The sequence below is a fragment of the Cucurbita pepo genome, chromosome 5 (assembly GCF_057944985.1).
Source record: "Cucurbita pepo subsp. pepo isolate OVF chromosome 5, ASM5794498v1, whole genome shotgun sequence".
Taxonomy (NCBI): Eukaryota; Viridiplantae; Streptophyta; class Magnoliopsida; order Cucurbitales; family Cucurbitaceae; genus Cucurbita; species Cucurbita pepo.
In genome coordinates this window covers 16,447,150-16,590,552 of record NC_141802.1, presented here as the reverse complement: position 1 = coordinate 16,590,552, position 143,403 = coordinate 16,447,150, and the positions used below count along the sequence as shown (strand labels likewise).

Here is a 143,403-nt window from a genome sequence, read left to right as displayed (position 1 = left end):
TAGTTAAGTTTTTAATTAATTGATAATTTAGTGTGATTAGAGGAATGAACAAAGAATTGAATATTATTATCTTATATTAATAATGTGCATTTTGTTTTAGGTAGTTCAATCACAATAGCTTCATAATTAGGCGTGTTTTACTTAAAACAATTATATACTCGATGACTTAATATAAATTTTCATGATATACATGTGAGTAAATAAAGCTATAAAGTTAACTTAATCATTCAGGGTTAAATTTGTATTCAAAATTTTGTATATGAATTACAAAATTAATAATTAAACAAAAAAACTTATTTCTTAAAAAAAATGTATCACAAAAATAATAATTATTATGAATAATAATTTTTTATTATTCATGATAATTTAAGCAAAAATTAATAAAAATGGTAAGACAGATATTGGTCTTGCCCAGATTGGAAAGTTTGACCGGTCAGGGGTATTTTTGTACTTTTATCCTCTGATCTATCAAATTTTTAAAAAATATTTAGTAAATCGTTCTATTTATTTATCTCTAACTTAATTATTTGCCTTTTAAATATATGCTAAATTAAACTGTAATAATACCCTTCAATATTTTATAATTTTTCATCATTTTATTTATCTAACAATATTATTAATTAAACTTTGATGATATATTCTCAAACTATGTGACACTGAATTCATTGCAATTAATTTTTCAAATTCATCAAGATTTGCATTAAAATCTGATACTTTAATATATATATATATATATATATATTTATTTTTTTTTTTTTATTAAGGATGTTTAGAATTTATTTGTATTTTAATCAAGTATGTAGTGATATAATGAAGTGTTTGGTTGAGGTTGGTATGACTAGTGTATTTAGGTGAAGACTTGCAGTAGAATTATTTCAATAAAAATTAAAAATTAAAAATTAAAAATTAAAAATTAAACTATGTATTAATAATTGATTTACATATTTGGTAAAAAAAAAATTATTTAGACCAGTAAATTTCCACTTATTCATTTCTACTGATATATTTTAATAATTTTATTTTTTTTTCAAAAGAATAATATTTTTTTCTAATTGAATTCTTTAATAAATATAAAGGTAAAGGTTGGTAAGAAATAAATTGTGGATAGAAATTCATGACAGGTTAAAATGCTTTTTTCCCTTTTTTTTTTCAATATATATTATAAAAAAGTATTATTATCATTAGCTAAAATATTATTTTGTCTCACTTAATGTATTTTTAATCCATTTTTAAATTTAAATTTTTGTTAAAATAAAATGGAAAGAATATTTATAAGTTCATACTTTCCCTTACCAAATCCCATTTCCACCATTCCTTTCTTTCATCGCCAAAAGAATGGATTCCACCGCCGGAGAAGAAGTGGTTTTCCAATTCTTATCAGTCTTCCGCGTCTTCAAGAGCGGCCGCGTAGAGAGGCTCGTTCCCGCCGACACTGTTCCGCCGTCCACCGATTCACGAACTGGTGTCCAATCCAAAGACGTCCTCATCGATCCACACACCAAACTCTCCGTCCGGATCTACCTCCCCAAAGTTTCAACCTCTGCGAAGAAGCTTCCGCTCCTAATTTACATCCACGGCGGCGCTTTCTCCATCGGCTCCGTCGCGTCTTCGATCTACCACAGCCACTTGATCTCCCTCGCTGCCGAAGCCAACGCCGTCGCTGTCTCGGTCGAATACCGTCTTGCACCGGAGAATCCGCTTCCGGCGGCGTACGATGACGCCTGGAAGGCGGTGGAGTGGGTAGCGTCGCACTCCAATCGCGACGGCGCCGAGATGTGGCTGAACGAACACGCGGATTTCGACCGCGTTTTTATCGTCGGTGACAGCGCTGGGGCTAATATTTCGTACAACGTCGTGGGCCGGGCCAGCGAAAATGATAATGGGCCGGAAGGACTCAAGATAATTGGGCTGGGCTTGGTGCATCCATTTTTCATGATAGATAAGCCCGATAAGTTAATAGAGTACATCTTTCCGACGTCGACGGGTCTGGAGGATCCGAGAATGAACCCGTGGGCCAACCCGGGACTAGGGAGGTTTCGGTGCAACCGGGTCCTGATAATAGCGGCGGAACATGATTTCCTGAATGATAGGGCGCGTGGAATTCACGCGGCGCTGAGGGAGAGTGGATGGAAGGGGTCGGTGGAGATGGTGGAGAATGAAGGCGAGGACCACGTGTTTCATTTGTTTAATCCTGACTGTGAGAAGGCTGTTGCATTGGTTAAAAAAGTGGCTTCCTTTATCCAATCAGAGTAAGCCACGTGGAACTTTTATTTATAAGAAATTACGTTGAATAAATTTTTATTATATATATTTTTTTAATTTTTAAGACTTCGAAAAGGATTTAATTTGATTCATATCCTTAAAGTTCAAATTAAATTAGATTAAATTATAATTTTATTGTTGATGTTTATTTTATTATTGGTGTTTCTTATTTGGTACTATTTATTATTGACATTATTGTACCCTTTTTGTTTTCTTGTTTGTTTTAGTTCAAACAAGGCCGAGATGGGGACCCGACCCTCCAATCTCTAAAGAGGCCTTTAATCAAGGCATCGATTAAGGTTGAAGCAGGCTAGTTTTACTCGGATATTTATTTTCTTGTATTCTAAGATATTATCATATTATATATAATTGCCGTTTATAATTAATGTGAGAATTGACATTTTGGATGATAAAAGTTTCACATCTGCTAATTTAAGGAAGAATCGTGAGTTTATAATTAAAGAATATTCTCTCAATTGCTGCGAAGCATTTTGGGAAGCCCAAAGCAAACATGTATAGAGTCATGCCCTAAACTTAATCATGCCCTACTTTATTTAGTTCAATAATTCGAGAATAAATAATTCCAGAATTTGAGGATTTCCAACTTTATTTGGTAACAGCATTAAAAAAAAGTTAAATCTTTTGGGGGAATTTACGAATTCACCCCCTATTCTCAATTATTATTATTATTATTTATTTTTTTTTATTTTTTTATTTTTTTGTCTGAATGACATTTTATTGTATTTTTTAAAGATGCAAATCTTCTAATCACTAATTTGTTGATTCGTATCCCAACGGTAATAGTGGAGAAAATGATAAAAATAATTAAAAATAAAATAAATTAATTAATTAAGAATTTTAAAATAGTAAAAAAATTAAATACAATCAAATAAAAATGGCAGCAATATTTTATTTATAGGTTTAATGTGAATTTACGAATTCACCCCCTCTTCTCAATTATTTTATTTTATTTTTTAAATATGCAAATCTTATAATCAATAATTTGTTGATTCGTTTCCCCAACGGTAATAGTGGAGAAAATGATAAAATAAATAAATTAATTAAGATTTTTAAAATGGTAAAAAAATTAAATACAATCAAATAAAAATGGCAGCAATATTTTATTTATAGGTTTAATTGTAAATTAAAAAGGGTATTAGTGTAATTTTGAGACTGTACCTGGATTGTTTCTTTAAGCGTCTGTTGGCAGAAAGTGGAAGGGGTCGTCATTTTCGTTTGCCTGGTTTTTCTTCTTTTCTTTGCACCTTCTGCCATGGCTTCCGATGAAATTGCCTTGAACGCTGCACCCTGGTTCATCATTTACAAAGACCGTCGGATCGACAGGCTTATCGGCAACGACATCGATCCTCCCGGTCTTGATCCGAAAACCGGTGTGGAGTCCAAAGATGTCGTTATCTCGCAGGATGATTCCGTCGCTGTTCGGATTTACAGGCCTAAATCTGCTGCCGGCGCTGGAAAAGGAGATCAGAAGCTTCCTCTTCTTGTTTACTTCCATGGCGGTGGGTTCTGCATCGAAACGGCGTTTTCTCCTTTCTACCACCAGCACCTCAACCCTTGGGTGGCTCAAGCCAACATCGTCGCTGTCTCCGTCAACTATCGGCGCGCACCGGAGCACCAGCTACCGATTCCTTTTGAAGATTCATGGACTGCTCTGAAATGGATCGCGGCTCACTCGAATGGAACCGGGCCAGATGAGTGGTTGAATGAAATTGCAGATCTGAACCAGGTTTATCTGGCTGGAGATAGCGCTGGAGGGAACATCGCCCACCGGATGACGCTGCGGATGGCGACGGAGGGGCTGGCCGGAGTGAAGATCAAGGGATTGCAGTTGATTCACCCTCATTTTTGGGGGGGAAAATTGATCGGAGAAGAAAAGGAGTGGGATCCGAAGAGCATATATGTGGTGGAGAATCTGTGGTATTGGGTTTCGAAGGATATTAAGGATTTAGATGATCCGATTGTGAATCCGGAGCACGAACCGGATTTGGGGCGGCTTGCGGCGGAGAAAGTGGCGATTTATGTAGCGGAGAAGGATAATCTGAAGGAGAGGGGACGGCATTACGCAGAATGTTTGAGGAAATCAGGATGGGGCGGAACCGTGGATGTGGTGGAAACCGACGGCGAAGGGCACGTGTTCCATTTGTTCAATCCAACCTGCGACTCGGCGGCAGACCTCGTCGGACAGCTCGCGGCGTTCATCAGCGGCAAGTGCGGTTGTTGAATGAACAAAGAAATGTACTCTCCCCTTCCTTCTTCGTTCTTCATCGTCGTCGTCGATGGCCGGCGGGAGGAATCTTATGCCGTTTTTAATTTGGTTTTGAGTTTTCTGTGGTAATCTTCCAATGAATTGGGAAAGATTATAATAATAGTGATGTGATTGCTTGCTTGTTCATTGTTAGTTCTATTGCCTCTTTTAGATCCATTAACTCTGGGTTTTTTCAATAATTTAATTAATTCACTTACAAACCGTTTAATTAATTCACTTACAAACCGTTTGTGGTTATAATTTCGTGTGTACCATAGTCAGTAGGTAGCCATTTACTCTCAACTTCTATTACGAATGGTTTGTCAATCGAATCACAACCTTAACCTTAACACGCTGATGTGGTGACTTTGACTTCCTTTCTTCTGACCCTGAGGCTTGAATTAATCGCCATCTACCAAAACAACCGAAAATGTTTCAAAAAAGGTCGGTATACAGCGTACAAAAAGTTCGCGCCCTTCTTTAGTTCGCGCCCTTCTTTATCTCTAAAAACAGGGTGTCCTAACGACCCAACAGCTTGTCCATGGAACCCGCTCTGAATAATCCACCTTTTGCGGGATTATTCCCGATGTAATCATAAAAAGCTAATTTTTTAGGAATTTTAGACCAAGCTTTTGATAAACTCTTGATTTTTGGCTAGCCTGACACTAACCCTTCGATATATTTCTTGCTAGAAGTAAGTATCCTAATCCTATTTATTTATTGATGTAAGTATGATCCCATTGATAACGAGTGGGACCAAATAACTTCCTGCTTCTATCCTGATCCCATTCATAACGACCAAATAACTTCCATCCTGATTCCCAAATAACTTCCATCCTGATTCCCAAATAACTTCCATCCTAATTCCATTAATAACTAGTGGGACCAAATAAGGGGCCAAATAATTCAATCGTGCCACCAAATAATTTAATCCGTAGTTGCTGAACCATACCACATAGTTCCAACAACAACAAAAGCTATATATATTATTAGTGAAAGAAAAAAAAAAAAAAAGCTAAATTAATAAAAATAACTCTAAATTTTGTAATATCCGTTAATTTTTAAAATTTTTAATAATACTTTCCAAACTCTGAAATTAAAAAAAAAATAAAATAAAAAAGACACTCATATTTATTTAGTTAGTTTTTTTATTATTTATTTAAAAAATAATCTAAAATTTTTAAAATTATTTAAAAATGTTGGTAGGCTTTAAAAAAATTTAATCAATACTCTTAAATTTAACTTAAAAAATACATTATAATTAACTTAAAAAATACATTATAAAAATACGAATAATTTATAATTTTTTTTGAAAATTTTTAAAATAAGAGTTTTGTAATTTAACCAAAAAAAACTAAATTAATAAAAATAACTTTACATTTTATACTTTATCTAAAAATAGCTGTTAATTTTTATAACTTTTTAATAATACCTTCGAAAACTCTTAAATTAAAAAAAAAAAAAAAAACAAGTTTTTATTTTTATTTTTATTGAAATTATTATTACTTTATTTAAAAAGCAATCTCAAAATTTTAAAAGTATTTAAAAAAATGTCAGTAAGCAATAAAAAAAAATTTAATTAATACTCTTAAATTTAACTTTAAAAAATATTAAAAAATTTGGAGAGTGTTAATGCTCATATTAAAACTTCATAGGTATTTTTTAGGAATAGTATTAATGATTAAAGTAAAATAAAATATAAAAAAAGGTTAAAATATATGTTTAGGTTCAAAATTAATTTAAAGAATTTGTTGTAATTTTCTTTTTAAGTTAATATATTATTAAAACTTTTGTTGAGATATTTTTGAAAAAAACGGTTTAAAGATATTTTAATTAGTAAAGAAAATGAGGAAAAAGAACTATGATTTCGGTGGAAGCTTAAAATAGTTGAGACGAGTACGATGTTTGTTTAGATGAAGATGAAGCCACGGAGACGTGAAATCGACTACAGAACGAGAGAGACGAGGCAAATCGTGAAATCTCATTGTTGATTTGATGCTGTTTACAGGAACGATTAGAAAAAGTGAAGAGATCACGGCTTTAGATGTCGACGGAGGAGTGGTACTACCTGAGCGACGAAGCTATGGGGTGGGGATGGTCGATCTGCGAGGGAGTGGTGGCGGTGGGTTCGCTGTGCCTTCTTGGATGGGCGGGGTTATGGTTCCTGAATCAAAGACTCTACAAGGAGTACGAAGAAAAGCAAGTCCTCGTCCAAATCATATTCAGCGTTGTCTTCGCGCTCTCCTGCAATCTTCTTCAGCTCGTTCTGTTCGAGATCATTCCTCTTCTGTCTAAAGAGTGAGTTCTTTGTGTTCGATTTCTGCAGCTTTACTCACTAACGAACTCACTAGGCATTGTTGTGTGGGCTGTGTGTCTTAAATTATGGGCAATTTGGATCATTTTCTTGTTTTTGTTATTGCATTATGTACCTTGGTTTGGCGTGTTGTTTACTTGGAGAAGTGATTTTGAGGTCAGTTTTTAGTACTGGATAATTTGGGATTCAGAGAAAATGGTTATTACAAGCTTTAGATTGTACATGGATCAATCGGCTGCCCTGAAGATAAACCATGGAATCCATGGAGGAGTACCACAAGCCTTTGGATGAAATGACCCCAAAATTCAACCACTGCACACAATCCACAATCCCAAAATGGTTGTATTCTCCATCAATATCATGCACAAGCATCATCCAGCTCCAAATTTTGTTAGAGCACCAGTACAGATAAGGCGAGGGTCCATTTTGCTATCACAATGAAAAGGAAACACTACTGGTTGCAGACACCACATGTGACGGGTTGAAGCCCATCTAAAACAATGCCTTCCTTTTCTTATCAGATACTACGAGATGATAGTCTTGTTGGAAGACTCTGAACTCTTCTCTCCTTATCCTGAGCACAATGGAGTATCAACCATAGGAAGAAAAATGGGCCAGATTTTCTTAGAGTCAATTTGAACTCCACCGTGCAGTAGCCAAGGTTATACCATAGCCTATTTTTCTGATCAATAAGAAATCTGAAGGAAACGATTTTTTTTTTCTTCTCCATCTGACTTTCTTACTGAGTGAATCACTTGAATCAGTTGAAGGAGGTTTCTACAGGAAGAGTTACGACTCCACGTCGGGGCTGGTGGGGGTTCATTACGAGTGGACATGAACTGTAACCAAGCAAAGAAAAGTTATTCTCCAACCCAATTGAACCTACCTTTAATTCGCACTTTACCTAAAAACTAGCCTACAATTCTCACTGGTTGTAAGAATTTAGTAGCCACTTTCAGGAAACTGAAAAATGTTTCTTATGATGTTTTAAAAGATGGGATTGCTAAAATAGTGGGAGTAATACTTAAGAGATTCTTGTGGATTTCCTTGATATGATCACAATTAAAGCTACCAATTGAGCAAACAACTCTTGCCTCTATAATGGTAAAACTGCAAATTTTGGTTGATGTCTTGATTGGTATAATAGACATAGCTTTGAAGGTTTCATATTTTGAAGGACACGTTGACATGTAAATTGCTTGCAATTCTTTTTCTTTCTTGGATTATAATTTGATTGAGAATAGCTTCATGGTTGGAGTATTTCACTTCTCTTTTTGGGCTCTTGAAGATTCCTCCAAGCCTTGGTTCACTTGCTACAAGATGCTCATTCTTCTTGTTCTTCAATTTGAACTTAAGAGCGAGTTCATTTTTTCAGAGGGGTGAATAGAAGCGAAGTAGCCTGGAATTTAGTTAGGATGGCAGGTTGTTTTAGTATGCTTAATTTGGATAATTTAGAACTATAGTTCTTACATTCATTTTGCAAGGCTTAAAAAGTCTTAGAAGAAGTTACCTCATTATTAGTCATCTAAAAATAGGAAGAAGTAAGAGAGTAGCGAGATGCCACTTCTTTAAAACAAGATACATTCTAATTTCTGCATCTCCAAAGATGAGGAGACATGTTTCCTTGTTTAGGAAATTCCTTTCAAACGTAGTTTCTGAAGGCCATGAAGAGTTGACACCTCGTGTGTCTATGAGAAAATTTATTCATACTAATGGAATTATATAGACTCTTTTCGATGGGTAGCATTCTCCTAAACTGATTCTAATCACAAATATAAAAGCTTGATCGAAGAGATTGAAGGTTGATTACAATTAAGTGTCTACCTGTAAGATACTTTCAAGATGGTCCACATCCCAACAATCAAACTACAAATCTTCCATCTTTAAAAGCACCATAAAAAGACCTTTTGCTCCATGCGTGAGTAATGCTCTATTAAGAATTATGCAATATCCCAAACTTCCATCTATATGTCTTCACTTGACGGTTGATATTATGGACAACAAAAGTATGTTTACACTTGTTTTTCATGGTTGAATTGTTGCCGATTATCACAATTGAGTGTCATTAATCTTGGTTTATTTTAATTGCTGCAGGGCAAGATGGATAAACTGGAAGGTGGATTTGTTCTGTTTGATACTCTTACTGGTTTTCATGTTGCCTTACTATCATTGTTACTTGATGCTTTGCAATAGTGGTATGTTTCTTCCTTTCTAGTCTATCTAATAAACGAGTGTCACTACTTTTACTTTCTTTAAAGTTATTTTATCCTTTTATATTTTTTTTATATAATAAATTATTTGAATGTTCAATGAAATTGTCTCCTGTAATAAAAAAGTTGCACATATGAAGTAAAAGTTATCTTCTATTATTTAAAATTCGAACTCTACTTCATATTTCAACAGAATGAGAAATACCAATAAGCATGTTTGAAGGGATTAAAGGTTGAAGTTGAAGTTTCCATTAAAAAAAAACAATCACTAGTGAAATTACAATTTTCTTTAGAACACCACTCGCCAAAATTTTGAAGTTCAAATTCTACTCTTAATCCATTCAACCAAAAAATAACCGTTCGCTTAACCTTCCTCAAAATTAAAGAGACACATCCATCTCCGATTCGAAAGTTCTAAGACCACAACCATATTTAGAAGTTTAAAGACTGCTCCCCACAAATTTCAAGGGATAATCAACACACAGTCAAACACTAGACTAGGCCACAAATGGTTTTTTAGTTCATTTCAGATTGAGGTGGTAAAAATCTCACCAAGCATGAAAGAAATTCATCAACTAATTGGCCATTTCAGAAAGACTCCTTAAACGATATTTGACTGCTTTTATTGGACTGAAGTTCTCAAAATTGTTATAAATTTTATTTGAAGATGTCCTGCATCTGATTTCGAAGGGACAATCAATTAAATATGGATTTTTTGCACCATAGTCATTCCCTGTAAAAATAGTTTGGAGGATCATTGTAGGACTTTAACTGTGGTTGCCTTCGTACATACCGTGATGGGAATTTTCTTTCATAATAAACAGTTGATTTGTCTCAACAAGATCACTTTAGTCCTTGAGGGAAGATGTGACTCTATTAATATAGCAAATTTGTTGTTTCGTGAGGTAGTTAGACTGTATGGCGCCTTCAAGTTCATTTTTTTGTGCAGGCTAACACCAAATTAAGCTATCTTTTGAAAACTTTGAGGCAAAAATTTGACGTCCTTAAAACTTTTTATCCAACCATATATGCTGATTGCAGGCTCATGGACAAACTAAGATCACTGGTTTTGGGTGAGATTATCGTTGCATTGTGTATAGGCCTCGGTATATTACACAAAATTACTTCAAGCCGAAGTCACCTTTAATTTCAATAATATACATCAGTTGGCTTTGCTTAGATTGAGATTGTCTTAATGTATCTCGTATAACTAACCTTTTTTTCCTAAAAAAAAAAAAAAAAACAACTGTTTTCAACGTAGAAGAAGGATTTCAGGAATAGTGATAACTTTTATTGTTCTTGACCTTCTTTTGTGCTGCTAAAACATTTGTTCCAGGTGTAAGGAAAGAGCGGGCTGCTCTTGGAGCCATGTTATTCTTACTGGCGTTTCTTTATGTTTTTTGGCGAATGGGCATCCATTTTCCAATGCCTTCTCCTGATAAAGGTTACCAATTTGTTTTGAATTTATTGTTTCACTTTGCTGCCATTCCGGATATTTTCATTGTTTGCTGTATGCATTGTTAGTACCTGTTATTGAACACTCCTAGGGGCATTAAAACTTTTTTGGCTTTCGCTTGGACTTATTCTTTTGGATTGAAGCTTTTTTTTTGCGGCCTTTGTAGCTTCTCTTTTCGTGTTGCTTTTGTATCCCCAATTGTTTTCTTTCATATTTCTCAAAGAAAGAATAGTTTCTTTTTGGGCTGTCCAACTCCATTGCTTCCTCCGTTTCATCTATTGGGAAACTTTGTGCTTACTTATACTTTCTCTCCCGGGGTGAGTTTTTGTATTGCCCAGTTAAAGGTTTTTTGGTATAGTTTTTGTTTTACTTGATACTTTAACTCGTTGTTGACGTTTGTTTTTAACTTTTTCACATATCAACGTAAATCTTATTTCTGACTTGAACAGATAACATTTTCTCTTCAGGCTTTTTTACCATGCCTCAATTAGTCAGCAGAATAGGGGTGATTGGGGTCACTGTGATGGCTGTGCTATCTGGGTTTGGAGCTGTAAATTTACCTTACAGTTATTTGTCTCTCTTCATCAGGTACCTATTGTTTGTTCCTTCTGATATCACATTTGTGCTGAATTTTTACGTCAATTTTTTTTCTCTTCAGTAGTGTTTTGAATATTCTGATTCTCATATATCACTACTTTAAATATTTAAATATTGTAAGTTGAAACATGATCTCTATTCCACAAGTTTCAATTGGACGTATTACATGATCCAAGGCTAAAAAGATTCAATAAGTGTTCATTCTTCATCTACAACATTGGATAGACTCAGCTTAACTTCCATTTCATTTGTTACAAGCTGACTCGAGTGAGAAAGGACTATTTGGAATTTTGAAAATAAATATTTGCAAGGTTGAAGTAGAGCATGAGGTTATCGTAAATAATACTTGAGTTTGGAGAGGACGGTAAAAACTTCGTTTATTATTTTAGTTTCATGAACTCTTGAGTGTAATTTTCATGTGGGTTTTAAGTTTAGATAATTAAGTAGTAAGAGTTATCAAGCTTGTCAATCATTTCCACAACTTCTTGTAGTGGACATTTGAAGGGTAAGAGTTATCAATCATAACCATAATTTCTTGTAGTTAGGTGTTATCAATCATAACCATAAGGTTATAATTTCTTGTAGTTAGGAGTTATCAATCATAACCATAATTTCTTGTAGTGGACGTTTGAAGGGTAGTTGGAGTTATCAAACTTGTTAATCATGATCATTGTAGTGCATAGTTGAAGGGTTGGAGTTTCTGATAAGGCAATTGTAATCTCAGAGCAACAATGCTTGAATTAAAGAAATTAACACCTCATTGTACAAAATTTAGATCAACCAAGAGACAAGGCTAGAATTAGATTATTCTTAAGATCAAAGATCTAGAAGAAAGATTTAGAACGTTATTCTAAATTGAGACACTCTACAATCAAACTTGATCAATATTTGATTGAATGACAAGTTTGATTGACAAGTTATGACCGTGATTGACAAGTTTGATAACTCCAACTAATCTTCAATTGCCCACTACAAGAAGTTATGTCCATTATTGACAAGTTTGATAACTCAAACTACCCTTCAATTGCCCACTACAAGAAGTTATGACCAAGAAATTATGACCATGATTAGTAACTTGTACTACCCTTCAAATGTCCACTCCAAAAAGTAATGGCCATAATTGGCAAGTTTGGTAACTTCTACTCTTGGATTATCTTAGAAAGTTTGGTAACTTCTACTCTTGGATTATCTTAGATTGAAATCCACATTTAAATGTTGGAGGATTATCTTAGATTGAAATCCACATTTAAATGTTGGAGGATTATCTTAGATTGAAATCCACATTTAAAGGTTGGAATTTACACTCAAAGAGTTTATGACACTAAAATAATAAAGGAAGTCTTCATAGTATTCTTCAAACTCAAATGTAATTTATGGCAACTCCTTGCTCTACTTCAATCGGGTAAATATTGAATTTCAAAGCTCCAAAGGATCCTTTCTCACTTGAGTCAACATTTAACACCTGAAATGAAGGTTGAACTGAGCCTATTCAATTTTGTAGATGAAGGAGGGACGCTTGTTGAATCTTCTTGACTTTGGATTGTGTAATAGGTCTTCTTGAAACTTGTAGAACACCATGATCCTTATCATCTTTCTCTCTTCAAAAGGATTCATCCTCAAATTAGGAAAATCATCACGACTCAAGTCAGCACCATTGAAAGTACAGTGTACTGAAAGTTTTCCTGGAAGATCAATTTTAGAGGCAATATTATTAATTCTTTCAAGAACTTGGTAAGGACTATCCACTCTTGAATACAACTTTGTCTTCCTTTGAGATGAAAATCGCTTCTTTTGAAAATGTACCGAAACATTCAGTTGAAAAATGAATTCCTTTCGTCTTTTGTTGATTCTTGAAGCAATTTTGAAGTTTTGTTTCTAAATTCTCTGGTTGACTATCTTTTTCAAGGTCTTGATCAAATCTATCTTACTTGTGATTGCTTCACTCACAAAAATATTAGAAGGAATAGGAAGCAATCAAGAGGTGCAAGTGTATTAAATCCACAAACAACTTTAAAAGGGGAACAAAACAACTTTAAAAGGGGAACAAAACTTTAGAACAAGGAGTGGTACTATGAATTGCCCTATTATATGCAAACTCTATGAATTGCATACATGGTTCCCAAGATTTAATATTCTAAAAATAATAGCACTAAGTAAAGCTCCCAATGTTCTATTAACTATTCAGCCATGACAATTTTCAACTTCCTTTCTTCATTAAAATTGTTATAATTGAAAACATTCTCAATTATTCTCTCATATTGCAAATATTCCTCTGGATCGGATCTCCAATAAAAGGTAGGAAAAAGGTAGGAATTTTAAGCTTCACTCTTCTGACTCCTCTTTCTTCTCCTCAATCATATCGGTCCTCTCTCTCAACCCTTCTTGGTGTTATTCTTTTTTCTTCCTCTTCGTCTCCCTCCCTTGGATTTTGTTCGGTTAAGACAGTGGCATTGTCATATTTTTCTTCATTTTCAACTCTTTCATTCAAGATAACTTCCTTGAGGATTATCTAAATCTACTCCAATTCATTCCATCTTGCTTGTCAAAGTACAATGACTTGGTTCAAATGAGTAATGACCCAAACTTCTTTCCACCTAACTTCACTCATATCTCCTCAATTTCTCCCTTGGTTTATGATTGTACCACCTAGCTTTACACTCAACTCATTGATTTTACACTTGGGATACTCGTGCTTATCACACTCAATAGTAGGTTATTTGGGAAAGTGATTAAATTATGATCAAGGTAGACTAACATGTGTATAAAATAATTCTTTTAGTAATGAGTTATCCAAGGCAATCAAGATAAGATAATTATGAAATAATAACAAAATAATAATATAAAAAAAAAAGAATCAAACAAATAAGGGAAGTTAGAAAGATATTTTTATGGTAAAACTCCATACCCAAATGAATTCCAAAAAGAAAGGTCTTCCCTTATGATTTTGACTAAATGCTATTCTTAACTCTTAAAGATAAGAGATTGATACAATTTTTCTTTGTTAGGAACTCGAGCAAATTTATATATTATCATCGAGTTTGAATAGGAAAGAAAAACATTAAATACAACAGATACATATTTAGACAGTTTCAACAAAATGTGAATGGAAGCTGATTTAATCTTTAAATAAACGTGTAAAATGATATAATAAGTGATAAGAAAAATAATGATATATGTTGCAACATCACAATTATATTAGATTTAATCGGATTGCAAAGATTCAACACTAAAATTTAAGAACACAACATGAAAAAAAGAAGACTATTTCATGTGTTACAAGCTGACTCAAGGACCATTTGGAGTTGTCATAAATAACACTTGATTTTGAGAGTATTTTGAAGACTTTATTTATTGTTTGTCTCATAAGCTCGAATGTAACTTTTCAGCTTTTAAATGTGGGTTTGAGGGTTTCATTAAAGAATAAGAGTTTCAAACTTGTCTATCGTGGGTATAACTTCTTGTAGTAGACATTTGAAAGGTAGTAGTAGTTACCATTCATGGCTATATCTTCTTGTAGTTGGCATTTGAAAGGTGGTTGAAGGGTTGTTGGAGTTACCAAACTTGTAAATCATGACCATAATTTCTTGTGATGAGCACTTGAAGGGTCTGGGGTTTCCATACTGTGGAGGCTATAAATATCCATAAAGTTGTTAAGTAAAAGAAGAAACTTTATGTAAAAGAAGATTACGATGAATTGAGCTCTTAAGTTTGAGACTCCCTCTTAGGAATTCAACCATTATCTTTGTCATGTCAAAGATTTCATGCAATTTTTCTAGTCTTGTCTTTTGGCGGATCTAAATTTTGTATAAGGAGGTGTTAATTTCTTTAATGCTTGGAATGTTGGGTTGAGGATTATGATTACCTCACTGTAAGTAGTTACGATCATAATTGACAAGTTTAATAACTTAAACAATCCTTCAAATGCCAACTACAAGAAGTTATGGTCATGATTGATAATTTATTTTACCCTTCAAATGTCCACTACAAGAAGTTATGACCATAATTGACAAGGTTTTAACACTCTTTAATAATCGAAGCTTGAAACCCACGTTTAAAAGCCAAAATTACACTTGAGTGTTTATGAAACTAAAATAATAAATGAAGCCTTCAAAATACTATTTAAACTCAAATGTTATTTAGAGCAACCTCATGCTCCACTTCAAAGCTCTAAATGGTTATTATGTAGTCTGAATCAGCTTGTAAGACATGAAATGAAGTTTTTTTTTTTTTCTTTCTTCATGTTGTGTTCTTAAATTGTTCTTGTAAATGTAGTGTTTGAGCTTTGCAAATCGATCAAATATGATATAATAGTGATATTTTAACAATTATCACTAATTTTCTTATTATTTATTATATCAACTGTACGTTTATTTGAAGATCAAATCAGCTTTCATTCACATTTTGTAGAAACTGTCTAAATTTGTAATGGTTGTATTTACTGTTTTTATTTTCTATTCAAACTCAATAATAACATATGAATTTGCACGAGTTCTCAATAGGAAAAGATTAGATCAATATCTTATCTTTAAAAGTTATGAAGGACATTTAGTCAAAATCATAACGAAAGATCTTTCTTTTTTAAATTCATTTTCCTTATGCAATTTTACTTGAAAAATATCTTTCTAACTTCCCTTATTAGTTTGATTCTTTCTTTGTTTTATTTTCTTGTTATTTCATAATCATTTTATCTTGATTGTTTTGAATAGCTCACTGCTACAAGAATTGTTTTATCTACATATTAGCCCACATTGACCACAATTTAGTCTCTTTTTCAAATAGGCTACTTTTGTGTGTGATAAACATGACTATCTCGAGTGTAAAATCAGTGAATTGAGTGTGTGAGGCTTGAACATTTTTAACTACGATTGCTACAATCATAAACCAAGGTGAGGGAAATGGAGGGAGATTAGTGAAGCTAGGTGGAGAGAAACACAAGTCGAGACCATTACTCATTTGAACCAAGTCATTAGTACTTTGGCGGATTGGATGGAACGAATTGAACTAGCTTTAGACAATCCTCAAGGAAGGGAAGTTAACTTGTAATGAGGGAGTTGAAAATGAAAAGAACATGACAACGGCATCCTTTTAGTCGGACACAATGCATGGGGAGGGAGAGATTTCGGCCGAGAGAGGGAGATGAAAAGGACGAAGAGGAGTAGAGAAATTTTATCACCAATAAAGGTTGAGAGGGAATACCAATATGGGTGAAGAGAAAAAAGAGAAGAAAGAAGATTTGGGGGAGGAAAGCTTAAAATTCCAGGGAGGTTTGATTTAGAGGAGTATTTGTAATAAGAGAGCAAAATGAACATGTTTTCAATTACAACAAGTTTAGTAAAGAAAGGAAGTTGAAGTTTTTCGTGGCTGAATTTTATGATTATGCAAATATATGGTGGACATCTATGAAACCAGAGCGGAAAAGAAATTATAAAGAACCAACTGAAACGTGCGAGGAATTGAAGACATTAATGAGGATAAGTTACATCCCTGAGCATTATTCTCGAGTACTTAAGAAAAAGCTCTATACTTTGCAACATGGAACTAAAAGTGTAGAACATAAAGACGAGAAGGATGCAATGGAGGCCCTTATGAATAGCTAGATTCTATGGTGGGTTAAATCGGCAATTGGCCTATCAGGTGGTTAGGCAAACCTGCTTTTGCAGTTAGTATGGTAAGCCAATTCATGCATACTCTAGGGCCAACTCGCTTTAAAGCAGTTGATAGGATCCTAAAACATTTGAAAGGAACCCAGAAAAAAAACATACCTTTTAAGAAATATGACTTCTTACATGTTGAAATTGCTAGTAACACCGCAAAAGATATCTTCAATCTAACTTAAGAGGGAGTGTTAGTTCATGTCTGTGATATTTTCCTTAATTAGATTTACTAACTCTAATTATATTGTAATTATTTGTGTTAAGTTTTTTCCCTTTATGTATTAGACATTTTCTTCTGCGTATGAAATGTCCCTTGTAATTATGGTAAGTGAGGATAGACAATTTTTTTATCAAGTAGAAATTGATATTTCGTAGATAATATAAAATAAAATGTGGTAATCATTTTTAACTGGGGGTTGGAGGGTGTTAATACCTTTCTTACACTCAATCGACTCCCGAGCGTAATTTCTGGTTTTCATGGACTATTCTTTCTTTAAAATGAGTGACCAATCACACCTCTTGATGATTGGTAACAACTTCAAAGAGGATGCCAGCCTCTCTGCATTGTAATGATGTTGCAACATTGTTTAGAGACACCCTTTCTTTCTGTTGTTCCTACAATGTTGCATTTGTTTTTGGTAGGTTTCAAACAAAGGATCTACACCATTTGTTATGGATCTGTTTGTTTGTGGCGTCTCTCTAGTTTCGATGGAGGAACTTGTTGGTATGTGTTTAGTTTGGAATAGTGACTATTATACTACAATTGAGGAAGTTCTATGAGTTTATCTTTTTAGAGAAAGGGCACTGCATGTTTCTTTGCTATTGTGTGGAACATTTGGCTCGAGAGAAACAATAGGAGTTTTAGAGAGGTGGAGAGGTCGTGTGACAAGATAGTAAGGTCGAATGCCTCCTTGTTAGTGTTGGTTATTAGGCCTTTTTGTAATTCTGATCGTAGTTCGATTTTCTTGGACTCCTTGTTGAACTTGTTTATTTAATGATCGTAGTTCGATTTTCTTGGTTTCTTAAAAGAAACTTTTTTTTCTGGCTTGAAATTGTTATAGTTTTTGGTTTCAAATTATCAATATCTTCATAATCAAGGGCGGAGTTTCGCATTTCTCATTGTGCATGTGCTTATTTTATAATTTGTAGAGAGATTGAGGAAACTGATATTAAGGCCTTGGAAAGACAACTAATGCAATCCTTCGAGACTTGTATTGCAAAGAAAAAGAAAATTATTCTTTCACAGATGGAGATGGTGCGAGTTCTTGGCTCGGAAGAGGTATTTTACCTTTAGTTCTCTATTCGCTGGTTAAGTCTTTAATTTTATGATTTGAAGGTATTACTGACTATTTACCTTTTCATGCTGAATATATTTTTATCCCTAATGTAATGTCAATTTTCAATTTTCTCTGTCAGCATTATGTTTTCAGTTAGTTTTTCAACACAGTTCTTATTAATTTAAGAATTGATGATGTGAAAAATTATTGTTTTGGATTGGACTCCTGTTTTTAGTAGTTAGTTTGGGTTGGACCCTCTTGTTGCATTGCTTTTTTTTTTTTTCCAAGTATCTTGAGGAAAGTTCCCCTTCCCATTATTGTGACAGTAAGAACTTAAAGAACAAGAAAACTTGTCACATACAAGATCTTGATATTTAATAGCATCGCCAAGCCTTAACGGATGAATGTTACAGAATTCCAAGTCTGGATCTTTCTTTAAACGTCTGGTCGGTACTGTCGTTCGATCAGTACAAGAGGACCAAAAGGAGCAAGGTTGGTTGTTGTTTTTCATCCTTTTAAAATTACTTTTTTCCTTTTCTTTTTTGCTTTCTGTTCCCAAATTATTATTTATTTCCTCCAACTTTGGGCAGTACCTGACATTTTTTTTTTCACGTTCTTTCTCTTCTCCTTGATAAAATATGATTTCTGGCTATATTACTCATTCAAAAGGATGCGAACGAAGTGTCATGATTTTCAGAAATTTATTCATTTTCGGATGTTGTATGATTATACTTGTAGTTTTATTCTCATTTTCTTTGTTTTACCTTTGTTCTTTCTCTTATTTTTGCCCATTGTCTCCCGGATCTATGAAGATATTAAGAACTTGGAAGCAGAAGTACAAGCTTTGGAGGAGTTATCAAAGCAGCTATTCCTGGAAATCTATGAACTTCGTCAAGCTAAGGTTTGTGCTGTACTGTTGTACGAACGTAGAAATTTCAGGCATTATCGCTCCATTGCTTAATCCGTCATCGTTTATAAGGGCCTAAGTGTGCTTTTGAATTTCTATATGGGCTTATAGATTAGTAAGGGTTTTTCTTCTTCCTTCAAATTTTGCGAGTTTGGCTTTCAAGTTATGTTATGTTATACTTCATGATCGTAATTTATTATGTTTTTCTTTCGAGAGGAAGGAAAAATGTCAATATAGTTATGGTAGAAGTTAGTATGTTAGTTGAGCTATTGTAAACATTGCTGCAAATGCTGGGAGGATGGACACCTGTATGTGGATGTTCTAGGGACTTTGTTTAGATATTTGTAAATGTACAAAACATCCTAGGAAATTACAAAAGGTCATTCAATTTGGAAGATATCAATGGAGAATGAGTAGGAAATAAGAGTTTCGAAAGTGACTCCATCCTACTCGTTGGCCAGAGACACTTGAGCATTGTACAAGTGTTTAAGGATCCTTCGGGCTGTGACCACGACTATTTATTATAGTTGGCAAGGCTTGGAAGCAAGCTACTAGCGCCTCTCGGTGAGAACTAGGCTTGACTTGGTTAGTAATTCCCGCCTCCTTGTCCTGGAGGCTCGCTGGCCCATGAATTTTTCAGAGCGGGCCAACAGACCGGGCGGATGGGGACCAAGAAGTGCCTTGACACGCCCCACTACTTCTCCTCTTTTTATGCAATTATGAACTCCACTGAACTTTCTCAATTCCAACGCAACTTATCCTTTTGGAGCTAACATAACAAACTACGCGAGCCTCCTAAACCAACAGAAATCCTATCCGAATAAAAAAAAGAAAAGGTAGTTTCATTATGGTAGTATACCAGCCACCTGTTCTGAAACTTCCAGTTCCAATCAAAGCATATAGATCCGTAAATGGATTTGTATGTATAGCTACTTCAGTCATGTTCGTCCTTTCTCGAAATGATCTTTTTTCTGGGAACATGGTCAACCATAAATTATTATGTTCGTGATTCGTCATGGAAACTGAACTCCACGAAGAAGCATTAGTTGTGATGATTCCCAAATTTCTTTCAATAAAAAAAATTACTTTTCTTAGAAAAAAGTAAGAAGATACAGGTGCTTGAAAGCAGCCCAACAAAAGGAATCTCTAAATTTATAAGAAGAGACTCCAATCTAAAAGGATGAAGCCTTTTTATTTTTTTCAATGAGAAATCTTGTTTTTCTTACGAAAATGAAAGAATATACAAGGGCATAAACAAACAGCCCAACAAAAGGAATCTCTGAAGTTACAGCCTTACAATCATAGTTAAAAGTACAAAATCTAAGGAAAGTAGAGTCAACGGCGTGTCGATCTCTTGGTCCCTTGAAGATCCACGGATCCTGAGCTCTAAAGCTTCAATGATTGCTCCAAAAGTTTTTCCAAATCCCCAAATTTAGTATGAAATCGAATTAGAGTTGGAAACCCTCCCAGTTGGCTCTCCCAATATTGTAGGCAAAATGTTGCTTCTATAGAATTTAAAGTAGCTTCGCGATGCGATGAACGAAATACCCCAAGCATACGCTTGTTTTGACGGAGAGACTTGGGCACACAAAGTTTCATAGCATCTCGAGACATTTGCTGCACAGGTCATGTAGCTTAAAATTCTGCAATTTGAGCGTTTTGTCGGCAAAGGACGTTGGGATGTTCTCTTTTAAGTTTTATGTCTTGATTTTTTTCTTCTCTTGACTTGACTTAGCCAATTGAAGTCAAATAAGATCTTTTAAGTTATGTTTATGAACAACATTATGTATGCTGCTGAATGCTAAAGCACTCAATCAAGATTTGGATGGATGATCTGCAAATCTAGCAAAAAAAAAAAAAAAAATCTAATTATAAAAAATGATAATTACTAGTGCAATGTCGATCAGTCTGGTATGAAGCATTACCAATGTTTATCAAACCTTTTACTGATTCATGTATTTCTTAATACTGCATTTTCTACATTGCAAACTACTTCACAGTTCTTCTGACAGGAGGCTGCAGCTTATTCACGTACCTGGAGAGGTCACATGCAAAATCTACTCGGCTATGCATGTTCAGTCTACTGCGTGTATAAAATGATCAAGGTCTGTTAATCTGCTCTTTTCGTTAACCTTTTTTTACTTCTTTTTTCAGTCAAAACGATCGGTTCTCGTGTTCAAAATTTACGATGAACTTTGGCATGATAATGTTTGACAATAGATATTTAAAGCCAAAAAAGTAGGTTCTGTAAAATTGATGTGATGAAGAAGTCGATATGACAAATTTCTGATTCATTTGATTTTTTTTTTTTTTTTTTTTGCAGTCTTTACAAAGTGTTGTTTTCAAGGAGGTATTGTTATAATTCTCTATCATTGATTTTGTTATTTCAAATCATATAGTACATGTAGACGTCGTAAGGGGTTCTAACACTCTTGAAACCATGTTTTACAATGTTCAAATCATGTTCTACCTGCTTGATGCCTTACATTTTTTTTTTACCAATGTTCGAATATTTAGGCTGGTTCAGTTGATCCCGTGACAATGACGATCAGCATATTCTTTCAATTCTTTGACATCGGAATCAATTCCGCATTATTGTCTCAGGTACTTCACCACCGTGTATTAACTGTTAGCTCCACTCACCCAATTTAACGTATGGTTCTAACCATATTGGAAATAAATTAACTTTTTCATCGAGATGTCATCATTCGATCGGATCATAATGTTTGTTCAAAGTTTCAAATATTATCATTGGCACTTTTATTTGTTTGGATGAATTGAGGATATCTGACATTTGTTTCTACTTCTTCTGTAGTATATATCCCTACTGTTCATTGGCATGTTGGTCGTAATATCGGTACGAGGTTTCTTGACCAATCTAATGAAGGTAGAATCTTTTGGGATTCTCCTCTGAGCATAAAACAATTTCTTGTATTTTCTACTTGTCTTTTTATCTTATTGTCTGTGCTTTTTTTTTTTCTGTTTGTTGGCTTAGTTCTTTTTTGCAGTTTCTAGAGTCGGGAGTGGATCCTCAAGCAATGTTGTTCTTTTTCTTTCTGAAATAATGGGAATGTATTTTGTTTCCTCCATCCTTTTGATAAGAAAAAGCCTTGCAACAGAGTACAGGTATGAAATTATAGTTTACGTTCGAGTTCGTTTTAGCTTACCGTTTGGAGTGTTCATGTGTGTAAAGAACAACTTGAACTAAAAACAATTTTACAAAGAAAATGGGATATGGAATCCATTTCTGAGTCTGAATTACAGGGAAAAACATAGAAAATTGTTTGTCACTTCTGAAGTTGAGCTAGAAATATTTTATGATTCTTCTGGAGTTGGTAGGCTTCATAGCTATTCTTGATGATTTAATGAAAAAACTAAGAATGTAATGAATCACCTTTGAATACCCTCAGGTTGATCATAACAGATGTATTAGGGGGAGATATCCAGTTCGACTTTTATCACCGATGGTTCGATGCGATCTTCGTGGCCAGTGCATTTCTTTCTCTACTTTTGCTTTCTGCATATTATACATCACGGCAGGCTGACAAACACCCAATAGATTGACTCAAAAAAGGTATGTTTATGAATATTCCTTATCCAAATTTTATTATTTATTTGTTTGTTTTGGGGGCAAAAGGAGTGGAATAAAGGAAAGAACAAAATTGTAAAGGGAAAATGAAAGCATTCCAATTTAAACAATGAAAAAAGTTGGAAAGAGCACCAAGAAGAAACTTTGAGATAGGCTGACTCGAAACGATCTAACCAAGAGCAATATACTGTAATAGTTCAGCTCACTGCTAGCAAATATTGTCCTCTTTGAGCTTTCTCTTTCGAGTTTTCTTTCAAGGTTTTTAAAACGCCTCTATTAGGGAGAGGTTTCCACACCATTATAAAAAATGCTTCGTTTCCCTCTTCAACTGACGTGGGATCTCATAATCCACCCCACTTCGGGGCCCAGTGTCCTTGTTGGTATTCATTCCCCTTTCCAATCGATATGGATCTCACAATCCATCCTCTTCGATTGGAGAGGGGAATAAAGCATTCTTTATAAGGGTGTGGAGACCTCTTCCTAGCAGACGTGGTTTAAAAACCTTGAGAGGAAGCTCGAAAGGAAAGCTCAAAGAGGACAATATCTATTAGCGGTAGACTTGGGATACAAATACTTATCCTAAAAAATCTTTTCGTTTTTCCAACCATAATTCTAATGAAATTAAGGCTTGACCACATTGACCCAAAGGTAAAGGGAGGCCCAATAAAATCTGAAGAACTGTACTTTTGGCATCAGAAAAGAAAATCCAATGCAAATTGAAGATGCTGAATAATTTAAGCCAGCAAGAACGAGTACCCAAAATAGATGATTAAGAGATTCCCTTCCTTTCTGACAAAGACAGCAAATAGAAGGCATGAGATGTGAAGAAGGAAGCTTCCTTTGAAGCTATTTAGCAAAATCCAAGAAAGAATATCAAGTCCTTTTGGACTTTTTGACTTCCTAGGCAGAGAACAAATCTTTTGATAATGGTGAAAAAATATCCAGCAATCGGTTGAAATCAACAATTTCCTCATCTTTTAAAAGCCTTCTAAAAACAATACTCCAAGCAAGGCATTGAGAATCTCAAAAAAATGAAATAGAATCATTATGAAATGAAGAAATGCTGAGTAGTCGAGGAAACTAATCTTCAGAATTCTTGAACTATTTATTTTAATAAAGGGAGCATATGTGTAATGGTCCAAGTCCACTGCTAGCAGATATTGTCCTCTTTGGACTTTCCCTTTCGAACTTCCTCTCAAGGTTTTTAAAACGCGGTTTGCTAGGGAGAGGTTCTCATAACCTTATAAAATATGTTTCGTTCTCCTCCCTAACCGATGTGAGATCTCACAATCCACCCTCCTTCAGGCCCAGCATCCTCGCTGGCATTCGTTCCCTTCTCCAATCGATGTGGGACCCTCCAATTCACCTCCTTCAGAGTCCAGCGTCCTTGCTGGCATACCGCCTCGTGTCCACCCCCTTTGAGGTTCAGCCTCTTCGCTGGCACGTTGCTCGGTGTCTAGCTCTGGTATAATTTGTAGCGGCCCAAGCCCACCACTAGCAGATATTGTCCTATTTGGACTTTCCCTTTCGGGCTCAAGGTTTTTAAAACGGGTCTGCTTTGGAGATGTTTCCATATCCTTGAATGCTTCGTTCTCCTCCCCAAGTGATGTGATATCTCACAATAAGACTCCGCTGGCTTCCTCCTCTTCTATCTAGGATAAAGGTGATAGTAGAGTGGCCGGTTGGTTAAGAAGTTTGTGACTAACACTTGATACCTATCTAAACTGGCCTCTTAATTGATAATTTCAATGAATCGTATAGCATCTTTATGATACATTAAAGATTTTCATCCTCTTTTAAGTTCTATTTAAATCAAATCTTGTGAAAATGAGCAGTGCTTTGTGTATCCCATAGTTGATGTCAAAGTTCAAGTAACTTATTGTATCATTGCAACTGAACACAGATTGAGATACCATGTAGGCTGGATTCCGGCCTTGTCTGGATGCGTCGAGTGCAGTAATAACGAAGAACATTGGCATCGTAATTTGTCAAGCAGAGAAAAGATGAGTTTCTTGTATCTATGCTTTGTTTTTTTGAGGTGTGATGGTCTGTAATGGGATACCTGTTGTGATAGAAAGGCATAGGAAGTAGGAAGAATCATTGTTTGCATCTTTATTCCCTCTTTGATGCTCTGTGTTTACTTCATAACTCCTTTGAAATTCTGTTCTAAATATTCAGATGCTTACACTTTAAAGTTGATATCACTTTGTTGTAAAGAACTTGGAAGGAAGCTTAGGTTTGTAGGCCTTCTGGACTTTTGGACTAACTTTTGGAAGGAGTTGGCAACTTTATTAAAAGAGGATACCTTGGAGAGGATCTTTCATAAAAGGATTTGTATGCTTTATTTGGTGGTACTATTTTTCTGTGCGAATTATTCCATCGAGTCCTTTTTTCGGTATTCTTTACAGAAGTTTTAGACCATAACTATATTTACGTTTCATAAGAACGTAAGAACGTTGTACTTTCGTAAATAGTATTTCTTTTAAAAGGTAGATTTGTTGCATTTTTGTTTACTTACTGTATCGGCTCAAGCCCACCGCTAGCCGGTATTGTGCTTTTTAGATTTTCTCTTTTCAGGCTTCCCCTCAAAGTTTTTAAAACGCACCTGGAGAAAGATTTTCACACCTTGTAAGGAATGTTTCGTTCTCCTCCCCAGTTACTTTGCATGAACTTTAAATTTGTGATTTTATATCGTGTGTTAACTAATATGCTCAAACACTATCAACTGATTTAACTCGGGATGATAGTTAAATGATAGAAAATAAAGGGTGGACAATTAAATAAACGAGTGGCATAGCTCAAAAGGTGGGAGCTTTGAACTCGAGGCCTCGTAGAATAAGTGACATCCTTCACTCCATCTTTTGACATTGGAGTGAATTTATTTAAACTCAAAGCCTCATCGAAGAAGTAGAAATGTTCTTATCTATCCTAATATACTTTTATTTTTTACTATTTTTTTCATAAATAAAGCAATAGAACAAATATACGTCAATTTCCACAAAAAGTTTACTCATTTATTTATCAGGTCGATAATTGTTAAATTAATTTCCAAGAAAAGAAAAGGTTAGGAGAATAATTAAAAACAATAAATATATTTTTTTTTCTTTTAAAAAATCTTACCTATATATTTTTAAAAATAAGTAAGAGATTAATTGTAAATAATATTTCTTTAAAGCATTTTAAATTGACTAATAATAATAATAAATTCACTCACCAAGTAATAATAATAATAATAATGAAAAATGTAGAATAAAAGTGAAGTAAAGATTAAGTTTCATGTATTTGGAAAAATGGGTTGTGGAGTTTACTGCCCATTAATATTAATTAATATTATGGAAGAAAATAATTAATGCAGCTATAATTATCGTTTCATCTACACAAAATTATTTGCTTTCATTTATTGTCAAATTAAAAAAAAAAAAAAAAAATCATAGCTCCATTATTTTGCCACCTTTATGAGCAATGCCCAAAAAGTGAAATTCTCTTTTTTATTATTATTATTATTATTATTATTATTACTAATTCACTCGACCTTTATCGTTCCTTGTAATTCGTTTAAGAAGTTATCTCATTTTATTTTTATCTGGGTTGATTTAAGAACGAAGATCTCGAACAATTAATTTGTCAATCTTGCATTAAAGATATAATATTTTTGTTCGTTTTTCTTTAATCTTTATTTTAAAAAGAATGATTTTTATTTGAGTTTTGATAGTTTTTTTTATATCGAACATGAGGATCTCACGGTCCGAGATCAAGGCATTCACAAGAATAATAGAAAATCTCGCATACGAGACACATGGGCAAAAAATTGATCGTCATGAACAAGGTAAGAACAAAAATCAAATAAAAAGGTCGCAAGGTGAGGTAGCATAGACGTTGTCATCTATACATGGGTTCCTTGTGTATACGTGAAAAATGGTTAGTGGTAATAGGATGAGTATTTAAAAACAATTAGTAAGTGACCCTTATGTTGGGCCCGAGAAAGACGAATGCATGAAACTATAGTTTCATATTTTAATGGGACATAACATCATATGTATGCATAGTACTTCTCTACACATAGCCCGTACAAATACACATGGACCCACCAAGTGAATACCCTACTTTCGTAAACTTTATGCTCGTATATAGGTTTATGCCTCTCGTGCAGCTGAACCACGAGAAGAAATAGGATCCAAAATCATTCTTATAAGTACGTATCCGTACAAGCATATGAGGAGAAGTAATTCATGCTCAATGTCACAACAAACGTGAGGTCTGCATTAAAATCATGGTTTCGTAAGATGATACGTACAATACGCCTGTAATACCATGACATACTTTCTTTACGAGACTAACAAGTATAATTTTAACATTTTAGTCGTACTTCATAATACATTTAAATTCTTGGTGCCTTGGGAGTCATACACATGGTCATATCATTATGTCACGAGATTTACATGCATGGAAGCATGACACGAACTAACCTACAAACATTTCATTAGTGAGTCCACTTGCTATTTCAGGTTTAACTCAATGCTCTTAAGCTTGCCTTGACCGAACCTACGTTCAGTTTCACGTGATTCAGTTTCACCTACGATTTTCATTCATTCAGAAAATCGAGCTTAGAGTCTATTCGTGGAGTCTACATACTAAATTATCGTAAAATCAGTCTTAAACAATGTTAAATATTATTAAACCCCAAAACATTAGCTATGTTGATATTTCTATCCTTAATTATGTTAGAAATCGTTTTGAGATCGTCCAATACTTGTTAAACGAGTCAACGGGGCACGAGCCGTCTACAACTAACTAACCCCAGTTGAAGAAATCAACTAGGAGCTGATGAGAGTGATGACATGTGAAACGGAGGTGGGAAGTTAATATTATGCAAGAATTCTAGCGAGTCGTTGGAATGTGCACGCTTTTCAATGAATGTCTGATCTTTTCCCCCGGTACACATAACTCTCGGTGCCTATAAAACCTAATGTGCATGACAACAAGTGAACAAGATCTTTCGATTGCACTCTTTGTCAATCATGAGAAATAGTCGAAACCCTAGATGTCATACATGACGACATAGATAACGATCACGACTAATTTGATATAACCAATCTATCTCTATGGTTTAATACCAAATCATATAAAAGAAGCTCACCCAACTGATCATACCACACCAATCAACACTATCAAAACGATACCCGAAAAAATGGATAAGCTCAAGATTTCATCACATTTGAGAATAACATACAAACAGCCGATAAAGTCGTATCTCAATTAGTCATATGATCTCTCATATAGAGTCTATCTCGAATTTTCCGTCACACAATAAAAAGATTGCTTAAAGATGATACTCCTAAACCATAAATATATGATATCTAAGACACCAGGTTCCTACTTGAACATAGTACTCTCGAAGTAAGAGTTTAAGCTGCCAAGTCTTTTCTACTTACATAAGGTCGCACGAAGAGAATTTTATAAAAAATCTCTAACAAGGTCAATTAAGTAATAAGCATACGATCACCTCCACGAACTATATAAGTATAAAAAGTCTAAAACCATAGCTTTCAACGAATTAGGTACATTAAAATGACTCTTTGAAGGAGGGGACCTCTATAGAACCAAACATCGAGCAAAACAAAACAATGACGACCATTACTATTAAATATTCTAATATGGAGAAAAATGTTACTATCGCTCAACGTAATGTCGTAATAAAAACTAATGAGAATCTTAGATTGATCAAAGACTATTAAAAACTAATGAAAACGAGATATTGTTCTCTTTTGGCTTTCCTTTTCCGGTTTTCCTTTAAGGCTTTAAAACGCGTGTACTAGGGGAAAGTTTCCACATCTTTATAAAGGGTGTTTTGTTCTCCTCCTCAACCAATGTGGGACATCACAATCCACTCCTTTTCGGGGCCCAGTGTCCTCGCTGACACTCGTTCCTTTCTCCAATCGATGTGGGATCCCACCAAATCCACCCCTTTTGGGGCCAGCGTCCTTACTGTTACATCGTCAGGTGTCAGGCTCTAATACCATTTTAAAACCGTGAGAGGAAGCTTGAAAGGGAAAACCCAAAGAAGACAATATCTGCTAACGGAGGGTCTGGGCCGTCACATAAAAACTGAAAACCAGATATTGTCCTCTTTGGGCTTTCTCTTTCAGGCTGTCCCTCAAGACTTTAAAACGTGTCTACTAAGGGGAACTTTTCCACACCCATATAGGGTGTTTTGTTCTCTTCCCAACCAATATGGGACATCACAATCCACCTCCCTTCAGGGACTAGCGTCCTCGCTGACACTCGTTCCTTTCTCTTATCGATGTGGGACTCCACCAAATCCACCCCCTTTGGGGCCAGCGTCCTTATTGACACATTGCCTCGTGTCTACCCCCTTTGGGGAACAACGAGAAGGCTGGCACGGGTCTAATACCATTTTAAAGTCTTGAGGGGAAACCCGAAAGGAAAAGCTCAAAAAGGACAATATCTGTGGGTCTGGGCCGTTACATAAAAAGTTGATTTTTTTCAATTTATTCTAAAAAAAACTATATAATTATTTCTTTAGAATATATAAAAAAAAAACCATAATAATAATAATTAAAAAAAAAGATCATTCAAAACTATGATGTATTCTTTCCAAAAAAAAAAAAAAAAAAAAAAATGTCATACTTTATGACTTAGCCATATTAAGTATCAAAGTCCAATTTCCATTAATTTCCATTTTTTATAGGATTCTCTCTCCTCCAAAGAAGGGGAAAAATACAATTACTTAGCTGTCACTTTTAAGCGTGCCAATCACAAAACGGGAAGATATGTGCTTCCATCGAAACAACACGTGTCGTTCTCCCATTGATCCAAAGCACACAAAAAAAACCTCCGTTTTTATCTTTAAATTAAAAAATAAAATAATAAAAAAAAAGTATCTGTATCAACGGTCCAAAAATGTGAGCCAACCCGGGGGCCCACGGGCTCATGGTAGCCCAATGCTCTCTTAAACCAAATCCACATGCCTGTCACGTGCCATTATTTCCAACCTTCTCCACACGTGTTTATTCCTCGCACGTGTACTCCATTTTAAATAATCTTTTGCTAAGCAAAAATGATTAAAATGATTATTTTTTTTAGTTTACTTAGAAATGCTTTATTATCTTGAAATTAGTATTAATTTAATTTAATCTTAATGGTTTTTTCAAATAAATTTAATAAGCATTAATTTTTTTTTAATACAATAATAATTTTAAAAAAATTAGGAATAGACTTTTAAAATGATAATTTGAACTAATTATGCTATAATATATCATATTAATTAAATAAAAAATTAAAACAAAAAATTAAATTAGTTTCATTTAATTGAATAATCTCAATTTATTATTAATTTTAATTTTATTATTTATTCTCTAATAATTTTTTAAAATATATAGAATTATAAATTTTAAGTTAATATTTAAAAATAAATAAATAAAGAATTGAATAAATAACATTGATTTATTAATAAATGCGAAGAATATATAATGGCCTTTAAATAAAAATTGAATGCGTTTCCCATTTACTCATTTTCTCGGGAAAATGTAGGAGAGAAAATTCGGGAAAGAAGATAGAGAGAGAGAGAGAAAGAAAGAAAGGGGGAACAGTTCGATTGGATTTTCACGAATTTTATAGCTGAATGAGAGGAGGAAAATTAGTGAGATAATTACATTTCATTTTAATCTTCTTTGGTTTTACTATTAGTTACCAGATCCTCAACCTGCTCTTTCTCGTCTGGAGGTGTTTGTTTATCTGTGTGTAATTGTACGATTACCATTTATATTCTGTATAATTTTACATAAATCTACTCTACAATTTCTTCGATTACCACTCAAGGAGGACACCGGGTTGTTTGGCTGTGTTTGGTGATTAGGATTCTTATCATCAGTTGCTACCGATCGTGTTGCTCATGGCGGCCAAGAGGAAGGAACGGGCTTTCGACGTGCTATACGATGATGTGGAGCCGGTTTTTGAGTCGGAGGCATGCAATCGTTTTCAATTTTGGGTTCTCTTTTTGGTTTTTGATTTGGGTTGTTTTGATTCTTGTTCTTTTTGGGAGTTTCATTGGATTTTTGTTTGGTCTTTTTTGGGTTTGGAACGGATTGGTTGCTTGCTTTCTTCAATTTTTGCGATAATAGTCTGTCTGGGTGCTATGGGATTGGCTTTTTTGTGTGTGTGCTTTCAGAATTAGGGTTCTTTTTGGCCAACTGAATGTTTCTCGTTTTCTTTTTCTGGGTTTGTACGTCTCTGTGTCTGCTGGATATTTTGCAGTTATTGTTGTATAATTCTTTTTGCTGCGCTTTTAAGAGAGGTTATTGCTTGCTTTCACTGGTATCCGTGCAATGGTGTCGATTCCAGTTTCTTTGTGCGGTGGTTTTTTTTTTTTTTTTTTTTTTTTTTTTTTGGCTTCTGAATGTAGGAGGATGGTTATTAATGTCGTTTCTGCTTGCTTTTTAGATTACACCAGATCTAAGACAAAGTTGTCGCACACAAGGGTCTATTGAGAAGGCTGACAATGAAATTCAGAGACATATGGTGAGATAACCGGGTAATTTGCATTATATGGTACTTAATTAATATAAATTTCTTTTGCCAGTGCATATCTTAATCTCTAATGGCATAGTACCCTTTTAAGTTTTATTTTTATTGTGGAAAATGTAGAACATTCCAATGGTATTGAATATCAACTATTTATAGAAAGTCGATGTTATAGCTTAGCCACTAAGTTCACATTTTGGGTATTTAATTCCTTGGTATACTGGATTTTGGTGATTTGTTATATTGATTTTCATTTCCCATTCTAGCAATGTGGTAGGGTGATTGGCTGTATATTTGTTTAGTTCGACAGTTGCTAAAAAAGAAAGGAAACGAGTGTGTTCTATATAGCTAATCTTACTTCATCTTTTTAGGTATCACCTCAGTCAAGTAAAAACTTTACCAACTGCTTCATGAATCAGCCAGTTCATATGAGAGGCGAGTCTGGAACTTGTAATGTGTGCTCTGCACCTTGTTCATCTTGTATGCATCTTCAACGAGCACACACAGTTTCAAAGACTGAAGAATTTTCTGATGAAACCAGTCATGTTAACTCTACAAGTCAGTATTCTGCTAATGGTGCTGATGCTATATCCTCCGTGAAGAGTAGAGCATGTGCAAGCTCTCTACTTAGTGTTAACTCTGGTCACGATTCCTTTTCTGAAAATGCTGATAGTACGGCAACTATAAGGTCATCTAATTGGGATGACACTTCAATAGACATTGACATGCGTAAACAGTTATATAGTGGAATAGTTGCAGAGGGACATATTGCTTCTGAGTCATCCGTTCAAACCGTTTTGGAGAAGCATGAGAGTATCGGTGCAGAGGGCCATGATGACAACACTTCATGCATTAGTGGATCTAGTAATGCAAATATGGCAGTGGTTTCTCACCAGAAGATTATGGACAATAAAAAATTATCACATGGTTCTGCTTCAGTGGGTAGTTTATGTCGAGAAGGATCAGACAAGGTAGTATTTTCCTCCAAATTAGCTTTTTCAGAGATTCCTGCTTCTAAAGAGGTTCACAACAGGTCTACGGACGAACGTGCTCTACACTCTCTTTCTCCAAGTGGTAAACCATTATCTGAAATGGGTTTTGAACAGAATCCATCCACTTGTGTGAAGGAAGAACCATTAGAATCATCTATGGTGCATAATGACTCTTTGACTAGAGAAGCCGTTAGTGTTCCACCTCATGGGGAAAAATCTGTTACCAACACATGCAACAAGGTTTGTGATGATTCCAAGGTTCCTTCACAAATTTTACTAAAGTCAGAAAAAGAGATTCATGATGATAAAAGTGAGCCTCCTGATGGAGACGTGAAAAATCAGTATGAAGATGAGCAAGATGAAAATTTCAAGGACTTGTCTGGGAAATCTGATGTGAAGGAGCCCTATTTGCAGTCTGCATCTGGATCAGAGAGTGATGAATCGGATATTGTAGAGCATGATGTGAGTCGGATTAAATTCTTTATTATCAAGCAGCCCCTTTTATTTCCTCTATGGAACTTGCAACTCTACAATTCTTTTCCTTTTATCTTTCATCTATTCTAGCCTTTGGTTGGTTCATTTCACAATGTATGGGTCAGTTGGTAATAAATGTTTTTCATGTAGTATTGGTCCCTAGGATTATGATTTAGAGTCGAGATATGATTGGATTCTGGTTCAAGTCTTCTGAGTCGAAATATACATGGAGAAAATTGATACTACATTATTCCTGATTGATTGTGTTTTATAGTTTCTGTCTGAATTACCTCTCCTTTTGGTTTGCTTTTTCTCTGGTTCTTGCCTCGAAGGTTAATTGGTGACCCCATATAAGTAAACACTGGATCGGGTTAGTAACTTAGTCGATGTCATCATGTGACCGAGCCTGTAACATATTAGGATAGATTTGTACAGGGAAAGGCTGCTTGTGCAAGTGCTGTTGGAATTCTCTCTCTCACGGTGTTTCTTACCATTACTTGTGTATTATTGAGAAGTTTTACTGCACTTTTATTTGCTTTACCTTAAGTGTTTTAGTTTGATTTTGAACTCTGGCTGTTCTCTTACTTCCATTGGTAATCAGGTCAAAGTTTGTGATATTTGTGGTGATGCTGGTCGTGAGGATTTACTTGCTATATGTAGTAGGTGCACTGATGGTGCAGAACACACGTAAGGACGTGGCCCTTTCATTTCAATTATACTTTGGCATACTTTTGTATCATTAATTGCTTTTACTCTTGTAAAACCAAAGATGAAGTGTACTAACAACTCCTTTGTATCAGCTATTGCATGCGAGAAAGGCTTGATAAAGTTCCTGAAGGTGACTGGCTGTGTGAAGAATGCAAGTCTGCGGAAGAAAAGGAAATCCAGAAGCAAGGTGACCTTGTAATTTATGTTTATGGAGCTGTAGTAACTAAGAAGAAAAGGGAACATAGAATTTGCCCATGTTTTTGGAGCATATTATGATCTCATAGTGCAATTAATTTTCAGATGTTGAAGGGAATGGCAACCTTTCCTATAAAAAAAAAGATGAAGGGAGAAGGACAAACGTCATCAGTCCAAGTACCCAAGTTTCTGGTAAGAGAAATGCTGAAAATTAGATGTCAATTTTAAGGACATTTTCGTTAACAACTTTTATTTTATTGCCACACTGAATGCTTAGATGCTGAGGGAAAAAGAGTAAGCAGAGATAGCTCAAGTATGAGAAACTTTGGCAAGAAGAACGTAGAAAATGTTGATGTATCTGTAGCTGCAAAAAGACAGGTCCTTGAAACTAACAAAGGTTCAACAAAAGCATCCAGCCCTGGCAGGAGTATTGGATTATCCCGTGATTTTTCATCAAAAAGCTTAGATAAAGGGAAACTGACTTTTTCTCAACCAAAGAGTTTGGGTGATCAATGTAGTAGTGATCTTTCAGAAATGGCTCGCTCACCATCTGTTGGTTCAAGACTTCAGACACTCAAGGGTAAATAAGCAACCGTATATGGCCGTTTTTTAGTTTCAACATTTTTACCTCATGTTTGTGCAGATTGTTTATTGTTTATGCATTTGCCTATTGGTTTCAACATACAGGTTCTCTTTTAAAGTCTAATTCATTCAACACCTTAAATTCCAAACCGAAGGTCAAACTTGTTGATGAGTTTATACCCCAAAAGCCAAGGGGTGCTAGAGAACATACCTTCCTTGAAGTCAAGGAGGGGCCTGCCAGAGCTTTAGGAAAATCTCAATCATTTAAAACTCCAAATTCTGGACGTGTAGTCATGGGTGAATCAAAAGTTAAAATGTTACCGTCTAAGTTTCCTCATGGCCAGGATCCTAAAGGTATAAAACAAGTGAAGGACAGGAGTATATTAGAAAGGAAAAATCCACCAAAAGTAGATCGTTCCTGGATTAGTTCAGTTACAACAAGTTCTGTTTCAACATCTAAGGTTGATCAAAAGCTCTCATTGCGTGATGAAACCAATTTGTCATCTGTAAGCAACAATCGAGATCAAAAAGTTATGCAATCTGATGGAGTCTCAAGTACTCACTCCAAATTGAGAAGCAGTCTAGTTCATAAGGGTGTAGATAATCCACTCAGTCCAGGTATGATGTTTCTGATGGCTGGATAGAATTAATATCATATTTGCTTCTTTGGGCCTGATGCTCTTACTCACTAATTTCTAGTTTTGTAAGTTTTACAGGCATGTTTTTCGCTAATGGCATTAGTTAATATTTTCATTTGTTTTTACAGTTAGGGCCCTATCCACTAATGGAATTTGCAGTTCTTCTGTTGATCAAAAGATAAATCATGTTAGCCCCAAGGATGAGCCATTATCCAGTTCCTTAACTGTTGAGAGGCCGTCTTATAGTGATAATGGAAGGTCACGTGAAATGATAGGACAAGATGAGAAGAATAGGGAGAGTTCTGCAAATTTATTGAAGCCTACTGTTGCTACTAGTCCAAAAAGTGGTCAGTGTCAAAAATGTAAAGGAACTGAACATGCTACAGATTCTTGTATTAGTGGTAGTCCTTATGTTGCTGATAATAATACAAGTAGCTCTAGAGAGGAGACCTGTGAGGAGAACAAGTTGAAGGCCGCAATTCAAGCAGCATTGCTTAGAAGACCTGAAATATATAAAAGGAGAAAATTTAGTGACCAATCTGATGAAGTTTCCTCATCAAGCACGGTTTCAAATAGTGATACAGTGCATCAAGATCAATTTCCATTTTCAAACAAGTTAAAAAACGAGATTTCTGCTGAAAGAGCATACGAAGGGAAGGCAACTGTCACTAGTTCTGCTACTAGCTTTCATAGGCAACCAGCTGCAAATATTTCTAAGCCACCTGTCGTGCTCAATCTTGAGGCTCCTGTTCCTTCAAAATTGGAGGATACAGTTTCAACTACCATTCCTGGGGAAAAGGTTAGGATGAAAGAGTTGTTGGGTCGTGGTTCAACAACCTCACTTTTGCTGAAGATGTCAGTGATACCGGAGTATGAATATATATGGCAGTAAGATTCTCATTTGAGTTTCCTCATTGATTTTGGTTGATTTGTTTCAGTCTCTTTCTTTAAAAGCATACTACTATAGATTTTATCATCTACTGCGAATCATTGAAACTACCTTTTGTTGTTTTCTTGAAGGGGTGGTTTTGAGTTGCATAGGGGTGGGAAACTTCCAGATTTTTGTGATGGAATTCAGGCTCATCTGTCAACTTGTGCATCATCAAAAGTTATTGAAGTGGCAAACAGACTTCCCCACAATATTTCTTTGAAAGAAGTACCTCGCTTGAGCACATGGCCCTCCCAATTTCATGACTGTGGTGTCAAAGAAGATAATATTGCTCTGTACTTCTTTGCAAGCGATATTCACAGGTGTCACTTTCAACATTTTCCATTCATAATCTTTCCTTTGGCTTTCATGCAAGTCTCTGATCTTTCTTTTGACCGTATTTTTTGTGATTCTAGTTATGAGAGAAATTACAGAAATGTACTGGATCATATGATCAAGAATGATTTAGCACTCAAAGGAAACCTTGATGGTGTCGAGCTCTTGATATTCCCTTCAAATCAGCTCCCTGAAAATTCACAACGTAAGAATTCATTGAGTTCTTTATCATTTCAAAATAAGTGGCTACTTATCAAATTGGTATTTGAAATTGTGTGTCAGATTGTCCCCAAGTTGTCCTTCTTACATGATGTTTGAAGATATCTAGAAAAGGTCTTCTACTTATTATATGAATCCTCATAGATGTGTATAAATTAGAGAGGGAATGTTTGGTTTATTATTTTGTGTATTATGTTTTCTTCAATTGCTTTTGGGTGACATTTTGTTTATCTTTAACATCTCATGGTGTGCCTTCTTCCTCCTATGGAGCCTTCTTGTTCAATGCCCAGGTTTATACAGAGTGAGAACTTTAAGGTGTAGGTCTGTTTTTGTATTTTATAATTTGGGAAAAATAGGAGTTGATGTAGTGCTGTGTAAGTTTGATACCTAAACCAGCTTTTTTATGATTAGAGAACAGAAAAAGACGCTACAGGATAGAATATGGTAACCTAAGAAGAATATGGTATCTTGAGCAAATCGGAGACTTCCTCCCAATCACATTCTGTTTCATTTCAGGTTTGATAGTTCCTCTCTATCCATATTTCCCAAGCCGAAGCCTCTATTGCATTGATCATTAAATCCCCACCTTCCCCCTGCACCCGAGTGGCTAGGGCATTTTCCATTTGAATCATTTTAAGTGAATATGGGCAAGTAAAACTCAACTCTAATGAACAGGACATTAATTTGACGAGACGATTTGGATTGGAAGATTGGTTAGGACATTTTACCTTTGTTTTTGTTTTTGTTTTTGTTTTTTTTTTTATATAAGAAAACCGAGCTTTCTCAATGAGCTTTTTCAATAAAAGAATGTACAAAGGTAAACAAAAAGCGAGCTCACCAAAGGAGACCATTGGATTGAACATGGCCTTATTCTTCTTCTTTTGTCCTTCAACTTTATAATCTTTCTTTGGTTAAATTTGTCAGTATTGCCTTTGTGCTTTACTTTGGGGAGATTTCATAACTTTCAGGATGCAAGAATCTTGATCCAAGGGAGATTATTAATATGCTCTTCCTTCTCTTTCTTATCATGGACTTTGCCTTTTTATGGACATAAGAATAGATGTTTGTCTCTTGAGTCCTTAGGAACTTTCTCATGTAATTGTTTTTCTGTCACTTTCGAGCTTCCCTCACTCACTTTTTTACCCCTTTCTTTGTCAGGCTTTGAAGTTCAAAATCCGTAAGAATAGGGTAGATATTTCTTTTAGCTTGTTATTATGCTAGTATTGACATCATCAACTTCATCGAGAGGTCTTCTCTCTGTAATTATTGGACCATAGTGGTGTATCATCTATGTGAAAGCAGGTCTAGAAGAGTTTGCATCTCATTCTTTCGAGTTCTCTTTCATTGAGATGTCTGGAGGAGCTTTTCCCAGATTATTTGGTTGTTACTGAAGTCCTCGGGCACTTTTTTGGTGATAAACCCTAAACCCTTCCCTGCTCCCTCAAAACAAGAATTCTTAATCCTTAAATTAACTAGAGGCTTCTAACCCTTTAGAATTTTTATAATGATTGTATATTTGGTTCTCGAGGCTCTTTTATTCATTTTTTGCCTTTGTTTCTGTATGTCTTCCTTGCTCTCTCATTCATTTTAATACAAGTTTGATTTTGTTTTAAGAAAAATGTTGCAGAGTATCTATATCTATATCTATCTATATATATTTTATCATGAGTATTTAAACCACACACAACCTGACTAACTTCATGTATCAATCAATTTGATTGTATCACATTTAGGAATAACTTATTAACATCCTAGGTGGTCAGTGGTCACCCTGAAGTTTGAACAATTTCTCTTCCATAAACTTCTCCTTTTCTTTTTCCTTGAAAAGAGACAATTTCATTGATATTATGAACCAGAGGGGAAGGACCCCAATCCAAGCGAGGTATAAAAAAGTTCTTCAACCAGATAATGAAGAGGATAAGTTATAAATTTAATGTTGAAATATGGAAGAATATTTGCACCAAGAAGCCGTAGTGCAGACTGCAGCATCAATTTTTATTCTTTCTATAAAATATAGCAAAAAGAACTTTCTTAACTTGCTTCAATCATCAGGAGGTCAAACCACTATGGTTCTATTGCGTAAATATTCAAGAATTCTTGGGAAAAATAACCCTTTTGGTTCTGGAATCTTGAGTTTAGTATCCTTTTGGTTTCTAAGTTTCTAAATCATATACTTCCCCACTATGGTTCCAGTGAGGCTTCCTTTTAGTTCCTGAGTTAACAAGACCATTAGTTACCTAAAAAAAATACTAATTATGATGCTGATGTGGCAGAAAAGAAAAAAAAAATCTCTCTATTATTGAGAATGTGTGAGAATGTGTATTATTTACCAAAAACGTATACAATGTAACCCGCCTTAGAGTGGAACACAGACAATATACATATGGATAAATTTTGATTAGCTGAAACTGCACTAACACAATGGCAGAGAAGCAAGTCGTTTGGATTTAAGATAACAGGGAGTAGGAGGTCTGAAGTCAGAGATTGAAAGCCATAGGAATATGGTCAGGTGGGAAATGGAGAGAAGAATTGCCGAAGGAAAGTCCTAATGGAGTTCTCTGAAATGTATTCACTTAGCACAGTGCAGTTATGACTCTGGTGAAAATGCAGCAAACAGCAATGCGCATAGGAAGCACCTTGATGAAGAGTAGATGAAGTAAGGAGGCTGAGAGAAGAGGAGAAACCCTAGAAACATCTATCTATTCTTCTTCTCTAGAATTTGAAATTGGAAAAGCAGAGAGCAAGTAAGTGGGTCTGAAAGGGTTTCTTACACCGAATTAGCGAGCCTCTTCTTGAGGTGATGGAACCTTTTACTGCTAGTCAAGTACAATATCTTGAAATGTGAGGCAAAGCTGAGTTTTTGAAATTCCACCTAGCATCACTCCTAGGTTACTTGTAGGTCAATCTCTTTTCTTGCCATTCCACATTTGAGCAATTGTCAGATGGCCAAAATCCTTAATAGAGTGAAGTAACAAAACTAGTTTTAGTGGAGTTGAACTGATCCTTAATTTGAAAACGTTTAGAAAAAGGTAACGTCAATTGTAATATAAAATGAAGATGATCATTATATAATATAGCTTAACATTATTATCTCTAGAAAGCTCACCGTATATACAAACCAGCTTAACTCGATTTGATCTATATGGTCCATGGTTTATAATTCTATTTGGAATGTTTAAAACAATGAAAGGATGGAGTTGTATTTTACTGGTTTCTTTATTTTCCTAGTATTGTCTTAGATGCACACTTCATGTTTTGGTAGTTATCTATGTGTATACTTCTACTTGGTTGTTTAGAAATTATCGTTTTCGTTGCATGTTTGTAATTTTTGAACTTCTTTGTATGAGCTTGTATATTGATAATATGTTTCAATCTCTCTCTCCTTATGCCCCCTCTTCCTGCAGATTGGAATATGCTGTTTTTCCTATGGGGTGTGTTTAGGGGGAAGAAAGTAAATTGTTCAGATGCATTGAAGACTTCAAATATCCATAGTACAGAAGCCGTGCCTTTAGACAAGAACTTCCCTGATACGACAGCAACAAAGACTGATGATGTTTGTTTGGCCAAGTATGTAGATGAAGAAATATTTGCTTGTAATAGTCCCAAATCAGGCAAAGCATCCAGTTTGGCCGGCCAAACTTCTGACGCAACTCGCGCTGATGGTCACAAATGTGAAACTTCTGTTCACCAGACACAATTAAATTCCCTAGAAAATTCAGGCCATCAGGTTGATCAGTTCGTCGTACCAAAAGCATCGCCATTGTTATCTACTAGTATGGAATTTTGTCAAGGATCCGCTAGCTCTGCCCCCATGGTAATGTTTCTTTTTGGATATTTTTTCATATAGCTTTGTGCAAGTGAAATGTTTCTCTCTCTCAAGTATATGGATAGTCATGCACACACAAACTTAGCATAGCAGTCAACAATCATGCAATGATGCCACACACCTGCTATGGTCGTCATTACCCTTGTCTCCCTTCCTTTTTTCTGTTTAACTATTGTTCTTGATGATATTTTTAATCTACAATCATTACCAATGCTTGCATACACACACGTAGGCTGTTGAATTTGTCAATTGGATGTTCTTCTTAAATGCATGACTACCAACTTACTTTTTATTACACTTTTAGTCATGGAGTTTTTCTGTATTGCATCTATTTGGACATCAGTAGGTTGAAAAAATGGACATTTAGCCTCGAGTTTGTAGAAGTAGCTTAAAGTAGTCCATTTCGTTAATGTGTCACCTACAGTAACATATAGTTTATTTTAAATATATATATATATACACACACACACACACTACTTGTAGAGCTAATGCTTGGTTGCCACGGTAATAGTTAGTTGATTAGGATATTATTTTTAGTCTTGTCTTATAATATTAATTATGCCGATGTTACAAAAAAATATCTATTAATTGTATATGTTATTACGGCTTACCAGTCAGGCATTTCTATTATTTCAATTGAATTCGATTGTTACTTTATTAAAGAAAATTTAATATTAATTACAAAAGTCCAAAGTAAACAAACAGAAACCTCCCAAAATTAATCAGGTTCCTCCAAGGAGTTTTCTGACAACCAGATTTTCATTTGTTAAGAAACCAATACGTTGGTTTCTCTATTTAATGATTTGGTACCACTTTTCTTCTCTTTAGAACTTCCTAATCCATCTTGTGAGCTACGGATCTTTCATCTTTCGTCTTTTTTACATTCCTTTCACCTAAACCACCAATTTCAACTTGCAACAAAGTTGTTTCCCAGTTCACTAAATGGCTCAATGGTGTTTCCTTCCCATACAAAGGATCGCATCTTCCTCTTCCTGTTTTGAGCAATCTCTCTTGGTGTAGGAAAATCGGCATCATCTAGGCTGCTAGGCTGGAAATTCTGGCATGGTTCAAAATTGGTTTGGACAAGCATAACCTTTTCCATAACTCCCATCTTCTTAGCATCCTTCCCTCTACTTCCTTCTAGGTTTTCTCTCATGAGGTACACCTAAATATGTAGGATAAAGGAATTTTGCAAGCTTCACATCCCCTTTCTTCAACAACTTTTTGACTCTGTCAAAAGGATCGAGGATATATTGATGGCAAATTGAAAATGAAATAAAATGAGCTTTTTCTTCACCTTGAACCTCTTGAGGTTACGTTTCTCAATTGCCCAATTGATCATTTGACACGGCCCCTGCTAACACAAAAAGGAAGGGTGATAAATGACAAAGGATCTTCTTTCCTTCCTCAAGACCCTAGATGCTCAAATCACCCTCTAGGCTTCTCGTTTATGAAACCCGAGAATCTGGTATTCATTGTCTATCCTCTTATGCATTTAAAGCCATCTACTCATGAATCCATACCTTTTCATCACTGCCAACAGAAAACTCCCAATTGACCATATTACGTCTTTTCCCAAATCAATCTCTATGGAATCACCCTCAATTCTTATAAAATCTTCTATTGCCTTATCAGAACTTGAGATTGGATGTAAAATCTAGTTCCCCTTGACAAAAGGTCATTTAGAAATCAGAAATACTACAGAAAGCACCATTTCATTGTCTTTGCAAATTGGAAGCATTTTATGCTTAGTTGTTATCAAACTGATAGGATGAGATTTTCCGACTGGTCTTTCATTGGGATTTAAATGAAGTTTTCTTTAATACAAGAGTTGAGCTATCACATCCCCCCCGAAAAAAAAAAAAAAAAGTCCTGGAACATCTCTAAGAAAGCATATTTAAACATGTTTTAGAATTTTCTAAGGCAATCACCCAAACATCCATCTGGACCTGGAACTTTAGAGTTCCCAAGTGCCTGCACTGAAGTACAAGTGAACAATCCTGCTTCTTTGAACCCAGTATATACTGCTTGTGAAAGCTTTGATTATATTGTCTTTCTCCAACTGCATCATTAGATTACTTTCCTTTTTTGGCAAATCTTACACGTTTCTCTTTAATATCCAGGTCCACGGTGCTGCTTTACCACCCTTTTATCCCCTAGATTCTCAACTGCTTTGCTTTAACATCTAATATTCTCCTTCACAAGTTTGAATGTTTTCAATAATTTGAAGCCAAAGCCTTTCATTTTCCCCACACCATTTCACCAATCCTTACAAGTACAGGCTAAAATTAGGATAGTGAATTCCCCCTGTCCCAAAATGAAATGGACAAAATTTTCATTTTATCTTTAAATTTCGAGTAGCAAGGTGAGTGATTGGAAAACTCCCACTTTTGTTTATCTATGAATTATTTTTATTTTTTCCTGTGTGGTTAATTTTTTTTTTAGTTTGTAAATTAATAATTTTGGGTTTAATTAATGATTTTTTTCACAAAAGCAACAAGAATATATGAAAGTTCTCTCTTTTAGTAATTTTTTGTTTTGTTTTTGCAGAATCTTTATTTTTATAATGTTGATATAATTGATATTATGTGCCATTTCCATTTTGTTACTTGTGGTGTTGGAAACTAACAGTAGATATTATTTTGAACTATTTCATGGAACTGAGTCGAGATTAAAATTTTTGGGACTTGCCTCTCTAAATTTTTATGAGTCTTTTGTTGTATAATGATTAACGTGGGATGTTTGTCTTTTGCTCATGTGTCAAGTTTTCTAATTCGTTGTTAGTATTTATAAATTACCTTATGTTTCACCCGTTCTTCATTTTATAATCCTAGTTCCTCCTAACAGATTAGATCGCTATTTTCCATGTTGTTGTTTTGTTTCTTTTGACTAGACCTTGGTTTAGCCTGCCAGAACCAGCAAACTGTGAAGGCTTTCTAGCAGAAGTTTTGGAGGTGCTTGGATGAACTGAAAATCTAATGTGATCCTAAGTTTGCCCATCAGTTATGTGGGTGAATTGATTGATGATTAGGTGGGCTTATTTCGGAGATGAATACAATGTGGATTAGAATGTGTTTTATTGTTGTCCATTGGATATCTGGCTACAACTTGTTGTGAATTGGAATCTCTTTTCTGATTGTAGAAAATATAACTGAATACTGGATTATTTTTTTTTCGTTCCCTTTCCTCCAGCCTATTCCTGGTATCACTATTCCTTTTTATTTCTTTGTCATTTCCTTTTTTTGTTGTTGTTGTTGTTGTTGTGCTATACATCTCTATTTCCCATTCCTTTTTTCAATTGGTGTAGTTGTTCCTTTTAGATTCTTAACACGCCTTTTCCCTTTTGATTAATAGATGCACTGATGTTCTACTATGCAGAAGGAATCTGGTCGTTCAGAGAGCATACAAGGCGAGCAATTTGAACCATCCATTCAAGTTAAAGAAATTGTAGGAGTTAGTGATACTAAGAACGTGAAGCTGGACTTCGGTGCAGCGGAAGATATGCCAACATTAATCAAGACCATTGATGACGTGAAAAAGACTAGTACTGGAGAGAAAATCTTAGATAGATTGGTTTGTGAAGGAGAGAAAGTTACACTCCAGACAGTAGAAGGGAATTCAGTCTCCGAAGGTCTTTTGAAAAGAGATTTAAATACGGAAGGAATCCATTGTCTAGACTCCCATCTCAGAAAACGCCAACATATCGAAATATTTGAGTCGAGAGCTCCAGTTTCTAGTGGTGCTAGTCAATGTACTTCTTGGGATGAGGTGGATTGTATAGTGCTGGATGAAGAGCATGTAAGCAAAAAGACGAAGACGGGCTTTGGTAACTCGTATGACAATAGTTGTAATTCAGGTGGTATAATTTCACAATCGGATGCATACGTCTCACCAAGGAATGATATTGGTCCCATGTTTCTATTTCAGAAAAAGGGAGTTGATAAAGTTTGTGATATGAATGTTATTCCAGAAGATTTTGAAACTGCTGAAAAGCACTTTTTTCCTGTGGAATCACATCAAATAGAGGATCACCACCTAGATCTTCCATCCAAACCCGAGGACCGATATCACGATGCAGTGCCGAACCTTGAGCTTGCATTGGGGGCAGAGACTAAACTACAAAAGAAGAGTATGATCCCTTTCTTTATGGATTTAGTAGATGAGAAACATAACCACTGCGAGTCCTCAGAAAAGATGATTGATGGTGAAGAAGAAGAAGAAGACGACTCTGCATCCCTAACATTGTCTTTGTCATTCCCATTCCCAGAGAAGCACCAATCGACAAAAACCGTTACGAAATCAGAACAGCTCCTACCCGATCGGCGGCATGTGAACACTTCACTGATTCTCTTCGGGGGTTTGTCAGAGAAATAGGCATATGATGTTGTAGTTACGCTCGTGTTTGTGTTGTCGAATTTGGATTCGATCGACAAAATGTATACCAGGTTAGTTGATCTTTCAAGGGCTCTCTTATGCAAGAACCCGCTTTCCCATCTGTTCATATTCCTCTCCTCAAAAGTATATACCAGTAATTATTTCACCTTGTTCTGTTTCTGGGTTATGCTGTTAGTTATTCACATCATACTTGAGCACTTTTGAGTTTAAGATCAGAATTGCGGCCGTTTGTATATATAAGTAGAATACAAACAGAAATAATATTTGCTTGTTAACAGTCGCGGGTGTCAGAGACCCATATATTCACCTTAACACTACTCTGCCTCTTTGCTGCATTAGAATCATCCTTTAGTAAGGTTTCCATCTTTTTCTAATAGATTTGACATGTCTAAGCTTTTGTTCATATGCTTTGATCATATTAAGCACCAATCTTCTCAAGTTTACTGGGAAAATATCGTGATGGGTTCGTGAAGCTTCGAATTTAATACAATTCATGGTAAGGGTAGATCGTCTAGATCACCGACCGTAATCTCTCTCTATTTCCATGATTTAGAAGCTTATATTTGAATCATAAGCTTTATTCATATTTGAGTTTGAGGATAACCATTCTATTTATTTAAGAGTATTTACCTTTTTAAAAAATCGTACATGGTCGAGCAAAATTTGAATAAACACTTTTCAAATCGTTAAGCTAGATGTTATTAAAGCCTATTAGTAAGACTTTTACGATTTGTAAAGTTTATTAATAAGAAAGTTGTGCAAAACATTCTTCAAAGTTGAAGAACTTATGAAGTCTCGTTTTTGTAGTAGGCCAATTTGTTAACATCCCCCGAGCTGTTTTTTATTAACATAATGACACCGAGCCCTTGTTGCAGTCCGGGCTACTGAATCCGCTGCTTTATTTTTGGTACCAATAATTAAGAATTGTTTGCCCCTACTTAACTAAATCACAAATTTTTGATAAAAAACGAGTGCAAAATTCTCAATTTTGTAGAAATTTTTATAAAAACATCGATCTTAAGGTAATATCGAAAAATATTTTTTTTTTAAAAAAAATAAGTATTGTAATTAATATATAAATGTTTTTTTTTTTAAAATTTGTTTTTATTCTTTTATGTTATAATAGAAACGCCAATTTTAAATTTTAAATTCTGTATTGAAAGAAAATCACTATAATATTAGGTTTAACATTGGCATAAGGCATTTAAAAAGTATAAATTATTTATTTATTAATGTAAATAATTTTAATTTGTTTTTTTCTAGAAATTGCATAATATTTACATAAAATTCATCGACAATTTAACTCAGAAAAAATAGGAAGGAAAAGTCAAATATTATATAAATTGTAATTGAGGCGAACAATGAGGCGATTATCTCCAACACTCTCTCCTCTTCCTTCTTCTTCCTCTCTCTCTCTCTCTAGATCTCTACCCTTCTTCTTCCAACCACATGGCTGCCTGCTTTGCTCCCTCGCTGTCCCTGTCTGGTAAATTTTTTCTTTTCTCTTTATCATAGTAGTTCCATGATTTGTTTCCGCATGCATATTCACATGATTGTGTGTTTGTGTTCAGTGATTGAGTAGATCGAAATTTTTTTTCCTAGTAATTATCGCCTGTTAGGTTGCATTGAAAAGCTCTGGAAACGGACGGTTTTTATGAAGCAAAATACTTCGTATTCAATGTCTCTGGAAACTTTATTAGGCATGCCCCCCGGTGATGGCTTTTGCATTTAAATTAAAACGTTGAGTTCGATAACGGTTGCTGTGTAGACGTTTCATAGTTTCGAGGTGGTTTGTTGAATGTTTGATTGTTGGTTTTTTGTCGCTCGAGAAAATTATGGACTTTTCGGATTTGTTGTGTGAATTTCTGGACGAAAATTGGAGGTGGTTATCTCGATTGGTTTATGAAATTCGATCGTTTCAAATTTTAGTTCTGTTTCTCTTTGCTTAGCTCGTTTCTGTTCACAGGGTAATCAGTTGTATTTGGGCTTAGTTCTTTTTATCGTTTTTTTCCTTCTGTGGTTAGGGGGATTGATCAAGGCCTCAGATCTCTCCTCTAAGTCCATTTCCTTTGGGCATGCACCAAAACTCTCAGTTCAGAAGTGCTTCAAAACCAACCACAAGTTATCCGTACGTGCTGAGTACAAGTACGTTATGTTGCTTTATGCAATGAACGAAGTTATTAACATCATTTTGTTTAAATGTTTTTCTCTTATTGAAGTCTCACGTCAGATATATTTTATCATGAATTATAACTGAGGTAGATATGAAAGGATTTGTTCTTATAATGTTGTACTTATATTGTTACATGATTCTGAAATTGTTTAAGATATAGCTGACTTTTTGGAGCGATTTTATTTACTAAAAATTTAAGTTAGCAAAAGAATCGTATTATACAGTTGCAATACTAATCATGTATCCTTATCAGGAAAGGGGGTGCTGGGTGAGTATAGGATTGAGCGGGCAGGGAATATATAAAATAGGAAAGGAAGGAAGAGTCTGAAAACTTCATTGCTTGATTGCTTGCTTGGATTGTTTTGTGGGTGGATTCATTGCTTGAGGATTTTTACTCTAATGCATTCATAGTAGTTTGTTATAAGTCATACCTATCTATAGTTCTAATGAGAATACAGTTTTCAAATTGAACTCTACTGCGTACCTTGAGGGATCCATCTCTAGTGAAGCATGCCTCATTTATTTCTGAGGCAAGAGCCACCTTTCTTTTCCATAGATACTCCAGCACAAGACCACCCATTTGCTTACTTTAAAGAAATTATGTTGCAGTTCTTATAAAAAAATAAATAAATAAATAAATAAAGAAATAAAAAAAGAAAAGAAATTATGTTGCAGTTGAAAATATGAACTCCTTCCTCCTTTCCCTTACCAGCGGCCCAAATTAGATGGTTGAAAAAGAGAAGTAAATTGGAAAGATTTTATTTTTTCTCCCCATCTACAAATCCTTTGTTTCAAACATGCACTATTTTATTATGTTTTAGGGAGAAAACTGTACTTTCCATTAAGAGATAGAAGGAACAATATGGAAAGAACACAAGGCACCTTGAGATGTTAAAGGAGATTTCCAGAATCTACTCTGCATTTGAGATATTCCACTACATATATAGATGTACTTTATGTTTTCAATTGTCTACAACACATAGAAATAATGGTTCATTTTATTCATTTTTTGCTCCTTGTAGTAGTTCTTCCCTCCGGATACTTGAAAGTTCAAGCTTTGGATGTTGTTTGACCTGGTTGCTCTTGCTACTAGTTTCTTAGTGTTTCACATGAATAGCAAAACTCTACTGATGAGAATAGCATCAAATTAAGAACCTAACAAGACATCCTCAAGCCATAAAGAAAATAATTTCATGAAATATCTCGATGTATATTGCGAGTTAACAAAGAGAGAAACGAGAATGGTAGTCCACTCCCAATATTTCAGGATTAACTGGTATGCCTATGGGTTAGTCTTATATATATTGACTTTGACATCTCTCTTGGATTGGTATTCTGGGGAAAAAATGGTTAACACGTCCACTTTACTTCGTCATTCTAACAATATCAAACTTCTTTGTAAATCTTTATTGTTTCTTCCCTATAGTTCTACTAGATTTTTGGACAGACAAATTCCATTCTTAAAATTTTAATTTTGTTACTTAGATGAAGATGTGTTTAATGACCCATTTGATACATTATAAAAGCAGCACATTTCTATTTACGCCAGGAATGAATTTCCAATGGTTCCTTTATTTTTTTTCCATAAGGACAGTTGGACTAATAGCTACAAGTTTGTTTTTCTGTTACAGTGATGGTGGTAGAAGTGGAGGTGGGGATTTTGTTGCTGGGTTTCTTCTTGGGGGTGCCGTATTTGGAACCTTAGCTTACGTTTTCGCACCGCAGGTGATGTCAATGTTTTGTTGTTTTGTTCTAATATCTTACATATCATCTCTGGCAAATAAGATTTTAACATTAAACATTTGGATTTCATATCATCATTGTTGTTCTGATTCAGCTAGGGTATATTTTAAATATTCACTACATGCATCTGTTTAGATGATTTCATGAAGTTAAAATGAAAATGGATAGGGGACGAATGCACTTACACTCCTTTATAGTTCTTCTAATCTTTATATGCAAATTCAGAAGGCTTATTTTTTATTTGCCCCACATATGTCATTGTTACATACGAATTTCAGAATGTGTGTCAAGTGGTTTTAATAGTTTGGAAATTCTATTTATTGCCTTTCTGCTTGTATGCACGTAATGCAGATCAGGAGATCTCTTCTAAATGAAAATGAGTACGGTTTTAAGAGGGCAAAGCGTCCAATCTACTACGATGAAGGTTTAGAGGTAATTATGATGATATACTCTTTTTTGTAGATTATTTTTTTTTTTTAGTACAATTTGGTTTCCTTTATACAAGTTAAGTTATGGCTTGGAAATCCAGTCCTTGAACTCTGATAGTTCTGTCTGTTCTATCTTTAGATTTCCAAAAATTTCAATTAGATCTCTACTTAACTTAGTTCATGGTCTGTAAAAGAGAGTATGACATAGTGTTATTTTATTAAGTTCAGTGGCTTGCTTTTTGTTTCTTCGTCTCAAATCAGCCTAGATTTGTTGAATAGGAATAAGCATATCACAGTATCATTTAGTTACAGTAGAGACTATAGACTTACCATTCAAAATTTAGGGACATAACAAATTGAGAAGTGTGTCGCCAAGGTGATGGCTAACAGATTGAGAAGGGTGCTTCCTTTGGTAATAGCATATTCTCAGGATGCTTTTATTGCTGGTACACAAATTTTAGGTCTGGCCCTTATTGAATTTTAGTCTGGCCCTTATTGCGAATGAGATTATTAAGTACAGATTTCACAATTAGGAAGGGGTCATCTTCAAGATTGACTTTGAAGAGGCATATAGCCACGTGGGTTAGAATTTCTTGTATGAAGTCCTAGCCAAAAAGGTTTCTAGGTATAAATAGAAATCTTGGATTTGGAGTTGTGTTAGATCGGTTAAGTACTCAATCCTTCCGAATGGGAGACCGAAGGGTAGGATTTGTGCTTCAAGAGGGTTTCAGCAGGAATCCTCTTTCATGTTCTCGTGGTGGATGTTTTGAGTAGGATCTTTTTGTGAGAGGTTGAATATAATGCTATCGAGGGTTTTAAAGTCGGGAAGGATAAGTCGCCCCTCTCTCATCTCTAGTTTGCTGATGATACTACCTTTTTTTGCTCAGGTAATGAAGAGTCGTTCTTCAATCTGAATAAGTTTTTAGCTTTCTTTGAACCCATTTATGGTTGAAGATTAATAGAGGTAAGTGTCAATGGTTGGGTTTGAATTGTGAGCCGCGGAAGATGAGTAGGTGGGCTGCCTTGGTTGGATGTGAAGTTGGTTGGTTTCCTTCCTCTTACCTTCATCCCCCACTTGGGCATAATCCTAGACCTATCTGGTTCTGTGACCTTGTTGTGGGTAAGGTTCATAGGAGGCTTTCATCTTGGAATACGAGTTCCTTCTTGGAAGGTACTAGACTAACTCTAATTCAATGTGTCTCGAGTGAGATTCCAATTTATTTCTTTTCTCTTTTTAGGGTCCTCGTGTATGTGACTGAGGGTCTCGAGAAGCATATAAGGGATTTCCTTTTGAGTGGACCTTGTATGGAGGTCATATAGAAACCCCTGGAAAGACATTGCTGAGGAGTACACCTTTTCCTGCTTTGTTCATTGTTCTGTGGGGATGGAAGAGAGTTTTTGGTCAGAAGATAAGTGGTTCGGAGATAGATCCCACTGCTTTGTGTTTCCTCATCTTTATCATTTATTTATGATGAATAATCATTTGATAGCCGATTTTCTATCACATCCTTGGTATTTTCCCTCGCCTTTGTTGGGCTTCCAGCATCCTTTGTCCAATATGGGGGAAACGTTGGACATTGTCGACCTCCCTTCTTTGTTGGGGGAATTCCGTTGTTTTTTGAGGAGGGATGCTTATTGTTGGAGACCTAGCCCGACCTGAGGTTTTTCATGTAGGTCCTTTGTTAATTTGCATGGTTAATCCCTCTTCCTCCTCTCCTTCGAGGATTTTGTTTTTGCCTCATTGTGGAAGGTGAAAATCTCAAAGAAGGTTAAGTATTTTGCTCGGTATGTTATTCACGGTAGAGTTAATACCTTAGATAGGATGGTGAGGAAGTTTCCTACCTTGGTGGGACATTCCTTATAAGAGATTTATTAGGGTCTTGATCACATGCTTTGGAGCTGCAATTTAGCTTATGATGTTTGGGGTCGGTTCTTTGTAGAGTTTGGTCTTGCTCTTGCTACACAGAGTTATTGTAGAACGATGATCAAGGAGTTTATCCTTCATCCTCCCTTTCGCGAGACGAAAGTTTCTGACAAGCTGGGGTGTAAAAAAACATGTGGAGGCTGTGGGGACAATAGAATCTTTTGAGGGCTTGAGAGGTCTCCTTGTGACCTTTGACCCCCTTAAGATTTTATGTTTCTCTTTGAGCTTTGGTGACAAAACTTCTTCATAACTTATCTTTTATGTCTTATTTTGTTTGATTGGAGGCCTTTCATGTAGGTTCCCTCATTTTGTATGCTCTTGTATTCTTTTATTCTTTCTGAATAAAAGCTCGGTTTCTTATTAAAAAGATAAGGAACATAACTGATTTTGTAACTTCATCAATGTTTAATATCTTAATAAACCCTAATTTTTCTGAGAAGCAGAAAACCAGAGAGACGTTGAATGCAAAAATAGGGCAATTGAATTCTGCCATTGACAATGTATCTTCACGTCTGAGAGGTGGAAAGAACACTCCAAATGTGCCAGTTGAAGCTGATCCTGAGGTTGAAGCTACCTTTTAAATTCCTGCTTAAACATGGACTGCTCAAGGTTTGAAGTTTGTACATCTTAGACACCATATCATCTCATCTGACAATTTGCCTCAATTTTTATTCCAAAGTTTTTTGGATTTGATCAAAATGAGAATTGGATGTTGCAGTTTCATTGTTGGAATGTTCTTTAAGGTTATTACCACTTTTAGAACTTTTTAAATCACTACTGAATTCCAATGTAGTTTTTGTTGTCCATATTAATATAAGAACATAGTCTAAATAGCCAAATTTTGTCATACATTTTATAAAATGGCCATTAGTTTCATAAATTGTAAATTTGTCTACTCAAAGGAAGATTTCAAGTAAGTGGCAACCAAGGAATTGACTATTTTAAATAGTATAGAATGTGTTTTTTTTTTTTTTTTTTTTTTTTTTTTTTTTTTTTTTTTTTTAACTTAATCTTCAAAATTGCCTAAGATGAAAATAATCCAATATAGTTTCTACATCTATAGATTGCATACCTATAACACATGGATAATGTAAAAATAATGAATAAAAATAAATAATAAAAAAAGTAAATAGGAGTGACGATAGACTCACATAAACACGTTCACTACCAGCCTTGGCATTGGTTGCAATTTGAACATTGATCTATCTTTATGCCTCCTAGCCGTTAGCCTTGACACTGAGTTGCAATTTGAACAGTGATCTATCTTTATGCTTTCTAACCTTTATACAATTTGAATCAGCCACTAGAAAGACCAAGTGGGGAGGGGCACCCCGTAATTTGAACAGTGATCTATCTTTATGCTTCCTAACAGTTATACCCCCGTGTAATTGAACAATCTTTATACTTCCTAACAGTTATACCCCATGTAATTGAACAATCTTTATGCTTCCTAACAATTATATAATTTGAATCAGTTGCCACCATAAAGACCAATTGGGGAGGGGCACCCCTAGTGCTAGGATAATTTCTAACTATATTAGGAGGGGAAGGAGATCATCAATTAAAAACTAAATATTTATAACAAAATAATCTCGGGAAGAAATACATAATAAAATAAATGAAATTTGAAACCGTCATGTGCTATTGACGATTTTTTTTGAAAAGGTTAAATATTAAGAATACTTAATATGTAACTTTCTGTTGAGGGTTACGACCTTTTTTGAAAATGTTGAATATTAAGAATACCTCGTATGTAACTTTCGGGTGAAGATTAAATGTATATATACAATTCAAAACCTAAAACGTATAAATGTGCTAATTTTTTTAAGGTACACATGTAGGATGTAGGAGTCTTTGGTAGGCTTTGCCCCAACTAGGAATTGACTTTGTAAACTCGAGGCGCTATGAAAGTGCCAATTCCATGAGGTACATGTGTGTGAAGAGACTTGGTGGGCCTTACTTCAATTAATGGGAATTGACACCGAGCTAGAGAAGTCAAGCCATTTTGACACACAATCGTCACGATAAAAATACAATACAGGAAATTGCCACAATCATATCATTTCACATGTCAAATAGTACATACATGAGGTCCCATAACTAGCTTTTTAATAACGCATGGACAATTATCATTTAAATTCATACAACATGATATACAATAATTATATACCGCTAATCTATACTTAAGGTCGTCCTACTTACATCAATTACAAAAATCTGCTATGAAAAGTCTCTTTCACCCGTCCCTTGTTGGCTCACAGATTTTTTGTTCATTTCCTAGAAACACCCCAAATCAATACTAGTTAGAAATAGACTCAAATGAAAGGATAGAAAACCAAAACCAAACGGAACTAGATGAACTGAACTAAATCGAGTTGAACCAAATTGATTGAACCATTATAACTAATTTCAACACACAATCAATGTGCAAACTCGAAGGATGTGATTGGAAGGGTACTTCCTTCTTGCATGTACTGCCTTCTTATGTACCAAAATCGATCTTGGTCGGGATAGTATCTTAAGACTACTATTACTTTTTATCCTTTCGTTATATTGTTATATGCTTCACTATTTGTTTCCCGAAGCTTATTTAATGTAGTGGTCTTATTATCGTTTCGAACTGAGTTTAACTCTTTACTTAAAGGCCATATCATTAGCTCTATGAGCTTAACCCTATATTTAAGTTCGTATTATTACTATTAAGACATTTTCTTAATCAAATCAAGTCCTATACATGCAAGGAGTAACCTTCGACTATTAAGACACTATCCTAATCAACGCACATATGGTGCAAGGAGTGACCTTGCAATTATTAGGACACCCCTGAACAAAAGTTCTAATTAACTACTTATCTCGATTCAAACTTAGTATAAGCGAAATCAGTATCTCAAAATCTCTAAGTTTGAAAAACGATAAAAAGGTGAAACTGGCCAAACTAAGATAAATCGGTCCAAATGGATTGGTCCAACCGAGTCCGTTCATCCCTACACTTACGCATGTCTCCAGCTCGACATCTCATCCATTGGAGATAATTTCTTTTTCCTGTTTTGTACTCATGAAGACGATTTTAATGAAAAGATAAGTTTTTTTTGTTCTTCATATTTTTAAGCCAAAAACTGACTTCCTACTCCGACGAGTTTAATCGATATCTACCGTGGTTCTTCTCCAAAATTGTCTCCACAATTCAATTATCAATTGTTTATGAACGAAAACCCTTAATTAGTTCTCACAAACTCCGTCCAAATCTTCACGAAAATTCTTCGATTTCCTTTCAATTTTTCCTCCTAAGTCATCCTAAAACATAGAAAACACGCACCTCATCTTCATTTTACCACATTCTTTTTCATCGATGGTCCAATCCAGTGAGTGATCGTCGAAGGTGGAAGGGGCACGATCGACCGCAAAGAGCGAGACCGAATGTTAGGGAGGCCACAATCAGGTCTCGCTATTTGCCCAAATGTTATTTTAAATGGACGATAAAATTAAAAGTAAAAAATGAGATAGACCATAAGTTTTAATGTAATAGCCACCACCAATATCACAAGTCAAGTTCTACTTAATTATTTTATTCGAGTTTTTTGTCCATCAAATGGTAAAGATTTGAATCTCAAACACTATTTCTTCTTCAAAATCCACTTGAGTGCTCTTATGCTCGTTGTCCGTGGATTTCTCCTGAATAAGACGTGTGAGGTGCCCTATGCATGTGGCCAAGCTATCATAAACATGATAGAACCCTATTGAATATGTGGTACTTCGCATACAACTTGCAACACACGAAAGTTTCTAGCATTAACTTCCAGACGTTTAAAATTCTCACTATCTTTCAAGTGTTTCAACACTTTCATCATTAAATTAATTGTTAGGGTGTTTAAAAAATTCAATGACCTGAAAAAACCCAATCAACCTAACCTAAACCGTACCGTTTGAATTGGGTTACGAACATTTTAAAATCGTCCCTTCAATTTCAACACACTATTAATACAACTTTATTTTAATTTTCAAAATTAAAAATAAGTTCACACAAGATCCACGAAAATTGGGCCAAAGTTGGTTTCACATTTATGAGTTTGGAAAGTACAATAATAATAATAATAATAATAATAATAAATAATAATTGAGTATATAATGGAAAGAAAAAAGAATAAGCAGGGCTACTGTTTTAGCAGGTCACCTTTGTGGTTGATAAATGTCTTTTTCTCCCTTTTATTAATACCGGTATTTACCGGTTGAGTTTGTATATGATGACGACATAATCACGTGTCACATCTACAAAGCATTCATATCCATCCCACTTGCTTTCTCATTTTTCATATTTATTAATTAAAATAAGAGAAAATAGTACCATTTAATTTCACTTTATTAATACATAAAATAATCTTAAATTAAGCCTCAATTAGTTTATTATCCTGCAATTTATTTTTAAAATTGTATCTATCATTTTTTAATTATTTCTCTATAATGGGTTTGGAAAACATTTCAATTCTCAATCAAATTATTTTTTTTTTTAATTTTCAAAACTTAACTTAATTTTTGAAAATTTAAGTTAAGAAAAACAAAATGATTTGGGAACGGAGTTTAAATAAAAAGGAAATAATTATGTTTTAAATTTTAAACAGGTTTATTAGAACGGAGTTTAAATAAAAAGGAAATAATTATGTTTTAAATTTTAAACATGTTTATTAGATAAATGTGAGTTAATTTAGCACAAAGAAAAATATAAATGGCTAAAGAAAGTAATTTAAATGTAATGCTACTTTAATTATTTCAATTAAATTCTTACAAATCAGATAAACATTTAACATTGAATATACACAACCATATCATTATTCTTTTATTTTGCCCACCTCTATTTTTTCTCTCTTAATTTAATTTGTGTTTAATTATTAAATTACAATAAAAATACTTTTTTTTTTATTTTTTATTTTATGCACTCTACATCACAGAGCTGTAACTTTCACAGCAACGGCCTCCGTTGACCGTTGGAGGCCAAACTCCAAAGGCTCAGATGCTGCAATGATAGAAATAATCTGGGTTTCTGTGTCGGTGGCTGTGGGGGGGTATTTTCGTCATTTTAAGTGTTTTAATTTAATGCTTTTCTTTTTTGAAAAAATAAATATTTAGAATTCTAAGAGGAGTCCTCCCATCGGAGACCTGTGGGGAGTTCCCTTCCTTCTCTTGGCGGTTCTGTGAATCGCCGCCGTTGGCGGTGGCGTCGACGGCGAGAAGCTTTGGATTTTGCTCCTAAGTCTTCTTCTGTTGTTGCTCTTTGTAGTCTTTGATTTCTCTGTGTCAGAGCTTTCGTTTTCCACCACTTGGACCCTTTTGTCCAAACTCTTTGATGTGCCAATTAACTGCATTTATGACAAATAAATTCCGTTAAAATTGTCAAACCAATATAGTTCAATCCTTCCAATAATCATACGTTAGATCATCTACCACAGTTAAAAGCTACTAAATATTTGTGTTTTAATGTAAATTTTTATATTTAAATTTATTTTTCATTCATTTGACCAACTTAATTAATCTTTAATTACACCATGATTTTGATATCAAATTTATATTTTTATTATATCTCTATAGATTTATAAGTTTTTACTTCATAGGGTAGATTTTGTAATTTTCTTCAACACATTTGAGCATGTCGTAATCTTTTTTTTTTTTTGTTTTTTTTTTAAATTAGTTTCTTCATAATAGTTACGCCAAATACATAATAAAAACATCATTTTAGACAACTCAAAAGTAATCCGATTAGTTAAGACACATATCATCTACTAAATCTTAGAGATTTAGATGCTATCCAATATTAAACTAAAAGAAAATCACACTATTTATAAATAGATTATGAAACGAACTAGAACGTGACCTAAAATTATAAGATTGAAGTGGACGCTTAAATTTCAGAAATGAGGAGCATAAAGAGAGGTGATTTTGCAGAGTAGATGAACCATAACTTGCAATTAAATAAGGAAAGGTGGGAAGAAAAACCTTGCAACCAAGAGAGCAGAAATGGAAAGAATCAAGGAGGGCACGGCGGCAGACATGGCAGGTATTGGTGAGAGCTTTGGCAGGGCGTGGCTGAGGGCGCTCGTTCAAGAACACAATCCTGGCACTGTTAATGATGTAAGTCTGAACTCCTGTTATGTCCACAAATCTCTGTATCTCAGACACTCTTATCACATCATGGTAGGATGATCTTCTTATCTATATATAATACATAATGATTCTATTTTAGCTCATATTAGAACAACATTAACAAAATGAGCAAAGTTCTAACTCAATGTACTTGTTAGATCCAATTTGATATCCAAATGAAAACTTAAACGTGTTTTTTACGAGACTTTGAAGTTGTTTGGTCTCCTGAAAACATTTTTTATTTTTTCAATCAAAAGTAATTTTCTAAAATCTACCAACCATACCAAACTTGGGTTTTAGCATTTGAAAGGGAAAAATAAAACAATAAAATAGCGAAATAAAGATAAAGATAGAGAGAGTCTTCACAGTTTATATAGTTATGATTTGGCATCTTGTTGCTTTTAGTAGGTAACAAACAGTAATTTCCAAATTTGCTTCATCCAAAAATTAAGAAAACTAAATGAGTATTTCCAATAATTAGAAGTTTAAACATAAATTTCAGCCAATCCAATAATGAACAAGTTCTTCATGATGACGAAGATGAACAGAATTCGATCGAAGAATCAAAGAATCTAGAGAAAAGAAGAACAGGAAGTACCTGAATGGCTCTGTGATCTTTATGAGAATTAAGGCAGAGCGAACAGAGAGCTCCGTTCACACAATCCAAGCAATACATATTGCATTCGCTTTTGTGCGAATCGGCGTGGTGATTGCATTGGACGAAGAAGCTCGTGCTGAGAAGAGGTTCCAGCCATGGCGGCCATTCGATTTCTCCTTCTCCTTCTTCTTCTTCTTCCTCTTCTCCTTTCTCCTCGTTCTCACCGTCTTCACCGATTCGCTCCTAATTCAACACAGAACCACAAGAAATTTCAGAAAAGGAAACAGAAAGAGCGGAATCGATCAGAGAATCCGGAAACGGAATCGATTTCATTCAATCGAATGCTCACCATGATTTTTCTCTATTGCGGCTGGATTTTTGTAGTCGATCACATCTACGGCGGGTTGAACTGCGGCCGTTAGCAAATCGGAGATTGGAGGTTGTTTTCTGGCTCTCCGATCACTTTTTCTCTCTGTGGAATTTTCTGGGAGAAAGTGAGAGAGAATATGAAGAGAAAAAGGTAGGGCTATGGAGAAAAATGCCTTTCAGCTTTGGTTGGTGCTGCCGAATCTCCCTCTATCTTTTTGCTTCAAAGCCTAACCCCGAACCTCACTCCGACCCCAAACCAAAACGGGACCCGTTTACTTCAAGCAACTCACCACTATTTATTATTATTTTTTTTTCATCAAAATTAGAAGAATTCGTATAACTAGATTTTTTTTTTTAATTTTTTAAAAATCGAAAATTGATTTAATTTGTCAATTGACATTTTTGGTCTTATAGTGGAAGTTAGAAATATGTGACTTTTAAATATTTAATATTTGAATTTTATGAGATTTTAATTATCACTATATGGTTGATAAATAAAATTTTTTAAATAATTAAAAAAAAAAAAACAACCCAACAACCTGACTCAATCCAACTCGAAAATAGAGGGTTGGTTTGGGTTAGAAATTTTATTTCGGTTGCAAGTTAACTCGACCCTTTCCAGCCCAACCCATATACATCCTAATCAAAGTTTTAGTAAACCATTATATTATAGAATTTTATTAAAAACATATCAAAACTATCACTTGCCATAATAACCTAAGGAAGTGATTTAATTAGCTTACTTCTCAACTAAGAAATATTAATTTTTTTGGACAACGTGTTCGAGTTAATCTCATTTACGTATAATTAACTAAATAAAACGTTATTAAGAAATTTAATCCTATTTTTACGTTCTATCTTGATTGATCGGGAATCACTTTATAATTTATAATCATTTTTAAATTGGTTTACGAGAATGATTATTAATGAATAACTTATAATTTAACCTTCTCCATTCTACTGTTCGAAAAAGCTTGTTTGAGATAGAAGAACTTAGTTTATAATTAAATTATTAAAAATTTATTAATTCGAGAATCAATAAATAAAAAATTAAATATCGGTTGTCTGAGGTCTCTTTCTTTGATCATGTGGTGTCAAGAGATGGGGTTCATAGACCCATCTAAGAAAATTTGTTACACTACTATTACTAAAGTACATCTTGGGATTGAAAAGATATTTTAGATATTTTATGCAAGACTTTTTTCAAGATAGACTCGTTATTACCACAGTTGACTCGAAATGGAAATCTGTTTGTGTAGAACGAGTCATGTGAGGTGAGTTTTCAAGATCTCAAACGTAGGCTTGTTTCAGCCCCAGTGCTCATACCAATCCTTGGAGAAGGAAGTTCATGGTCTATAGGGATGTTAGTATAGATTTCGAGAAGCAAAAGGTATGAAATGTTTGAAAATATTTGTGCTATTACTGAAACTGATAACTTAAACGTGAGACCTCATGCATGTTGTATGCTTGCATAGTCATGGATTACTTATTCAGGTATGTATCGTACATATGTGTATACTCACAATATATTATTTTTGTCTCTCTTTTTGCCTAATTTCATCTACATGAGTGTGCGTTCATCCATAGTTAATGCATACATATCTAGTAATTGAAAAGCATTTAAAGTCATGGATTGAATGGTTAAGTCAGACTAGTTAGACTAGTTCAATTGAATCGAATCGTTGGCAGTTGATCGAAGGGTTGCCTATTGACCAAGTCGAGTTGAGCTAAGCCATACGCGATCGAGCTAAGCTGCACGCACAGACGCGAGCCACACGACTGACCTGCCGGGCTGGGTGAACTGAATGGGCTGAGTTGAGTTTTAGAGTTGGGCTGATTAGGCTTGGGCTGAAGCTGAAGGCTACTGAGTTAGATGAATTAGACCGTGGGTTTGGACGTTTGTCTATTTGAATTGATTTTTAGTACAATATATATGATTTCATGCACTATGGAAAAAGATATTTGCATATAAAGTAGGGCAAAAATCTAGAAATTTATCGATCGAGGTCGAACGAAACTCCATCTTTTGAATGGTTTCTCTCCTAGACCTCTTCATGAGACTCGTTCAAAATAGCCTTTTAGCTCATATCGAACCATTTACAAAAGCTATTATTCCTCAGAAACCACAAATTTAAAGCTAGACTTATATCGTTCGACATCCGTAGGACTTCCATGAAGGATGCTCGACCAGAAAACATCTCCAGGTCATCGGGTCGGAAGCCCCTAGGAGGTTATTTATTATTTTTTTTTCGAACTCACTCCTTTTTTTTTTCTTTTCTTCATCCTAATCTCTTTAGTTAGTCAAATGTCTAAAATACCCCTTGTGTTGACTTTGACTTTTTTTTCCCTCTCGGAATATTTTAAACATTTTTCTCTTTCTAGTAGGAGAATTCGTACTTGTTACAATATTTTAGTCTTAATTATTAGTATTTTTAGAAAAAAAAATTATTCTTACTTTAAACATTTATATTTAAAATATTTTAAAATATTGAAAGTCGGGTAAAAGCTAAATTAAAATTTATGGATAAAATTGAAACGCTATAAGTTTGTGCCTTATGATTTGTTAGAATAATCGGTGTCATGTGAACTAGATTATTAAACTACATGGGCAAGAAATGGGTTAGCACTATGTTAAATGTTCTATGAAAGAACCAAAATAGTTTGCTTATAAAAAATTGAAATACTAAAATAAAACAATAAATATTTCACGTAGTTGGAAAACGCTAAATTAGAGGAGGAACAATGACTTAAGAATTGACTCGATACGTGCAACCTCATGGAGTTGCTGCTTGAGTTATTATAGAATAAGAGGCGACTTTGTTAGGATTGCACAACAACGCACACACTCAATTTAGATGGAAACGAAAAGAAGTAGAAAGAAAATGCAATGAGGAATATTGGCTAAAGGTTTATATTTATGACTTTAGAATGTACGAGATAATTCATAGAACATCTTCACAGCACTGACTAAGGATATATATATATATATCCCTATTGGCTCTTCTGTGTTTTGTCTTTGAATGATCACCAATTGTATTGACATTTTGAGTATCTGTAGAAAGAATATTCTCGTGCTGCTTCTTGCCCAATTATTCGAGATAGTTTGTCATCCATATCATCTTTTTTCCAACTTCAGCTATTACCAGATACTCAGCCTAAGTAGATGAAAGAGCAACACATTTATGAAGCCTAGACATTCCATCATCCATGGCTTGCTCCCACTTGGTTGTATCCTCCAACTGTAGGGCCTCATCGAAGGGATCTAGTTCTCCTTCATCAGTTAGCAGCAACAAATAATGTAATGAAGGTACATACCTATCTAGTACTCTAGTAGTTCTGGATGATCTTTTCAACACCTGTTCAGGTGTAACTTGCTCCACCTCTGGTACCTCAGCAACAGTCTCAGGAGTTTTTTGAGTATCTGCTACAATATCACTAAGTAAATTTTTCGCAACTCAACCTCAACTTTCACTTTCTTCGTTGTCCCAGAACCTTTATTCTTTATGTTCTTGTATAGGATATTTTTATTAAAAGTCACGTCTTAATGTCTAAGGATTCTCTTGTTCTTAACATTCCAAAACTTATACTTGAACATGTCAGAATCATAGCCTATGAGGTAACACTTCATAGGCTCAACGTCAAGCTTGTCACTCTTCTCTAAATCAACACAAACACACACAGTACAACCAAAATTTCTCAAGTGAGAGTACTTGAATTCTATTCTTGTCCATGCTTCTTTTGGTAACATGAACTCTAAGGGTACTAACGACCCTCTATTGATCAAGTAGACTGTTGTATTTACAACATCAGCCCAAAATGTCTTTTGGCAATCAAGAATGAATCCTCATACTCCTTGCCCACTCATTCAATGTTCTGTTTATCCTTTCAGCAACACCATTTTGCTTTGAATACTGACTTGTCATACTCTCCTTCTTTGTCACACCTCAGATATTTGATTTTCAAGTCTGTATCATTTTCAACTTTAGCTTTACACTTCTTGAAGATGGCAAACACATCTGACTTGTGTTTCAGGAAATAAATCCACACATTTCTACTGAAATCATCGATGAATGCGACATAGAACTTTGATCTGCCAAGTGATGGAACTGGAGATGGTCTCCAAATGTCTATATGAACCATTTTCAACCGCACTTTTTTCAATTCTCTTACAGCCTTTGTGAAGCTAACTCGTTTCTATTTGATCATAACGCATTTCTCATAAAGACCCATATCAACAGATTTTAGACCTTCTAAAACTCTTTTCGCAACCAACATCTTCATTCCTTTGCTCATATGTTCAAGTTTATTATGCCATAGACTTGAATTTGAAATACTCTCAGCAACAACAATTATATTCACACACCCTGCAGTGATGTATAAGGTTCCAAATTCATCTTCAGATATTTGTAGATTGAACAATCTTCGGATCAAATACACCTTGTTCATAATCGACGTTTTTCGTACATATTCGACAACGCCTTCAATAGGTCCAACGTCGTCTTCTCCTTGACGATGTTTAACGCCACATTTCTGGATAGCGTCAATCGGATCAATCCTAAAGCTTGACAATCCTTTAGCTTCCACTACTTTGTGTCATGGTATCCGACTTCATCACCAACAAGGGTTCGTGAAGATCTTTCTGGTACAAATAATCTTCAATCTACATTTTCTAGAAACTGAAATTGGATCCATTGAACTTCTCATTTCCAATCTTTGAGCTTTCCATTTTCACAGATCGTGGTGAATCTAGCCTAGCTCTTATACCAGTTGTTAGGATCGCACAACAATGCACACACTTAATCTCGATGAACACAAAAATCTAGATGAACACAAAGAACAAGAGAGAGAAATTACAAGGAGGAATATTTAGGAATGTACAATATGAGAGAATACAGAGAATGCACAAAATAATCTTCAAAGCCGTGCCTAATAGTATATATATATATAGTTTCAATTTACTATCTATAACAGATATAACTACTGCTATATATAAATATGTACTATAATATCTCCATCAATTGATTAAGACATAAGTAGGCAGTAGACTCCATATCCCAACGGACTTCATTTCGAAACCACTCACCTTGAGGGTGGGAGTTACTTGGTTGAAGTCCGCAAATATCTCTAGGTTCACGTTGATTGGCTACAAGACGGATAAAACTATGTCTTGACAGAAAGGCACCTCTACCCTTCTTATCTTATCCTTTTTAATAATGTAAAAAATCTTCTAAGGTCAACGATAAACAAATAATGAGATAACGTGTAAGATCATTAATATTTTCATATAATTGAGTAATAAAATAGTACCATTTTCCTTGGGGAAGTTGAAACTTTAGATATAAGCATTTTAAAATTAAATTAAAAATTAAAATCTTTGAATCTATACTTGAAAAACAATTTAGTTTCTTTGATATATTTAGGGATAAGCTCTTGATGTTTTCTGTCCTCAAGCCAGAGCCCACATGGCTACTTCCTTGCATGTGTTTTCAATGTCATGTCGTTTCCTTTTCGTTGTCGTTCTTCTTCTTTACTTTCTTGTTGGCTCTATCGACTCGGTTTCTTTCAAAATCGATCGGTTTAAAACCAATGAAAGTGATACTCTTTACCAAGGAGATGCTATGCCATCGGTTGGAGCTGTTGAATTCAACGATGTTGAGTATCTTTGTCATGTTGGTTGGGCTATCTATAAAGACATTGTCCCAATTTGGGACTCAAAAACAGGACAAGCCACTGATTTCTCCACCCATTTTAGCTTCATCATTGATACTCGTAGTTCGCCAAATTATGGCCATGGGATAGCTTTCTTTTTAGCTCCACCAGGGTTTCAAATCCCTCCAAACTCAGTTGGTGGGTTTCTTGGCCTTTACAACACCACATATAGTGATTCAACCCTCAACCAAATTGTTCATGTTGAATTTGATTCTTTCTCCAATGAAGAATGGGATCCTCCATTTGAACATGTGGGTATCAACGTTAACTCCATTCATTCTTCGAATTCCACGCGTTGGAATGCTAGTTTGCATAGTGGGGATATGGCTGATGTGTGGATCTCCTACAATTCAACCACCAAGAACTTGAGCGTGTCCTGGAAATACCAAAATTCTTCGTCTACTTCCTTTGAAAATACCACCTTGAGCTACCATATTGATCTTACGAAGGTTCTTCCTCAATGGGCTACCGTGGGGTTTTCAGCTGCAACGGGCTCGAATGTAGAGAAACACACATTATTTTCTTGGGAGTTCAATTCAAGCTTGGATTTAGAGCAAGAAAGTGAAGATAATGGGAATAAAGTCGATATAATTGTCGGTGTAACCGTGTCGATAGGAGTATCAATCATCATGGGAATTGTAGCATTTGTTGTAGTTTGGAGATTGAAACAAAAGAAACGAAAATTAGAAGAAGAAAATGGGAACGAGGTGAACTTGACATCGATTAACGATGATTTGGAGAGAGGAGCTGGACCGAGGCGGTTTTCTCGCAAGCTTCTCGCCATGGCTACCAACAATTTCTCGAACGAAAGGAAGTTGGGTGAGGGAGGGTTTGGTGCAGTGTATAGAGGATATATTCCTGATCTTGGTTTGACGATCGCGGTGAAGAAGATCTCGAGGGGTTCGAGACAGGGACGAAAAGAATACATAACGGAGGTGAAGATCATTAGTAGGCTTCGCCATCGAAATTTAGTGCAACTTATTGGTTGGTGTCATGATAAAGGTGAGTTCTTGTTAGTTTATGAGTTCATGCATAATGGTAGCCTTGATTCTCACCTCTTTGGAAGGAAAAGCCCTCTTGTATGGGGTGTGAGGTATAAAATTGCATTGGGTTTAGCCTCCGCGTTGCTATATCTTCATGAAGAATGGGAGCAATGCGTAGTTCATAGAGATATTAAGTCGAGCAATGTCATGTTGGATTCGAACTTCAATGTTAAGCTTGGAGATTTCGGGTTGGCTCGATTGATGGACCATGAGATGGGTGCGCAGACTACGGGATTGGTAGGGACTTTGGGGTACTTGGCTCCGGAATACATAAGCACGGGTCGAGCGAGTAAAGAATCAGATGTGTTTAGTTTTGGAGTCGTTGCTTTGGAGATAGCAACGGGAAGGATGTCGAGGAACGCCATGGAAACGGGTTCTCATAAGGGTTTGGTGGAATGGGTTTGGGATCTTTATGGGAATGGAAAGGTTCTTATGGGTGTGGATGAGAAATTGCAAAGTGATTACGATAGAAAACAAATGGAGTGTTTGATGATTGTTGGGCTTTGGAGTGCTTATCCGGACCCTAATCTTAGACCTTCAATACGACAAGTGATTCAAGTTCTTAATTTTGAGACGACAATGCCAAGTCTTCCAGATAAAATGCCCTTCCACATCGATGAGCTCAAATGAGCCTCCAATTACATCAAGTCTTGACATGGGTCGTTGAACAACGATGATTCCGTTGTAGCTGGATTCTAGTACATTATTGTCCTATGAACATGTTTATATTTCGATTATGTTGTTTTGTTTTAGTTAAAGTATGTTTTTGTTAGGCTGTCTCTCAATCTCAAACAAGACATGTTACTAGTTGAACTTATAGTAATTATCTATTCTAATTTTAATTTATATATGAATGAATCGAGATTATATTCGAATGAGAGCAATTTTTTCTACTTGAACCTGAACTTGTGTGTTGTTAGGTCGACATTCTAATCAATTAAGCTAATCAAGTTAACTTTTGATAGACTTGCTTCTCCACACTGATATATCACAAACCTCGCCCTGATACCACTTGTTGTCTCTCACTTGTTGTCTCTGACGGAGCGTTTGGTGAGAAAATCTTGGTGAAAGAAAACTGGCTACGAATTTGTTGGGAGAAGAAAAAACAGCGAAAGAAAATAACATAGAGAAAGAATAAGAAGATTTTGTATTTGACTTTCCTGGAAAGACACGGTGCTTTTATTTCTCATTTAATTGACCTATTTAAAATAGATTACATTCTAACGCCAACAAATCTTGTGTCTAAACTTGATCCCAAATGACCAACTAAAAATATGGTCTCTCATGCGTAAATTCAGTCTTGCCTAAAAACAAGATTCAAACAAGGAAAGACGTGAATAACTAAATAAGGTAAAGATCACAGTATTTTACCTACAAGTGGGCTAAACTTATCCCAAATGACCAACTAAAAATATGGTCTCTCATGCGTAAATTCAATCTTGCCTAAAAACAAGATTCAAACAAGGAAAGACGTGAATAACTAAATAAGGTAAAGATCACAGTATTTTACCTAACAGGGGGCTGGCTGGTCTCCAACAGTATCTTGTATACCTTCATCAACAAAGATCTATTTTGGTCGAACATCTTGAGGAACGAGCCATCTAACTCTACTATGCTTTCTACTTCCTTGACACCTTACACATCCACATGCATTGTTTGCAGCGTCTCTCATGCTACCTTTGTTGAATCCTTCTTTGCCAACATGAGAAGAACGTCCTCCGGGACTGCTGGGTAGATGACGACAAAATTCATCTTGTCCTTACGCTTCTCAACATCACCATGCTCGATGGCAACACAACGCCTTGTGCATGTAAGTTGCCACGCATCTTAATCAACCATGCTACGTAGTTACTCTTCGTGAGTAATAGGTACTAGAGCGTTACACTCTTCTCCTTTTCGCTCATTATCGTTGTCACTACTCCTCCGATGACTTTGTATGGTGATGACATTTGTTTGGGCATCCTGACTCTTATACCAAATGTTGGATTTGACCCACAATTGAGATATGTCGAAAAAAAGTAAAAGAGGCAAAGAAAAACTCGAGGGAAGAGAGATTTTGGAACAAAGTTAATCTTCAGCACTTAGCTTCTCAAAAGTCAACTAACATTCCTCCTAAGGTTACTCTAAGTCAGTAACTTGTTCTACTAAGTCTACTAACAATTTTCCTAAAGTTACTATATAAGAATCTCCCGAAAAATCAGCTTGACTTTGTGGAAGTACTAAGCAATCGTCATGTCACGTCATGAAATTGATAACAGCCCGTTCTCCAGAAGTTGTAGCCTCGTTTCCTCACTTGATTGAGAACAGCATCACGAACGTGTCCCATGCTTCTTTTAGTGTCTTCTAATCCCAAATGTCCTCTAACATCTCTTCTTCAATTGTGGTATTCAAGAAAAATATTGCTTTGGCTACTTTGATCCTCCATTTGTGCAGCCGCTAGAATCCTCCTCTCGTGGCATAGTTTCACTCCCGACAATGATCTCCCAAAGGTCATGTACTTGTAAATAAGACATCATGCATGTTGTCCACGTTTTATCATTGTCACTGTTGAGTTTCTTAATTCCTCAAACAATTTGGAAATCACCCATCATTTTGGTAAGACCTCAATAATACCAAACAAGCCTTTTCGACACAGAACTTGCAGAGTCATGGACTACTCACGACACAAACAAACTCATTCACTAATAATCTCAAGAAATCGTTTATGATGTGGAAAATCAGACAACGCTGCAACCAGAGAGCATACTAAGTACTCCAAGAGATCAGACAACCTACACCAACCTTGCTCTGATACCAGATTGTTGAACACAACTATTTGTGGGAAACATTAGCACTTTTTATTAACACCAATAAAAAAGAGATTACAAGACACTTTGTAGAATTTATTGAACTCTTTGCTTTGGATTTCTTGGGATGAAAACCTTGGTAGGTTGGAGGGGCTAAACAATTTATACCTAAAGTATCTAACAATTTATTCCTAAAATACCTTAATTCTTTTCTTAAAATACTAGTAAAATACCTAAATCATTTTACTATAATATGTAGGTATCTGTACGCATAAAATACCTAAATCATTTTCCTAAGATACATTGACAATGGGCTCATACAATTATTGTCCTTGACCCTATAGAGTTGGTGATGATATTTTAATAAAAACAAGAGCCAATTATTGTCCTTGACCCTATTGAGCTGGTGATGATATTTTAACAAAAACAAGAGCAGATAAGGCACAACAGTTAAGTCACAACAGTTAAGCAACCAATTGGATTTATTTGAGCAGAATTGTAGAGAATGCTATGATATGCTTGCATGCAAGCATGATATGCCATATATAGCTAGGAAATGCATATTTAGGGTCATGGGTCAAGCTAAACGGTTGAGTATGCTATGTCTATGAATGTTTGAAATGCTCTTAGAATGAGAACTCTAAACGGTAAGCTAAGGTCAAGATACTTCCAGAAGATTGAGCACCCAAAAAGTCGTTAGTCAAGACCCTAGTGCTCCCATAACTATATTGGACTCGAAGAAGCTAGTCCAGAGACTCTAGAAGATGAGAGTTTGAGTTTTAAACCATGTAGAAGCTTTAAGAACCTAGCTAACCTCTACGACACCTAAAGAAGACTAAGAAAGCTTACCATATCTATTAGTAGTACGAACAGTATCACCAAAGTCGTTGCCTCCTATCTCTTCCGAATACATCATTACTGTGTTGGCAACCTTGGCCGAACCTATTAGTGCCTTTACCAAGCAGTACAAATATAGAAGTAGTATCATCGAGCTTGACCTAGGCCAGATAGGGTAGTGCGTTGAGGTGACTAGGTGCCTTTATCTTGGTGAAATGACCAGGGGACTTTTGAACAAGGTCTCTGCGATGTAAACCTGTCTTGAGAGGGGGCAAGGGACCATACAGGTAAACTCAGCAGTTGGCCGACACACAAAGTCGCTCCCTTAGACTTTTGACTATATGTTAGTTCCTGTGGAAAGATTACTAACTAACCTTACACATAGAGTGTTAAAAAAAAGATGTCATTGTCGTATGATTTATAACGAGGTCACACCTCCACCTGAGATACTGACCATTCACTACCAAAGAAAAGTAAGTTAACTAAGTCAAAAGCACAAAAGACATTCACCCCAAAGCTAAAGTCCTTGAGATGAGAGCCTAAGATTTTTAATGGCCTAGACGTCTTAAGAACATAGTTAACCTCCACAACACCCAGATATGACTAAAAAATCTTACTAGGTTTACACCTCCGGTTTTCTTCAATACACCATTATTGTTATTAGTGACATAGGTTGGACCTAATAGCACATCTACCAAGAGGTAAGAATAAAGGAGTAGTACGGTAAAGTTTTGCCTAGGCCATATAAAGAAGCACGTTGAGGCAACTAGGTGCCTTATCTAGACTTGTCCTTTAAGGGGGCAAGGCACAACACGGGATGGCTCCCCCAAACTTTTTTACTTTATAGTGGATCCTATGGAAGGGTCACTATTTAACTTTATATAGAGATACACTATACTTCTATAATTTATGATGAGATTGGAAATCCACCAGGAGGATATCGATCGTTCACTAAGTGAAAGTAATGTAAACTAAGTCTAGAAACAGAAATATTGGTTCATCCAAAACTTAATTCCATTGTCTAGAAGATCTACGGACGCTAGAAAAGGTCAACAACTTCCCGAACTAGTGGCATTTGTGACAAGAAAGAGAACGACTTGGAACCTTGAAACCTCCTCACAAGCTCATATCATTACCTTACTAAGTTAAGCATGCGGTGAAAATCTATAAATATATTGTTTATTAAATATGTTTCTACTCAACAGATTCTACTTCTTTTTTTTTTTCATGTGATCGTTGGTTGACTGTTAATCGAGGTGGAAGAGTGTTTGAAAGTTTCGGATCATAGAGAAGTGTCGTCCTAGTGTTACGTTTAGAGGTTATTATCATGTTCCTTAATCCCCATTTTATAATGAACTTAGAACATCAAATGTAATTGATTATGAATTTGTAATAGAAAAGAAATAACAAAATTCATTTAGAACACTTGAAAGACAGACAAGTTAACAAAAACATAACTTAACTAAGACAAAACAACATAACTCAACCATAAAAATGTTCATGTTTCACACGTAGAGTAGACACAAGGACAATAATGTACTAGAATGCAACAACATTGGAAAAATCGTTGTTCAACGACCCATGTATAGACTTGTTGTGATTAACGGTTCATTTGAGCTCATCAGTGTGGAATGAGCATGATACACAGCAACTGGCATTTTATCTGGAAGACTTGGCACTGTCGTCTCAAAATTGAGAACTTGAATCACTTGTCTTATGGAAGGTCTGAGATTAGGGTCTGTATAAGCACTCCAAAGTCCGACAAGCATCAAGCATTCCATTTGTTTCTTGTCGTAATCAGATTGCAATTTCTCGTCCACACCCATAAGAAGATTTCTACTCCCATAAAGATCCCAAACCCACTCTATCAAACCCTTATGAGAGCCCTTTTCCATAACGTTTCTCGACATCCTTCCTGTTGCAATCTCCAAAGCAACCACCCCAAAACTAAACACATCGGATTCTTTACTTGCTCTACCTGTGCTTATGCATTCAGGAGCCAAGTACCCCAAAGTTCCTGCCAATCCAGTTGTCTGAGCACCCAACTCATGATCCATTAAACGAGCAAGCCCAAAATCTCCAAGCTTGACATTAAAGTTTGAATCTAACATGACATTGCTCGATTTAATATCTCTATGAACTACGCATTGTTCCCATTCTTCATGAAGATATAGCAACGCAGAGGCTAAACCCAATGCAATCTTATATCTCACAGCCCATACAAGAGGGCTTTTTCTTCCAAAGAGGTGAGAATCAAGGCTACCATTATGCATGAACTCATACACTAACAAGAACTCGCCTTTGTCATGACACCAACCAATAAGTTGCACCAAATTCCGATGGCGAAGCCTACTAATGATTTTCACCTCCGTTATGTATTCTTTTCGTCCCTGTCTCGAACCCCTCGAGATCTTCTTCACCGCGATTGTCAAACCAAGATCAGGGATATATCCTCTATACACTGCACCAAACCCTCCCTCACCCAATTTCCTTTCGTTGGAGAAATTGTTGGTAGCCATGGCGAGAAGCTTGCGAGAAAACCGTCTCGGTCCAGCCCCTCTTTCCAAATCATCGTTAATAGATGTTAGGTGTACCTCGTCACCATTTTCTACTTCTGATTTTCGTTTCTTTTGTTTCAATCTTACAACAAATGCTACAATTGCTATGATAATTGAAACTCCTATCGAGACAGTAACACCAACGATTAAATTAACTTTATACCCATTATCTTCACTTATTTGCTTTATATCCAAGCTCGAATTGAACTCCCAAGAGAATAATGTGTGTCTCTCTACATAAGTGCCAGTTGCGGCTGAAAATCCCACGGTAGCCCATTGAGGAAGAACCTTCATGAGATCAATCTGGTAGCTCAGAGTGGTATTTTCAAACGAAGTTGACGAAGAATTTTGGTATTTCCACGACACACTCAAGTTTTTGGTAGTAGAATTGTAGGAGATCCAAACATCAGCAATATCCCCACTGTGTAAACTAGCATTCCAACGCGTGTAATTCGAAGAAGAAATGGAGTTAACGTTTATGCCCACATGTTCAAATGGAGGATCCCATGGTTCATTGGAATAAGAGTCGAACTCAACATGAACAATCTGGCTGATGGCTGAATCACTATTTGTGGTGTTGTAAAGGCCAAGAAACCCACCAGCCGAGTTTGGAGATATTTGAAACTCAGCTGGACCTAAAAAGAAAGCTATTCCATGGCCATACCTTAATCCACTATGGGTATCAATGATGAAGCTAAAATGGGTCGTGAAATCAGTCACTTGTCCTGTTTTAGAGTCCCAAATTGGGACAATGCCTTCATGGATAACCCAACCAACACGACAAAGATACTCAATGTTGTTCAATTCAACTGATCCAGAAGTAGGAATAGCATCTCCTTGGTAAAGTATATCACTTTCTGTGGGCTTGAACTCATCCATTTTGAAAGAAACTGAATCAACAAAGGCAGCAAGAAAGTAAAGAACAAGAACAACAACGGAAAGGAGATGGGTTGACATTGAAGACACATATGAGGAAGTAGCCATCAAATTCCTGTTTCTAAATATATGGAAAATTTTAATTTCTATATGTGATGTTCATGTTTCATCTTCTCCAAAGAAATTAATACTTAACTACGAAAATAGTACTATAATTAATACAAAATATTGAAGATTTTCTTCAATACATGTGTATGATATAGTCTACTATAAATTTTCCATCAAACAAATTATATGAAAATGTTATCTCATTATTTGTGTTGACCTTGCAGGATTTTTGCATTATTAAAAGGAATTAGAGAGGAAAGATAGAGATGATTTTTTATTCTTTTATCTTCTAGTAGCCAATCAAAACCAACTTAGAGCTATCAATGACTTCAAACTTAGTTTATGTTTTATATCTCTCTTTCAATTTCATTCATTTTAAATACGTACTACACCCGAACTAAATTAAACTAAAAGACTAGACAAGTAACTCCCTCACCTGCCCCCGGGTGGTCTTTAGAGTGAAATGATTTTTTAATAAAGATAAAGTCTTCATTCTTATAATAGAAACATTTGGAACCGTGTTGGTTGTATTAAAAATTAGAATGAATTGATTAATTTGAGAGTAAGAACTCTACTTTTGTAAAAATCTTAATGTCTACCGTACAAAGTTCTTATACATTCTATAAGTCAAATGCTTGCGGGAGCTCTTGAAAGAAGAAAATTTGGAGAAATTGGATAAAGTATGAGAAATGCATTTTGGCTCCACCTAAGAGTTCCTTTGAAGCACGGAATTTTGGAGAAGAACTTTTACCAATTAATATATTTAAATATCTAATATATCAGGATATAATATCTTATGTAAACCATATAAATATTATAAAATATCTTAGGTATATTTAACTCATTTGAATCTCATTCAAATTTTAAATATATATTTTTATTTAATGTGCTTCATAATTATTTTAATATTTAATGTATCGGTATTTTTTCTCTTTTATATTTAATATATCATAATTTTAAATACTAATTTGAACCATTCAAATTAGTATATATTTTTCCGTTTCTCTCTCTTTATATTTAATATATATAATTTCAATTTCAACCCTTCAAATCAAATATATTTTTCTCTTTGGTGGGTAATCAAATATTAATTTGAAAACATTACATTAAATATATTTTATCTTTTATATTTAATATATTAAATATTAATTTAAACATTACATTCTAATATATTAAATATTAATTTGAACCCTTTAAACTTTTATTTGAATTAAATTGAACCTTTAAAGTGTTACTATCAGTTATCAACGAGACTTTATAGAAATTTTGATTAAAGCTCGAATAATATAAAATTAATTAATTAAACTCTTTAATTTAATTAATCAATTTCATTTATTAAATATAGGTCATTTCCACTGTAGACCTAAATTTGCAGCACAAGTTCTGTTGATACAATTATTACAGAAGAATCAATCATTCACGAGTTGTTTATAATTACAACTGGGTCAAAAATTCTTGTTATTCGTGTAATTACATCTTTTACTTTAAGTATCACTAATTTTCTAATGAACAATTTGTTAATGAGTAATAACACCTAAAAATTGTTCCTAACGTGTTAGAGGATCATTTTGAACAATTTTTGTAAATAAATCTAAGTGACAAGGCATTTGAAAATCAGATCAAGAATGGTAAGTTTCAAGATTTTGCCCTAATTTTGAATTCAATATCTTTTTTTCAATGTGCAAGAAATTAAATGAAAAGAGACCCTTCAACTTTGGTGATGAGATCAAGTTGAATTGAATTTGGTAGAAAATGATGTTAACATAAGAACAAATTAGAAAAGTTGTAAAATTACTTTCAAAATTTGAAAAATCGAGAAAACCTAACGAAAATCAAATGCATATACATTTGAATTGGGTTCGAACACAGGTGCAAGCATGATATGCCATGCATAGCTAGAAAATTCATATTTAGGGTCATGGGTCGAGCTAAACGGTTAAGTATACTATGTCTATGAATGTTTGAAATGCCCCTAGAATGAGAACTCTAAGATGTTATTTTTGTGTTAAATACACTATATTGAGAATGAGATATGTACTTTAGATGATTTATTGAGCTATCTCGCTATTGAGCATGCACAATGAGCACAAATGTATTAAGAAAAAGAATAGGGTATTAGAGGTAGGACGGTTTATAATGACTAAGATAAAAACGCCTCAAGTTGAGCACCCAAAGATCGTTACTGGCAATAGAGGTCAAGACCCTAGTGCTTCCATAACTATATATGGAACCTAACTAACCTCCATAACACCTAAAAAAGACTAAGAAAGCTTACCACATATATTAGTAGTACGAACAGTATCACTTTCACCACATATATTAGTAGTACGAGTAGTATCACCAAATTCTCTGCTTCTATCTCTTTCGATACATCATTACTACTATCAACAACCTTGGTCGAACCTATTAGTGCCTTTACCAAGCAATACAAATATAGAAGCATTCTCGTCGAGCATGGCCTATGTCAGATAGGGTAGCCCGTCGAGACGACTAGGTGTCTTTATCTTGGGGAAATAACCGGGGAAATTTTGAAAAAAGTCTCTACGATGTAAACCCGTCTTAAACTCAGCAGCTGACCGCCCAATGAGTCTGTAACGACTCGGGAAAGAAAGAAAGAAAAAAAAAAAAACTCAGTCGCCGGAAAACCCGCGAGTTTTCCGGCGACCGCCGAGTTTCGCGGAACCCACGCGAAACGACGGTCACAACACGCCCACCCTCAGCCCACGACACCCAGCATCTTCAGAAGACCTGCAAAGGGAGAAAAGAGAGAAAATTTTGAGAGAGAGAGAGAGATTTCGGACAAACGTCGGCGAGTGTCCAGTTTCTCCGACGAGCCCTCAAACCACCCTCAAACCGACACCAAACGACCTGTTACCACCATAAGATGGATCCCTAACGAAAGCACAATGACTCAGGGTGCGTTTTGTGTTATTTCGTAAGCGTCGTCGTCGGTAACCGAGGTCGGAAAATTAGGTTTCTTAATCGATTCTTAGATCTGTGGCTTTTAGGAGCTTTTAGGCCGCAAAACTCCCAGAAAGAAAAGAAGGACGACGAACAAAGAGGAAAAGGGAAGGAAGAGGACCGAAATCGGCAACGGAAATGCCGCAGGAAGGAGAGAGAAAGCTCGCCGAAAAATCGGCCGAAGTCGGGTAAGGAAGACGAGATCCACGGATCCGGGTCAACCCGAACCCAGAACCCGGGAGAGCCAGCCCGTTCCTCCCTTGGCCTCTGCCTTCGGCCCAGCCCAACTACAGCGGCCCAAACCTCAAACCGGCCCAGAAGCTACGGTTCAATTGAACCAACCCAGACTAGACCCATGGTCCAATTGAGCCGGCCTGCAAACCAAACTTGCGGCCCAGCCCAGTAAGCCGAGGCCCAACGATTAGCCTTGGCCCAGTAGCCTTCCACAGCCCGCGACCCGAACCACGACCCGAACCGGACTACGACCCGCGCTTCGACCCGACACTACCGCCCAACGTGGCTTTCTCTGCTGCTGCCACGTGTCACACAACGGCGCGGCAGTCCCTCGGCTCGGCTCGGCGCAAACGGCTCGGGCTCCCTCCGGTGACGCTCCGGCGGCTCCTCCGGCGGCTCCAGCGGCTGTTTGGCTCAGCTCACCTGTTTTCAGCCCGGTTTCCACTATTTCGACCCTCTTGGACCTATTTTAGGCCCCGATAAAGGTATCCGAGGCCATTTTAGAGCCGTATTTCACATTTATTAAATTATTGGTAAATTAATTGTGAAATACTAACGGAAAGTGGTGAACGGTGTGATAGGAAACAAACCCCGACGACGTAGGAAGCAGCTCTCACGGAACGGGAGCTTACGTTTAGCTATTTAGGGAGTACTTCGGCCAAGGCCAACCAAGTAAGTGGCCTTACTATAGGATAGGCTAAATAATTGTATGAGTTATGATGATGTGTGGATTATGATGCTTGATGATATGTGCGGTATATACATATTTTGTTGAGTGACGCTTGATATGTTTGACGCACGTGTGGCATTATGATGAACATGATGATTGCATGATTTTTACCTTAATATGATGATGTTTTCCATATTGAGCATGCTAGATGATGATGAGTGCCATATTGCATCATGTCGTTAGATCGACGTAGGACACAACCCTAAGAGCATGAAAATGATATTAATATAAATATCCACGAGTATGAGTTACCTAGAGTAACAAAGAGATGAGACTAGAGGGTTGTGTCAGAAGAGACATTACGATGGATTTAGAGGGACCTCATACATTTTGTATGTTCATAAGCATAGGGCTACTTCCCCTAGAGATGATGAGTGCGGACGCGCACCTTATGATGAGCGCGAATGCGCACAGGTGCGAAAGCACACAAATGAGGGTGTTCATGAGGCGCATAACACTATGGGGTTCCGCTGACCTCCGGACGTCGCTACAGATTAGCTTGACCAGAGGGTCCAGGGGGTGTGCGAGCGCCCTGGGGACTCACACTCGCACGTTTGAGTCGTGTGTAGGGAAGTACTACACATCCAATTTGTCCAAGACTGGAGGCCACCCCTAAGATGATTAGAGATAGGTCCCTATTCATGATTGCATGTGTTTGCATTAGCATGGCCCCTATAGTGGGGCCACTTACTGAGTATTCTTTGCAATACTCAAGCCGTGTGCCACATCATTTTTTTTCAGGTAAAGGCAAGGCGCACTTGTACGGAGGACGGGCGGCATCGCGAGCAGAGACTGTGGCACGTGCATAGGGTAGACTCATATTTGAATTTCTAGTCTTAAGTTAGAATAGGTTGTTTTGCATTTCATTGTTTTAAATTATTTTGTATTTGTTTTTGTTTTCTCTAAATTTCAGTATTTCATATTTAAACACGTAAGACCATGACTGTGTTTTCCAGAGAAGAAGTTGTTTTAAACGTTTTTTTTTTTTTTTTGAAGTTTACGTTATCAGTTATATTCATGTAAGAGTTATATTTCCGCATTATAGATGAGCATGAGACGTTAGTAGCGACTCTGAGTATGTGGAAATTTAGGGTCGTTACAGAGTCTCTCCCTTAGACTTTTGACTTTATGTTGGTTCATATGGAAGGATTACTAACTAACCTTATACATAGTTGTTAAATTTTTTTTTTTTGTCATATTGTCGTATGATTTATAACGAGGTCGCACCTCCACTTGGGATATTGACCATTCACTACCAAGGCAAAGTAAGCTAACTGATATGAACCAACAAACATCAATCATACAATTTACTTTAACGAAGATGTGAAAAAATGTTGTTGAAATTATCAAAAGATATTTCAATTTATGCCATATTGAAAAAGGATGAAACTTCATTGTTATAAATTTTGGGTGGATTACAATTTAGAGTAACGTAGAGTTACTATATTTCATTAATGTACTTTAAGACTTTTTTATTTACTCTAAAGTTACATTTTACATAGTGACTAATTATAGTCATAAAGTATACATAGTGGCTATTATGGGCATAAAGTAGGAATGTTACAAACTCTTGAAATGTCTCATGTAAGATCAAGAGTTTCATTTTAAGGCTTATAAAGCTATGTATGTTGTATTTGTAAGAGACTTGGAAAAATATAGTAAAAGAAGTATTTATGCTTTCCTTTAGCCAATAACTAAATTTCTTTGCAATTCTATATAATTTAGGTTGCATGTAGAATCATTCAAGCCTAACATGATCAATCTTGCTTGTGAAGTGATTCGAATCTTAAACAAGTGTTATTACCTTGAGATATTTAATCAACAAGGTAATTTGAATCTTACTCTCCTTGTAGTGATTCCTTATCGTATCATTTGGTATCAGAGCCCTTGGGCTAATTCCATATCACTAACTAAGTCAAAAGCGCAAAAAAATAGATTCACCCCAAAGTCATTGAGATGAGAGTCTAAAATTTTAATGCCTAGACTCTTTAAGAACATAGTTAATTTTGGCCTAGGCAAGATACGGTCAAGTTTACAAGCCTACTAGTACGTTATAATCTCCTCAACACCTAGGGATGACTAGAAAAAGCTTACCAAGCCCACTAGTAGTGTGAATAGTCTACACTTCCTATCTTCTTCAATACACCATTATTGTTATTAGCAACCTAGGTTGGACCTAATAGCGTCTCTCCTAAAAGGTAAGAATAAAGGAATAGTACTGTCAAGTTTGGCCTAGGCAAGATAAAGAAGCGCTTTGAGGCAACTATGTGCCTTGTGGAAATGAGTAGGGTCCTCTACATATATTCTCAACACTATAGACCTATCCTATGAGCCGGTGAAAAACCACACAAGTAAACTCAGTACCAGGCCGACACATGAGATGACTCTCCCAAACTTTTTAACTTTATAGTGAATTCTATGGAAGGGTCGCTAGTTAACCTCACATAGAGATATTCAGAGAAAGACAGTATACTATCCTATAATTTATGACAGGATCACGAATCCACCTAGGATACTGATCATTCACTACCAAGGTAATGTAAACTATCTAAGTCTAAAAACCAAAAAATATTTGTTCATCCAAAGCTCAGCTCCACTGTCAAGAAGATCGGTAGCGCTAGAAAAGCTCAACAACTTCTAGAACCAAAGGTATTTGTGTTGGGATGGCACAATAACGCTTGCTCAATCTAGATGAACATAAAAAGTATGAAAGAGAAGATGCAAGAAAGAATATTAGCTAAAGGTTTTGTAGCTAAAGGTTTTGTACGGATGACTTAAGATATGAAAATAGATAATAGAGAAATTACTCCCATGGTTTCAATTTACTATATATAGATTTACTAATATAACACATGTATAAATATCTACGGTATATTTAGACCCGTTTTTACTATAAATAATCTTTTACTATAAATGACCACTTTCCATATATAGTTTTACTCTCTCTCAACTTGACTATCAACATCTTCGATGCATCGTACCAATTGAGGTTGTGCCAATTGAGGCTGTTGAGGTTGTGCCAATTGAGGCCGTGCATAACCTCAATGTTCCAACATCAACACATATTGTCAACCTGTTTGTTGGATTCTTTGCCCCTTTTATCTTCTCTAAACACATCACCATCTTCCACTGACCTGCAAGTGAAATGGTATCACCTTCTGTGTTTTGTCTTTGTCTTTGAATGATAGATTGGGTTCCTCACCAACTGTATGGCACTCTAACTATTTGTATAAAGAATATTCTTGTACAGTTTCTTGACCAATTCTTCTAGATAGTCTATCATCCATATCATATTCTTTCCAGCTTCAGCTATTGCCACGTACTCAATCTCAGTAATTGCAATGCATTTCTGAAGCCTAGACATCCCATCATCCATGGCTTGCTCTCACTTGGTTATATCATCCAACTGTATGGCCTCATCAAAGAGCGTTGGTTCTCCTTCATCAATCAACAACATATAGTGTAATGAAGGTACATATCTATCTGGTACTCTGATAGCTCTAGATGATATTTTCAGTACCTGTTCAGGTGTCACTTGATCCACCTCTAGCTCCTCAGCAACAGTCTCAGGAGTTCCTTGAGTATCTACTACAACATCACTAAATGATATTTTCGCAACTCAATCTCAACTTTCACTTGTTTCGTTGTCCAGAAACCTTTCTTCTCTTTATTTTTGTACAGGACATTTTCATCAAAAGTCATGACACAATGTCTCAGGTTCTCTTATTCTTGACATCCCAAAATTTGTACCCGAACATGTCAGAATCATAGCCTATGGGGTAGCACTTCACAGGCTCAACGTCAAGCTTGTCACTCTTCTCTAGATCAACACAAACATATGCATTACAACCAAAAGTTCTCAAGTGAGAGTATTTAAGTTCTTTTCCTGTCCATACTTCTTCTAGCAACTTTTATTTCAAGGGTACTGACGACCATCTATTGAGCAAGTAGACTGCTGTATTTACAGCATCAACCTAGAATGCAATCCAGAATGAATTCTCATACTCCTAATCTCCTCATTCAATGTTCTGTTCATCCTTTCAGCAACATCATTTTGTCTTGCTTTACTAGGAACTGTCCTCATTAATCGAATTTCCTCAGTTGCACAAAACGCTTTAAATTCTGGCTTGTCGTACTCTTTCCATTGTCAAACCTCAGGCATTTGATCTTCAAGTCGACTTGATTTTCAACTTCAGCTTTCCACTTGTTGAATGTGGCAAACACAACTGACTTGTGTTTCAGAAAATAAATTCACACATTTCTGCTGAAATCGTCGATGAATGTGACGAAGAACTTTGATCCGCCAAGTGATGGAACTGGAGATGGTTCCCAAACGTTTGTGTGCACAATTTCCAACATCACTTTCTTCAATTCTCTAGCAGCCTTTGTGAAGCTAACTCATTTATGTTTTCTCATAACACAACTCTCACACGAACTCATATCAACAGATTTCAACCTTCCAAAACTCATTTCGCAGCCAGCATCTTCATTTCTTTAACGTTTATATGTCAAAGTCTATCGTGCCATAGAACAACAATCATGTTCATACACACTGCAATGATGTATAAGGTTCTAAATTTTGTGTCACATGCTACCACCATAGCACCCTTCACAATCTTCCACAAACTATTCCCAAACTCTGTTGAATAACTTGTTTTGTTCAATAGACCAATAGAGATCTGGTTTAATAGACCAATATATCTGACATCCTTTAATTTCTATTGATTTCCTGCGCGAGTTTTTATGCAGACATTCCTCTTTCCTTAAATCTCTAAGGTTTTGTTGTTGGCAAGATACGCCTTATCAAAATTTTCAAACTTGAAATTTCGTAACTCTTTATTTGGAGATGAATGAAAAGATGCACTTGAATCCAAAATTCAGGATTCTATCGAAATGTCCACAATGAGGATTGGAGCATTCCCAATGTCTTCTGCTAAATTCATAGAACCATTGTCATCCTCTTAATTGTGATTCTATTTCCTCTTTGGTCATGTACATTTTTTCTCCACGACTCCACCACGTTACATTTGGTAGATTTAAATAAGATATAAATAGGCAGCATGCTCCATATCTGAAGAATTTGTGAGAAGCAAGAGAATTGCTTAAAACCTTGAAACCTCCCCAAAAGCTCGTTGTAGAACTTGGGCTCGAACATCCTAGAACTCACAAAAAAAAAAAAAAAAAAAAAAAACATGCGGTAACTTATCAGATTAAGGATGTGACGAAAGTCTATAAATATATTCTTTATTATGTTTATATTCATCAATTTTTTTTTTTTTTTTTTTTTTTTTTATGTTCTCATTGACAGCTAGTCAAAGTGGAAGAGGGTTCAAAAGTTGTGCGATCACGGAGAAGAGTCATTATCTTAGGGGCCTCAGTGTTACATTTAAAGGTTGTATCCTTTTTAATGTGTATCACGTCCCTTGGTCCCCATTTTATAATAAACTTATAACATCATTTGTTTTGTAATTGATATGAATTTGTAATAGAAAAAAAAAAAAAAAAAAAAAAAACCAAATTCATTAACAACACTTAAAACACATAGATTAACAAAAACAGAATTTAACTAAAACAAAACATCATAATTGAACAACAAACATGTTCATGTTTCACACATAGAATACGCACAAGGACAATAATGTACGAGAATGCAACAACAGTGGAATCATTATTGGTCAACGACCCATGTCAAGACTTGTTGTAATTGACGGTTCATTTGAGCTCATCAATATGGAAGGAGCATGATACACAACTGGCATTTTATCTGGAAGACTTGGCATTGTCGTCTCAAAATTGAGAACTTGAATTACTTGTCTTATTGAAGGTCTGAGATTAGGGTTTGGATAAGCACTCCAAAGTCCGACAATCATCAAGCACTCCATTTGTTTTCTATCATAATCAGATTGTAATTTCTCATCCACACCCATAAGAAGCTTTCCGTTTCCATAAAGATTCCAAACCCATTCCACCAAACCCTTATGAGACCCATTTCCATGGCATTTTTTGACATTCTTCCTGTTGCAATCTCCAAAGCAACCACCCCAAAACTAAACACATCGGATTCTTTACTTGCTCTACCTGTGCTTATGCATTCAGGAGCCAAGTACCCCAAAGTTCCTGCCAACCCAGTAGTCTGAGCACCCATCTCATGGTCCATTAATCGAGCGAGCCCAAAATCTCCAAGCTTGACATTGAAGCTTGAATCCAACATGACATTGCTCGACTTAATATCTCTATGAACTACGCATTGCTCCCATTCTTCATGAAGATATAGCAACGCGGAGGCTAAACCCAATGCAATTTTATACCTCACACCCCATACAAGAGGGCTTTTCCTTCCAAAGAGGTGAGAATCAAGGCTACCATTATGCATGAACTCGTAAACTAACAAGAACTCGCCTTTATCATGACACCAACCAATAAGTTGCACCAAATTCCGATGGCGAAGCCTACTAATGATCTTCACCTCCGTTATGTATTCTTTTCGTCCCTGTCTCGAACCCTTCGAGATTTTCTTCACCGCGATTGTCAAACCAAGATCAGGGAGATATCCTCTATACACTGCACCAAATCCTCCCTCACCCAACTTCCTTTCGTTTGAGAAATTATTGGTAGCCATGGCAAGAAACTTGCCAGAAAACCTTCTTGGTCCGGCCCCTCTTTCCAAATCATCGTTAATAGATGTCAAGTTCACCTCGTTTCCATTTTCTTGTAATGATTTTCTCTTCTTATGTTTCAATCTCCAAACTACAACAAATGCTACAATTCCCATGATGATTGATACTCCTATCGACACGGTTACACCGACAATTATATTGACTTTATTCCCATTATCTTCACTTTCTTGCTCTAAATCCAAGCTTGAATTGAACTCCCAAGAAAATAATGTGTGTTTCTCTACATTCGAGCCCGTTGCAGCTGAAAACCCCACGGTAGCCCATTGAGGAAGAAGCTTCATGAGATCAATATGGTAGCTCAAGGTGGTATTTTCAAAGGAAGTAGACGAAGAATTTTGGTATTTCCAGGACACGCTCAAGTTCTTGGTGGTTGAATTGTAGGAGATCCACACATCAGCCATATCCCCACTATGCAAACTAGCATTCCAACGCGTGGAATTCGAAGAATGAATGGAGTTAACGTTGATACCCACATGTTCAAATGGAGGATCCCATTCTACATTGGAAAAAGAATCAAATTCAACATGAACAATATGGTTGTTGGTCGAATCACTATTTGTGGTGTTGTAAAGGCCAAGAAACCCACCAGCCGAGTTTGGAGGGATTTGAAACCCAGCTGGACCTATAAAGAAAGCTAATCCATTGCCATTGTTTGATACACCTTGGGTATTAATGATGAAGCTAAAACGGGTGGAGAAATCAATCACTTGTCCTGTTTTAGAGTCCCAAATTGGCACAACACCTTCATAGATAACCCAACCAACACGACAATTATACTCGATGCTGTTGAATTCAACTGATCCAAAAGTAGGAATAGCATCTCCTTGATAAAGTATATCACTTTCTTTGGGTTTGAACCGATCAATTTTGAAAGAAACTGAATCAACAAAGGCAGAAACAAAGTAAAGAAGAAGAACAACAACGGAAAGGAGATGACTTGACATTGAAGACACATCTAAGGAAGTAGTCATGTGGGCTGAGTTCAAAAATCATCCAAGTGCCTATCTCTAAATATATGTAAAATCTTAACATTAACTTTCAGTATAGAAACTGGTTATGAAATTCCAACACTTTAATTTTTAAATTAATTTTAAAAAGCTTATTGTATATTGGATGTTCATGTTTCAACCTCTTCGAATAAAATAATATTAAACTAGGAAAATGGTACTATAATATTAGTAAATGTTGAAGATTTTGTTTAATGGATGTGTATGATACAGTCTACTATAACTTTTCTATCAAACAAATTATATGAAAATATTAAGTCTTACACGTTATCTCATTATTTTTAGACCGTTGACCTTGGATGATTTTTGCATTATTAAAAGGAATTAGAGAAGGAAGATAGAGATGTTTCTTGGTCATAGTTCTTATAGTTCTTATTCTTTGGTAGACAATTTCAGGTTGGTTTCAATTCTATATCTCGTTTGAATTTCATTTATGTTGTGACGAGTTTCATAGAGTTGAATTTCATAACGTGGTAGAAGAGAAAAGGACTTAGCGTAAGAGACTCCAAAAAAAATATAAAATAAAATAGTATAAAACAAAACGAAAAAGTCAAAGTGAATGGTCAAAACCCGAGGGACATTTTGGTCATTTTGTGTTTTCTCGGTTAGAAAATTTTTAATGTGTTAATCTGGAAGATTAGGAAGAAGAAAAGGAAAGAAAGAACGAAGAAAACCATCAAGGGGCTTCAAATCCAGTAACTTAGCCATTGTTCAGTCGAGCACCCGTCGCTCCGATAATTTATTTAAGCTTTTTTCTATGGTGTATATAAAATTGAATGAAATTAATTTTATTGGATTGTATTATAAAATTTGATCAAAGATATAAAGATATTTGTGGAATATATTTGATTTTATAACTTTAATTAGTTACATAATATACGTTAAGAATGAGTTAATATAAAAAATATTAACTAATTACAGATATCTAACCTATATTTCATAACTAATTAAAGTTACTCGATATAATATATTTCACAAATATATTTATATCTTAAATTAAATTTCATATCACAGCCCTCAAGATGGGAGTATTCATCACATCCAACATGTCTTTCCCAAAATGTCTTTCACAAAATTAACTTGTTGTCTTTCCAAATCTTGAGTGAAAATATCTGCCAATTGCATTTTAGTTGAAACAAAACATGATTTGATGATTTCAGCTGGTAACTTTTTCCAAATTATATAACAATTTATTTCAACGTGCTTCGTACATTCATGAAATACTGAATTGGCTATTATATGCAATGTTGCTTGATTATCACAATACAACAATGCTAGTTCGGACAACAGAACTTTCAAGTTTGGAAGAATGTATCTCAACCAAGTTAACTCTAAACAAGTATTTGTCATAGCTCGATACTCGGCTTCTGCTAATAATCTGGACACATTGGTTTGCTTTTTAGATTTCTAATAAATAATTGAATTTCACAGTAAGATGCATAACCCATAGACCGTTTGGTAGTTTGACAACCACCCCAATCAGAATCGCAATATGCTTGTAATCTTAAGTTGTTTTCAGATGGTAGTATAAGTCTTGGACTAGAAGTACCTTTGATGTATCTCAAAACTCGAAGATTTGTCTCCCAGTGTCAATCTTGGAGACAGATAAATATATTAATCTGCCACTCAACCGTCTTTATTTTCTTGAATCATTCAACTTGTTTCGTTCGATTAAAAAAATTTCAGAATTTGCTACATAAATTTTTTTTCTGGACTTGCTCCCTGTGTCTTGAAGAATGTCTAGAAAGGAGCCATCGGAATTTGGTGCAACTTATTGGTTGGTGTCATGACAAAGGTGCGTTCTTGTTAGTTTATGAGTTCTTGCATAGCCTTGATTCTCACCTCTTTGGAAGGAAAAGCCCTCTTGTATGGGGTGTGAGGTATAAAATTGCATTCGGTTTAGCCTCCGCATTGCTATATCTTCATGAAGAATGGGAGCAATGCGTAGTTCATAGAGATATTAAGTCGAGCAATGTCATGTTGGATTCGAACTTCAATGTTAAGCTTGGGGATTTCGGGCTGGCTCGATTGATGGACCATGAGATGGGTGCGCAGACTACGGGATTGGTAGGGACTTTGGGGTACTTGGCTTCGGAATACATAAGCACGGGTCGAGCGAGTAAAAAATCAGATGTGTTTAGTTTTGGGGTCGTTGCTTTGGAGATAGCAACGGGAAGGATGTCGAGGAACGCCATGGAAACGGGGTCTCATAAGGGTTTGGTGGAATGGGTTTGGGATCTTTATGGGAATGGAAAGGTTCTTATGGGTGTGGATGAAAAATTGCAAAGTGATTACGATAGAAAACAAATGGAGTGTTTGATGATTGTTGGGCTTTGGAGTGCTTATCCGGACCCTAATCTTAGACCTTCAATACGACAAGTGATTCAAGTTCTTAGTTTTGAGACGACAATGCCAAGTCTTCCAGATAAAATGCCGGTTGCTATGTATCATGCTCCTTCTACATCGATGAGCTCAAATGAGCCTCCAATTACGTCAAGTCTTGATATGGGTCGTTGAACAACGATGATTCCATTGTAGTTGGATTCTAGTATATTATTGTCCTTCGTGTGTATTCTGTGTGTAAACGAGGTCTAAGACACTGTAATATAGAGTATCTTGTAATCTCTTCTCAATTGGTGTTAATAAAAAGGTATAAGTGATTCCTAAGATCTCTTGGAACTCTTTGTATGCTTTATGGTTGTAGGTTTGTCTGATCTTCTAGATCAGAAACGATTTCTTGAGATTATTAGTGAGTGAGTTTTTTTGGTGTCGTGAGTAGTCTGTAACTCTACAAGTTTTGTGTCAAAAGAGCTTGTTTGACATTATTGAGGTATAGCCAACACAATGGGTGATTTCCAAACGTTGGAGAAATCAAGAAACTGAACACCAATTACAAGGCAACATAGATGATGTCTATTTACAAGGACAAGACCTTTGGGAGGTCACTGGTGGGAGTGAAACTACGTCGCCAGAGAATGATTCTAACAGCGCCTTGCGCAAATGGAGAATCAAAGTAGACAAAGCATTGGTTGCCTTGAAGACCACAATTGAATAAGAGATGTTAGAACACATTTGGGATGACAAGACACCAAAAGAAGCATGAGACGTATTCATGACGTTGTTCTCAAAGAAGCACGATACAAGGCTACAACTTATGGAGAACGAGTTGTTATCAATTTCACAACGTGACATGATAATTGCTTAGTACTTCCACAAGGTCAAGTCGATCTGCTGGGAGATTACTAAACTAGACTTGAAGTCCACCATTGGAGAAGCTCGAATGAAGAGGATCATTATCCATGGATTTCGACCAGAATATAGAAGATTTGTTATTATTGTTATTCTCCAAAGTTTAGGGTGCCAAGAAGCCATGAATACAAAAATGGTGAAAGAGAAGATTGAAAAAAGAAGCCCTCTACACAAGTAAAATTTGGAGCAACAATAAATCACATGGATACAAAAATGGTGAAAAAGGAAAAGCCACCAAAGAACCGCACAACGAAGGAGAGCTTAGAAGAATGACAACAAGAGCTGTCAAGGGAAGAGATTTGAAGGTATTTGCTACAATTGCGAGAAGAAGGACCATATGTCCACGGATTTTTGGTCCAAGAATAAGTCTTTCGAAAGCAATGTGACATCCTCCAACATGGAGATGGAAGAGGAATGGGATGAAGAGGCAATATGTGTCATAGAAGAAGACGAGCTAGCGGTCATGGCAATGATGAGAGAACATATTGATTACGAGGTTGACTGGATCATTGATTCAGGATGCTCAAACCACATGACTGACGAACAAAGTGAGGCAATGGAAGCAGGGTGGCCCTTGGAGAAGGAAGCATTATCAGACCTGGACAACATTGAAGAAATTCTTCCACAAAAGACGATGGAGCAAAATGTAAATTTGCTTAAGTGTTGATGTGCCTGAAGATCCAAGCGACACTGATGTTGGTGAGCAAGAAGTGACTCAACGAAGCGAACCTACTGAAAAGAAAATAGCACCTCAACAACTTAGATGGTCAGAAAAAAATCCAAAATCTAAATCTAAAATATGCCAATGCAGCTATTATAGAAGACGAAATTAAAGAACGAGAGATTTATGAAGAAGCATCACAAAATATGGCTTGACAGCAGGCAATAGAGGAAGGAATTATAACCTTGGAGCAAAATCAAACTTGAGAACTAGTGTCAAGATCAAGAGATATCAAACTCATTTCTTGCAAATGAGTTTACAAAATAATGTCCCTTAAATGGATCAATCGAGAGATACAAGCCTCGAACTGTAGCTCTAGAGTTCTCTCAACAATATGGACTAGACTATGATGAAACATTTAGTCTACTGGCGAAGATCACTATTGTACAAGTTCCTCCAGCACTAGCGGTATATAAAGATTGGAAATTATGGCAAATGAATATGAAGAATGCTTTCTTGCATGGAGAGTTAGGACGGGAAGATCTATATGAACCAACCAAATGAATTAGAAAATGTAGTTGGAGTCATTAGTGAGTAGATGCAAAGTCCAAAGAAGCCTCATTTAGATGCGACTCAACGGATCCAACATGATGGAGCAAATGAGAACTAGTGCTGAGGGGGAGTGTTAAAATATCATCCGACAGGATCAAACCTAATAATTGTATGAGCGTGTTGTATATTTATTTTAAAAAATTTATTTAAATATTTTAGAAAAAAGATTTAGATTTTTTAGTTGTGTTCAATAGTGACCTTGTGTGCTCACTAGCTACTAAGTTTACCTATGTGGTCCCTTGCCCCCTCTCAGGATGGGTTTACAGTGCAAAGACCCTATTGAGAAGACTCCCGACCATTTCCACTAGACAACGACACATAATCGCCTCGATGCACTTCTTTATCTAGCCTAGGCCAAGCTCGATGATACTGCTCCTATAATCCTACCGCTTTGTAGGGGCACTATTAGATCTTATCTAAGTTGCTAATAATGCTAATGGTATACCAAAAGAGATAGGAGGCGGAGATTATAGTGATATTGTTCACACCGTTAAAAGGCCTGATAAGGTTTCTTAGTCATCCATAGGTATCGTGGAGGTTAACTAGATTCTTAGGGTGTCTAGGAATTAAAATCTTGGCCTCTCATCTCAAAGACTCTCTATGTTAGCTCCTCGAGACTAATCTGGTTTTGAGAGCTTTAGGGTATAAACCTCCACCTGTAGTAAAGAACTCGTTCTCAAAACATAAATGCAAGGATTTTTCCAAAAATTGTGTTATATGGTCGTTCTAGTTCACGAGGTCATTGCCTTCAATTTTGTCAAACACGAAAGACTTGTAGCGATGACATAGAAGGTTGTCCGAGATTAAAGAAGTTTCTCCCTCTCGCCATTACCCTCCAACACTCACCATCCTTTACCACAAATCGCTACTTGCCCTCCTTAGACACTAACTACAGATTGTTGAAAACATTCACCACTACGATCTTTTCTCGCTTCTAAAAGTGAAAACTATCCCTACAGACCGATACCGATCCTTTCAAAATACTTCGTTCTCACTCACATATTTTTTAGTAAAATTCTCGAGAAGTCACCCGAAATAAGAATTCAAACTCTCTCACATGCTTTCTTTGTTCTCATTCACACCCTTCCTAAGAAAGTTCATATGTTAAACCACCTAAAAGATATATGCATCTCGCTAGCATAGGTAGTAACTTTAATTGTTTTAAGTCTTTCTTAGTCATACTATCTTTAGGATCGCTTTCATTCATTATGATCTCGATTCATTCATGTACCTTACTCAGACTTCATATATAAATTAAAATTAGAATATATAATTACTATAAGTTCAACTAGTAACATGTCTTGTTTGAGACTAACAACACTTTAGAGAGACAACCTAACAAAAACATACTTTAACTAAAACAAAACAACATAATTGAACCATAAACATGTTCATAGGACAATAATGTACTAGAATCCAGCTACAACGATCATCGTTGTTCAACGACCCATGTCAAGACTCGATGTAATTGGAGGCTCATTTGAGCTCATCGATGTGGAAGGAGCATAATACACAGCAACTGGCATTTTATCTGGAAGACTTGGCATTGTCGTCTCAAAGTTAAGAGCTTGAATCACTTGTCGTATTGAAGGTCTAAGATTAGGGTCCGGATAAGCACTCCAAAGCCCAACAATCATCAAACACTCCATTTGTTTTCTATCGTAATCACTTTGCAATTTCTCATCCACACCCATAAGAACCTTTCCATTCCCATAAAGATCCCAAACCCATTCCACCAAACCCTTATGAGAACCCGTTTCCATGGCGTTCCTCGACATCCTTCCCGTTGCTATCTCCAAAGCAACGACCCCAAAACTAAACACATCTGATTCTTTACTTGCTCGACCCGTGCTTATGTATTCCGGAGCCAAGTACCCCAAAGTCCCTACCAACCCGGTAGTCTGCGCACCCATCTCATGGTCCATCAATCGAGCCAACCCGAAATCTCCAAGCTTAACATTGAAGTTCGAATCCAACATGACATTGCTCGACTTAATATCTCTATGAACTACGCATTGCTCCCATTCTTCATGAAGATATAGCAACGCGGAGGCTAAACCCAATGCAATTTTATACCTCACACCCCATACAAGAGGGCTTTTCCTTCCAAAGAGGTGAGAATCAAGGCTACCATTATGCATGAACTCATAAACTAACAAGAACTCGCCTTTATCATGACACCAACCAATAAGTTGCACTAAATTTCGATGGCGAAGCCTACTAATGATCTTCACCTCCGTTATGTATTCTTTTCGTCCCTGTCTCGAACCCCTCGAGATCTTCTTCACCGCAATCGTCAAACCAAGATCAGGAATATATCCTCTATACACTGCACCAAACCCTCCCTCACCCAACTTCCTTTCGTTCGAGAAATTGTTGGTAGCCATGGCGAGAAGCTTGCGAGAAAACCGTCTCGGTCCAGCTCCTCTCTCCAAATCATCGTTAATCGATGTCAAGTTCACCTCGTTCCCATTTTCTTCTTCTAATTTTCGTTTCTTTTGTTTCAATCTCCAAACTACAACAAATGCTACAATTCCCATGATGATTGATACTCCTATCGACACGGTTACACCGACAATTATATCGACTTTATTCCCGTTATCTTCACTTCCTTTCTCTAAATCCAAGCTTGAATTGAACTCCCAAGAGAATAATGTGTGTCTCTCTACATTGAAGCCCGTTGCAGCTGAAAACCCCACGGTAGCCCATTGAGGAAGAACCTTCGTAAGATCAATATGGTAGCTCAAGGTGGTATTTTCAAAGGAAGTAGACGAAGAATTTTGGTATTTCCAGGACACGCTCAAGTTCTTGGTGGTTGAATTGTAGGAGATCCACACATCAGCCATATCCCCACTATGTAAACTAGCATTCCAAGGCGTGGAATTCGAAGAATGAATGGAGTTAACATTGATACCCACATGTTCATATGGAGGATCCCATTCTTCATTCGAGAAAGAATCAAATTCAACATGAACAATTTGGTTGAGGGTTGAATCACTATTTGTTGTGTTGTAAAGGCCAAGAAACCCACCAGCTGAGTTTGGAGGGATTTGAAACCCTGGTGGAGCTAAAAAGAAAGCTAATCCATTGCCATAATTTTGCACAATTGTGGTATCAATAATGAAGCTAAAATGGGTGGAGAAATCAGTGGCTTGTCCTGTTTTTGAGTCCCAAATTGGGACAATGTCTTCATAGATAACCCAACCAACGCGACAAAGATACTTAACATTGTTGAATTCAACAGCTCCAACAGATGGCATAGCATCTCCTTGGTAAAGAGTATCACTTTCATTGGTTTTAAACCGATCGATTTTGAAAGAAACCGAGTCAATAGAGCTAGCAAGGAAGTAAAGAAGAAGAACGACCACGAAAAGGAGACGACTTGACATCGAAAACACATACGAGGACGTAGCCATGTGGACTCTGGCCGAGAACAAAAAACATCAAGAGCTTATCCCTAATTATATCGAAAATCTTATCAATAATTTTCACGATAGGGACAAAATCGTTGCATATTTTAAAATCAACTTAGAAAAATATTTGGTAGCGTGGTCATGGCCGGACATACAATTGATAGTATAATGTTACCAAATGTTGAAGTATGATATAGTATACTATAATCTTTTCATTAAACAAATTATATGAAAATAATTATTGTCTTAAACGTTATCTCATTAGTTGTGAATCGTTGACTTTGGAAGATTTTTGCATTATTATAAAGATTATTTGCCTTAATTTTTCATATTTGTTGTGATTAGTTTAAGATAATTATATGGTTAGTCTATTCTCATCTTGTTTATGAGCTTAATTATAAAATTTAAGCTGACCTGTCCCATGTGTTACTCTATTGACTAATTAAACTTTGAATACTCGACATATTTTATGTTGTTTTTATAGAATTTATCGATCATTTGAATTCGGTCAAAGGCTTGATTTGTTTTACCTAAGTGCTACACCTCCAAGCGTAATCCGATCTAAAACAAACTCAAAACTAGAAAAGTAATTTCTTGCGTCCCAACGACGGTCTTTAAAGTGAAGTTATTTCGTAAGCTAAGAGAGACAAACCTTCATATTTTACGATAATCCAAGCTGCATTTTCATGAGTCAGCTCGAAATAAGTCAATTCTTGAGTCATTTGTTCTTCCCTCTTATTTGACGTTTTTTAGCATTAGAGCATGACATATTTATTATGAGCGTTAAAAGAAACCTGATGACCTCAAAAACGACGACCCAGAAAACCTGATCAACCTAACCCAACCTGTATGATTTGGGTTGAATTATGAACTTATTTGAGTCCGGTTGAGAGTTCAAATGAGTAAATTTTTTACGGATTTGGTTGATTCATAGGTTCTCTAAAATTAGATTGAGTTGAATCGAACCAATATAATTATACATATATATACTTATTATTATTGTTATTTATTATATATATAATCTTTATCTTCATTTATATATATTCTAAAATGTATCTGAATTTTAAATGGTTTTCAACTTCTCTTTCATTATTTAATTTACAATTGACTTTTGCAAATTTATTTATAAAACTTTTTATTATATAACTTTCTAATCTAAAATTAAAAAATAAAAGCTATTGTTAAAATAAAATATTTGTATAACGACCAAAATTTCTAAAGCTCTAGTTTGGTTCGGACTAGTTATCATATGTATTTTTAACCTAATTTGTAGTGAAAAAACAAAAAACAAGCTCGAGGTAAACTAATACTGAAAATTGAACTTACCTAAATATCATTTTGAAAATCAAACATTAATATATTTTATTCTATTAAAAATCTACCAGGCTCGAATCATATAATTTCTTACACCTTGTCGTGTGTATATATATATATATATATTTATTTATTTATTTATTTTTAAAACTATACATCGTCACACCAAGTTCCAGGTGCAACTCAAATCTTACAACTTCTAATTCTCGAAGTTCTTACACGTTTTAAGACTATTTCAAGTGCAAGTCAGAATTTGATATCTTTCTACGTGACTTAAGCATTAGAGTACACTGGACAAACATCACACGTCTCCGTACCTTTCTTTATGTGTTGGCTCAAATCCTTTCCATTAGAGAACTAGTCGGTTTAGCTTGACTAACGAGCCAAAGAAACTTGTAAAGTGGATCAAATGTTTGGGTGAAGAATTATTCAAAACGTCCAATAACCCAAAAAATTTGATCTAACTCAAAAACTTTATGAACTTAATTGGTTCATGGTTCTTCCGAAACTATATTGGATTGAATATAATCCATCCAAGTTTATTGTTAATTTTAAAAAGAAATATTTGTGCATATAGTACAATTGTATCTACTTATTTTTGTTTAACTCTATAATTATTTTTTATTATTTGTTCTCTGACGACTCTTAAAAATAATTTTTAACTATTTAGAAAGTAATTTTCAAGAGTATATATTGAAATTGTGAGATCCCACGTCCGTTGGGGAGGAGAATGAAATATCTTTTATAACGGTATGAAAACTTTTCCCTAGCAGACGCGTTTTAAAAACCTTGAGGGGAAGCCCGAGAGGGAAAGCCAAGAGAGAACAATATTTCTTAGCGGTGGGCTTGGGCTATTACAAATGGTATCAGAACTAGACACCGGGTGATATGTCAGTAAGGACTCTAGGCCCCAAAGCGGGGTAGATTTGGTAGGAGTCACATCGATTGGAGAAATGAACGAGTGCCGGCGAGTACCATGTGTCCTGAAGGGAGTGGATTGTGAGAACAATCCACAAATATTCATAGTAAAATTTAAACCATGAAAACAAGAAAGAATCCAATGCCCCATCCAACGCTCACAATGACTATTGAAGGCAATGATGTCACCTTGTGAAGACATTGTTAGATTTTAGGAATAGATAATATATGCTTTTCTTAATATCAAAAGCTCCTATACCTTTACCTATCAATAAAATATTTATGCAATTGACGGGCGGTGACATCCGAATAAAAAAAAAATACATAAATAATCTGAGACTACATCTGAATGAATTTAGCGATCTTGAAAATATAATGACTAAGAAATATATTATCTATATGGATAATGTGCACCTTTCTTTTCTGTTTTGCTTGAAGCAATTGTATTTAGTGATCTCATGCAATTTTTTCTTGAAAGCATGTGAGTGAGAACAAAATACGTTCAGGTGACTTTTTTTTAGGATGGTCTTCTTTCTTAGAAGCGATGAGTACAAATGATGTAAACAGATGATATAAGAGAATGTCGAAGTCATTAGGTGATGAATCCAACAAGGAGTAAGTAACGAGATCATGTTACAGGTGATATAAAAGAATGTCGGGGCCATTAGATGACGAATCCAAATACCAAATACCAAATTTTGGGCACGATGTGTTACAAAAATTTTAAATCTCCACAAAAGATAATAAGAGTATGATCTAGAGAATCGAATCTCTGACCTCTTAATTCAGACCTAAATATATACGTAAACTCGATTTTTTTTTTACTTAAAATGATTTATAAAATGTATTTAAAGTGGTTCTAGAAGACTTATTAGAAAATGTGGAATGTTTTGGATATCTAATAATACAATTTTCAGAAAATGGTATGATTTTCCACAACGACTTAGGAACTTGAGGAAATTTGTTTGACTGTCTTTGTCATGACCAAAATCTGTTTGATCTCTTTTCATTTAATTTATTTAAATTTCTAAATGATTTGGTATCTATCAATTTTCTTCATCTCCACCAAACAATAATGTTAAGCCATCTCTTGCAATGCAAGTAAAACAATAATAGCAACAATTTTTTTTTAAAGAGAAGTTCTGATATGAACCAAGAGACATCAATCATACCATATACTTTAATGAAGATCGAAATTATCAAAAGATGTTTCAATTCATGCCACATTTAAGAAGAATGAAGTTTGATTGTTACAAATTTTGGGTGGGTTACAGTTTAGAGTAATTTAGAGTTATTGTATTTTAAGACATTTTATTTACTTTAGGTTACATTTACATACTGGCTCATTACGGTATTAAGTATGAATGTTACAACTTTTGGAATGTCTTTAATAGTTTCATTTTGAGGCTTTTATATAAAGCCATGTATGTTGTATTTGTAAGCAGACTTGGAAAATATAGTAAAAGAAGCATTTGTGCTCTTCTTTAGCCAATGACTAAGTTTCTTTGCAATTCTATGTAGTTTAGGTTGCATGTAGAATCATTCAAGCTCGACATGATCAATCTTGCTTGTGGAGTGATTTGAATCTCAATCAAGTGTTCTTGTCTTGAGATATTTGATCAACAAGAATCATTCAAGCTAGACATGATCGATCTTGCTTGTGGAGTGATTCGAATCTCAAACAATGTTCTTGTCTTGAGATATTCGATCAACAAGGTAATTCGAATCTTATTCCCCTTGTAGTTGATTCCTTATCTTATCAAGTACATTAACTCGTTTTTTTAAAAAAGAAACAAACCCTAATTCTACATTCGAGGTGTTTATATAACCCGATAACTCAATCAACCTACACTAACTCAACTTAACCCATAAAAATTGGGTTGGGTTCAACTTTTGAAAAATAAAAAATTTGGTTCAGTTTACAGGTTGACATTTTTTTAGTCAGGTCAACTTAATCAACCCGACCAACTCGAAAATAGTTGAAAAAACGTTTGTAGGAATATTCTACGTTTGTAAGAAATGTTAGTGATGCATTATGACTTTTAAATATTTGATATTTAAAGTTTATGAAATTTTAGTTATTAATGTAATATGTTGTGATATCCCACATGGTCGGGGAGGAGAACGAAACACCCTTTATAAGGGCGTGGAAACCTTTCCTTAGCAGACGCGTTTTAAAACCTTGAGGAGAAGCCCGAAAGAAAAAACCTAAAGATGACAATATCTGCTAGCGGTGGGCTTGAGTTTGGGCTTGGGCCGTTACATATTTATTATGAATAAGTAAGATCTTTTTAAAATAATTAAAAAAAACAACCCGACAATCCAACCTAACCCAAGTTGAATATAGAGGGTTGGATTGTGTTGAGTGGTGAACCATTTTTCTGTTGTTCGTGTCACACAATATCATGTTATATTAAAAAATAAGAATAATGAGGTAAGTGTTAGATTAAATTTACATCATATGCATAAGATTGCTTGAGAAGTAATTGTGGACTTATGAGATTATTGTAAGAACAAGAATAAAAATGAAGCATATAATATATATATATATATTATATAATAAAGTTCGTATTAAAGTGTGTGAGAATTAGGTAGGCTCCGACCAAAGAAAAATATTAGTAATTTTATGCGTGTACAAATCACTAATCATCAATTCATAAACTAACCTACCCCATATGCTTTTCAATAATATCATAATTTTCTTTTTCTTCAAATTATAAAATATGTATATGGGAAAAAAAATGGCTCTTAGAAATTAAATTAGAAAACTATACCCTTTTACTTCATTATTATCCCGTTTCAGAAGTATTTTCGATCGAATTGAGGCTAGAAAATGTTAGTATAACTATTGTTTTGAACAATTTATAATATCTAGCACGTTTTAGGATTAATTTTAAGATAATTAAGTGATGTTGGCTCACTGATAGACTGTAAGCTCGATTTTCTGAACTAATGAAATATCGAAGGTGAAATTAGATCACGTGAAACTGAATCTAGGAACATTCGCCCTAGTAAGCTTAGATGCACCAAGTTGAGCCTGAAATTATAAGTGAGATTATTGTTGGAGTGCATCTTGGTTAGGTTGGATGAGTTGATTAATGCATAAATACCATGTAACTTGATATTCTAATGAATTGTCGTGATGTATGTACTTTCTATTTGTCGATTCATGTTTGTTATGTTAACACGATCACGTTATGCTCTGCGGGACACTATGATATACTATGCATGAATTAAATATCACAAATATAATGCATACGTCTTCTAAAAAGATTGTGTTATGAAAAGTAAGGAAATATTATGTGCATCATATCATTGAATCATGATTTCTTAATACTAGACCTCATGCATGTTCTATGTCACACGAGCATGAACTACTTCTCTAGTATATTACATACGAACATGTACGCGACAATAGTATACATGCTCCTTTCTTTTATATTAGTTTACAGCAACGTAAGCATGCACTAGCTCATAGTCAGGTCTAGAGGATACATATATACGTCCACCTCATGTGCTTACGTGAACCAATTTACACGATTAGTGTAAATGAGAATAGAGATTAAAAGTGAGATAATTTCCAAAATGATAAACAAATCCCATAATTAGAAACAATTAGTCAAAACAAAAAGGACAAAATTAATCAAAAACATCAAATGTCAAACCACTTTTTCCCTTCTAGACTATAAAAACAGGCACTTTCCTAGTCATTTTTCTAACATATAGTCAATTTCTAATCTCCCAAAGCTCGAAATCTTTCAAAGGGTCATGATGTCGAGTTCGCCAACGCTCGAGAATGGTGTAAAGAAGGGGCCATGGACGCCAGAAGAAGATCAAAAACTAGTGGATTACATTGAGAAACATGGACACGGGAGCTGGAGATCTCTTCCAAACCTTGCTGGTTTGAACAGATGTGGTAAGAGTTGTAGATTAAGATGGACAAACTATCTTAGACCTGATATCATTAGAGGAAACTTCTCTGATCAAGAAGAACAAATTATCATCAATCTTCATAGAGCTCTTGGAAACAAGTAAGCTTTTTTTAAATCTGATCTTGAAATGTATATATGAATTCCTTTTGATTTCAAGATCAAGAGAACTTCCTATTTCTGTTTTTGTTTTGTGTTGCATTAGATGGTCGATAATAGCAAGACATCTCCCAGGACGAACGGATAACGAGATTAAGAACTTTTGGAACACTAACTTGAAGAAGAAGCTTCTACAAATGGGCATTGATCCTATCACCCACATGCCAAGAACTAGCCCTTATCTCAACAATCTCTCAAATCTTCATCACTTGCTTTCTTTTCCCACAGCTCCTTGGGACAATCCATTAGGGCTACACTCAGAAATCACTCAACTAGCGAAGGCTCAGCTCCTACAAAATCTATGGCAACTTCCAAGCCCTTCTTCTCCCTCCCTTTACAATAGCCTCTTCAATGCACAACAAATCTCTTCTTTACAAACCTTACCGATTAGCGTTGAGCCCTCTGAGAAGCCGCTATCGTGTGAAGACTACGACGGGGCGATGGATGACACGTTAGGGTTTCGAAACGATAGCAATCAATCAGACACTCCTTATGACATGAGTCAAAGTTCAAGCTCACTTCCAAACTTGATTCCAACTTCTCTTGAATGTTTGAAAATACCAAGCGTTGTAGAAGATAAATGGGAAGATCTTATAAACGATGAAGAGTCAAATTCTTACTGGAAACATGTGGTCGAGTAAGTTTTTTAATATAAATAAATAATTATTTTTTGGGTTCTATAGTAATTTGATCGTACGTACTTTAACTTATGTTGAGTTTAAAGCCATATTTGCTTAGTTGACGTTTTCTGTTTTTACGCCTCTGCCATGAACGGTGCCATGGAAGACGCCTCTCGTGAGATGATTCCATCTTTTTATCTAATATTCACGGTCCACGCCTAAGATTCTTATCAAGATTTAAAATTTAGATTGAGTATCTGATGGCCCCGAAACTTTTGTATCTACGTCACGACATGATCACATTATCTATTTGTCTTAAAGTGTTCTAAAAGTGAAAATTATAGGTGCGCCAATACAAATTCTAAACTTTTAACATGTTTTGTTAAGTATTTTTTAGGAAAATTCATAAAATGTCAGATTGCTCTAACCTAACCACAATTAATTTTAAAATTTGATTGAGTAACAAAAAATGAAATTGTATTTTGTTGGTGTAGATAGTGTAACCGTCCAAGTCCACAACTAATCGATATTATCCACTTTGACCCATTACGTGTCAGCCTCATGATTTTAAAACGTGTCTACTAGGGAGAGGTTTCTACACTCTTGTAAGGAATGTTTCGTTCCCCTCTCCAACCGATGTGGGATCTCACAATCCATCGCCCTTGAAGGCCTAACTTCCTCATTGACACAACGCCTGATGTCTGGCTCCGATACCATTTGTAACAGTCCAAGCCCATCGCTAGTAAATATTGTCCGCTTTGGCCCGTTATGCATCGTCATCAGCCTCACGATTTTAAAACGCGTTTAGTAGAGAGAGGTTTCCACACCCTTATAAGAAATGCTTCGTTTCCCTCTCCAACCGGTATGGGATCTCACAGATAGCAACTATCAATTATTTGAAGTCTTTCTTAACCATAATTTCATATCATCGATATTACTCTCATCTAAATATGGTCTCATTTACTCATACGTCATATGGTAGCTCGTTTAAGGCATCACACGAACAATGAAGATAGCTCATAATGTATTGGCCTTATTTTTAAAGCATTCAAAGAATTGATGATACCCATGTGTTGAACAATATGAAATTATTGATTCTTGTACTCCTAACAATGGTAAAGAGTGAAATGAGCTTCCATTATTACAAAATTGACAAGTTTATTGAGGCAGCTTCATTAAAGGACTCCATGAATTGAATCAGTAGGTAGCTTGTTGACCTTTAAATCTAACTAATCCACCTACTTTCCCAAGTTTGATGTTGTTTAATATATGATGTTTTCCCAAATCTAGCCTACCTATCAATTTCAATATATGTCTTTATCATTTGTTTTTCCTCTTTAAATTTATCGAAGAAATCAAAGTGTCCAACATATGCCTCATACGGTAGACGATTATCCCTACCCTCCATAGCTTTGGAGTTTACGTCCATTCCTAACCGGGTGCAATTTCCTTTTTCTTTCCCACTTGTAGTTGTTACCCGAATTCATGCAACCATCCACACCCTCCCACTAACTTGAAGAGGAATCCAATGTGAGATCCCACATTGGTTGGAGAAGGAAACGAAGCATTTCTTATAAGGGTATGGAAACCTCTCTCTAACAGACGTGTTTTAAAAACGTGAGACTGACGACAATACATAATGAGCTAAAGTTGACAATATTTGCTAATGATGGGTTTGGACTGTTACAAATGATATCAGAGCCAGACACAAGACGTTGTGTCAGCGAAAATGTTGGGCCCTAAGGAGGGTGGATTGTGAGATCCCACACCAATTGAAGAGAAGAACGAAACATGTCTTATAAAGGTGTGGAACCCTCTCCCTAACAGACACGTTTTAAAAACGTGAGGCTGACGACAATACATAACGTGCTAAAGTGGACAATATTTGCTAATGATGGGTTTGGGCTGTTACAAATGGTATCAGAGCCAGACACAAGACAGTGTGCCACTGAGAATGTTGGGCTCTGAGGGAGGTGGATTGTGAGATCCCACATCAGTTGAAGAGAAGAACCAAACATTTCTTATAAAATAAAGGTGTGGAAACCTTTCCCTAACAGACGCGTTTTAAAAACCGTGAGGCTAACGACAATACATAACGAGTTAAAACGAACAAGATCTACTAGCAATGAGTTTGAACGGTTAGAAATGGTATTAGAGCCAGACACCAAACGTCAGCCTCACGGTTTAGGGTTAGAATGCTGGGCCCTAAGGGGGGTGGATTGTGAGATCTCACGTCGATTGGAGAGGAGAACGAAACATTCCTTATAAGGGTGTGGAAACCTCTCCCTAACAGATACATTATAAGAACCGTGAAGCTGACGACAATACGTAACGAATTAAAGCGAACAGTATCTACTAACGATGAGTTTAGATTGTTACATCCATTCTCATAAACAAACACGACCCATATAATTATTATATGAGAAGAAAGTAATGAAACTAAAGTGACTTTAGAATGAAGCACTACAACTTTCAAGAATCAATGATAGTGGTAAGCTTCCCTAGATTTGGAAATGGCAATCAAATCTGTAATAAAGGGTAGGCACAGATTCCACGTATTTTTCCATAAGCAAACAATCATCATCATTCATTTCTGAAAAATTAATGTTATTTGTACATATGAATAAGGTAAAGGGAATTTGTCAAACTTACAGTAAGTGATATCTGATCTCATCCTCCAGCTCATCCTCTCCTTGCTGATCTGGCATGAATATTGGAAACCACACAACTATGCTTTAGTTCTATCAGTCATCTCCATGTTGTCACCTATCTTTTCTTGTAAATGATTTCTTTCTGCCAGAGTGGCAAGATTTTGATGCCCACTAATCTGTCTGCTTCTTTTGTACATTTACTTGAACAAACGAAGATGCTGGTATTTGTAGGGAACTAACAACTTCCTGCTAGGGAGCGGTTTTGGTCGATCCAAGAAATAAACAAAAATGTGGGTAATATTCTCGACAGTAAAGAACGAACCGGGTAAACAGCATGGTGATCAAATTCTGGATTAAGGATTTCATTTTTGACTAATCTTATTGAACAACTGTCGTCTGATCCTACTATATTTGGTTGTGAGAAAACACATTAGATATTAAATGTTAGGTAGGTGGCCACACCATGGATTGACCAATCGAGGTAACCTATGCTAGTTGATAAGGAGGTAAATTCGTAGATGAGGGTATGTTATGGGCTGCCAAAAGCATTTTTCCCTTGAAATCATCGGGTTTGGGAGTGGGATAAAAAGTTCTACTTAGAGAAATCAAAAGACGGGTTTTGTGGGAAAGGCACTTGTAATTTGGCTATGAGAGCACTAACAGTGAGATTCCACGTTGGTTGGAGGAGGTCTTAAGGATGTGAAACTTCTCCCTACTAGACGCGTTTTAAAATCATGAGACTGACGACGATATGTAATGAGCTAAAGCGGACAATATCTACTAGTGGTGGGCTTGAGCTGTTATAAATGGTATTAGAGCCAGACACTGGGTCACGGTTTTAAAATGCGTCTACTAGGGAGAGGTTTTCACACCCTTATAAGACCTGTCTCCAACCGATACGAGATCTCACAATTCACCCCCTTGGGGCCAGTGTTCTCGCTAGCACACCGTCCGGTGTCTAACTCTGATAGCATTTGTAACAGTTCAAGCCCACTACTAATAGATATTGTCTGTTTTAGCCCGTTTTGCATTGTCGTCAGCAAGCGAGGTGGATTGTGAAATCTCACATCAATTGGAGAGGGGTCTTATAAGGGTGTGGAAGCCTCTCCTTAATAGGCGCATTTTAAAACCGTGAAGCTGACGACAATACATAACGGGCTAAAACAGACAATATCTACTAGCAGTGGGTTAAAACAGACCATATTTCCTAGAATGTAACTCAGCTAACAAGATTCACTAGAAAATTTCAGAACACTAAATGAAATGAAAGCAAAAGCTATACTTTTATTTTGGTTACTGCATTCATTCCCATTCAACAGAACATTACCACATTTTCATTTACATTGGAAGAACTAAAGGCTACCCCATCACTCGGTTTATGAACAATATCCAAGAAAAATTTGGTCAAGAAAGGCTCATAGTTAGGCATTTTGGCATACCCAGGTAAGTAATTAATATCAATCACAAGATATCTATTCAGATCATTACTATCTCTAATCATATCAAAGTTAAAAAGCCTAAGCCCTGTTGCTTCCCTTAACCCAGCAGCCACATGCATCACAAAATCCAAAGATGGCATTACAACATTACCCTCGTCGTCCCCTTCAGCCCCTGAATTTGATATCTGCGAGAACCTCGAAACCGCTTCCAATTTCTCCACCTCCTCCGCCGAAATGTCCTGCAAAGATTTCCTCGTTACGCACACCACGCACTCCCCGACGACATACACTTTGAAAACAACACCGCCGTGATTGACGAATTCTTGCAGCACGATTGGTAGGTTTAATCCCTTTAATCCATTATCGTTCGACACCAAGCTCAATTGATGCGATTTTGCAGAGCCATCGGACTCCAAGGGCTTGGCGATTACAGGGTATTTGAGCCCCAAATCGCGAAATGCATTCAACCCATCTTTGATTATGATATCCAAATCATTCACCACGACTTGTCTGGGTGTCTCAATTCGCTCAACCCCTTTAGGGATTTTGACGTCATTGACGACTTGAAGCATGGAGTCACGATTGAGGAGGCGGGAGATTAGCTCAGGTGGGTCGATGATGATGACATCAGGGAAGTGGGAAGTGAAATCGTGTAATTTTTGAACCCAGGAGGGGTCGTAGAGCTTGTGGATGATGCAGTGAAAGGGGGGCTGATGAACAAGAGGGAGAAGAGGGTCGATGCGGACAAGGTCTACGCCATGGAGTTTGGCGTAGTCGATGAGTGAAGGGAGGATGAATGAACGCTCCTTTTTGGGGGAAAAGGCGTAGCCGATTCGAAAGCGAGGTGAAGACATGGAGGGAGGGAGGGAGGGAGGGATTGAAGAAAGGGGAAAAGGGTGTTTGGGAATTGGGAAAATGGAGGGAAAAGTTGAAAGAAATTGGCGGAGGGAGGAAGAGCGAAGTGAGGTTTATATAGTGAAAGTTGGAAGACAAGTGTATAGCAGTGGCAGTGTCGATTAGTGATCGGTTTCTCCGTTTACGTCATCCACGATGTCATAATCGATTATATGATTATGCCCCGAGAAAGTTATCGAGGACGATAGTAGGTTTAGTGGGAGAGAGTGTCACAACATCACTGAGTGGAGAGAAAGTAGATTGTGACCACACATGCAAGATAGACCAAGGATGCAAAAATTAAGGAGTGTCATGTTGAGATCGAACAGGACTGCGCATCATCCAACACACCAAGAGTGTGCATTAAGTTAAGTTGAGTCATATGCAAGGTTTGAAAGAACGAGGTCATGCGAGTGTTGAAGACAAGCTCGAAGAGGGCTGGGTAGGGTCTTGGGCCATAACCTCAAGTTTTGATATGAGTTTCGACATGCAGTTCTGAGTTAAGTCCGTCTGTATAAAAGAGGAAAGCTCACCAAATTTCGTGTCAATTAGATACTCGACGAATGATATACGGGGTCGTATGACCTCTAGCCAGAATGACGTCTATTGTAGGAGGATTGGAAATTGCTCAAAATGTACTATAGTAAGAGGCATGATGTTAACTCTCTACAACTCTTGAACCCTATGGCCTAAGTGAGCTACGAAAATAATGTCATATTAGCATAATTTTTTTATTAAATATACATTTTTACTAGATTATACGAAATTGAAGAATGAAAATAATAATAATAATAATTAAACTATCCAAACCCGTGCTACACATAACCAAACATAAGCTATAAAGCTCGGGCTACAAATCCAAGCTACATTATGCCCTCAAGTCTTGTAACGACTCGATTTTTCTATTAAAAATAAGGTTGTCACTAACTCACTACATGCATGACATGATTGTTAGGTGTGGAATCGGTCAGTATTTAAAAAACAATGTCATAGACTTAAATGTCCGTAATAAAAGGTTTAAAACAAAACAATGAAAAATAAATAAAGTAAAATTTAAATAAAACAATGTTGTGACCGACAAAATGCAACTACTCTAACCTTGGTTTCATGGCTTTTATCACGACGTCGTTGTCATCCGTACGAGGGTAGGGTGTGGGTGTTTTACATTTATTTGAAATATAATAACTTGACTTGAATATTTTAAGAAATAATCAGTAAATAACCCGAGTTAGGAAATGCAAACACGTACCACATGGGACAATTTTTATTTTATTTTATTTTATTTTATTTTAAAATTTAATTTTGGGTTATTACAAGTCTACTCTACCGATATAGAAATTCAAGCTTTAAATACTGAACATACGTGCCATCTAATCTCTATGTTACGGATATGCAAGCTTTAAATATTGAACGTGCGTGTCATTTACTCTCGAGTCTATAGAAACTCGGGCTTTAAATATTAAACCTACGTGCCAAACAAACCCTAAACGATATAGTCACCATACGTGATACAAAAAACTTCTTTGACCTCTAGTACACAAACTAAAAGACCACAATATGAAATCAGCATCAGATAAAGACGGGAGCTAGATGAAGGATTACGCTATGGCAAAAGTCGAAGAGATAAGAGAAATTGTTCATACCTCACGTTCGAAACACGCTACAAATATTGATTAAGACTACGATAACACAATAAATTTTTATTCATCGTTTCTTAAACTAAAATACAAAATATTGTAGAGGATCAAAATAAATTTTTTTGATATGAATGATGAATCTTGTTTGTATTGGATTTAATCTCAATTTTCCAAACAAGGAAAAGGTTGGGGTTTGGTCTATGATTCCCTCCATTTTTGTTCCATCTCATCTCTTGGAAATCCTCCTTGTGTTGTGCCAAATATTTTGTGTCGATCGAGTTAATAGCTTTAGGATGCCTTTCATACTTATCTTTCGTAAAGTGATATCAACGTCGGTTGGGTGAACGATGATCGTGGATTGAATTGAGTTGGATTTAAAGATTAGGTTGTAGATCAACTTAAACGACTCAACCTAACTCAATCATAAGAATCCATGAACCAACTAAATTCATAAACTACATCTCCTGTATACTCACGTGCTTCCTTAGAAAATTTTCAAGAGGTCACCTGACTTAAACTTGTTCAAACCAAAGCACGTTTCACGTAGGAGTTTCTATGATTGAACCACCGAAAATGAAGGTTCACTTTATTGGTATACGTAATAATTTTCAATTCTTATGAGTCTTTGTTAGTTATCATATCCTCAAGATTGCTTTTAGGGACGAGTATACTGAGCCATTATGGCCTTGGGTGTGCCTTAGCCGCAAAGAAGCGGCCTGCTCCATCTCTGCGAATGGACGACCCAAAGGCCCAAGCCTAACTCCAGACGCATGCGACCCACGCCTCGACCAACCAACAACCCACGAACCGCACGCTAACCCAAGCCGCGACCTACCTCGTGCGTCCTACAATAGCGCACGCATGCCCGAACACTCCCCAAATTGCGGCTCGCATTCCGGCTTGAATTCTTGCACTCGACTAGTAGTCGCCTTCGCATGCTCTAGCGGCCCCAAACGGCTTATTAGGCTTGGGTGGATTTGGACTCATTTTCTATATTTTCCATCCGGTCTAGTGGATCCATATGCGCGTGCGTGTAGTATATAGGAAAGTACTACACATCCAACTCTGTACGAACTAGAAAGCCACCTAAGGTTATGCCATATTATTTTCAAAATGATAGGTCTCACCATATTGCATGTGTTTTCATTTTTTTTTTTACTCCTACAATGTTGTCTGAAATACTCAAACTACGTGTTATTTTTTATTTTTTAGATAAAAGCAAGACACTGTGTACAGGTGATGACTTCGCGACAAAGGTCATAAAACGAGAGTTTACATCAGTGTCGTCTAGGCAAGATTTGGCACATCATCTTTGGCGCGTTTATGTGTATTTAAGGTGACCTCTAGTCTTTATACCTCGTAAAACGAACCTAATTTACCTTTGATATTGTAAAGCTTGATGGATGGTGGCTCTAAGGTTAAACTATTCCATCAAGCTTTTGTCCATGTTTGGATTGCTAATTCAGCACACGTGAACAAAAGTCGTTTTCAAACGTGGAAGCTTGACTTTCACGTTCATGGAAACAGCAGCACCGTGGTTTTGCTTTCTCCTCTTCCTCCACCTTCTTCTGCATAACTTCGTTGAAGAATTTCGTCAGAAATGCCTCGTAATCCGGCAGCACTGCAAATCCTGGTAAGTAATTTATGTCGATCACGTAGTACGTTCCATTCCGATCCCTAATCATGTCGAAATTGAACAGCCTAATCCCCATGGCTTCCCTCAGCCCTCTCGACACCTCCGTCACTACCTTCTCCGGCGGCATTTCGATCTCCTCCTCCGCCGCCGCCTCCTCCTTCTTTCCGCTGCAATTGCATTTTTCTCTCTTCTCCTCTGCCCTAGATATCTGCGAAAACTTCATCGCGCCGTCTGTTTTTTTCTCCAATTCCTCCTCTGTTTCCACCACATCCGGCAGCGATTTCCTCTTCACGCACACCGATTGCTCTCCAGCAACATAAACCTTGAACATTACCCCGCCGTGGTTCACAAATTCCTGCAGAAGCACTGGCGTTTCCAAATCCTTGAATCCGCGTCGATTGTAAACCAGAGACATTTCGTGCGATTTCGCGCTTCCATTCGATTCCAACGGCTTCGCAATCACTGGAAATTTCACCTCCAAATCCCTAATCAAATCGATTACTCCATCCTTCCGATTCAAAACGACCTGTTTCGGCACCTCGATCTTCACGCCGCTTTCTGAAACCTTCACCTGACTCACCACATCCAGCATCGATACTCTGTTGTAGAGTCGCTCGATCCGGTCCGGCCGATCCACAACAACAACGTCCGGATTCTTCAAGGCGAAATCCTGAAGTTTCTCCACCCAAGCATCGTCGTACATCTTGTGTATGATACAATGAAACGGACCTTGGTGGAGAATCGGCGTTTGGAGGTCGATGCGGACCAGGTCGACACCATGGAGCTTTGCGTAGTCAATCAGAGATGGACGAATCACATTACGCTCTTTGTTTGGGGGAAAAGCGTAGCCTACACGAAAGACATCCGAAGAAGACGACGACGACGAGGAAGAAGAAGAAGCCATGGCTGCTGCTGCTGCTGCAGATATGCTGTTTGGAAGTCGAGAAAATGAACAACTCCGGTGATTAAAAACGCTCCGAGTTTGCGTAATTTATACGGTAGAGCGCGGGTGCATGGAGTCTGTTTTGGATGCTCAGTTGGAAAATATTTTAAATTTTCAATTATTTTTTATTTTCAATTATTATATATATATATATCTTAAAGTCAATAAAAATGAAATGGGAATAAAAAATGGCTGCCTATTTAGGAAGGGATCGCTATCCACTCGTGGTATTTTTAGATTCCTTCGAATATAATTAATTTTCAACGTTTAATTGTATAAATAATATTATTTTTTGTCGACCTGTTCGTGAGATAATAAGATCAAATCATTAATTTTTTGGAACGATATCGAGTGATTTAGTGTATTATGAAAATATAAAATCATATAAACAATTAATTTTTTTTTCCACCGCTAAAATTCAAAAAGTAAATAATTAAATAGTGAAACCACTAAAAATTGTTGAAGTAATTGGCTTTTAATTTAAAACATGAATGTTATTTTTTTAATGGGTTTTGTGGTCATTATTTCAACTTTTTCGTACAACGAAATAATTCTTTTTCCGACTTAATTTTATCTTAATTGTAATAATTTTCTCGGGATATTTCACACCTTTAAAAATTTTCCGTCCCTAATTTTAAATCATTTTTAATAAATTTCTAAACTTTCTATTGTATCTAATAATTACGTCATTAAATATTAAAAATATGGAAACTAAAACAGAAGACCGCAGATATATAGAAAGTGTTTCGTGATTGTAGAAGGTTTAAGGAAACGTTCATTCTCCTTCACTCTCGAACCTCCTCCTTTCTTTTGGGGATTTCTTGAACAAGGGTTGAACCATCTTTCTTCTTTCACGAGGGAAATAGGTTAAAGTTTCTTTCTCCTTCACCCAATTGAACTCTAAAGTGGTTTCGCTCCTCTCCCTATTGAATGAGTGGTTTCATTAAGTCTCTTTCCTTTCGATTTTGATTATGTGATTTCATTAATGGATGAACGATTTTTTTATGAGAAGAGCACTATACTTGACAGTGTCTAATAACTGTTCAGCAAAATCAGGCAAATGAGTATACCGTTGATTCTTTTGACCGTTTTTTCAATTTCGATTATTATAGGAATCGAACAAGAGCGGCTAGAATTTACTTCTGAAATAGAGGTTTTTTTGATGCAGTTGTGCACATTCTTACTTTTTTTCATCGAGATTGAGTCAGTATTTGGTTCTTAGAGCTTTTTAAACTTTTATCTAAAATATGTTAAAAAAATATATGTTGTCATTTTAGTTGTCATTTTAGTTATCATTTCTCAATATTTATGCATCACTTTAATCACAAAGTATAAAATTTGTCAAAGTTGTGAAAAAAGGTTAAACAAAAGTGACCATCTCTTTACCAAAATGTTATTCTTGAGTTACGTGTGTGGTAAAATGTTATTCTTGAGATACGTGTATGATGAACTAGCTCGAGTATGATCAAGTATGATCATATTAATACTTATCATCTTTATTCGCTATCCACGTCTAGCATAATATTTAAGTAGAGGTTATTTCAAGTAGATTCCTCGTATAGTCTCACTATTTCGACATGTGGTGTTCAACGTAAGTTTAATGTCTTATTTGATGCATGAAACCGTTTGAATAGATTGTTTTATAACATATCGGAAGTGAAATGGATTGGTATGACCCAGAAGAGATTGATACAGAAGGACGTCTTTTAATAATCTAGCTACTCCTATTCATCACTTTCTTATTGAACCACATACTTTTAGAGTATGAATTGATGTATCGAAAAAATCTAATGCCTATTTGTGAACTGTAACTACCTACCTCGAAAATGACACGTATCAAAAAAGCTACCCAATTGCTTGCCACTAACAAATTGAATACTATAAACTACAAGAAAGGAATGCGATGGTCACCTTCAGAAGGAAAAATCCTCAGGCAATTGTTGATATTTTTCACTTACAAAGCTTTTGTACCTTCTCTTAAGTTCACCACCTGAAAATATGAAATAGCATAACTTAGACGACGACGACAACGCCACAACGGACGAGGTAAAGTATTGGTGAGCTACCTTCAGTTTGAAAGGGTGGGATGTTCATGGATAGAGCTGAGTCCACTAGAGTGACAAGATCCTTCCCTGCTTCAAGAATGTCAAGTATTTTCTGGTAAATTCAAAGTGATATCCAATAAAATTATGAACAGAAAGAACAAGAGAAAATATATAAGGTTTCTCCATACCACTTTCCATTCCTTTGGCATTGACTAGAAAGGATGGGATTTGCTGCTCTTTTAACTGCACCGTAGTAATGTAGGCAGATGAAATCGTTGGTAAAAAAAGAGAATCAAGAAATTACTAATTGATTTCAATTTTTACCATGCACAGTAAAGCCTTGGCCAGTTCCAATGGGTCAATAGATGAAGGGCCTTTGTGGAATGCTGCCACAAATTTACCATTCTGATACCCAGCCAGAAAGTGATATGCAGCCTGACCAGGACAGAGCTTTGAAGCAGAAGGAATAGTTCTAGAGCTGCTAACACAAACCACTGCATCATTTTCATTTTGTATGCCTTACTTAACTAACCAAACTAATAGACACCATGAATGTTCTGATTTGCAACACAGTCTATATCAAAAGGAATGAAATATAAGGAATGTTTCGTTCCTCTTTCCAACTGATGTGAGATCTCACAATCCACCCTCTTGGGGACCCAGCGTCCTTGCTGGCACATCGCCTTTTGTCTAGCTATGATACCATTTGTAATGGCCCAAGCCCACCGTTAGCAGATATTGTCTTCTTTGATATTTCTCTTTTGGACTTTCCCTCAAGGTTTTAAAACGCGTCCACTAGGAAGAGGTTTCCACATCCTTATAAGGAATGTTTCGTTCCCCTCTCCAACCAGTGTGGGATTTTCACATACTTGGTCTAAGTTGAGTATCAATTCTACCACTCTATCGTTTTGACAGATTTCTTCTCTCTACGGGTTCAATGAACCACGATCAGGGGTTCGATAGGCATATGTCCTAAACTTACATCTAACCATTGGCCTATTAGTTTGTGCTTTGGACTCCTAAGTTGGATCCTTGCTCTCTCAAGTTAGAGATCACCAGGTTACTACATTCTCCTTTAAAATCCTTTTTGCCCTTACCTGTGGTGCTCTAGCATAGAAAGGGCGGTGTATCAAAAATGGCATGTCAATCATCATGAGCCAATAAATGAAAGATACTGTACTCTATGGTGTCATGGTGCAACAAATTTCAAATGAAACTTACTCATCAGAAGTTACAAGAACAATAGCTGAAGGCGATTTGAAGAGACGTGGGCCAATGGTATTCGTATTCCCTATTTGGAAGAATGGCACGACACCTTCGGAGGAAAGAACGACACCAGCATCTTTAGATACCAGAAAAGCAGCACAGTTCTGAATAACGTCTTCAGGTGCGAACAACAAAACCACAGAATCACCAGAAACTAAAAGCCTGAAATTTACAATCTCTATGAGAAAGGGTATGGAACACAAGTAAAAATTGAACCAATAAGGCTCGAGAAGCTCGTCGTCAATTTGAGTGCAAGTATCGATTCTCAATTACCGGGTTGTGAGGCAGGGAAAAAAAAGAATCACCCAAAAAGTATACCTTACCTTGCAGGAAGAGGAAGTCCTCCGCGTGCAAATATCACGGGTTCGGATAAAGCAACAAGTGTTTCTTTAGTTCCATTTGTATCTGAGAAAGCTTTTCCACATAATATCAGCATTGAACGCTCAATATCAGCAGCTATGAATCCATTATCTCCTCCAGCTCCAAGACCAATTGTATTTCCCACCCCTGGGCTACATGGTAAAAGTGAAACTCAACGGCTATAAATGAAGAACTCTTCATCCTTTGTATCATTCCTCTTCATTCATAAACATTAAAAAGAGATTTTTTGTTATTTAACTTCTTGTTACTTATCAAAAAAGGAAAGAAAAATGTACCTTATAGATTCGGCAGCATAAACTGTCAGAGGACAAGAATCGTGAGAAATCGCCCGGGTTGTAGTCTCCCATACAATATTTGAAAATGCTAATATCGAAGAAGGACCATCACTTATCATTCGAATTTTCACATTACATTTTGATCTTGATCCAATTGCACCATCATGAACATAAATATTTGAGATGGAAGAAATGTGACTCGTTACCTAACACGACAAATAAATCAAATTTGAATGAGAGTTGAATATGCTGACAGATCAAAATGAGGTTTCATTGATGTTTATGATTATTTATACAAGTTGTATAATAACTATTGCTACATCAATGGAACCATCACTCAATCATGGAGAATCATCCTTCTAAAACAAGGAAAATAACTAAAAATAGAAATAAAGGTGGACTCCTCGCAATACGGGAACTGAATAAAACTGCATAAAGAAAAATTTAACTAATGAGTTCCATACGTGACTGCTTCTTTTTGCCACGAGCGTAATGTGTGTACACTTGTAGTGGCATTGTATCACATACATTCTAAAATAGCAGAGCTTCTGACAAACCAAAGACCATGGTATACCAAAATCACTTCAACCTTCAAAGCAAGATTACTGGCCATAAAGCTCAAACTGAAACTAAAGCACCAATTTAACCAAAGACTCTTAATTCTCTTAAGCTATGATCGAGATAGAAGCTTCGGCCTTCCTACCATAACATGGAAACCCCATAGCAGGATAGATGAACAAAGCTAACAGCCAACCCTCCAATGGCACTCTTCTTCAAAGAGGCACTCCTACTAAAAACACATCTTCAAAGAACAACCAAGCAAAAAGACCCCCATTTAACACAAGATCACCAAAATTAGAGACAAAAGGAAATTCTGAAAGAAAATTCAAAGAGGCATTCCTAATTGTGTTGCTATTTGTAACCATACTAATTCAATCATCTCATCAAAACTATGGTTCTTAAGATGTCTATTATTGTAACGATCCAAGCTCACCGGTAGCAGATATTGTCCTCTTTGGACTTCCTCTTTCGGGCTTCCCCTCAAAGTTTTTAAAACGCGCCTAATAGGGAGAGGTTTCCACACCCTTAGAAAGGGTGTTTCGTTCTCCTCCCCAACCGATGTGGGATATCATTATTATCGTCATATCTCACCTAAAAAAAACAGCCAGCTGATAAGAAAAAGACACAAAGATTGGTAAAAGCAATAGGGCATGCCTGCTTTAAAAGTTTAGTGAATTGTGGCTTGGATATTTCTGAAGACCCTCGAAGTGCATGGCCTCTAACATAAATGGGAAGCCCTGATAAGGATTCTAAAAGAGAAAGAAACGATATAAGAAACAGAAATGAAATAAAATGAAAGTATCAAGAACAGAACACTTATGAAGCTACCTGCGAGAGTTGCACCCTTCTGGAATAGTTCAGTGGACTTCAAATTTAGAAAAGCCTGGTCCTGAACCAACACCCCTTTCCCAGCTAGAGCAGAATTAAGACCATAGGAGCTCCAGGACCGACTCTGCACAAAGAAAACGAACGAGCATGAACAGATTTCTTCGAAGAAATTTAGTTTTAGCCAATTGGAAGTGTTCCCAACCAATGCAAGGTGATGAATAATCAAATACAGAGATTATCAAACGATTTCTATTAACAAGATATGAGTGCAGAATTCAGATGAGAGCGAGAGAGAGAAACTTACATGTCGTGAAAGCCGGAAAAAGGGGTGTGAAGAATTGGGGCTGGAAAATGCAGAGCGAGCTAGAGAGATTGCAATCATCCGCTCAAGAACAGGGGTTTCTCGCTGTTCTGATAATCAGTCGCTCCGCTCAATTTTGAAGCTCCTAACTATGATTTTGTGAAAGAAATGAAACCTTCCCAGAAAAATCGTAGAGCGCCGAATTCAAGTTTTTTTTTTTTTTTTTTTTTTTTTTTTTTTTAGGTTAAAATTTTTATATTTATTATATACTAAATTAATAAAATTATCTCAAAAATATTTTTACATTTTAAAAATTCTAATAATATTAAATATTTAAATATTTAAATATTTAAATATAAAAACAGAAAATATAGTTAATTTGTGGAGTTTAAGTTAATATTTTGTACAATATATTTTAAATATAAAATAAAAAATATATTTATTGTAATTGATATATTAAATATCGAGCCAAAAACCATCTCAGCACATTCCCTCTTCTTATAAGTCTCGGTTCTATGTTTGAGTCATAATCGAAAAGATCTTGTAAAGAAAATTTTAGATCTTATAGAGTAAGTTTCATTCACGTAGAAAAAACGTTAAAATCTATTTTCATTTTAGTTTAATCATCTCTGGACTCGAACACAAGATCAAGACTCGTAAAAGTCTCTGGAAAGAAAATTTCAAAGAGATTGGAGATAATTTGTTTATAAAATTCAACTATAAACTAAGTCTCTCACGAGTCATAATACTCATAGTCATATTGTATATGTTTGTATTTATCAATTTCAATTGTGGAGTCACTTACCGAGTATTTTAAATATTCAATCTTTTTCAAATGATTTTTTTTTTTCAAGCAAGCGCAAGGGCGATCATGGTCTGTGGATAATCAATCATAGTATAATTTTTAAATTTAATTAATTTTTTCCACATGTACGTATAGTAACGATTTGGTCTTATGTTAAAACGCGGGATCTTATGCATGTTGTAATAGTTTCTCAAATTATTACTCACCATCACGGGAACACGGTGACTAAATTTATAATTTAATTTTAAAAAAATTACTTAAAAAGGATTAAAGTCAAATAATGGAAAGAAAATAAATTAATGGGATAAGTAAGTAGCATCTAAAACTTTCCAGTAATGTATTGGATAAATTATTACCTTTTAGATAAAATAAAAAAAGAAATAAAAAAATAAAAAAGAATTTATGAATTATCATATATTATTTATTGAAAAAAGCAATGTCGGAGACGGAAGGATAAGGGCTTTTGGGACCGGCGGCGCACCAATGAGCGTTTAAAAATATTTTCTTTTCTTTCTCAATATATATATATATTTTTTTTTTCTAAGATATTTATAACAACCAATGCTTAAGATTTGGGTCTGGATTTGGCATCTAGATTAGATGTTTGATGGTCGGACATTCTCCTACATCTCTTGCAACATGGTCATATTGCTTACTCTTTGCTAAAAGTGAAGACTATCCCTACATGCAATATTAGTACTTCGAACATATTTTGTCTTTATGCACATGCATTCTAGTAAAATTCCTAGGAGACCTAGCATAAAATTGCTCAGAGTAAAACATATTTAACGAGAAAAATGCACTTTGTTGGTTAAATAGTGACTTTCTTAGACTCATGTACACGATTCAAAATATAAAAAGAGATACTCTAACCAAAATTTATTATCTTAATTTCACTTTCATAATAACCAAAATTTATTATCTTAATTTCACTTTCATAATAATAATAATAATAATTTTTAATTTTTAAGTTCACCGCTACTAGATATTGTTAGGGAGGCTAGCAGATATTGTTCTTTTAAATGTTTAACAAACACGACTCTCCACAATGGTATCCACTTTGAGCATAAGCTCTCATGGCTTTGCTTTGAGCTTATCCAAAAGACCTCATTATAAACTCATGATCATTCCCTAAATTAGTCGCATCGGTTGGTGAGAGGACCAAATGGAATCTTAGGAAGAAACAGTAAGCGAAAAGAAACTGTTTGATTTCATAAACAATAAAATAAAAATTTACAGAGAAGTTCCGATTTGCATAATAAACAAACAAAAGAATGAATAATAATAATACAAGTTGAAGTAATCACTCACTTCTTTTTCACGAGATTCTACATCAGTAGTAGTGATATGAAGGCAGGCATTAAACAATGAACAATGAACAAAGAACAAAGAACAAAGAACAAAACAAATATCCCAACAACATACAACAATCTGCCCAGCAGTGGAAGAACAAGAACAAAAGAAAAACCAGAGCAAATCATTATATATAACCATATATTACTATCCATATACTTCCCATACTACTATATATATATATATATATCATCACTGTTTCTGATTCACATTGTTCTTCTTCTTCAGAAGATATCCAATTTTCTTAAACAATGCCTTCTTCTTCTTCTGTTGCTGCTGCTGCTTTAACGGCGAGTTTCCCCCCTCCTCTACGCTCTCTGCGCTTACACCATTCGTCGTCTGGTCGAAACTCTCCTTGCTCTCGACTTTCGAGTCGTTGTTCTCCTCCTTGTCCATGGATTTGTGTTCTGCTTCTCCTCCCTCTTGTGAGAACCACATTTTGTATTCGACCTTCACCGACTTGTCTTCCTTCTCGTTTTTCTCGTCTCCATTTTGAGGTGGTGTTGTTGTTGGTGGTGAGTCTGTTTTTTCATTCTCTACCAATGGAAACTCAAATTTGTGTTCTTCTTCTACAATGGGTACTGAGAGCTCCACTTTCGGGTTATCGTCATCTCGTTTGCCGTTCTCTTCGGTGTACTCGACCACTTTCGGTAGTAAATCGTAATCCTTCTCGCTATCCGTTGGGTCATCGTTCTTTTTGGTTGAAGCTTCCTCGAGCAACTTGGATAGCTCCTCAATCTTTCTAAGAGAAGCAGCTTCCCTTGCTAGAAGCTCCTCATTCTCTTGATGAATGCTTTGCAGCTCGTTTTCTTTGTCGAATAAGCTTTCCTTAAGTTTCATGCTTTCGGATTTCGCTTCTCCGAGCGATTCCTGCAAACAAATAACCTCGGCTTCGACTTCCTTCAAGCTATCCTTGAGCTGAGCTTCTTCTTCCTTCATCTTACAAGCATTGTCCTCTGTTTGTTTAAGCAAATTCACAAGCCTATCTATTTCCTTCTCCAATGAAGAGTTCTCTGCTTCTGATTTCTTCACAGCCTCCACCAGCTCAAGCTCCTTCTTCTCCCACTCAGCCTTGGATTTCTCGTGCTCGTTCTTCGATTTCCCAATCGTACTCGTTAACATATCGATCTCCTGGTTCGAACTTTCAAGCGTGTTTTCATGTTTCTCATTGGTAGCTTTCAACACCATCTTTAGATTCTCTATCTGGGACTCGTAGTTTTCTTGCTCGGCTCGACTAGACAACAGTTTCTCCTTTGTTTCCCTGGCCTCAGAGGAGATTTCGTGCAATGCCGACGCTAAGCTCTCCATTGCCTTTTTGCTCTTCTCCTCCTCGTCCTTGGACGTTTCTAGCTCGTTTAAGAGTCGGGTTTTCTCTTCTAATAAGCTTTGTACATTGGAAGCTGCAAGTTTCTCATTGTTTAAAGCTTGAGTTTTCTCTTCCTTGAGAGTTTCCAATTGTGACGTTAATGACACAGTCAACTTCTCCATTTCAGATGCTTCTTCCTTACTTACATGAAGATTGTGTTCTAATTTTTCTAGATCCTCTTTTTGTCTTTTAACTGTCGTTTCCAGCAAACCAACTTTCTCTTTTAGAGCAGAAATCTCGATCTCCGTGTTATGCAGTAGATCGTTATTTCGCTCGAGTTGTTTCATCATCGATTGTAGAGACTCCGATGCTGCTCGTTCTAGCTTATTAGCATTCTCCAATTGTGTTTCTAGCTCCTCAGCTCTGTTCTTCCATTCTTCGACTAAACTGTGCGTGTACGTTTCAGCCATCTTTGCAGCTTCGAGATCAACATTAAGCTGTTCAATGGATGCGTCTTTCTCCGTGATCGTCTCCTCATAGGATGTTTTTGCCATCTTTGCGACGTTTAGTTCGTGATTAAGTCGCTCGATGGAGATCTCTTTGTCCTTCACTCTCTCAGCAATAGATTTAGCTTTCTCAAGCTCCAAATTCAGAGATGCTATATCTGACTTAAGCTTCTTTATCAATTCTCCACTCTCATTTGCCTGTGATTCAAGCTTTGAGTCTAACAATCCTTTTAATCTCGCAAGCTCAGCTGAGAGAATCTCGACCTTCCCGACATGAATCTCAGCGATCTTCGTCGCATCATCAGCATGGCTCAATGCTTGGTTCTTGGCGTCGGTAGTCATCGCTAGCTCCATCTTCACTTTTTGAAGCTCTTGACTAGTAGAGAGAAGAGCAGCAACATCCAATGCCTGTTGGCTCCTTACAGCTTCTATCTCTTTCTTCCATTCCTCGTCTTTCTTCAGAGCTTCCTCGAGTCCTACTTGCTCGATCTCAACAGCTCGGAACTTTTCAATCTCGGAACTCTCTTCAGCTTGCTTTCGCGCCATCAACGCGTCTCTGAGTTTCTCGCTTGCCTCATCTGCTGCTCTTTGAGCATCTTTCAATTCATTGCTCAACTTTTCTTTCTCTTTTTCAACCAAATCTATTTGTTCCTTTGCCTTCTTCAGATTCTCCTGTGCATCATTTAATTGAGTTTGTATCTCTGAAATCTTTGTACCTCGAGGCAGTGCTTTCTGAATAAGAACAGAACGATATCACAATTAGCATTCATGAATTCACTTTCAACACAACAACATTGGCAATTCTGATGTTAAACTAAAACTTACATCAGGTGGGGTACCGACTTTCGGCAGTTGACGATCGACTGCAGGCTTCGAAGTTGCAGGTCGAGGAGACCGATCAACCGAGAGACGAGACTTTTGCAAAGGAGAATGAGAATCAGACTCTGATTTAGCTACCCCTTTATTCAGTCTGCTCATCCTAGGTGTTGCAGGGGATGTCTTGTTGGGTGTTTCAGGTGAAGATCTATCAAAAACATTCAAAGTGCACTAATCAAAACTGCACAGAAATGGAGCAGAAACCAAACAATCCACAAAAACCCATCTGAAATTTCTAAAGAACATCCACAGAAAGCAGAATTCCAGAAAGAATTCAGCATCCTTAAGAACAATTCCAATGAGAAACAAGCAGAAATGGTAATTTAAACAAGAAAACGCAGCAGAAACACCATCTCTGGAAACAAAAGAACAGCCTAAACATTCTTCCAAGTAGATCTAATCGAGAGAGAATGAGATCTCGAAGAAACCACGGTAGACTCAACTACAAAACGTTAAAACACAAAGAAATCCAGAAACAGGACATAGTGCAACAGCGTCTAAAAAACAGAGAACCCAGAACGCAGAGAAAGAAATAGCATCGGTTCAAAACAGAGAATCAAATAAGCCCTAGCAACCGCCATAAACAGAAGACCCATGAAGAATTAAGAAATGGGGATCAAAATACACCCAGAAAAGGCGATCGATCACTCAAAAAAAGCAAAGCAAAACAAAACCCACATCAAATTGGTGGAAAATACTTACTTAGATTTGGTGGACATGGCGGACATGGCGGACATGGCGGACATGGCGGCGGCGGCGGCGTAAGATGAAATGACAAAAGTTTCCTGTAAAATAGAATCAAAGCAGAAAACCCAGTTGGAAGGTGCTAAAATGGCGGCATTATGAAATTGTTCAGAGAAATTTCTCCAGCCTTCTCTGTTCTTGATACTAACAGAGAGGGAAGAAGAAGAAGAAGAAGAAGAAGAAGAAGAAGAAGAAGAAGAAGGTAAGGAAAAATGGAGGAAAAGAAGGGGAGATAAAAAGAGAGAAACAGAAACAATTCGAGTCCCTGAAATTGGCAAACCCACAAGAAGATACAACTCAACAAAGGGAATGGCAATGGCAATGGGAGTTTGGTAATCTCTCTCTCATCATTTTCTCTCTCTAAAAAAAAAGAAAAAGACGAAAATGACCCTGCTGGTCTGTTCCCCAGGTAAAGTTAGCAGCAGCAATGGGTGCTTTTTGTGAGTGGCGAATGGAAGACCAGGCTGACCCCTTTGCTTTGCTTTGCTTTGCTTTTTAGGCCTCAAAGCTTCAAGATCTGAGAGCTTCAGCCATGGCGTTTTCCATTTTCCCTTTCCCCTTTTTCTCTCTCTTCTTCTTCCCTTTTGGTAAAACTGTAATTTCAATCCAGTTTGTTGGTTTGTTTGGGTGAAAGGAATTGCCTTTTCTAGTCTTTACTAATCATGGCGTAAATGGGCATTCTAAAAGTAACCCACTTCTTATCTCTAATCAATTTTTATCCTTTTCTTTTTCTTTTTTTTTTTTCTTTTTTACCCCTTAAAAAAGTAATTTTTCATTATTATTTATTGTTTTTTAAACTAATTAGGTTTCGAAAAAACTTATTTACTATTTTTAAAAAATTATTTACCTAATGATTATTAGTTTTTTTTTTCTTTTTTTAGATAGTTTGTTTGAAAATAATAATGTTTTTGTAAATTTAAAATTATTACCGATTAATTTGAGTTCGATTAAGTTTATTAATTTAGAAAGTTTGGAGTCTTCGTCATTTTTTACTGCTCCTCTTCTTTTGGAGTCATTTGTTCCATATTTGAGGATTTACGAATCTATTGACACCACTAAGTTTAGGGTATGGCTCTCATACCATGTTAGACGTACAAGACTCTCTACAAAAGGAGTCATTTGTTCGACATTTGAGAATTTACCAATCTCTTGGCACGACTAAGTTTAGGGCATGGCTCTGATACCATGTTAGACGAACACGATTCTCCACAAAAGGAGTCTTAATCTATTTGCACGACTAAATTTAGGGCATGACTCTGATACCTTGTTAGACGAACACGACTCTCCACAAAATGAGTCTCAATCTATTGGCACGACTAAGTTTAGGGTATGACTCTAATATCATGTTAGACGAACACGACTCTCCACAAAAGGAGTCCTTTGTTCGACATTTGAGGATTTACCAATCTATTTGCACGACTAAGTTTAAGGCATGACTCTGATACCATATTAGACGAACACGACTCTTCACAATAGTATGATATTATCCACTTTGAGCATACACTCTCATGGCTTTGCTTTGGGCTTCCCCAAAAGGCCTTATACCAATGGAAGGAGTATTCATGATCATTCCCTAAATTAGCCAACGTGGGACTTTCATCATTCAACAATTCTGAGTCTGAGTTTGACAAACTAACAAAGATGCTCCAATTACTTGTAGCAATTATGGTACTCGTGAGCATAGTGTTCATCAATGTTTTTTTTTTATGCCGCTACATTTTTGCTTATTATGTAAGGTGGGTATGTTTTCAATCAAGGATTCGTAATATTCTCGTGGTTTCGAGAGTGACCCATAAATTTTAGACATTAAATTTGTTGTTTCGAACATATTCAAAGTCAAATCAACCCGCACTTAATTCAATTTTTGATTCCCAAGCTTCTTGCCTTTTATTAAATTATGTGATTTGGGTTTTAGCTAATTTCGTTTTGTGTAAATTTGAACTTAATGTCGAAGGTTTAGGGTTCGTGTTTGGTGACAAACCTTTTAGTTGACCTCTTTTAATCACTCTTGGGTTGAGAGAGAACCTTTATTGAAGAAGACAAGTTTGTCTTGTAGTTGCTTTTAAGGTAAGTAGGTCTCTTAATAGACGACTTTAAGGTTGGGTTAGACATGTTTTTCGTAAAATGTGTTGAACGTGAATATGATGTTAGTACATACATTGCTATGTACACAAAACAATCCGTTACGAAATTTTTGACATGAATGTGAATGACACGTATGATAACAATTACCCATTTCATATTATCATACGATATCACTAGTGAGGACCAATTCCATTGATTTATTGTCAGCTCCCATCAAGGTACCATCTCGAAGATTCCCGAACCACTAGATAATTGATAAAATCGAGTAAAATAGGTTAATAGTCTACCTTCACCAAAAAAAAAAAAAAAAAAAAAAAATCAAATAAAATATCTTAATTCTTTTTCTTTTTTTTTTTAAATATGACTCTTTTTTTCTCATAGTTTTTTTAGTTATTTTTTTTTTTCTTTTGCATTTATAATTTTAGTTTCTTTTAAGCATAAATGTATCACAAATTAAAGTAATTGATAATTAAAAAAAAAATTTACTATTTTTGTGGTAAATTAATATTTACTATTTTTATGCTTAAACTTTCTAAAATATACTTAAAAAAATATTATTAATACTTTATTTAAAAAATATTTTAAAAACTTTTTAAACAGTTTTAAAAAAATAGGACTTTAAATTTTTTTTATCAAAATGTTCTTTTTTTATTAAAAAAATTAAAATGTTAAAAATATATATAAATTTTCGAAAGTAACATTAGCATCGTTAAATTTATTTTAAAAATATTTTAATCATTAGTATGGAGATAAAATCATTTATTTACTCATGACTCAACAATTCTTCATTTATTTATTTTTTCTTATTTTTTAATATACTTTTAATTCCTTTATTTTGGTTCTCAATCTCTAAAATTTTTATTTTTTTAATATTTTATTAAATATCAAAACTTTAAATAAAAGTACTCTCTTATTTATGAGCAATAATAAACTTTAACACTCAAATAGATAATTTAATTTTAAATTTATTCTTTCCAAATTCAAGATAAGTTTATATAACTTAGCAATTTTGGTCGTTTGAAAAAAAAAATATCTAATATGAAAGTTCGTACGTATCTTTAAAACTTAGTACTAATGGTTTCATTCATCGAAAGTTTAGGAAATTTTTTAAAGTTTTCGATTAAATTAAAAATATAAATAAAAAATTAGGAATTTAAGAGTATTTTTTTAAAAAAATATGAACCGATAAATGTATTTTTAGTTTTTTTTAAAGTTTAAAAATATTTTTGAGATGAAATACAAAATTTAGAGATATTTTATTAACTTAAGCTTAAAAAAAACAATTCAAGCCAACTCGAAATTTCAGGTTGGTTAGATTTGTGACGCAAGCAACCCGAATAGAGTTAACAACATAACCCAACACTCTATTCTCGAGTTAAGTTGGGTTGTCAGGTTATTTTTTTAATTATTATAAACAATCCTACTTATCTACCTACGTGTTAAATTAATAACTAAAATTTCATAAATCTCAAATATCAAACATTTACAAGTCACGATACATCACTAACATCAATTACAAGGATCAAATATTTTTAATCTTCGTAATAATTTTAAAAATAAGGTCAGGTAAAGTTGTAGTTCTAGGTTAGATTGACATGATAAAAAAATGTCAACGCGTGAACCGACCTAAAATTTTCAATTTTTCAAAAGTTCAACTCGATTAAAATAATGTACAAAGTGTAATTTGTGATAACTGAAGCTCCTTAACAGAAAATAATGAAAATAATAAATAAGCCTTTTCAAAGCTGGTGGGGCATTTTCGCAATAAAAATAAAGTTTTTTGGGACAGATTGTAAATTGTAAATTGCGTCAGATACCCTTTCTTTTTATTTTATTTATAAAACGAGATACCCTTTCCTTTTTCAATCTTTACACATGGTGCCCGTTTTATTTTAGAATAATACGCTGGTAGTTCCTGACTTAATGTCCACGTGTTTGCTCATGATTGGATATAATTTCCACCAATTATCTTTTTAAAATATATTTCAACAAATCAATTTATACTACTAAAGCTTTTTATCAAAAAATGTACACCCTCCATATAAAACCTTAAAAATATTTAAAATATAATTAAGTTTATATACTTAATTAATATAATTATAAATTTATACATGGGTAAACTATTTATTAATATAGTCTTAAAGTTGCTCGAAATAATTTTATATTTTAAATTAAAAAATGTTAAATAATAATTTTTGTAACGACACAAGTCCACCGCTAGCAGATATTGTCCTCTCTGAAACTTTTCCCTTCAGGCTTCCACACCCTTATAAAGGGTATTTCGTTTTCCTTTCCAATTGATGTGAGATCTCACAATCCACTCCCCTGTGGGACCCATCGTCCTCTCAGGCACTCGTTCCTTTCTCTAATTGATGTGGGATCCCCACTAAATCCACCCCCTTCAAAGCCCAGCATCCTTACTGGCACACTGCCTCATGTCTACCCGTTCAGGGAACACACTGCCTCATGTCTACCCCTTCAGGGAACAACCTTCTCATTGGCACATAATCTAGTTCTGGCTCTTATACCATTTGTAACTCCAAAGAGGACAACATATGCCAGTGGTGGGCTTAGGGTCGTTAGTGAAAAAAAGTCAAATTAATATATTGGAGCGCATACCATTTGTAATCACTCGAACCCACTACTAGCAAATATTGTCATCTTTGGGCTTTCCCTTTCGGGGTTCCCCTCAAGACTTTAAAACGCTCTGCTAGGGGAAGGTTTCCAAAGCACCCTTATAAAGGGTGTTTTGTTCTCCTTCCGAATCGACGTGGACATCACAACTACATCATTATGGTTGATTTTAATTTTTTTTGTACGAATATATTGATTTTTTAATTGTAACAAATATTATTAGACAACTATATATTTTTAAGATACGTTTTATATGATTTATAGGTAATTTTAATAGTTAGTTATCAACTTTCATCTCATTTTTAATTAGGTCACTCAAAAAATTTTCAAAACTCTGAACGAAATTTATTATTATTATTTTAATTAATTAATTTTTTTTAAAAAAAAGGGTAGGAAGGTGAGTGGGAAGTGGTAACAAACAAAAAAAATTGATTGGAATGATGAGATTATTAGGGTTAGATTGGGATTTGTACAAAACTTTTATGATTCAAATGTTGCAATCAAAGTTATCATAACTTTGGGTAGTTGCATCTCTACCTTATTCTTTTTAATTTCATTTATTATCATTTACCCATCTTATAATAATCTTTATTTTTCTAATCCCACAAATTTCGGTCTTCGAAAACCCTAATAAAACCCTACTCAACCCTTACCCGTTTCAGTTTGCACCCTATATTTATCTTATCATATCAATCGAGTCTACACAACATTGTTGTTTCTTGCTAGCGAGCTCTAGAAATATAAACCAAAAAACACATATTCTAACGACTTATGCCTAGGGTTTAGACCAGAGTTTTGAAATATGGATTTGACACGGGATGGCTCCAACATTATCCTACGACATGACTATGTTACAAGTTATTTTAGCATGTTTTGTTTTCACTCATATACTTCCAAGAAATTTTTGAAGAGGTTATCTAATATAGGATTGCTCCAAGCCAAACACGATTAACTTTGAAGTTTCTATGATTGAGCTACTAAAAAAATGGTGCACCATCCCACATTGGTTGGAGAGGGGAAAAAAACATTGCTTATAAAGATGTGAAAACCTCTCTCTAACAGACGTAGTTTAAAACTGTGAGGTGAACGAGAATACGTAACGGACCAAACAGGACAATATCTGCTAGTGGGGGGTGCTGTTACAAATGGTATCAGAGCCAGACAACTGGTAGTGTGCCAGCGAGGATGCTGGACTTCCCAGGGAGGTGGATTGTGTTAAAATCATGAGGTCATAACAAGCCAAAGTAGACAATATCTGCTAGCGATGGGCTTAAGCTATTGTAGATGGGTAGAAACCGTTAATTCTTTTTAGGTTTTTTCTAAACTATAATTTTATATACTCAAATTCACTCGCGATGACTTTTGTAATTTCATTATATCATAAGAACAATGATTTTTTGTGATTAATCCTCGTATTAATGTTCATTAAAGAACCTAGCTATCACTTTACAAGACTAAACCACAACTTTATTGAGAATCAAACAACATGAATTAGGTTGATCATTCAATTCTTAGTGATTGTCTTAAGTTATAATTAAATATGATTAGAATTAACTTCATTTTCCTTTTTAATTTGTGTTATCTCATGAAAAGTAGATAGATCTCAATTCATATCATATTTGTAGTAATTAAGTGATTTGGAACGTTGATACTTTTTTTTCGATTCTTTCTTTAATAACCTGAGTTCGAAGAAAGAAGAGATATGCGATGACCCACGCTCAGGATTTCGAATCTGGAATCGACACCTAATGGCTCTGATATTCTCCTGCGACATGATCACGTTACTTACTCTTCACTTTTAAGAGCGAAGACTATCCACACAGACCAGCACAAGTTCTTCCAACATATTTTGTCCTCACTCACATGCATATTAGGAAAATTCCTAGGAGATCATCCAACATTGAAATGTTCTAGGCAAGTCAAGCTTAACTATGGAGTTCCTACGATTAAGTCACCAAAAAGGAGGTGCATGTTGTTGGTATATGTAGTAACTTTCAATTCTTTTAAGCTTTTTTTAACCATCACATTCTCAGGATCGCTCTTATTCGGATGTGGTTTCGGTTCATTCATGTACTCTTCATTTACTAATGTCATATGTCAACTAGCTTTCGCCTTGGTTCATCCCCAAATCACATCTCACTAGGAGAGGTACCACTCTAATACCATTTGAGCTATACTTAAGTTGATTCATTTAAGTCTTTCTTGGCCATCCTATCTTCAAGATCACTCTCCTTTAGACGTGGTCTCGGTTCATTCCGACACCTCTTAGAAGTTTAAAATTTATCCAAAACTAATATATATATTTAAAAAAATAAATAAATTTTGACTTTGAAACATGGAGGTAAAGTGTTTTCTAAGATTAAATTTTGAAAAGCCCACACTAGCTAAGCTAGAACCAAAAGTGATGGTTTATAAAGTTAAAGTGTAGGGCAAGCTAAATTATTGTAATAATAATGTTTTGAATTCAATAATGAAACATCCTTATCCATACACACAATCACATGTATATATCGTACTAAATTAAGGTTTTCCCTTTTTGTAGTGTCGGATCAACATCGACATCTAACTTCGTAACCATAATTACAAAGAACCGCTTTCTGGCGGGGCAAAAACCAATATATCATTGCACAGGGTCGTTACATTGTATCAACAATGGAAAGATGGTTGAAAAATATACTTTTTTTATGAGATGATTATTCTTGTACTTTGAACCCGTTGAAATAGAAGGGAATCAACTCGAAATGTAGTGAACCGAGCTTGAATCAGTGACAATAATCTTGAATCAAGTTGGACCATACATTTTGGAATTGAACTCAAGCTGAAGTGGACTGCGTTGACCATTGATGGATTGAATTGGGTTGATCGTTGACTAAGTTGGATTGAACGGTTGATTGAACAGGACTACTTCTTCGTGTGATAGTACATAATCACTCCTACTTCTCTTCTCCGACAAGAATCTATTGCAGTATTGGTGGAGAACAATGACAACGACAATGATGCTATGAACCTATCAACATCTTATTTTTAATAGCATCCAAAGTTCGAACAAAGTCATATGAATACTCTTCCTCAACTCGAAGAAGGTAAAAATTTTCTAATTCCAATAACTCTTGCTACACTAAGCATCAGAGCATGTGTAGTAAGCATGATGTCGGTGAGCATATATTTTTTTAAAGTATGCGAACCAGTTCTTCGACATAAAGCAAAATTGACCATTGTTATTACGAGAAGGTTAGGTACGTTACCCTAAATTTTTCAACAACTAATACGAACATGAACGACGTTAATAACATTTTTTTAAAAAAACTTATTCATCAAAAGAAAGCAAAAAGTGATGGATCTTGTTCCAAAGTTTGTGTGGTCCTCAAAATAATATCTTCATTTATTATTATTATTATTATTATTATTATTATCATCAAATAATAGTATCTTAGATGTTGAGTGCATAAGGTAGTTGATTTATTTGGATTTTTTAAATAATTTAATTTCACTTTTAAAAAAAATTATAAGTGTTTTTTTTTAAAGTGTTATTGTGAATATTTTTTTTTATTTCTCATTTCTCAAAATTTTAAACATTAATTATTATATTATTATATTCTAATTTTCTTTTCAAAATATTTGACAATTTATAAGTTGTTTTATATCTTTTTGTATTTTCTTTTTAATGGAATTCATGCTTTTTTTTTTTCTTCTTCTAATTTTGAATCTTTTTAGTATTACCGTAATATTCAAATTTAAATAAAATTTGGATAAATTAGAAAAAGGAAACTGGAAAAAATAAAAAAAGAAAAAGAAAAAGAAAGAAATTTGGATTAGACGTTAAGGTCTTGAAGTGGTTGCGTATCTGTATGCATGAACATGCGAATTGTATCATCTCAGTGAAACATGACCCTATGCGAGTCACCTATCTATGTTCATGAGGATTGTACCATCGTGTTGTGATTTTACTATCTGTGTTCATGAGAATTTTACCACCGTGTTGCGATTTAGAGGTCTCTCGATCAAACAGTTCGGTGAAGAAATATTTGATGGTAAGTTTGTTTGAACTCAATTCTTTAGAAATTTATCATAATTATGTTTCATTTGGTCTTCTCTACCACTCAAAGTGGTTCAGAAGGAAGAGAGCTTTGTACGTTATTGTCATGATCATTCATCTTAAGAAACATGGATGCAGCTTGATGCCTGGGCGTCCTCAGCCCCACAAACAGTCGTGGAATTTGGCAGCATACGACGGGTCGTTGAGTCCCAGTTCGTAGTACCTTGAATCAATCAACGGAAAAAATTAGACTACAAAACTAAAGAGGGTAAGCTCAAAAGTAAAAAATGTTGGATATGGTCTACGGTCGAAATATACCGAAACAAATAAATGAAGTAGGAAGAACCATTTGAGGGGAGAGATCCTTTGAACGGAAGAACCTTAAGCCCTTGTATTTTTCAATTTTTTTTTGGGGTCGTTCTCTAGTAAATCTCTAAACTTGGTCCACAATTTGATAACTACTAACAATTCTACTAAAGTTCTCATAAGTTGGTAACTTCTTCTACTAAGTCAAGTTTATTGGCTTCCAATCTCCCTCGTAAGTTTGATTTTGTTCGAGATTCTTCATTACTAGCAACTCTCGCATCTCTGTAAACTTAACCTTTGCTAGGGCCTTGGTGAGAATATGTGAACGTTGCTCTCTAGTGCATATGAAATCTACAACGATATGTCTCTTCTCGACACACTCATGGATGAAATGAAATCCTCCTCAAAGTCAACTCTTTGCCGCTGCGCGTATCCCTTTGCCACGAGTTTTTCTTTATTCTGGATGACATTTCCTTCACTATTCTTCTTCAACTTAAAACACCCACTTCAGACCTATGGGCTTGTGTCCGAGTGATAAATTAGTGAGTGACCCACGTCTTGTTCTTCTCAATGGCTTCAAGCTCTTTTTGCATGACCTCCCCATGCCATTTCATCAAAGTTGCTGCCTCACGGTAAGTTGCCAACTCTTCAGCTACGAGCAACACTAGCTTTTCAGGATCCAATTTTTTTCAAGTGTATCTGCTATAAATTTCAGCAAGAGAACGAAATTTCCTTCGTCTACCCTCTATTATGGATCCTCTTGTGGTCTCTCATTTTAGAGAATTTATCATGCTTTTTGGTGTTGTCGATGATGACATGTGTGGATTTATTGGTGTTGCTATCGGTGCCTTTTCTAGGTCTGTCATGTCTTCCTCTTCTTTCTAGAGTAGTGAACTTTATAACATTTTGGTTGTTATCGCCAACGTTGTACCAATCCTACTTCTCTTCTTCGAATATGACATCTTTACTTACCTGAATTTTCCCATGTTGCAAATCATACAGATGACTGTGTGCCTTGATCCTATCCTCTACATCAAAGTCACCATCTTTTGGCTTCATTAAATCCCAATTCGTAGTACCTCGAATCAATTAGAACAAATTCAATAATAAAAAGGGTTGGATATGACCCACCATCAAAATATATCGAAATAAATTAATGAAGCAAAAAAAAGTTGGGGGGAGAGATCTTTTGAATGGAAGAACCTTAAGCACTTGTGCTTTTCAATTCCTTTTGTTGTTGTGAATAGAACATACATTTGAGTATTTATAGTGTAAAAATATGATTCGGAACTTCGATGAGAGATCTCCGAACCGAAAAATCCCTTCCAACTTTAAACAGAGAGATGAGACAAGGAGTAAAAGACAAATGAAGACAGAAACGTCACTTGTGGAGGCATCCCACCCTGTTCTACTCCACTACGACAAGAAAGACCAGAAACAAATGGTCAACCCACATATTGTTAGCAAAGTCTCCACAACTATTAATCAAGCCCGCAAACCTTCTCGAGTCGGAACAATATAAGGCCATGACTCTTCATTAGGCACAATTCTAGCTACTTAAATGGTATACCCTCTATGACTTTTGGGATTCTTTATGGGTGACAATTGAACTCAGTGTATCAAGTAGAATCTAACCCCTCTTGGCTAGTTCACAAATAAAAGTTGCACCCTAAGTATCCCTATAAGTACCTACTCAACCCAACGTTCTATGGAATTCAAAACTAGATAATAATATAGCACAACGATACATAGTCTTACATACTCATAACATGTATTCTAGAGCACATAACATTATTCAATAACATTATTGGGGATATACGGGTTCCCTAACACTTAACCACAGATTTATAAACGTATATAAATATACTCAACATGCTCAAACAAAGGTAGTGAATTTCATAAGCTTTGTGCAAACAAAACTTCAAGGTATATCTTTTTCATTTATAGGCTACTTTTCTAAAAATTTGTCTTCTTGAATTAGTTTGTAACTGCCCAATTTCACCGCTAAAAGATATTATTATCTTTGAATTTTTCCTTTCGGGCTTCCCTTCAAGAATGTGGGATCTCACAATCTTGTTTCCCCTTCGGACCAACATCCTCACTCGCACTCGTTTACTTCTCCAATCGATGTGAACCCCACCAAGTTCATCCCATCCGAGGCCAGCGTCTTTGTTGGCACATCGCCTCATGTCCACCCCCAGTGAGGAGTCTGACTCGTTCCCTTCTCCAATCGATGTGGGACCTTCACTTAATTTACCCCCTTCAGGGCCCAACGTCTTTGCTAGCACATCGCCTCATGACCACCCCTCTTTGGGGCTCAGGCTCCTCGCTCTGATACCATTTTTAACAGCTCAAGTCACTAGCAGATATTGTCCCCTTTGAGCTTTCCTTTTCGGGATTCCCCTCAAGGTTTTTAAAACGCATCTGCTAAAGAGAGTTTTCAACACGGTTCTAAAAGGTGTTTCGTTCTTCTGACCAATGAATATGAGATGGCGCCTAGTTTTTCACTTATTTGTTTTGAGAATAAGATCTATTACTGTCTATTTTTAGATTTTACTCCTCTTACTCCCTACTAATGAATAATCAAGAGGTTGGTTGCTTAATCATAATGTACCATCTTCATAGTGGTGAGTGTGTAAGAATGAACGAGAAGTATCAGTTAAGAATTAGTAGGTGTAAGACTTCTAATCGTTGGAGCCATGAATATTAAGATTTGAAATTCGAATTTGACACAAGGATGGCCACAACATTCCCTTTGTCATGTTACTTATTCCTCGCTTCTAAGAGTGAAAACTATCCCCACATACCAATTTTTTCCCCACTCACATGCTTCTAAAGAAAATTTTCAAGAGGTCACCGAACATAGAATTACTCAAGTAAAGCACACATAACTTGGAGTTCCTATAAATGAGCCACTTAAAACAAAGGTGTACCTTGTTGGTATAGGTAGTAACTTTCAATTTTTCAAAGTCTTTCTTAATCATTCAATCATCAGGATCGTTTTCATTTAGATGTAGTCCTAGTTCATTCATGTATCCCTCCTTTACTCGGATGTCACATTAACAATTATTTCACCCAAAAGTTTAAAGCAAACACAAAATCACAAATGAACTTAAAATTTGATGCAACCAATAATAAAAAAACCTCAAAATGAAAATGGAAGTAGTAGCTAGTTCAACTAGGATTTATTTTTCATTACCATTATTTGACATTAAATTCAAGCATGCAAATGGTTAAAATTTAGGGAATTCAAACTAGAAATCGATCCTACAAAGCCAAGTCTTTATCTGAATCTACCCGTTTAGGTTTCTAAATTCATTCGAATAACAATTTACGGGTAATATATATTACATTAATAATTAATATCTCTTAAAATTTAAATATCAAACTTTTACAGGTAGATACAAACCATAGTTTCAAATTAGATATTCGTAATCCTTTTAAAAGTAGGATTGGATTATATTCTAATCCTATTTTAGGATATATCATCGAAATCTAACCAAATTTTTAATTTTAAAAAAATTCAACTCAACTCAAACTCAAAAACAAAATCTAACCCAATTCAACTTTTATAGTTTAAGTTAGATAGTCCAAGTTGGTCAGGTTATCGACTTATATGATCACCTTAAGAACAACGAGTAAAAAAGATGAGAATTGCCCCTTCATATTATTAACTTATTTAGTTAATTTACTTAGTTCATTGAAATATGAGATACATCTCACAAACCCAACTACATAATTTCACACAATTCCCTAAATTAAGACTCCAACTCTCCTAACATTTTATGTATATTATCCTTCAACAAAAGATAGCTTAATTTCAAATGGGCTCACATTCCATTGACTAAGAACACATTTCAATACCCATCATCAACATTAACAACATGGCAATTCTTTCGAATCTGCCCATCACGCCCACTCAAAACCCCAACCAAGCTCATCCTCAACATCGACTCAGCAAAGTCATCATAGAACAAATTCGTATCATAACTGTATTGTCTCACCATATGAGCTGCGTAGCTGTCGGCCATTAGACTATGGTCCGACTCCAAAAGCCCCACGCCACTAATCAAGTTCGTGTAATACTCATTGTCGAACCTGTCAACAGTGACCACATCCAGTGGGGCTAAATTGGCGTTGGTGCCGTCGTTTCTGTTGGGGCACATGGATTGCAAGTCCGAGAGCATGGCTGCGTTGATGTCGGGGTCGGGCTGGCCGGAGCCCTTGTAGTTGAAGAGGCGGACCTTGAATGTCACGCAACGAGCGAAGCCGATGGTGTGTGCGCCCGATAGCACGACGAGGTCCTTTAAATCGAGGCCCTTTGAGGTGAACTTGGCTGTGTTGTTCTCTAGAGATGCCTTGGGCGATGGGAGCTGTTCCAAGACGGATTTTTTGCTTGCGGTTAAGCCATCTCTACGTCCTAGTGGAAGGTTCCAAGATGGCCCTCCGACCTAAGTGGTGAGATTAATACTCTCGTGTTAGTTGAAAAATAGAAAATTTGAGTCGTCTAGCAGATTGACATTTTTTCTATCGGGTCAATCTGACCAACTTGAAAATAGGGTTACAACTCTATCATATCCTAAGCTACTTTTAAGATTATTACGAAGATAAAGAATATATGACGTCTGTAACTAATATTAGTGATGTATTGTGACTTGTGAATGTTTGATATTTGAGTTTTATGAGATTTTGGTTATTAACTCAACCCAACCCGAAAATTGACTAGGTTAGATTGAGTTGTGAATTTTATGTGGGTTGTACAGGTCACTAATCCAACCAACCCGAAACTTTTCAAATTCACTTGAGACAAGAAAATAAGAAATGAAAATGGTATAAAATAAAGAAGAAGAAAAAAAACATTCGACCAACAAGTTATAAGTAAAGATGAATTTACCAGATACACAGCTTCTCTAGCTGCAAGACCTAATATATCAACACATGAAACTGTCTCGGGACAATATGTTTCGACATCCGCTTTAATGACATCGATCACTTCAAACCCTCGTAGCGATTTCACATTTCCCGGAGCATTTTTCTCACCTTTCATGTCTTTAGTATCATCAAGCAACACCGATGCTTCACATCCCTAAAACAACACGAGAACAAAATAATTTCATCATCATCATTATCACCATAAAAACGTATAAATGGACTTTACATACATCTACAATACAATCATGGAATTGCAATCGTAGTAGTGATGCAGCAATTCTAGAGTCGTTTTGTACGGCAGCCCAAACACGATATCGAATTATCGATGGCAAACGAGGGCACGATTTGTCATAAAAATCATAACTGAGCTCATTGTAAGCTTTCTGATAGTTATAATTATAATTAGGGGCAGAGAGAGCTTGAATGAAGAAGAAAATGGGAAGAATCAGTAAGAGAAAAGAGCGGCTAATGGGAGTTTTTGGAGCCATTTTTTTAGTTGATAAACACAGATTTTCATGGTTTGGTTTTATAGGCAATGAAAATTGGATTCAAAACTTAGCTTTTTTCGAGTGAGATCAATAGTGGCCTTCCCACTAATTATAGCATAAAACAAGATCAAGTTGGCTAAGGGAAAAGTAATTAATGTTTAATGAACATGATTAACATATCCTTTCACTTTTAATTATTTTATTTGTTGATTGTTGATTAAATGCGCTGGCCATTTTGATTTGGAAAAAACTTGCATGCTTACGTAATATAATATAATTTAACCCTATTTCTAACTGTCATAATCCTACATTGGTTGGGGATACAATCTCACCTTAGTTGGAGAGGAGAAAGAAACACCGTTTGTAAGGGTGTGAAAACTTTTCCCTAGCAGACGCGTTTTAAAGCCTCGAGGGGAAGCCTGGAAGGGAAAGCCCATAGAGGACAATATCTGCTAACGGTGGGATTGGGCCGTTACAAATGATATTAGAGCTAGACACCGGACTATGTGCTAGCGAGGAGGTTGTTTTTCGAAGGGGGGTAGACACGAGGCGGTGTGCCAGTAAGGACACTAGGCCCCGAAGGGGGGGGTGGATTTGGTGGGGTCCCACGTCGATTGGAGAAAGAAACGAGTGCTGGCAAGGATGCTAGGCCCCGAAGGGGGTGAATTGTGAGAATCCCACATTGGTTGGGGAGGAGAACAAAACACCATTTATAAGGGTGTGGAAACCTTTCCCTAACAAACGTGTTTTAAAGTCGTGAGGGGAAGCTCGAAAGGGACAGCCCAAATAAGACAATATCTGCTAGCGGTCGGTGGGCCTAGGCCGTTACAATAATGGTTATGGTAGTTTGGTCCGTATTTGAGCCTAACTGAACTCAATAAGATACTATTCTCATTGCAAAGTTTATGGTTTTGATCCTTAATTGTTGTGTTACACACTATGCCCAAAATTTAGAATCTAGATTCAACTCTTAATGGCTACGACATTCCTCTGTATCATCTACAACAGGGTAACATTAACTACTTGTTTTAGCATGCTTTAACCCTACTATCGATTCTTTTAAGTTTTTTTCTTAACTATCATATTCTCAGGATTACTCTCATTCGCAGGTGGTTTCGGTTAATTCATTTACCCATTTTTCACTCAGGTGCCATAACCTATTAGATTCTGTCTTGGTTTGTCTCCAAGCTACATCCTACTAGGGGAGGTTCTACTATGATACGATCAGTAATAGCTCATGTTAAAATTCAAGTTAAGATTCGACACCTAAAGGCACCGACATTTCCTTCCATCTCCTGCAACATGATTACGATACCTACTTGTCTTCTCTTGAATAAAGGCACCGACATTTCCTTCCATCTCCAGCAACATGATTACGATACCTAATTGTCTTCTCTTGAACTACTTCTATGAGTGAAGACTATAATCGGAACTCAAATGGATCCTTTTAACATGTTTTGTCCACATTCATATGTTTTTTAGGAAAATTCCTATGAAATCCCCTAATATAGAATTTGTCCAAACCAAACATATTTAATTTTAGAATTCCTATGATCTAGCCACCACAAAGAAGGTGCCCATATTGTTTGTATAAATAGTAATTATAAATTCTTTTTTAAGTACTTTATAACCATCTTATCATAAGGACCACTCTCATCTCAAACTGGTACGAGTTCTTTTATGTATCTTCCTTTTTAATTGAGTCAGATTGAAATTGGTGTATTATGTTGTTTTATTGAAAAGAAATGTCTGGTAAAATGTTTTCAATTTTGAAAAATGACTTTTGATATGTACAAGAATACCTTTTTTTTTTATTTAATTTGTGAGATCCCACATCGATGGGAGTACTGAACAAATCATTCTTTATAACACTATGAAAACCTCTTCCGAACAGACGTGCATTAAAACCGTGAGACTGACAGCGATATGTAATGGGCTAAAGTAGACAACATCTGCTTACGGTGACTTCAAACTAGTACGTTATTAATTAGTCAAACCTAATTAAAAATAAAATAATCTTAGATATGATTTGTGGGATGTCATAAAGGACAACGATAATGGTACTTGCAACATAAACTAAAATATCAATTAGAATAATAATTCCAAGAAATATCCACGTGAATGAAGAAAAAAACCTAAGAAATATCACTTTGTTTAAAAAAAAAAAAAAAACTAAATATAGTGCTCAACTTTTCTCCGGGCACATTTTGATGAACCTGCACTAATGAATAAAATAAATGATTTAAGCTTGGTTCATGAATCAACCTTGTTCACAAGTTTTAAATAATTAATTACTTTTGGTTCAAGTTTTTCCTTTCAACTTTAGTTTCTTAGTATTTTTACCTAAGTGAAAATCTTTAAATTTTATCCAAGGTTAATTAATGAATTAAATTTGACTCAATTATCGCTAGGGATGGGTGAAAAAAAGCATAGGAGAGTTATCTTTGTAAGATAGAACGTGTAGAATTTGGTTGAAAATAATTTCATTGGGTTATGTTATGTTGTGAGAAAGGGGTAAACGGTTTAGAAGAATTGACTTTGGTCGAAGTTTCGAAGAGATCCTTCTGAAGTTGTGATCTTTTAGCTTATAGGATCTGTAACGTTTAAGGTCGAGACGATAACTTTAACAAATATCGAAGTAAATGATGTCTTGAGTAAATTTCTTGACCCTGATCGTGGGTATCTAAGAGGATTTGAGTTTGGTTAAATTCGTTCAAAATTATTTTGATGGTCTCAACATTCCTCTACAATATGGACACGATATCCACTTGACTCAAACTAATTTTAAGAGTAAAAATTATCTCTACAGATAATACGAGTTCTTTTAGAATGTTTTGTCATCACTCACATGTTACATCGAAAAATTTTAAGAAGGTCACTCGACATTAGATTGATCTATAGTGCAGTTATTATGATTGAGTTTTCGAAAAAGATGACGTATCTTGTTGGATTAGGTAGTAGCTATAAATTCTTTCAAGCTGTTTTTTAACTATAATTTCGATTCATTCATGTATCTCTCCTTGATTCGAATGATATTTTTTTAACCTTTTCGAAAGATAACAAAAAAGTCAAAATTTGAGTGGAAGTTTTAGAAAACAAAACTCTTAATGCCACTTTATGTTCTACATGTGTCATCCACTTTAACACTTCCACAAGACAACACCCACTTCAATAATTATCTTATTACTCTTTTTGGGCATGAGATGTCCACATTTCATTCAATATTTTGGATATACATGAGAAGGTGATATTATTTTCAAAAATATCATGTTACAATGTACCTAAGATTACAAAAATATGTATTGGTGAAAAGTCATGGTGAAAAGTCAAATTTATTGTCGAGTAGAGAGTTATCGACTTTAGTTCACTTCCGGTCACTTCGCTCAACAAATTTCTCACCCACAATGTTTAGCATGATGCCTCAATTGTTGTCATGAACTCAGCCTCATAAGAAGACAGTGTCACAGTTTGTTGCTTCTAGGATTATCAAAAAGATCAAATTTTTGTTGAGATAAAATGTCATTTTTACGGTGTTTTTTCTATCGTCAATGTCGCCAGCTAAATCGCTATCAGTAAAATCGGCTAGTTCTTTAGGACTTTGCCCTTTTTTATACTTCAACCCGTAACTTGTGGTTCTCTTCACATAGTGGAGAATAAGTTTAACCTCTTGATGATGCATCATTGAGGGGTTTTCCATGTCTACTCACCATTCCAAAAACATATGGAAGGTCCATACGAATATGAGTCAAGTACGTCAGACTGCCAATGACATGCCTATACTCAGTGGAATTCACAAAGTTTCATTTAGTATCTTTCACGCGTTGTAACTTTGCTTCCATGAGATACGTAGTTAGGTTGCACTTTACCATCTTAAGTTGATGCAACACCTTCTTAGCATAGACTAATTGCTTTAGCATGATACAATTTTTCCTTTGATCCACTACAAATTTTTTCATCATTTTCTGCTTGAACTCTTTGACGCCTTCCACACTTGTACCAGTAAGAATCAAGTCATCAACGTACATGCCAACTATGAGTGTTTCAACTCCATTATTTCTTGTATAAACAGTTTGTTCTTGTGATCACTTCACGAAGTTCAGACTTTAAGCTCTTGTTGAGACATATGTTCCACGTCCTCGGTGCTTGCCATAAATCATAGAGGGTTTTTGATAACTTGTACACTTTGTGCTCTTCAGTTTGATGACGAATCCTTCAGGTTTGGCAACATAAACTTCTTTTTGGAGGCCACATTTAGGAACGCTGATTTGACGTTCAAGTGATGGACCTCCGACCCATATTGAGCTACAAGGGCAAGAATCAACCTTATAGTATCCAGTCTAGCCACAAGCGCGAAAACCTCCTCAAAATCGACTCCTATCCGCTACACGTATCCCTTCGCCATGAGTTTTGCTTTATGCTTGATGACATTTTCTTCACTATTCTTCTTCAACTTAAACACCCACTTCAAACTGATGGGTTTGTGTCTTGACGGTAAGTTAGTCAATGCTCACGTCTTGTTTTTCTCAATAGCTTTAAGATCTTTTTGCATGACCTTCTACCACATCGTTTCAGTCACTGTGTCACGGTAAGTTATCGGCTCCTCGGCGGAAAGCAACACTAACTTGTTAAAATCCAAAAAAAAAAAAAAAAAAAAATTCTAAGTGATACATAAATTAAAAAAGTAATGGAGTTTTTTTTTTTGCTAAAAAAGAAATATTCTTTTTGAGGAAGTGTTGGAAGATTGATACTTATTTATTATCCTAGAAGAGAGTGGTATTCCTATTCCTATTCCAACACATTATGTCATAATAATATTTGAGTGTTATGTCATAATAATATTTGAGTGGACACCCAATGAAGTCTACTTTATTGTATAAAGAAATAACACTCTTAGTGCTTCAGCTACTTGACATCCATATTTGAGAGAGTATTCAAAATGTTAAGTTTAATACTCAACATTCACCTCATGATACTCATGATTCAATTGAGTCTCCTTTAAAAACCTCTAAAGTAAAGAAAAAGTGTTCAATTCTTATAAAGTGGCCTAAAAGATATACTTATGTATTTCTTGTTAGATTATTCATATCAACCAAAAATCTCAAATCTTTTCAAAATCTCTATCATCTTGTCCCTTTGAATTTTGATCCCCAAAAAGTTTGAACTAAAATATTATGATAAACCAATTTAGCCGTAGAAGATTAGGTCATACAAATGTAGAGGTCTTCTTCAAAAAAGTTATATTGTCTTTTATCTTGAAATGGTTCTCTCTTGGCATTAGTTGTTAAGCTTTTTTTCCACAATATGTTCACATAAAATTCACTCACGCTAAAACAAAGGCCATTGGAAATGACGTGTGTATATATTATAAGGGTTGCTGAGTTTAGTTGAGTTATGAACCCGAGAATTAATAAATTTGTGTTTAAAGGTTTGAGTTGTTTAGTCTAGATTTAAGAAATCTTATTTAGGGCAGTGAGTTGTTTGGAATTCTGAAGTTTGTATTTACAAAGTTGGGTGTTGAGTTGTTTGGAGTTATGAAGTTTGGGTTTAATCTTTGTTTGGAGTAGTGAGTTGTTAAACCTTTTCTAATTGTTTCTAGTCATTAATTGAAGAAAGATTTGGACTACAACTTTACATTCATTTAACTCGCCACCTTCGTCGGTGACAAGATTTTTAGCTTGTGATCAGATTTGTTTTCAATGAGTAATTTGAATTTCTTGTTACCATCAATCGATGATAGAATGATCGGGTCACATAAATCTGCATGAACCAGTTGCAGGGTTGTTCAACGCGGAAACTAGTTGATACGAAATTCTTAGGATTTGATCTAAAAACCTCGTTAAAAAACAAGATCTCTAGATCTAAATTATCCAAGAACCTCAAAAACAATAAGGAATCAACCCAATGAAAAGTTTTGGAATGGACTAGCTTGATAATCGAGATCAAGAGTAAACAAAACTCATTTCTAAACTCGTTATTCGAATCACTCCACAAAATACCTTAATCAAGACTACTTAAATGACTCTAGCATGTAAATCTAAACACAAGAAATGCAATATATCGTTTTCAATTGTACTGGACATATAAGAATTGATTGACCTGAGTGATTTTCGGCAACCCTTCAACCATTTTTTTGTCAGTTAATTGCTTTAAATAGTGAAAAGTCAGGTGTCCATACCTCGCGTGCCAGAGCCAACCATCGTTACTTATATTTGCCATTAAACACACCTGATCCGCAAGCTTCAGCTTTGCTGCATACAATCGGTTGGATTGTCTGATCACCATGATAATCAAGCTCCTGACCCTGTCATATATCTTCATCACACTATCCTCTATGATAATTTTATTTCCACTCTCGTCCCGTTATCTCAAACTTATTATGTTACTTTTGAGTTTGGGCATGTAATAGACTTGTGATAAGATCAAGTGCTCATCGGTTTTGCATTTGAAGAGCACTATTCCTCGACCACAAATGTCTATCATAGAGTGATCACTAAACCATACCTTTCCAACCACAGATGTATCGAGCTCATGAAACACCCTCCTTGCTCCTGACATGTGGTTGCTTGCTCTAGTATCTAGGTACCAAGAATTTTCATCTCCAATATTTTCTAGTGGCGGCACTATAGTTTCATTCAGCATCACAAAATCAGGCTCTTTGTCACGTGTGGTTTTAATTTCACACACCTCTATCATCAGCAATGAAGACTCCTCATCCTTCTACATCTCTATCAAGTTGAGTTGTTTGTGTGGAACACTCTGATGCGAAGTGTCCCATCTGCCGACATCTGTAACATTTAATTTTACTTTTGTCAAACTTCTTCTTCTGAGTTTGTGACTCTCCTTCATCTCCTCGATGTCAGTCACTTCTCCTACGGCCTCTCCCTCTTCCACGACCCTGTCCCCTACCTCCTTTGGAACTACCTTGATTCTTCCCTTCTTTCTTTGAGAATTTTGCATTCTCTCGTCCCTTCCATTCTGCACAAGTGAGGAGAATAGTTTCTTATTTTTCTCCAAACCCTTGCAACTTTTCTTCATGTGCGTTGAGTGATCCAATAATCTCATCAACATATTTCGTTTTGAGATCACTGAACTCCTCAATCGTTGAAGTGATTTGAATAAACTTTGTAGAGATGGATCGTAGAAGTTTCTTTAACTACTTGGATATCATCCACAGTATTGCCAAGGCCTCACTATTTGTTGACAATAATGGTAAGTTTTACAGAATACTCATCAATACTTTCTGAATCACCCATCCTCAACGCTTCAAACTCCCGCAAGAGAGTCTGCGTCCTAACTTCTTTCACTTTTTCCGCACCTAGATTCATATTTTTCAACATGATCCAAGCTTCTTTGGTCGTTTTCTTGGCACCCAACTGTAGCAACGTATCTTGTCCAATACTTTGATAAATAGTTGCTAACACAATCTTATCTTTGCGGTTATTTACTGTTTCAGGTGATTCAATTGCCTCCCAAATACCTTGTGCCATCATAAATACCTCCATCTTAATCGCCCAAGCTCCATAGTTGCATCTTGTCAACATCAGGTATTTGAGTGTAACAGATCCCTCATTTTCTTGAATCCGTACACTCATATCGTTTGAGGCATCATCTTATAGCGCACCGGTGCTTTGGCTCCTGTCACTTGATTCCTGTCTCATTTTTTTTTATCTCTCATGATTGAAAACAATCCTTGATCTTGAAGCTATGATACCAAATATAAGACGCACACTAATTCCAGCTCCTAAAAATTAGTTTCACTCTTCTCATCTAATATCCACTGCCTATCTTTGTGGAGAAAGAAACAGCAAAATAAAATAAATGATAACACTATTTTTAGGGAAAGCATATTGCAGCAAAAGAAATAAAAAAATACAAGTTTATAACCAACAGCCTTGTACTACTTTACGGCTTTCTTTTAATGATTTCATGTTGTATTATTTCATTCTTCTTGTTTTCTTAAAGAGTATGACCTTTCGCAAAATTATGGCTACTCCTCGTAGACATGAAATGCCTCAAAATTTACTATAAGGGGATGCGACTAGTTGTCAAATTCTCCCTACCCAAAAAGTTATACTGTCTAAATCGTTGTTGTTACCTTTTTGCTTGCATGCTATATGACACCCCTCAATCTCTCTCTCATTCTTGCTTTTAAAACTCATTTTCCAAAACCTCTCTCCCTCGTTTTCTAACGTCTTCTCTTCAAATTGAGGCCCGAGATTTGAATACACGTTGCCCGACTGTAGGCAACGTGATTCGAAGTTGGCTGACTCACTCAGTGCTGAGAGTGAGTGTCGCACAATCGCCGAATCCGCTGCTAAGAAAAGGCAATTGTGACAGTTGGTATCAGAGCCTAGTTGGCTACAAAGTGATCGATAGATGTCTACGACCAAACAGTTGAACAAGTCCCCCATCGACAGATTATTTGAAATAAAAGAACAAATGTAATACTTGTGGGAAGTCTCCGAAAGTATTCAATATCTAGACGAGCGAGTGAAGGAACTTGCTGACAAGACCCTAGCCGTTGACAAAATAAAGCATAGGTTAGATGGCAGCCCATTCAAGAAATAATGTAGCGAATGAAAAAGCTAGAAACAAAAACCACAAAGAATGGTGGTTTCGAGCGAGTAGATAGCTCGACAGGCTCTGCTTGCTTGATTGAGGAGCAAGTTGATGGCTTAGACAGGTCCCAAAAGACGACGTTTCAGATGGTCACTAAGCTATCTGAAGATGTGAAGGCAACCCTCGATGTTGTTAGGGTAGAAATGGCAGACATCAGCACCAGAGTAAACGTTGTCGTAAAGGCGGTGGAGAATCAAGCCCCTACCCGGAGGACAACGCGACCGAACAAGGTCAATCTTCCTGAGCCCAAGCTCTTCTTTGGGGCTCAAGATGCCAAGGCCCTTGAGAACTACATCTTTGACCTTGAGCACTAATTTAAGGCGACTAACATTGAGATAGAGGAAGAAAAGATCACTGTGGCCACCATGCATCTAGTTGAAGATGCGAAATTGTGGTGGCGTTCGAAGTATGTGGACATCCAAGAGGGTTGAGACAAGCGTGTTGGCAAGAATGTGTGGCTGAATTCGAATTTCAGTTCGAACACAAGCTAGCTAAAGAAAATCAAGCTACAGATGCCTTAAGTCGGAAGAGCAAACATGCAACCCTGTGCATGTTAGCTCATCTACAAGCAAGTAAGTTGAGCAGAACGATACGAGAAAGTATTGCAGAACACTTAGCCAAAGACCCGACCGCCCAGGCCATCATGCAGCTAGCCAGAGAGGGGAAGATCCGCCAGTTTTGGGTCGAGGACAATTTACTCTACACCTAGGAAAATGGTCTTTACGTTCCACGGTCGGGGAACCTGAGGAGACTCTTACTTAAAGAATGTCACGACACACTATGGGCAGGCCACAACGGGTGGCAGAGAACCTATGCCCTCCTAAAAATGGGGTACTATTGGCCGAACCTCCGCGACAATGCGACACACTTTACAAAATTTTGGGACTACTAGAACCTTTACCAGTCCCTTCTCGACCGTGGGAAACTGTTTCTCTAGTTTTATGGCACACCTTCCCAAGGTAGGAGAAATGGAGTCCATCTTGGTCATCGTCGACAGGTTCTGGGGCATTCCCACTAGCATTATCAGCAACCGTGATCCGAGATTCACAGGGACCTTTGGACCAAGTTGTTCAAGCTATTGGGGGTCGAGCCTAAACGTCTCTTCTAGTTATCACCCCATACTAATGGATAAACTGAAAGGCTCAACAATATGCTTGAGAAGTTCTTACGTCATTTCATCGATGCGCGACAAAAGAACTGGGTACAGATACTTGATGTTGCTCAGTTTAGCTTCAATTGCCAACAAAGCTCGTCGACAGGAAAAACCCCTTTTGAAATAGTATGTGGTAGAAAACCACTTATGCCGCCATGTTATTGGCCACTCTTATGCTGGGAGAAGCCCTCAAGTGTACAACTTCACCAAAGAGTGGAAGTAAATCTCTGAAATAGCACGAGCGTAGGAGAAAGCCTCACAAAGAATGAAGAAGTGGGCAGACAAAAAATGAAGATCATCAAAGTTTCAGTCTGGTGACCAAGTTATGATCAAGCTGAGATCAGAATAATTTAGATTCTGTGGGAATCGGGACCAACGACTAGTGCGAAAATATGAGGGACCAATTTAAGTCATTGAGAAAGTCGGAAGGACTTCATATCGTCTCCAACTACCTACATGGATGAGAATTCACCTCGTCATCCATGTAAGTAACCTAAAACCATATCATCCAAACGGCGACGACCATCAACGCAACCAAGTGACACAACCCCCAGTGATGATGAAGGACT

The 143,403-nt window shown here is 35.8% G+C and overlaps 11 protein-coding genes and 6 pseudogenes across 14 annotated transcripts; 8 read left to right on the top strand and 9 right to left on the bottom strand.

Annotated features, from left to right (window-relative positions):
• Positions 1 to 1,314: 1,314 nt before the first annotated feature.
• LOC111794387 (putative carboxylesterase 2) lies at positions 1,315 to 2,669 on the top strand. Its single transcript, XM_023676358.2, has 2 exons — positions 1,315 to 2,249; positions 2,490 to 2,669. Exons 1-2 carry the CDS (start codon positions 1,336 to 1,338, stop codon positions 2,530 to 2,532), a joined length of 957 nt encoding a protein of 318 aa, XP_023532126.2. The 5' UTR covers positions 1,315 to 1,335; the 3' UTR covers positions 2,533 to 2,669.
• Positions 2,670 to 3,458: 789 nt separating this feature from the next.
• On the top strand, positions 3,459 to 4,675 carry LOC111796153 (putative carboxylesterase 12). Its single transcript, XM_023678869.2, has one exon. It carries the CDS (start codon positions 3,536 to 3,538, stop codon positions 4,502 to 4,504), a length of 969 nt encoding a protein of 322 aa, XP_023534637.2. The 5' UTR covers positions 3,459 to 3,535; the 3' UTR covers positions 4,505 to 4,675.
• Positions 4,676 to 6,370: 1,695 nt separating this feature from the next.
• On the top strand, positions 6,371 to 24,860 carry LOC111796144 (GPCR-type G protein 1). Of its 3 annotated transcripts, none has more exons than XM_087124069.1 (14): positions 6,372 to 6,826; positions 8,937 to 9,037; positions 10,389 to 10,496; positions 10,958 to 11,096; positions 17,909 to 18,038; positions 18,450 to 18,528; positions 18,849 to 18,937; positions 20,956 to 21,048; positions 21,267 to 21,293; positions 21,461 to 21,547; positions 21,759 to 21,830; positions 21,939 to 22,069; positions 22,354 to 22,517; positions 24,436 to 24,860. In XM_087124069.1, the coding sequence occupies exons 1-13, from the start codon at positions 6,573 to 6,575 to the stop codon at positions 22,505 to 22,507; spliced, it is 1,464 nt and encodes a 487-aa protein (XP_086980195.1). In that variant the 5' UTR covers positions 6,372 to 6,572; the 3' UTR covers positions 22,508 to 22,517; positions 24,436 to 24,860. The 3 variants fall into 3 exon arrangements, with proteins under 3 accessions (XP_086980196.1, XP_086980195.1, XP_023534621.1); XM_023678853.2 differs by having other exon boundaries at positions 6,373 to 6,826; positions 10,976 to 11,096; positions 24,436 to 24,736; XM_087124070.1 differs by lacking the exon at positions 21,267 to 21,293 and having other exon boundaries at positions 6,371 to 6,826.
• A 6,132-nt stretch (positions 24,861 to 30,992) lies between these two features.
• On the top strand, positions 30,993 to 44,683 carry LOC111795829 (protein PARALOG OF AIPP2). The gene is given in 13 exon segments (XM_087123810.1): positions 30,993 to 31,070; positions 31,445 to 32,527; positions 33,141 to 33,226; positions 33,340 to 33,434; positions 33,548 to 33,634; positions 33,720 to 34,022; positions 34,130 to 34,642; positions 34,791 to 35,550; positions 35,683 to 35,913; positions 36,007 to 36,131; positions 39,550 to 39,959; positions 43,350 to 44,228; positions 44,230 to 44,683. Coding segments are annotated over 13 exon segments (4,650 nt in total). The 5' UTR covers positions 30,993 to 31,067; the 3' UTR covers positions 44,305 to 44,683.
• Positions 44,684 to 45,690: 1,007 nt separating this feature from the next.
• Positions 45,691 to 51,357, top strand: LOC111796133 (uncharacterized). The gene is made up of 5 exons (XM_023678842.2): positions 45,691 to 45,852; positions 46,391 to 46,511; positions 48,171 to 48,264; positions 48,634 to 48,714; positions 51,078 to 51,357. Exons 1-5 carry the CDS (start codon positions 45,816 to 45,818, stop codon positions 51,213 to 51,215), a joined length of 471 nt encoding a protein of 156 aa, XP_023534610.1. The 5' UTR covers positions 45,691 to 45,815; the 3' UTR covers positions 51,216 to 51,357.
• A 4,011-nt stretch (positions 51,358 to 55,368) lies between these two features.
• Positions 55,369 to 57,958, bottom strand: LOC111794643 (protein RGF1 INDUCIBLE TRANSCRIPTION FACTOR 1). The gene is made up of 4 exons (XM_023676732.2): positions 57,714 to 57,958; positions 57,365 to 57,607; positions 56,620 to 56,835; positions 55,369 to 55,985 (listed from the first exon to the last, which is right to left on the bottom strand). Exons 1-4 carry the CDS (start codon positions 57,714 to 57,716, stop codon positions 55,752 to 55,754), a joined length of 696 nt encoding a protein of 231 aa, XP_023532500.2. The 5' UTR covers positions 57,717 to 57,958; the 3' UTR covers positions 55,369 to 55,751.
• Positions 57,959 to 63,091: 5,133 nt separating this feature from the next.
• On the top strand, positions 63,092 to 65,115 carry LOC111794642 (L-type lectin-domain containing receptor kinase IX.1 pseudogene; annotated as a pseudogene).
• A 4,564-nt stretch (positions 65,116 to 69,679) lies between these two features.
• LOC111795879 (L-type lectin-domain containing receptor kinase IX.1 pseudogene) lies at positions 69,680 to 71,650 on the bottom strand (annotated as a pseudogene).
• A 9,600-nt stretch (positions 71,651 to 81,250) lies between these two features.
• On the bottom strand, positions 81,251 to 83,196 carry LOC147792723 (L-type lectin-domain containing receptor kinase IX.1 pseudogene; annotated as a pseudogene).
• Positions 83,197 to 84,503: 1,307 nt separating this feature from the next.
• Positions 84,504 to 85,836, top strand: LOC147792722 (L-type lectin-domain containing receptor kinase IX.1 pseudogene; annotated as a pseudogene).
• A 3,233-nt stretch (positions 85,837 to 89,069) lies between these two features.
• LOC147792721 (L-type lectin-domain containing receptor kinase IX.1-like) lies at positions 89,070 to 91,197 on the bottom strand. Its single transcript, XM_087124363.1, has one exon. The coding sequence runs from the start codon at positions 91,195 to 91,197 to the stop codon at positions 89,221 to 89,223; it is 1,977 nt and encodes a 658-aa protein (XP_086980489.1). The 3' UTR covers positions 89,070 to 89,220.
• A 5,854-nt stretch (positions 91,198 to 97,051) lies between these two features.
• On the top strand, positions 97,052 to 98,155 carry LOC111795849 (transcription factor MYB93). Its single transcript, XM_023678455.2, has 2 exons — positions 97,052 to 97,457; positions 97,561 to 98,155. The coding sequence occupies exons 1-2, from the start codon at positions 97,195 to 97,197 to the stop codon at positions 98,153 to 98,155; spliced, it is 858 nt and encodes a 285-aa protein (XP_023534223.2). The 5' UTR covers positions 97,052 to 97,194.
• A 3,894-nt stretch (positions 98,156 to 102,049) lies between these two features.
• LOC111795408 (inositol-tetrakisphosphate 1-kinase 2 pseudogene) lies at positions 102,050 to 103,173 on the bottom strand (annotated as a pseudogene).
• Positions 103,174 to 105,934: 2,761 nt separating this feature from the next.
• On the bottom strand, positions 105,935 to 107,518 carry LOC111794755 (inositol-tetrakisphosphate 1-kinase 2 pseudogene; annotated as a pseudogene).
• Positions 107,519 to 108,919: 1,401 nt separating this feature from the next.
• LOC111794671 (uncharacterized) lies at positions 108,920 to 113,197 on the bottom strand. 2 transcript variants are annotated; one of them, XM_023676771.2, is made up of 10 exons: positions 112,995 to 113,197; positions 112,691 to 112,814; positions 112,517 to 112,611; positions 111,302 to 111,507; positions 110,969 to 111,157; positions 110,601 to 110,807; positions 109,704 to 109,857; positions 109,568 to 109,622; positions 109,401 to 109,469; positions 108,920 to 109,324 (listed from the first exon to the last, which is right to left on the bottom strand). In XM_023676771.2, the coding sequence occupies exons 1-10, from the start codon at positions 113,070 to 113,072 to the stop codon at positions 109,248 to 109,250; spliced, it is 1,254 nt and encodes a 417-aa protein (XP_023532539.2). In that variant the 5' UTR covers positions 113,073 to 113,197; the 3' UTR covers positions 108,920 to 109,247. The 2 variants fall into 2 exon arrangements, with proteins under 2 accessions (XP_023532539.2, XP_023532541.2); XM_023676773.2 differs by having other exon boundaries at positions 109,401 to 109,466; positions 112,995 to 113,196.
• Positions 113,198 to 115,166: 1,969 nt separating this feature from the next.
• On the bottom strand, positions 115,167 to 119,182 carry LOC111795326 (WEB family protein At3g02930, chloroplastic). Its single transcript, XM_023677668.2, has 3 exons — positions 118,540 to 119,182; positions 117,787 to 117,985; positions 115,167 to 117,693 (listed from the first exon to the last, which is right to left on the bottom strand). The coding sequence occupies exons 1-3, from the start codon at positions 118,581 to 118,583 to the stop codon at positions 115,342 to 115,344; spliced, it is 2,595 nt and encodes an 864-aa protein (XP_023533436.2). The 5' UTR covers positions 118,584 to 119,182; the 3' UTR covers positions 115,167 to 115,341.
• Positions 119,183 to 131,456: 12,274 nt separating this feature from the next.
• LOC111796160 (peroxidase 10-like) lies at positions 131,457 to 133,062 on the bottom strand. Its single transcript, XM_023678881.2, has 3 exons — positions 132,805 to 133,062; positions 132,537 to 132,728; positions 131,457 to 132,093 (listed from the first exon to the last, which is right to left on the bottom strand). Exons 1-3 carry the CDS (start codon positions 133,060 to 133,062, stop codon positions 131,500 to 131,502), a joined length of 1,044 nt encoding a protein of 347 aa, XP_023534649.2. The 3' UTR covers positions 131,457 to 131,499.
• Between the last annotated feature and the right edge of the window lie 10,341 nt (positions 133,063 to 143,403).

What these genes read in the sequence shown, in the direction of transcription:
- LOC111794643 (XM_023676732.2), bottom strand. An exon ending in AAGATCACAGAGCCATTCAG is followed by an intron (nt 56,836 to 57,364) that starts GTACTTCCTGTT and finishes TATTATATATAG; the next exon opens with ATAAGAAGATCATCCTACCA. An exon ending in TCTGCTCTCTTGGTTGCAAG is followed by an intron (nt 55,986 to 56,619) that starts GTTTTTCTTCCC and finishes TCATAAATGCAG; the next exon opens with TTAATTGGCACATCAAAGAG.
- LOC111796133 (XM_023678842.2), top strand. Translation starts at nt 45,816, where the DNA reads ATGGCTGCCTGCTTTGCTCCCTCGCTGTCCCTGTCTG. An exon ending in TCCCTCGCTGTCCCTGTCTG is followed by an intron (nt 45,853 to 46,390) that starts GTAAATTTTTTC and finishes TTCTGTGGTTAG; the next exon opens with GGGGATTGATCAAGGCCTCA. An exon ending in CTTACGTTTTCGCACCGCAG is followed by an intron (nt 48,265 to 48,633) that starts GTGATGTCAATG and finishes CACGTAATGCAG; the next exon opens with ATCAGGAGATCTCTTCTAAA.
- LOC111795326 (XM_023677668.2), bottom strand. Translation starts at nt 118,583, where the DNA reads ATGTCCGCCATGTCCGCCATGTCCGCCATGTCCACCAAATCTAA. An exon ending in GCCATGTCCACCAAATCTAA is followed by an intron (nt 117,986 to 118,539) that starts GTAAGTATTTTC and finishes TGTTTTTGATAG; the next exon opens with ATCTTCACCTGAAACACCCA. An exon ending in AAGTCGGTACCCCACCTGAT is followed by an intron (nt 117,694 to 117,786) that starts GTAAGTTTTAGT and finishes GTTCTTATTCAG; the next exon opens with AAAGCACTGCCTCGAGGTAC.
- LOC147792721 (XM_087124363.1), bottom strand. Translation starts at nt 91,197, where the DNA reads ATGGCTACGTCCTCGTATGTGTTTTCGATGTCAAGTCGTCTCCTTTTC.
- LOC111795849 (XM_023678455.2), top strand. Translation starts at nt 97,195, where the DNA reads ATGATGTCGAGTTCGCCAACGCTCGAGAATGGTGTAAAGAAGGGGCCA. An exon ending in CATAGAGCTCTTGGAAACAA is followed by an intron (nt 97,458 to 97,560) that starts GTAAGCTTTTTT and finishes GTGTTGCATTAG; the next exon opens with ATGGTCGATAATAGCAAGAC.
- LOC111796153 (XM_023678869.2), top strand. Translation starts at nt 3,536, where the DNA reads ATGGCTTCCGATGAAATTGCCTTGAACGCTGCACCCTGGTTCATCATT.
- LOC111794387 (XM_023676358.2), top strand. Translation starts at nt 1,336, where the DNA reads ATGGATTCCACCGCCGGAGAAGAAGTGGTTTTCCAATTCTTATCAGTC. An exon ending in GCTTCCTTTATCCAATCAGA is followed by an intron (nt 2,250 to 2,489) that starts GTAAGCCACGTG and finishes TGTTTGTTTTAG; the next exon opens with TTCAAACAAGGCCGAGATGG.
- LOC111796144 (XM_087124069.1), top strand. Translation starts at nt 6,573, where the DNA reads ATGTCGACGGAGGAGTGGTACTACCTGAGCGACGAAGCTATGGGGTGG. An exon ending in TATTTGTCTCTCTTCATCAG is followed by an intron (nt 11,097 to 17,908) that starts GTACCTATTGTT and finishes TATAATTTGTAG; the next exon opens with AGAGATTGAGGAAACTGATA. An exon ending in AAAGTGTTGTTTTCAAGGAG is followed by an intron (nt 21,294 to 21,460) that starts GTATTGTTATAA and finishes TCGAATATTTAG; the next exon opens with GCTGGTTCAGTTGATCCCGT.
- LOC111796160 (XM_023678881.2), bottom strand. Translation starts at nt 133,062, where the DNA reads ATGGCTCCAAAAACTCCCATTAGCCGCTCTTTTCTCTTACTGATTCTT. An exon ending in TCCATGATTGTATTGTAGAT is followed by an intron (nt 132,729 to 132,804) that starts GTATGTAAAGTC and finishes GTGTTGTTTTAG; the next exon opens with GGATGTGAAGCATCGGTGTT. An exon ending in CTAGAGAAGCTGTGTATCTG is followed by an intron (nt 132,094 to 132,536) that starts GTAAATTCATCT and finishes CTCACCACTTAG; the next exon opens with GTCGGAGGGCCATCTTGGAA.
- LOC111794671 (XM_023676771.2), bottom strand. Translation starts at nt 113,072, where the DNA reads ATGATTGCAATCTCTCTAGCTCGCTCTGCATTTTCCAGCCCCAATTCT. An exon ending in TTTTCCGGCTTTCACGACAT is followed by an intron (nt 112,815 to 112,994) that starts GTAAGTTTCTCT and finishes TTCTTTGTGCAG; the next exon opens with AGTCGGTCCTGGAGCTCCTA. An exon ending in GGACTTCCTCTTCCTGCAAG is followed by an intron (nt 110,808 to 110,968) that starts GTAAGGTATACT and finishes TGTAAATTTCAG; the next exon opens with GCTTTTAGTTTCTGGTGATT.